Source organism: Schistocerca cancellata, chromosome 2, assembly GCF_023864275.1.
Source record: "Schistocerca cancellata isolate TAMUIC-IGC-003103 chromosome 2, iqSchCanc2.1, whole genome shotgun sequence".
Taxonomy (NCBI): Eukaryota; Metazoa; Arthropoda; class Insecta; order Orthoptera; family Acrididae; genus Schistocerca; species Schistocerca cancellata.
The window spans coordinates 1,096,821,883-1,096,966,061 of NC_064627.1; the positions used below are offsets into that span (position 1 = coordinate 1,096,821,883).

The 144,179-nt window shown below is 41.2% G+C and overlaps 1 protein-coding gene across 2 annotated transcripts; it reads right to left on the bottom strand.

The window, feature by feature from the left end:
* Positions 1-13,678: 13,678 nt before the first annotated feature.
* Positions 13,679-95,896, bottom strand: LOC126163115 (uncharacterized). 2 transcript variants are annotated; one of them, XM_049920038.1, is made up of 3 exons: positions 95,650-95,896; positions 78,413-78,577; positions 13,679-17,925 (listed from the first exon to the last, which is right to left on the bottom strand). In XM_049920038.1, the coding sequence occupies exons 1-3, from the start codon at positions 95,782-95,784 to the stop codon at positions 14,512-14,514; spliced, it is 3,714 nt and encodes a 1,237-aa protein (XP_049775995.1). In that variant the 5' UTR covers positions 95,785-95,896; the 3' UTR covers positions 13,679-14,511. The 2 variants fall into 2 exon arrangements, 1 of the variants encoding a protein (XP_049775995.1); XR_007535163.1 differs by lacking the exons at positions 13,679-17,925; positions 78,413-78,577 and adding an exon at positions 86,651-87,667 and having other exon boundaries at positions 95,650-95,788.
* Positions 95,897-144,179: the final 48,283 nt, after the last annotated feature.

The following is a 144,179-nucleotide window of genomic DNA, read 5'->3' on the forward strand; positions in this document are numbered from 1 at the left end:
AGGAAGGGGATTCGAACGGGGAAAGACCAGTTGACAAATGCAGCTGTGGCGAGAATGATTTCGAAGTTCGAAGGCACGAGTTGTTCAGACGGGTTGGCACTTAGGCGTATCCTCCAATGCAATCCGTACAAAATCCATCGGCATCATGAGCTGTTACCTGGCGATTTAGTGAAGCGGAGGGCATTTGCGGTGTAGGCATTTCAAAAGATGGCGGAAGATGACGATTGGTTGAGTAACGCGTTGTGAATCGACAAGGCTCATTTCACGCTCTGAGGGTCTGTCAATGCCCACAACTGCAGAATTTGGGCTACCAAAAATCCTAGAACTGTCGTGGAAACTACATTGCACGACGAGAAAGTCACGGTATGGGTTGGATTTACCACATTTACCGTTATTGGGCCTTTTTCTTCGAGGAAATGCGTGATTCCGGTTTTGTAACTGCTACCGTGACGGGTGAGAGGTACGCCGATATGTTACAGAATCGCATCATCCCCAACCTGGCTGATAAACGCCTGCTGGGACGTACGATGTTTATGCAGGATGGCGCTCCACGCCGTATTGCTAGACGCGTGAAAGATCTCTTGCGCGCCGTTTGGTGATGATCGTGCGCTCAGCCGCCACTTTCGTCATGCTTCGCCGCCCAGGTCCCCAACCTCAGTCCATGCGATTATTGGCTTTGGGGTTACCTGAAGTCGCAAGTGTATCGTGATCGACCGACATCTCTAGGGAGCTGAAAGACAACATCCGACGCCAATGCCTCACCATAACTCCAGACATGCTTTACAGTGCTGTTCACAACATCATTCATCGACTACAGCTACTGTTGAGGAATGATGGTGGACATATTGAGCATTTCCTGTAAAGATCATCATCTTTACTTTGTCTTACTTTGTTATGCTAATTATCGCTATACTGATCAGATTAAGCGCCATCTGTCGGACATTTTTTGAACTTTTGTATTTTTTGGGTCTAATAAAACCCCATTCCAAGCGTGTGTGTCAATTTTTACCTCTCTATCTACATTATTCTGTGATTTATTCAGTTTTCAAATTTATACTGACTTTTTGATCATCCGGTATATCTTGCACTTCTGCGATTTACGTCATTAAATCAACGGAATTTATATCAACTTCTTATGGCCCCTATCGTCTTAAAATCAATTTTACGTCAATCATTTAAAACATTCGATGCTATTTTTATTCTTTAGACATTTTTTATAGAGTGACTTTAAGAAGAAAAACAAAGAAACTGTGTACATAGTGGGCACTGAATCACTACTGGCCGCAATTTGTGTGTATTTTAAGTTTGTGCACCGATGTTTACTCTTCGTATCTTCTTGGGAAGCAACCGTGACTGGATGCGAGTGGTATATTTTAAGGTTGCACTCTGTACCATACGTTGGCTACTATAGATACGAAATATTTTGTTAATGTTTCTTAAATCGCTGTATTAACAGTGTACAGTGATATTTTTTCATATATATTTTTTCATAAGTACTATGTACAGAAATTGGCAGCCAATATGTAATAAAAAAAAGTTGCGACTATAGACTGAAAGAAATAGTTTTTTTCAAGCAATGAAGTTTTACTACTTTTGGTCTTCGAAATAAACGAAAAATCTCTTGACAAATATTTCCAGTCAATAATGTCTGACAATTTTCTAGGGTACATTACTTAGAAAGAAAGTACCGATTGCAAACAGGAGAGCAGTAAGAATAATATGTGGTGTTCGCCCACAGTCGTCCTCTTCAAGCATTATGCATTTTAACTGCCCCATCACAATACATATATTCACTAATGTAACTGGCCATAAATAATCCATCACAATTTGCCAAGAATAGTGATGTCCACAGCTACAACAGTAGAGGGAAAAATGACCATTATTATCTATTATTGAAGCTGTCGATGGCTCAGAAAGAAGCAACAAAATTTTTGGATAATTTGCCCAAAAGATGGCAAAGCAAGTTTTAAATCTAACCTAAAATGATTTCTTCTCGACAAATGTGTTTCCAAGGACTAATTTTTAGTTAAAAACTGGTAGCCGTTTTTAAAAGTGGTGGCGCGAGTACATGAGTAGAACTAAAGAGATGTGTGTTCATTAATGCTAACACAAATTACGTATATGCAAAGTTCGGCGTTGTGGCCCTGATGGGCCGAATGGGACCGACTGACTGCCCTGTCATCTTCTGCCCACCGTTTCGTTTGGTTGGGATGAGGAGGGCTGTAGGGTCAAGCACACCGCTCTCCCGGCCGTTGTCGACTTTCTTGACGTGGGAGCCACTGCTTCTCACTAAAGTAGCTCCTCAGCTGGTATCACGAGGCTGAGCGCACACCGTACCAGTCTTCCCACCAAGGAAGAATCCCCGGCAGTTCCGGGAATCGAACCCAGGCCGCCGCTTACCAGCCAAACACACAGCCCATTGAACTACGGAGGCGGACAGTCACGTGACCCACCATCCAACCAACCAGCTCCTCAAGACCTGTTCAAAAACAAGAGTACCGTTCACCTAAACATGAGATTATTAACTTAACATAAAAATTGCCTATCCTGTACTAATACACAGTGGGCGAACCTGAAAGTGTCAGTAAAAAATTGGAAACACAGGGAGAATTCACACTACTCATTTAGTCAGTAACTGATATGTGTAGTAAGCAAGAATTTTACTTCATGTGAACTTATCCTGACTGTCTCATAATGGTGGTGTATGTAACTGAGGTAGACATGAGCACTGAGGCTTCAAATCATTTTACTGATAACTACTGTTGTGCTTACAGCGTGTTACCCACCTGAAAATGACCAAAAGTTTGAAATTGCAATAAATGTAGAGTCAAGGGTGAAAATGAAGTATTTCAAAGTTTTTGATACACTGAAGGCATAAAACATTCCCTCAAACTCGGGACAACACACCGTACAATAATTAATCATTCCTGACGAATTTTGTTTGCGTGCTCTATATTACTTCATGATTCATCAATCCACGCTCCATCTTTACTTCGAACACACAAAACTCAGGCTACAATAGGTGCAGAATACAGCCTATCAGTGTATGAAATGGGTATTATACCATGTTACTGTAGAAATCTGGCTTATTTTTTGATCAGAAGTGGGGTCACATATGCATTACATGATAGCTATATCACTGTGGGCTTCGACACTAAATACAGTCCCTTCCTTTGCTTGTTAAATGGCTTACCATTCTGTGGATTATGAAGATACAGAACACAAGCACACTTCCCACGTCACCTAAGGATGTCCTGTTCAATCCACACCAGTGAAACACTTATATTAGGACTGAAACCACGTGGCAGCTGTATGCATATGGCATACCTTTTAGTGACTTATATACTTATCATCATCATCATCATCATCAAGAATAATAATAATAATAATAATAATAATAATAATAATAATAATTATTATTATTATTATTAACATCAAAATTCTCTTGATTACAGCAATGGTACATAGAGCGAAAAAAATTTTTTGACAACCGTAAACAAACACTTCAAATTACAATGAGAGTAAGGTATATTTTTTCCTTATGCCATTAGTAATCAAACAATAAAAAACATGACCCACCCCCAAGAACCATGGTCCTTGCCGTTGGTTGGGAGGCTTGCGTGTCTCAGCGTTACAGATAGCCGTACTGTAGGTGCAACCACAACGGAGGGGTATCTGTTGAGAGGCCAGGGTAAAAATCGTAGAGGGAGACCAAGAGATGAATACACTAAGCAGATTCAGAAGGATGTAGGTTGCAGTAGGTACTGGGAGATGAAGAAGCTTGCACAGGATGGAGTAGCATGGAGAGCTGCATCAACCCAGTCTCAGGACTGAAGACCACAACAACAACAAAACATGACATGTCATTTCACAGCACTGGTTGTCGACGAAGTCTAAGCATATGTTTGTTTCGATGGCTATCTTCTGCAGCAGCTGCTATAATTAATTTGTTATTGGTGTTTCTGTCTTAAGCTTCCTACTAAAAGAGTATTTTGGTATCAGATACGTTTCGCTTCTTATTTATAAAGCATCTTCTGTGGTCATTTTGGAAATACGGATACATAATATGTCTTATCATTTTCGTATTAATACTGTATTTCTGTTTGAAATTTGTATTCAAATTATTCAGTCTTTTATCTTTTATTTATATATTCCGCCAACCACTGCTTTTTCGTTCGCGTTAAGAGGAGATTAACGTCAACAGCAACTTTGTTTCACATTAAATTTTGTCAGTTTTTCGGGGTTTTTCTTTAAATCACCTTTCGCTACAGTGGTGTTTTTACTACTTCACCTCACTTTTGAAAACCTCACAAGTGCGGCAAACTGACAAAATTTAAAATGACATCAAATTGCTTTAGACTTCAACCTCCGTTAACAAGGAAGGAAATACAGTGGTTTGCACAATATATAAACATAAGATAAAAACATCGGGAGTAAATTTTACATCAATTTCATAAAGAAATACTAATTTTAAAGTAGTAACGAAAATCTTAAGACATTATATTTTAACCTCCCCACAAAATATAAAAATGAAAATGAGCCAAGAGTAACCTCCCCACAGAAAATGTAAATGAAAATGAGCCAAGAGTAACCTTCCCACAAAAAATATAATTTATAATTAAATGAATTTTTAATTATTGTGAGCTCTGAACAAAATTAGTTTTAATGTAACCTCTGAACAAAAATGGCTCCCATTTATAGTCTGTGTGCAGAAATGCATTCACATTTAACGCAACCACAAACTTCTTTTCTCATTTTATGTCAAGTTCGTAACAGAAATATTCCTAAACACCAAAATAATAAAAAAATTTTGTAACCTGATAAATTTTATGAGGACAGCAGCGCTGGCCTTCGGCCCTGTACTCTGAATTTTAAAAAATCAAAAATTCTTACCTCAATAAAAACCGCAATTATATCTGCTCTTAATTTGGAATTTTTCGACACAACTTCGTGCAATGCTGGCGTATATATTTTTTTTATTATTGGAAGGAATGATCATGCATTTGAAATATTCTTTAAATTGAAATGAATGCTTTTCTTTAAAAGAGTTCCTTTATATTATGAAATTATTATTGGGCCATTTTTTTGGAACAAATTAAATTACAATTAACATACATTATTAAATATGCGCAAGGCTGCTTCTTTACCTTCTACAACAATACTCATCGTCCAGAGTCCTGACCAGAGTCGCGAGCAGACCACACATCCGACACCACCAGACTACAGCTTACTAGCACGGACTCAAGACTACTACAAATGACTAGTACTGTCGACTCGCGCAGTCAAGCGCAGACTAGCGACAAGTAACAACTAACTACATACTACTCTCTGGTCAGAGATTCTGTCATGCCTCGCCCATCGCTGGCAATGTATACGTCTTACAATATATCCATATTTACAGAATGACCACAGAATATGCTTCATAAATAAAAGCGAAAAGCTTCTGGTGAAAAATACTCTATTTTCCGACAGCTTAAGACGGAAAACGACAACAATAATTAATCTAATGGTTGCGACCAGACAATCACATTACTACTATAAAACTTATGCCTACTTCATTAGCTTCCCATTGTGAAGCCCTCAATAAATACCCTCGTATAACAATTGTCTGTCATAATTGCAATACAACATCTCACTTCTTCTGTATGCCAACTGTTCCCATCCTTAAAACAAGAACACTCTAACTCCTCGAGTTCTGAACGAATTACTCTGCAGGCTCCACTCTACACAAAATTCAATTTCCTGTTGCATTTTATCTTAAAATAAAGCACTTCCTATTGTCATATTTTTAACTATTCTTCTAAAACATTTGAGATAGCAGCATTTTTCTTTTTCTGGCACGGAAGCAAACGTTCACGTCATCCCCGTGGTTTTCTGTTTCAGTCACTCGATTCACATAGTATTTCTTCTTGTTTATTCGTAACTTCTGTTACACCCCTTCACCAAGTTTAATTATTCCTCTACCTACATATATCTGCCTGTGAAGAGCTTAGCTCTACTTTTCTACGCTTTATACACTGTACGCTTACAAATGTGAATGAAGTTCTTTTCTCCATAATCTTTTTACTCGTTCACTCAACACTGTTTCTAAATATTAGATTATATACATATATGTGTCATAATGAACGTAATGGTAAAATATGAAGAATACATAGATATCACACACACCCCTAACCTTGAAAGGAGAAATAAATAATATTACTTTATGATACATGAGGGTTAAACAAGCAGTACTGAACAGCAATTACGTTGTATGTGATAGGACCGATATGTCACTTAACTAGTAAACCTTTCTGGGACACTTGTATAAACTACTGACTGCAAATGATAACAGAACTTCCTCGAACGTGTTTCCTTAACTCCGTATACCACTTTCACAAGTACATTTTCATAAACTTTTCAGTTTTCCATCTTATCTACGGTAAAATCACTGAAAATAAGCTAACAAATTATGAAAGAAGAAACAGCGCACTAGGTGGGATTAAGCAGGAGTGTCAGAACAACCAAGAGGACCCACGTCATTCGAATTCGTTTAAGGGCAGGTTTACTATCTTTTGGTTCAAAAAAATCGATTTTTTTAAAACTGCATTTTTGGATCCATAAAAGTGTTTAGAATCCACCCTTGAAACGAGTTTTCCGAATAAGGAACGGAAATGTTTGTTATTCGCTGTTGAACAAAAAAGTGCACCTGCCTGAAATCGGCCTTTTTCACGCACCAGTTTTTTTCGGGAATTTAGACTTTGTAGCCGCGAAAAATTATTCTATGTGCTTGCCCATGACTAAAACTGATAAAGTGAACAAGGAGCTTACAACGTACTATGGCTTAGCAATTCGATGGCATTCCAGTTCGGTGGAACAGATGAAGAAGGCAATTTGGGCAACGTATTTCCACAAGTGTTTGACGGATGACCACCCACAACACCAAAATTGTCCGGCTGGGGAAACAAGTTGGTGCAAGTGGTGCATTACAGAGGCTACCGGACATCTGGATGAATATCAACACGACCAGCCGCTCTCCAAAGAAGTTCAAAAAGTGATTCATCCTATCTACGAGGCCCTTTCGGGGGACGAGTTATTGTACCGGTACTTGGGAAGGAAACACACAAAATTCAAAAGCATTCTGGTGCGAAGACTGTGGAGATTGCGACTTTAGTGAACAGCTTCAACGAGGAGTATTCAGCAATACTGAAGACCATGAAAACGACGGATGTCAGCCTGGGACTATTCCACGCAGTTCGCCAAGCATTCGGACGACCACCGGATTCAAGCGGCCGAAAACTGCTTGTCACCGGCCGTACGATTGCTTCTGGAGCAGCGCAGGATGGTCCAGATCGAACAGAACGAACTCTATGAGGAAGAGGAAGTACTAGTTTACGGACACCCGGAATAGCAGATAGAACGTAAGTTGCATAATATTGCATTTATATGCAGTCAAAACTTCAAACGCGTTTTTCTCGAAACGACTTTTTTTTATCGCGTGGTATGGTAACTTCAAATCTACTGAACCGATTGGTGTGATTCTTTGTTTCCGACGAAGCTAACTAAATTGTCTAGGAGTTGTATCACTTTTATTTCGATCCATCAACTATAAATATTTTTACTTGGCCAACGAAGTCGAAAAATCAATGAAAAAAACACAATTTTGTTTCAAATGGCCGCCATTGTGTTTCCTCTGGTCCAAATAACTTCAGCGAGGTACAACTCCTAAAGAATCTTATGTACTTCGCTAACGTCAGCTCAATTTTGATTTCAGACGAGTCGGCTGACATACCGTGCGTGGTGGTCTACATTGAAATTTTGTTTCGTTCCGACGGCACTTGCGCCTTTGCTCTTCGACATCTCCAGTCGAAAAAATTCTAGTTTGTAGAGGAAATAAACCTCTTGACTAAATTTGACAATGAGAATTTTTTTCTCGGGATGTGTTATAGAAATGAAAGAACATGCTTTATTAGAAGAGCATAAGATGTACATGATGTGCTTATACACTCCTGGAAATGGAAAAAAGAACACATTGACACCGGTGTGTCAGACCCACCATACTTGCTCCGGACACTGCGAGAGGGCTGTACAAGCAATGATCACACGCACGGCACAGCGGACACACCAGGAACCGCGGTGTTGGCCGTCGAATGGCGCTAGCTGCGCAGCATTTGTGCACCGCCGCCGTCAGTGTCAGCCAGTTTGCCGTGGCATACGGAGCTCCATCGCAGTCTTTAACACTGGTAGCATGCCGCGACAGCGTGGACGTGAACCGTATGTGCAGTTGACGGACTTTGAGCGAGGGCGTATAGTGGGCATGCGGGAGGCCGGGTGGTCGTACCGCCGAATTGCTCAACACGTGGGGCGTGAGGTCTCCACAGTACATCGATGTTGTCGCCAGTGGTCGGCGGAAGGTGCACGTGCCCGTCGACCTGGGACCGGGCCGCAGCGACGCACGGATGCACGCCAAGACCGTAGGATCCTACGCAGTGCCGTAGGGGACCGCACCGCCACTTCCCAGCAAATTAGGGACACTGTTGCTCCTGGGGTATCGGCGAGGACCATTCGCAACCGTCTCCATGAAGCTGGGCTACGGTCCCGCACACCGTTAGGCCGTCTTCCGCTCACGCCCCAACATCGTGCAGCCCGCCTCCAGTGGTGTCGCGACAGGCGTGAATGGAGGGACGAATGGAGACGTGTCGTCTTCAGCGATGAGAGTCGCTTCTGCCTTGGTGCCAATGATGGTCGTATGCGTGTTTGGCGCCGTGCAGGAGAGCGCCACAATCAGGACTGCATACGACCGAGGCACACAGGGCCAACACCCGGCATCATGGTGTGGGGAGCGATCTCTTACACTGGCCGTACACCACTGGTGATCGTCGAGGGGACACTGAATAGTGCACGGTACATCCAAACCGTCATCGAACCCATCGTTCTACCATTCCTAGAGCGGCAAGGGAACGTGCTGTTCCAACAGGACAATGCACGTCCGCATGTATCCCGTGCCACCCAACGTGATCTAGAAGGTGTAAGTCAACTACCCTGGCCAGCAAGATCTCCGGATCTGTCCCCCATTGAGCATGTTTGGGACTGGATGAAGCGTCGTCTCACGCGGTCTGCACGTCCAGCACGAACGCAGGTCCAACTGAGGCGCCAGGTGGAAATGGCATGGCAAGCCGTTCCACAGGACTACATCCAGCATCTCTACGATCGTCTCCATGGGAGAATAGCAGCCTGCATTGCTGCGAAAGGTGGATATACACTGTACTAGTGCCGACATTGTGCATGTTCTGTTGCCTGTGTCTATGTGCCTGTGGTTCTGTCAGTGTGATCATGTGATGTATCGGACCCCAGGAATGTGTCAATAAAGTTTCCCCTTCCTGGGACAATGAATTCACGGTGTTCTTATTTCAATTTCCAGGAGTGTATATTTCATTGTTGTATTTTTTTGTTGAGTGTCATAAAATGTACTGATGAAACTGTTGATTTGTTTAAGGAGCCTTGCTGGCCACAACTTAAAAGCAGGGGCTATGACTAAAGTTCATGCAGTCTGTGCTGCTCAAATTCATCAAGCAATTAGATAAGGTAGAGAACAGTCTCACTATAATTATGTCTAAATTAAGAGAGAGGAAGTGTGTGCTTTGAAATGATTCTAAATAATATCCTATGAGTCCAGAACGTTTCGAGACTGGATTAATAACAATAAAAAAACAGAAGAGTGAAGATGGTTTTAAAACTGTCAGAAAAGTCCGTCTTTGTGATGTTTAACTTGAGCGTCAACTGGCTTGAATGTTGCTTTCGTCATCAAAGCAAGTCAAGTGAATTTCTGCACTTGTTTTGTTGTAGGTTTGTATAAATACTTGAAGCCTCGTTACTCTTTATGACTTTTCTCCAGAAAGAACTGTCCATGTTTTGCATTCCAATTACATAGTGGCAGACGTCCATTTGTAGTCGTTTTAGTTCGGGAGTCAAGGTGTGTGGGACATATTTTGCACACACTTTTCTCTCCTTCAACATTCTTCAGAATGTCTTGAACACTTGATTTTGGGATGTCGCTCCATTGCGATTTGTGACAACGTTGACACACTAACGGCCACACATCCACTACTTCACACTTACCGCCCATGACTGACTGTTCGATTGCAGATTTTATTTACAATTCTTAGTTCAAGCTGCCACTGTAGTTATACACCACGAATAAAATCTGTCTCGGAACTTCTGGAACAGATAGTGTAACTGAGGTGACCAACCAAGTGGAACATGTTTTGGAATGTACGAGGGTATGCAGAAAAGTAATGTCTCCGAACCTTTCATGTGAAAACTCATAGCTTTTTAAATAAAACGAGTGTTATCAACATTCTACATCGCTATTCTTCATTTCTACAGTTTCCAGCCTCTACCGCTACAAGTCTTCCAATTTTAGCGTGTAATATGGCGATGTGTAATGTAATTATGTCAGCGCTTAAGAAAAAGTGCTGTCATCCAGTTTCGAATTCGAAAAGATCGTCCACACATGGAGCACCCTCTCCTTCAATATGACAATGCCAGACTACACAAGAGTGCTGCATCAGCAATAATTCGATGGCTTGGGTTCACTGTCATATACATTGAGGCGCCAAAGAAACTGGTATAAACATGTGTATTCAAATACAGAGATATGTAAACAGGTAGAATATGGCGCTGCGTTTGCCAATGCCTACATAAGACAATAAGTGTCTGGCGCAGTCAGATCGGTTACTGCTGCTACAATGGCAGATTATCAAAATTTAAGTATTGTTATAGTCGGCTCACGAGCGATGGGACACCGCATCTCCGAGGTAGCGATGAAGTGGGGATTTTCCCGTACGACCATTTCACGAGTGTAGCGTGAATATCACGAATCCAGCAAATCTCCGACGTAGCTCGACCGTAAGCAGATCCTGCAAGAACGGGACCAACAACAACCGGAGAGAATCGTTCAACGTGACAGCAGTGCAACCCTTCCGCAAATTGCTGCAGATTTCAATACTGGGCTATCAACAAGTGTCAGCATCCAAACCATTCAACGAAACATCATCCATACGGGCTTTCGGAGTGGAAGGCCCACTCGTGTACCCTTGATAACAGCACTACACAAAGCTTTACGCCTCGCCTGTGCCCGTCAACACTGATATTGGACTGTTAATGACTAGAAACATATTGCCTGGTCAGATGTCTGCGTCGAGCAAATGGACGTATAAGGGTCGATGGACCCTGCATGTCAGGAAGGGACTGTTCAAGCTGGAGGCAGCTCTGTAATGGTGTGGGGCGTATGCAGTTGGAGTGATATGGGACCCCTGATACGTCTGGATGCGACTGATAGGTGACAAGCCGGCCGCGGTGGTCTAGCGGTTCTAGGCGCTCAGTCTGGAACTGCGCGACTGCTACGGTCACAGGTTCGAATCCTGCCTCGGGCATGGATGTTTGTGATGTCCTTAGGTTAGTTAGGTTTAAGTAGTTCTAAGTTCTAGGGGACTGATGACCTTAGAAGTTAAGTCCCATAGTGCTCAGAGCCATTTGAACCATTTTGATAGGTGACAAGTATGCACGCATCCTGCCTGATCACCTGCATCCATTTGTGTCCGTTATGCATTCAGACGGACTTTGGCAGTTCCAGAAAGATAATGCGACACCCCACACGTCCAGAATTGCTACACAGTGGCTCCAGGAACACTCTACTGAGTTTAAACACTTACACTGGCCACAAAACTTCCCAGACATGAACATTATTGAGCATATCTGGGATGCCTTGCAACAAGCTGTTCAGGAGAGAGCGCCACCCTCTCTTACTCTTACAGATTTATGGACAGCTCTACAGGACTGATGGTGTCAATTTCCTTCAGCTCTACTTCAGGCAGTAGAGTCCATGTCACATAATGTTGCAGCACTTCTGCATGCTCGTGGGGTCCCTACACGATATTAGGCAGGTGTATCAGTTTCTTTGGCTCCTCAGCGTATAAACCCCCACACGGTCCAGACTTGATTCCAGCCGATTTTCATCAGTTTCTGGAACCTAAAGAACTCAATAGAGGACTTTAGTTTGATAGTGATGAAGCAGTGCAAGCAGAGGTGAGGTTGTGGCTCCCTCAACAAATTCAAACATTCTGCAGTGATGGTATTAAGAAACTGGCCTCTCGGTGGGAGAAATGTGGTCATCACCAGGGAGACTGTTGACAAACATCAAGAATAAAGATGTACATTTTTAATAAGATTTATCTGATTTAAAAAGCGAAATTTGGAGGAATTTACTTTTCAGCAAACCTTCATAGAAAACTTTTGACAATTTACATGACTGTCAACTGTTAAGGCAGTCCTTTAACTTCATCTATATTTACGCTAGAGAGTGTAATGTGCTTTTGCCCATCTCATCAGCCAAACTTCTGTGAGGCATGTCAGGAAGTGATCACGCAATTGGAGCTGAGGAATTTATTCGGAGCGATTGGAATGGAGACATGTTGGTTCTTAGGTGTATCTTAAGGATCCAGGTTCAATGTACTGACAACATGCGCAACTACCAGCAACACACTTACCAGTGGGATGTAGTATACTGAAACAGTTAAAATTGCAGCACACTTAAGAATCAGAAATCCATGAAAGTCTCTCAACAAAATTTTAAGACCTAATATTATATCAGGAATCTACAAATATACTATAGCCCTTACATACTGCAGCCATGGGAACTGCAAAGACAAGTTTAATTACAACATGCACAGAGTATTTGAGCAGTCATTCTTTCCATGCACCATATACAAATGGAAAGGGAAGGAAATGTAATATGTCTTACAATAGGAAGGGCTTTGTGTCATTCAATTCACAGTGGCTTGCAGAATATGGATACGACTCGAAGTGTAAGGAGGCAAAATCATAGAAATGAGCAGATGCTATGGATTTAATTACAGTGTTATGGAAAAATAGTAAATGATGTGGATACTTTTTGACTCGTCACATCATATGAGATTTTATCTCACTGGAAAAAAAAAAGAAGACATGGTTACAAATGCGATACTGACAAGACTTTTTCGACAAGGTTGTTAAAATGGAATGTAGGTTCAAAAGTTTTTGGCTAGGCTTTTTATCTGCGTTATCAAACTTTCTTTAGTCATATGCTCAAAATACACAAAATGGCAAAAGATAACAGAAATCAACAAAAATATCTTCAGCCATGTTCCACTGCTCCTGCTATATGCATTTTCTGTGTGTCTACACACACAAATCTTTCTGTAACCTGAGATTGGAACTCCAGGGTATTTGCCCAGCTCATGCCCAATTACCCACACTGGCAACACATTCCCATACTAGATGAAAGGAGGAGCCTTACAAATAGTTCATAAAAATAATATGCACAAAATGGTTGAAGGTAGATCAAAATTTGGACAAGAAAGGCTCATGTGACCCCAGCCACCCATTTTTAAATTTTTTATATAAAGGCTTGTTTACCTACTTTTTTCTGTTCTCTGGGCTAGTGCAGTGTGAAGGAGCCACTTGTCAATATAGAACACTACATTGTCCCTTATAAATTAACAGAAGTAGGTTCAACATTAAAATACGCAATATAGGTAAGATACACTATTACGTTATAGCATATAGTTTTTTAACTCTTATAAAGAAATTAGTGTTCCATTCATCCTATAACCAACAGAGATTCACTCTGTACATATTTCTCCATGTATAAGAGCCCATATAAAAAACTTGAATCATTTATTATATGATTTCAAAAAAAGCGTTACAAAAATTATGGTATTTCTACATACAATACAGAACAAAACAGGGATGTGGACAATATTTCATGGATCATCATCCCCTCCATACATCAGCAATTGACAAGCACACACACTTTTCAGATAATTATAGTGACATTCCTGCATGTCTGTGAACTAGGAAAAAAAAAAACACATTCTTTCACAGCCATTTTCAGTCCAGTATATCAACAAATTAAAAATAAAAAGAATCCAGAGAAAGTGTAAGATGAGTGACTGCTTTCCAAAATCGATAGAAATGTTAGGACAAAGCATTAGCTGTTGACTAGTTGAAAAGCTGTGCAGTTGACAATTGAACAGGACACAAGTTTAGGTCCTTCCTCTGCTGGTGCTTGTCAGGAATCATGACACACAAAAGAGCAGAAAACGCAAGGCCAAGAAGGCAGGTGCAGGTAGCTAGTACCCCATCAAATCCAACAACATGTCCACACAAGGGTGAGACGGCGGGAGGTAGGAGAGATATTTTTCTATTACTGGATCTGCACTTACACCACCTCTATAACAGCCTTCAATAATACTGAAGCAGAAGTGGCTTATGATGGCAAAATATAAGGAACAGTGGCTGCACTTCCATTCTGTGACTAACAGTACAGACCATTACACAAACCCTATGGAAGATTGCCTCCTTGTCCCCGTAACACTGGATGGTATTGCGGCTCCTGGTAATCTTTGGTCACTGCTTCCAGTGTGCTATTTCCTCCCTGCCATGCTCTTCACTGCACTTCTGGTCACTCTGCCTCTTGTTCGGACCCTCCGGTCACTGTTGTTGCAGCAAATGAGCCAGATTTGGCATTTTGTTCTGCAATTGCCATTTGTCGTCATCGGAGATACATTCCTGATGCTGCGGATGAACTATTACTCTTTCGCTCTCCTGTTCTAGTCCGCTGTTAGTGGAAGGAACCTTTTTACCGGGGTCATCTTTAAGATGTTCTTGCTTACAATCACTATTATTTTTGACCAGTATCTGAAGTACTGATTTGTTACTCAATCCTCGTTCACCATTCGCACTCTCCAAATGCTGCCTTTCCAGGTGCTGGAAACCAATCTCTTCTTTTTTTATCTCCAGCTTCTGATCGCTATCCTCTGAATAGACCTGTTTCACCTTTTCTTCAGAAGTGAGTTTCTGTAGCAATTGCTGGCAATGACCATCCAGAAGAACTTCCTGCAGGAGACAGTTTTCATTTGATTCTCGCCCGCTGTCTGCATCCTCCAGTTTATCAGTTGCTGGAACTGCCTGATAATTTGCCGTCAGCTGCTCCATCCTGCAGTTGGATTCTTGCTGTCCTCTACCTTCCAGATGCAGACCCAACTCACGTGTCGCCTCTGTGAGTTTTATCCTCTTCTGCACGTGGGTGGTCTCGAGGTCTCCCGAAGACTGATCTTGAGCCTCTGTCGACGTCTGGCCATGCCTCTGCCTCTCAGCCAGCTCGTGGTCCGACAGCTCCTGCCGATCCCCAAAGATACGGCCGCAGCACGAGCAGAGCAGCAGCCGCTGCAGCTCGACTCTGGCCATGCGCATCAGTGTGGACTCGTCGACACTGGGTGACTCACACTGGGCGTAGGCGTGGTCATTTTGGATGCGCTGGTAAACACATTCGTTTAGTGTGTGCAGCTCTAGCAGCACCCTCGAGCAGAAATCCTTGTGGCAGAGCTTGCAGCTGAGCCCGGACGAGTCTGCCACACCGGTGACGCTGTCGTCGTCGGTAAGGGAGTCCGCAACTGTCTGGGAGTAGCCGCTGGGCCAGCCGCGCCACTCCATGCGGTCTTCTCCCGGAGAGGACTCTGTGCCAAATGGCGCCATTACTACTCCACCTCCACCACTTCCCTCTAGTCGCTCAGGTACGGCCCGTGTTGATTTCGCTTCCCCGTTCAGTTCAGCCGCTTCAGCCACAACAGAAGTGCGTGCCCTGCAGACTTTCCAGTGATTGTGGAGCTTTCTGCGGAACTTGAAGGCCTTGCGGCAGAGAGGGCACGTGAAGAAGGTGGGTGAACGGTGGGGCGGGGTGCTATACTGGTAGGCAGCAATTGCACCGCATTTCACTTCGTGGGTACGCAGGCACTCGCGGTACTTGAAGGCCTTATCGCAATACCGGCACATACAGACATCCATTTCTTTGGCATTAGCAGCTGACGGTAGACACGACGGGCTGTCCACATTCTTCCTCTTCCGCTCTGACTGTGACAGTCCTGGAAATATTACTTCCCGTTCGTCCGTCAATCCGCCACGTAACTGTGCGCTGTCACAGGCAGTCGATCCTAACTGCTGCTCTCGTCTTTCTGGCACAACAGACACAGCTGCACGACCGACTGTACGGTCTGTCGCCTGGGGACAGTGACGCTCGTGCATGACACAAGAACAACGTCTGAGGAAGACTCGAGAGCAATACGAACACTTGTACCACCTTCCTGCGATAGTCATATGAAAATTGCGCGAGCAATATTCCTCGTGCACCTTCCGGCCGTGCTTGGTCTTACACCACTTGTGGCAACGACTGCAACGATTGAGTGAGCCCTGCCTCTTGTCCCCAGACGCAGTGCTGCCAGAAGGACTGAAGCTCTCGTCCTTATCGTTGTCACCACTGCTGCCTGTATCACCAGGTGGTGCTGGTGCCTCCGCCACCTCCGGTGCTGGTGCCTCCGCCACCTCCGGTGCTGATGGCTCCACCACCTCCACAGCCGCCTCAGTAGCCTCCTGCGTGTCCGCCTCCGCAGCCACCTGCGGGCCCGCCTCGCCACGCGGCGGCGCCTTACGTCGGCAGTGAAACTCGTGGGTGAGCAGCGACCGCCACTTGAGGTGGCCCTTGCCGCAGTAGCGGCACTTGACAGCATCCCTCCCACCGGCCTGCAACGCAGCGTCCGCCTTCGGCCCATCCAGCCATCCGGAGGCCTCGGAGCACGAGAGTTCGTGGGAGAGGCGGTGCGACCGCGAGAGGTAGCGCGCGTGGCAGTAGCGGCACTGGTTGGCGGCCAGGTTGTGACGCGTCGGGAGGGAGCGGCGCCGGCAATAGTACTCGTGCCCGTTGCGGCCCGCCAACGTCTTGAACCGCTTGTCACAGTAGGAGCACTGCCTCTCGCCGGCGCCCTCACAGGGAGGGCTGGGGACCGTCTGTGGCGGCGTCGTCGTCGTTGGCCGGTAGCCGAAACGGGGGCCGCACTGGGCCTCGTGGAGGCGGCGCAACGGCACACGTGGGAAGTACTTGCGGCAGAAGCGGCACTGGTTGCAGTACTTGGGCGTCGGCGGCAGTCTGCGCAGCGCTGTGCTCTGGGACTGCGGCTCTGCGGCACCGGGCGCGACGGGCGGCAGCTCGCCACTCTGGATCTGGCGCTCGCGGCGGAAGCAGTGGTACTCGTGGATGCTGCGGCCAGCTTTAGACAGGAAGAGCGCCGAGCAGGAGCGGCAGCGTTTGCCGGAGCCGCGGCCGCTAGCCAGCTCGGGCGCCGCGTAGCCGTGCAGAGGGCCACACTCCCTCTCATGGACGCGGCAGACGCTCGTCTTCTGGAACCACTTAGTGCAGAAGCGGCACCTGTTGGAGTACTTGCCCGGCGGCGGCGGCCGCCGCAGCGGCACCGCCGCCGCCGCTTCCTTCTCCTCCTGCTGCTGCTGCTGCTGCTGCTGCTGCTGCTGCTGGTCGTCTGCGCCGCTGCGGCGCGGGCAGCTGCGCTCGTGCTCCTGGCAGGTTTGCGGGTCGGGGTGCCACTTTGCGCAGTACCTGCAGATGCTACCGCCGCCCTCCCTACTGAGGTCGGAGCAGCGACCCTCCGCCCTTTCCTCCCCCTCCTGCTGCTGCTGGGGCGAGTTCCTTTCTGTCGAGCTGCCTGACTCCGATGCAGAGTACGTCGCGTCAGACGCGACAGACGGCGACCGCGGCGGAGTCAGCTGCAGGCAGCTACCGTTCCCCGAGACCACCTCCTCCCCCCCGCCCTTTTCCTTCTGCTGCTGTTGCTGCTGCTCCGTCGCCGTGGTGCCCTCTGCCGTCCTGTCCTGTGCCACGGCCACCACCTCTATTTCCACTTCGGCATCCTCGAATTGCTCGTCGGCCACGCCCTCTACCGCCGCCTCATCGTCGTCGTCGTCTATAGGCTCTTCTTTGATGTCTATCGTCTCCACAGGACCCTGCGCGTCCTTGTGGCTATTTGAGACGGCGCAGTGCAGAGCCGTACCCGGAAGTGCCTGCCGAACAGAAAGAAGGAATTGCTTTCATTCTTCTTCAGTAAATCGGTACACATACTGGTTAAGGATGTTGATGATGAATATAACGACGACGACTATTTCAGACATCGTGGTATTCATCGCCCCCACTCACTGCCTCAGTGCCAGGTTACAGATCCACAGGTCTGGGCTTCAATCCCCATTCAGTCCTAGAATTTTTATTCGTCATTTACCATTTTTTTCTCTTCTGGTAATGTTCGTAAACATGAAAAACACCGTGTGGCTGCCAGTATTTTATTTCGCTAGAAGCTCGCCTTGATGCAGCTTGATACACGTGAAGTAGCATATGGTACAAAAGTGGAGTGAGGTACAAGCGACAGGTGGTACAGTACGTAGAAGCCCATGGGAGAGTATGCCTAATTGTACTGAACTTACTTCTGATTGGTCGGCACGTTTGGGTGCTAGGCGCCAAAACGCCCAACTTCTCTAATTAACTATATTCTATACCTTTCATTGTATTTAACCCAGTTTTTAGTACGACAATCTCTCACGGTCACTCTTTGAGTTCATCGTTTCTTTTTATTAAATTTCACCAGTTTTGAGAAACATAAGAGAAACGATATTGTAACGAAAGTGCTTCAGACACCTTCGGGTCGCTTTGGTGTGCCTGGGAGACGAAGTACTTTGGCTGTGCTAGTCACTCTGTTCCGGGTGTTCTGGAGGGTCGGACACGTGTCTCAGTACCGTGCGTTACTTAGATGTGAACATGTAATAGTCACTCTGTTGCCGATGTTCTTCAGAGCCGGACATGTGTATTATACTTTGGAAGTTGGATGGAAAAGTTACCATACAATTAAGAAAGCTATGTCGAGTGTTGTAAAAGAATGTGTAAATGTGTGAATGTTTCAATAATAATGAGAAGTGTCGCCTACCATCATTGTCAGTACCACAGATCTTGCCCTCTGTAGATACAGAGACTAATCTGGACAAGTGGCATCCCGCAAAAGGCACAGTCACAGGTTCGAATTGACAGCATTACAGCCTCCGCCGAAGAAGATCCTACGACCGACGAGCTGTCTTCTGCGCTGGGGACACAACTTTGGAAGACAACAGGTTGGTGGAAAGAACGGTCAGAGACTCTTATTCAATCTCTCCAGGTATCTCTAGCTTCCAGATCTGACTTCCAAAGGGATTCATAACCGAGAAGCGCTATCCCCCACCCGTACAGCCAGCTAGGCTGAGGAAACCATGACACACCACACTGCATCGAACCGTGATTGTTATACACCGAAGAAAAAGTGACTTGCACTCGAGCATGTGAAGCGGCAATGTTGTCGGTTCACGTTTTCTGCAGCAGTAACAGCTGGGCGTTCCTTGCTGTATACATTCGCACGTTGGCCGTTAACGTGGAGTACTCCGTTTGCTGGCAGATGAGTAACAGAATTATCACTTTTCTGCTCACTTTCACAACGCAACTGACGTAACAGAGCGATATGACAAAGGTGAACAGGATAGAAGCTGTGACCAGTGCTTAATTTCTAATTATAGTTGCCCACCCCAGGCATAAAAATCACAAGTTTCGTTTTTTGAAAACTTGTGAAACAAACTTTTAATGAGAAATCATCCTTTTACAAAATATTGTGAAATTCAAGCTTTTAAAACAATTTTTTATAATGAAAACAATGAAATCAAGAGATTTAATATAAACAAGTGGTACAGTGTTGTTTTGCTTCCTAGCACTGCTCGGTACATGTAGTTTGTAATCTTCGTGACTATCGCGTCATGTTGCAACTGCTGCCAGTCGCAACGTTCAAACAGTTTCACTGTAGTTGGTCGGTGAACGTGAATGCAGTATTAATAAAGCATGTAGCGTTGAATTACGATGAAGATGATGTGACTCGTCGAGATCGCATAAAATTTTCACTTCCCGAAACGTTAGGAAAAATAAAAGATGATGTTGCATGAGACATGGAATCAGATGTTTAGTAAATGCAGAGATATCATTTGCCTTCTATTCTGTGAGTAACTCTAAAGAACACACGTTATAAGAAACTACAGAAAATGTAATGTTACACTTCATCGAGTTTGAATGCGAATGACAATTGCTCAATTACTTTTCCTCTGTGGACATTTAGCATTAATAACTCACATAACCTGTTTTTCACTCACTACAGAATACAACCAAAGTTGTACTCTTCCTGGAGCAGTGAAGCATAGTTGAATTGTGCATGCAGTATCAGGATAAACAAGAACTAATACAGCCTTTGTCATAACTGGAAAAAAAAACTGTACGTTTACCAATAATATCAGTGATTGATAGACTTGTAGATACTTGTGCTCTCATACAAAAATGATACTACAGTGTTACTTCAGATAAGAAGTCACCAATATTATAATATTTTTTAGCAGATTTGGCCCAGGAAAAGCTTAGCTTTGCCAAGCTGTATGTTATCAGATACGAATGTTGCAGCGTACTAAATTTCTTGCGTAGTTTTGGTAAGAGAAATACTGCTACCCATTCAGTGCACATCCAGACGTCAGGTACATGTCGAAAATTGTAGAGTGAACCTAAATTTAAGAAATCCTCTGAAACACAACTTAGAAGTATAATTTGGTAGTTCCCTATAAGTCTATACCTTCGTCCCACGAACCTAAATCGAGAATATCTTATGCCGATGTTTCCTGTGGTATAGGTATACATCCTTCTATAAGTTCGAATCATTTACAAATGAGTTCAGCTGAAGACTTGTGACGAGTTGTTTACTGTTTAAAAGCATCAGTCGCTGACTCCCGACAGACCACGCCAGCTCTAAAAATGTGAAGGAGTATTGTATCCACAAGATTAGCCTCATTTCGAGTTTGAATTTCTGGACGTGGCACTAGCGTTCTCTTGTTAAATATACGAGGAGCATTCGATAACCAATGCAACACTTTTTTTCTCAGCCAGTTTCGGTTAAAAAAAGAGGAATTTGTTGTGGAGAATTGTGGACCGCTTCAGCCCCTGTAGTTCCATTAAGTTCCGATAGGTGGCGGCGTCATATGTAGCTTTCAAAATGCCGTCTGTGACGGAGGTGCTTTCAGCAGAGCTGTCTTAATATCAGCATCGCAGATATTCAAAGACGCTTGCGGAATGTCTACGAAGACCTGTCTGAGAAACATACGGCGAGTCGTTGAGCGAAGCGTCTGTCATCACCTCAACACGGTCGCGCAAACCTATCCGATCTCCCACGTGCTGGTTGGCCGCTCACAGCTGTGACTCCTGCAATGTGTTCGTAACCACAAAAATCCAAACGAACTTCTCCTTCTTCATGTCAACGCAAGGCCTCAGCCAAGTCTGAGCACCCGACAGCAGCTCACAAAACTTCATTGGACTGTTCTTCCTAATCCATCTTACAGCCTGGATGTTGCATCCTCCACTTCCAACTGTTTTTTTCCACTGAAGGATGAACTCCGCAGGAAAATGTACGTGGACGATGGGGGGCGATTATTGTTGCAGCAAGACGTTTCCTTCTATGTCGACCAATAGTGGTACTACGCGGGCATACAGGCGCCCCCCCCCCCCCCCCCAGAGAGGTGGCGAAAGGCCGTCGCACTGAAAGGAGATGATGTTGAAAAATTGGGTCGGCTAGACTAATTTATAACTTCAACTATCAGAACAAACTGTATAACATTTCCAGTGTTGAGATGGCCGTATGGCCAAGTTCTGGACGCCAATAAATAAATAAATAAATAAAACCGGCGATACGTTCAATTGGAGGTCTTCTCCTGCGGAAGACGATAAAACTGCTGGGAAAGCGATGATTAAGACACAGCGCAGTCGCACACGTTACCGCACGTGACTTTCTGTGTATCCAAACAATGCTCCACAAGTGCTGTGTTTAGCTATTGTTGAGGCTGCGACGGGAAAACTGATATCCCCAAAGCCTCACAGCAACTTGACAACACTACTCCGCAGAAACCCATAAACGCAATCCCTTAGAAACAGGAAAGCTTCTGGACTGGATGGTATATTTCTAGAGACCATTAAACAACTAGGAAAGAAAGCACGATAGTGGCTACTAAAATTTTACAATGCAATACTGGACAGCGGAAAAATTCCTCCGCAGTTTAAAACTGCAAAAACTACTATTTCCAAGCCAAGAAAATCTAAAGAAGATCCAGTGATCTACTGTCCAATGGCACTACTAAGCATTTGTTATAATGCTACTGGAAAGGTTTCTATGTAATCGAATATGTTCAACAACTGCTGCCACAACCCTCCTCCCCTACATCAAGCATGATCTCGTGCTAATCGAGGCTGCTGAGAGCAACATCCTGACCTAACGCCACTTGCAGAAGCAGGCTTCAAAGAGAGAAAAAAAAGAATCCTCAGTTGCATTTATTGACCTCACAGCATCGTAGACACCTTGTGGCTGCACAGATCAATGTATACGCTAAATCAAACCGTGTCCAGCTCAAAGATCACAGAACTAGCAGAAAACATGCTTAAAACCGTTCTTTTAAATTAGCATTGGAGACACCGCAAGTAAATCCTATACATAAAGACTGGTGTCCCACAGGGTTCCGCTTTTATTTAAATTTTACATCAGCGACATAGACACCACTGATTCTGTAAAGCTTAGCTACGTCGACGACTTAGCGATTGCAACTCAAAACAACACATTCGAAGAAGGTAAACAGACACTCACTAACGAGCCAGAGAAGCTCGATCAGCATTACAAAAAGCGGAGGCTTTGCCCGAATCCTAATAAAACAAACCCAGCTCATTCCACCAAGCCAACTGACTGGCAAACAGAGAATTGAGTGTAATCTCCGGCAACAAAAAAATTACGACATTGTCGACACTCCACATATCTGGGTGTGGCTCTCAACAGAGCCTCGACATGTAGGAGAAACCTAGAACTAACAGGACAGAAGCTAAAATCGAGAAATAGTATCTTAGGGAACCTCGTTGCTGCTAGCTGAGGATCTAATGCAAACATGTTAAGAACTACAGCACAAGCACTTGTGTAACCTGTCGCCGAAAACGTTCTCCTGTTGGGAGAAGATGATGTCATGTCAACAAAATAGACTTCCATCTACAGGGTGACGGTTACTGAACTATAGAAAATTAAATCGTCAAAACTTCTGAACGGTTTACGTTAGGGCGTTCAAACCGCACGTTTGGCCGCGGGGCGGGATGGGAAATAGTATGCGCATACGCAAGCGCCTTGTTGCTGTCGGCCATTTGCACCTGAAAATGTCGCGGTACAGAGAACCTGCATCTCTTCCCATACAAAATTCAAACCCGTCAACCATACTATTGACCACAGAATTGACAAACAGGACTTTAATGTGAATATGGTTTGGTTTAGCGACGAAGCCCACTTTCATTTGGATGGGTTCGTCAATAAGCAAAATTGGCGCATTTGGGGGACTGAGAATCGGCATTTCGCGACCGAGAAGTCTTCTGACACTCAACGGGTGACCGTGTGGTGTGCAATGTCCAGTCACGGAATAATCGGTGCGACATTCCTTGATGGCAGTCGCTACTGAATGGTATGTCAACGTTTTGGAGATGATTTCATCCCCATTATCCAAGGTGAGCCTGATTTCGACAAGATGAAGTTTATGCAAGACGGAGCTCGACCCTATCGAAGCAGGAGTGTGATGTCCTGGAGAAGCACTTTTGGGGAGTTATTCTCCGTATCTGAACACACGCGACTCCTTTTTGTGGGGCTATATTAAAAGGCAAAGTGTACAGCAATTACCCCAAAACCACTGCTGAGCTGAAAACAGCCATTCAGGAGGCCCCCGACAGCATCGATGTTCCGATACTTCAGCGGGTCATGCAGAATTTCGCTATTCATCTGCGACAGACCATCGCCAATGACGGAGGCATATCGACCATGTCACAACCTAAATCCGAATATCTACAGTGACGTTTATATGATGAATTAAGTGTGTGCACACCGTTTTACTTTTTTTTCATATGGTTTAATAATCGTCACCCTGTAAATGATGAGATGAGTATCGTGACAGGGCTCGTAAATCCACACCAACACCACGGCTGTCAATACTCGCCAATTCTGGCCCACCAAATCTCCGAAGACGACAACAAGCAGTAACACATGAATGGATGAAACTCAAAATGATCCACAATTTAAGAGATGAATGGAGAAAACAATGGACGTCCCTCCAGGGTCATTAAGACTACTAGGCAACATAGATGCAACCAACCAGCTCCCAGGTGCGAACCAACCAAGAAAAATATGGCGGCCCCTCAACCGTATCTGACCTGGCAACGCCGTGACGAAACAACGCTACAAAAGTGGGAAAATTCCAATGATGGCCAATGCGACTGCGGAACGTGGGAACACACTGTCACACATTGTCCACGACTGCCCAGTAAGAAAATTGATGGGTACCTGAAAGACTTTGTAGACGCAGCACCTGCAACAATTAACTGGTTGGAGTCTTTGGATATCCAACTACGACGAAAAATGGAGCTCTCAAGTTCCTTTTATTTACTACCGGTTCTCCAGGTTTCTTTATTAGCTACACATCTGTATATATCGATCAACAGATGTATCTGCTTCTACTGATCCGTACCATTTTATCTTATATCGACTTCACCATATGTACTTTTAAAATATAATTCAAGCCATACAATAAATAAATAAATAAATAAATAAATAATCGTACAGGAATTTCATGAACATTATTATAACGAACGGAGACTTTTCGGTGACAGAATCCCTGATGTTCTTGATGCTGATTACGTTTCGTTAATGATGAGCGATGTCGCTGTTTTACTTGCGCGGTTTCGTAAATAATAAAAACTGCTGTTATTGTGCAGCAAACACCCAAAACGTATTGCATCATAAAGCACTAAGGCGTCCGTGCGTGTGGAGTTTGCGAAGTGGGTATCATTGGACATAATAATAATAATAATAATAATAATAATAATAATAATAGAGGTGACATATCAAGCTAAAACTAAACAAAGGTCGCTACACTACGCATACATTGATTACCAAAAAGCTTTTGATAGTGTACCCCATTCATCGTTACTATAGATATTGGAAATATACAAAGTAGATCCTAAATTGATACAGTTCCTAAACATAGTAATGAAAAACTGGAAAACCACACTTAATATCCAAACAAATTCAGATAATAGCACATCACAGCCAATACAGATTAAGTGTGGAATATACCAAGGAGACTCATTAAGTCCTTTCTGGTTCTTCCTTGCTCTGAACCCACTATCCTACATGCTAAATAATACAAATTATGGATATAATATTACTGGAACATACCCACACAAAATCACACATTTGCTATACATGGATGATCTAAAACTACTGGCAGCAACCAATCAACAACTCAACCAATTACTTAAGATTACAGAAGTATTCAGCAATGATATAAATATGGCTTTTGGAACAGACAAATATAAGAAAAATAGCATAGTCAAGGGAAAACACACTAAACAAGAAGATTACATATTGAATAACCACAGTGACTCCATAGAAGCAATGGAAAAAACAGATGCCTATAAATGTCTAGGATACAGACAAAAAATAGGAATAGATAATACAAATATTACAGGAGAACTAAAAGAAAAATATAGACAAAGACTAACAAAAATACTGAAAACAGAATTGACAGCAAGAAACAAGACAAAAGCTATAAATACTTATGCTATACCCATACTGACCTACTCATTTGGAGTAGTGAAATGGAGTAACACAGACCTAGAAGCACTCAATACACTTACACGATCACAATGCCACAAATATAGAATACATCACATACATTCAGCAACAGAAAGATTCACTTTAAGCAGAAAGGAAGGAGGAAGGGGATTTATCGACATACAAAACCTACATTATGGACAGATAGACAATTTAAGAAAATTCTTTATAGAATAAGCAGAAACTAGTAAAATACACAAAGCAATCACTTATATAAATACATCAGCTACACCACTGCAATTTCATAACCACTTCTACAACCCTTTAGATCACATAACATCAACAGATACGAAGAAAGTAAATTGGAAAAAGAAAACACTAACACAGCCACACATCGATCAAGACGCATCCAACACATGGCTAAGAAAAGGCAATATATACAGTGAGATGGAAGGATTCATGATTGCAATACAGGATCAAACAAACACCAGATATTACAGCAAGCATATTATTAAAGATCCCAATGCCACAACAGATAAATGCAGACTTTGCAAACAACAAATAGAAACAGTAGATCACATCACAAGTGGATGTACAATACTAGCAAATACAGAATACCCCAGAAGACATGACAATGTAGCAAAAATAATACATCAACAACTTGCCATAAAACATAAACTAATAAAACAACACGTTCCCACATACAAGTATGCACCACAAAATGTACTGGAGAATGATGAATACAAATTATACTGGAACAGAACCATTATAACATAAAACAACACCACATAACAAACCTGACATCATACTCACCAATAAAAAGAAGAAATTAACACAACTAATCGAAATATCCATACCCAATATAACAAATATACAGAAGAAAACAGGAGAAAAAATTGAAAAATACATCCAACTGGCTGAGGAAGTCAAGGACATGTGGCATCAGGATAAAGTTGACATTATACCGATTATACTATCAACTACAGGAGTCATACCACACAATATCCACCAGTACATCAATGCAATGCAGCTACATCCAAACGTATATATACAACTACAGAAATCCGTAATTATTGATACATGTTCAATAACCCGAAAGTTCCTAAATACATTGTAACATACACCATACAGTTAAAAGGACGTCACGCTTGATCAAGGTCCGCGTCACGTTCCATTTTTAACCAGACCTAAGGTCTGAGAAAGGAAAGAATATAATAATAATAATAAACGGCAGAAATGTGGTCCCAACAAGATGGGAGCCACAGTTCACACCGCTAATTCATCCAGGGCAGTTAGTTGTTCGAGAAACGATTGCTCAACACTTGCTCTCACGTTTCGGCTATCTCCACTGTGCTGCACGCTCGGCAGACATGTCGGTTTGGGGCTTCGTCTTACTGTGTCATTTAAAATGTAAAACTTATTGCCGCAAACCTTGTTGTCACCGATCTGAATGTTGTAATACGACACGAAATTACTCTTGTGTCACAGGACACTTTGACAAACAGGTATGCTAAAAAGGGACTTTAATGTGTGTGCACGAAAAAGGGCGCCTGGTTTCCAATGTTATCTTTAAAAAACTGGAATTCTTAAATTGGGTAACTGACAGATTGTACTGGTGTAAATACTTCTGACATGTGATCAAAATAAATCTAATCACAGTAGTTTGAAATTAAGGCATTCTTTTTGCGCCACTCTCTACAAACCAGTTGCACCCCGAAAGCCTGCTTACTAAGAGTGGCGAGCACCAACCAGGGGTAAGTGAAACGGAAGTACTAAGGAAATCGGCAACTTCAAATTGAGAGGGCTGAACTAAGGGAGTAAATTACCATAGGAGTAAATTTTTCATTTACTCGCGAAGTTAATAAATTAACTCCATAACTGGTAGAGGGCACCACCAAAGAGAGTTATAGGCCCTTTGCTGTTCCTTATCTATATAAACGATTTGGGAGACAATCTGAGGAGCCGTCTCAGGTTGTTTGCAGATGACGCTGTCGTTTATCGACGAATAAAGTCATCAGAAGATCAAAACAAATTGCAAAACGATTTAGAAAAGATATCTGAATGGTTCGAAAATTGGCAGCTGACCCTAAATAACGAAAAGTGTGAGGTCATCCATATGGGTGCTAAAAGGAATTCGTTGAACTTCGGTTACACGATAAATCAGTCCAATCAAAAGGCAGTAAATTCAACTAAATACCTAAGAATTACAATTACGAACAACTTGAATTGGAAGGAACACACACAAAATGTTGTGGGGAAGGCCAAGCAAAGACTGCGTTTCATTGGAAGGACACTTACAAAATGTAACAGATCTAATACGGAGACTTGTCCGTCCTCTTTTAGAATACTGCTGCGCGCTGTGGGACTCTTCCCAGATAGGACTGACGGAGTACATCGAGAAAGTTCAAAGAAGGGCAGCACGTTTTGTACTATCGCGAAATATGCGAGAGAGTGTTACTGAAATGATTCAGGATTTGGGCTGGACACCATTAAAAGAAAGGAGTTTTCGTTGCAACAGAATCTTCTTACGAAATTCCAACCACCAACTTTCTCCTCCGAATGCGAAAATATTTTGTTGACGCCGACCTACATAGGGAGAAACAATCACCACGATGAAATAAGGGAAATCAGAGCTCGTACGGAAAGATATAGGTGTTCGTTCTTTCCGCGTGCTTTACGAGACTGGAATAATAGAGAACTGTGAAGGTGGTTCGATAAACCTTCTGCCAGGTAGTTAAACGTGATTTACAGAGTATCCATGTAGATGTAGAAGGCCACGACGTCAGTGATTTAGGAATTCGTTTCTAAGTGATAAATATCGAATTCTGTGGATTATATGTATGGAGATGGTGGAAGAGGTAGACATCGCAAGAATGAGGATTTCAATGGGGAGAAGAGATCCATTTGCGATGTATCGCGAAACTGGTTTCAAGGAGCAGTTTTAGCTTCGTAAAGAATCTTTTCGGCAGCGTAATTTGTAACCGTCCTTTGTCTCCTAGTCTGGAACTTCTTTGTGCACCGCGAATCTTTCCCAATGGTACTTTAACAATCGTAGCAGAGGATCTAATGTTCATCGTACTACTTCTAGAAGAGCTTTTAACTGTATGATAAACAGATTAATTGGCTTAAAGCCACCATATAAATCAAGGAACGAAAGGAATTTATCGAATTGGTGGATTCCCTAATGTCACAGTGGCCATCGATTGTGCACACATACTTTGGTTTTCTGGAGCACAACTATACAGAAATCTCAAGAATTTCTTTTCTATCACGACACAAGTTACCTGTGAAGCCAATATGAAGATTTTGAACGTGGTAAACCGCCGGCAGGATTCCAGGCATAATACAAGCATTTAGGACAACAGTAGAGTTGCTGCAGAATTTGATAATGGACAACATGATGGGTTGCTTGTTTAACGGAGTGGATATGCTCTCTCCAAACATCTGATGATTCTTGTGTTTCGACCGCACACAGGACCTGAAGGGAACAACGGATCCCACATTGCTACCAGTTTCAGTGTTTGGAAGAAACATTTCCAAATTCTCATAAAACAATGCGATATAAACAAAACAATAATGTGAAATGTTATTGTGGCTGATTCAGTTCTGCACAACTTTGGAATAGAAGTTATAGACGTGTTTCATCCTGATGTGGAGGTGAATGACATCGATCAGTATTCATTTCAGCCAGAAACAAATGCTGTCAGGTCTATTATACTTTTATTTTAATTATAATTGTACTTAATTTGCTATTAAAATAATACATGTAAAGAATAAAATAAACAAAATAAAGAAAGTAATAAGTGTAAAGAATAACAGGGTGAAGAACTTTCCTTCTTAAATGAATGGATAAGGCACTGGATGTTCAGTACTGGAGAGAAATGTGACCCACTTTATTTATGTATAATTTTATACTAATGTTTCTCCTTGTCTTTTTGTTTTTTTATATGTTTTTGGAAATTTCATATTCATTTACAGTAACCTGAATTTCTCGAGGACATTGCCTGAAGAATTGGAACCGGAAGCCTGCTCCTTTTCGTTCTTGAACTTATTCTTAACTTCCATTTCAAGGTTATATTCTTCTTCCATGATTTCTCTTTATAATTATATTCATCTCGTATTGAACGCATTTGTAACAAATGAAACTTGTCTGCTCTTTACAACAACTACCTGCTCTTCACTACAACCGCATGATCTGTCTTTTCTCATGGGCGCATCTTCTGATAAGCTCACACCAGAGAATGCAAGCCGAGGGTCATGTCTATGGGATAAGGTTTCGCCTTCAGCAGTTGCACTGCCATCTTCATCAAAATTATCACTGATGTTGCTTGAAACGACCACATTATCTTCAGTTGTTTCACGGTAGTTTTACTCCAGTTATTGCCTCGGAAACGTTTGGGATCACGACAACCATTTGGTTTACATTGTCCAGTTATTGCCTCGGAAGCGTTTGGGATCACGACAACCATTTGGTTTACATTGTCCAGTTATTGCCTCGGAAGCGTTTGGGATCACGACAACCATTCGGTTTACATTGTCTATCTTCGTCTGAGCTACTCCACAGAAGATTTGGAACTGTTGTCGATTACATTTAGCTTTCATTCTCTTTGCTTTCGCTTTCATGTCTTTGAAAATTACTTTAAGCTGTTCTTGAGATTTGTGTGTGCGTGCTTCAGTTTTGTATTCAACGTGTATTTTTTTCCCCAAACATAATCTTTACCTCTTTTGACGACGTACCTTTTTCATTCATTAGTAGTTACCTACTCTCATTATTTCAGCAAACCGCTCTTTTTCATTTTCTGGTATGTTTTTTCGAACCTTTCATAATACTGAAATTGTCCTTGGTTACCTCCATGTTGCTGTGAGCTCGCATCTCAAGCTGCACACGAACTGTATATGGCGCCACTCAAATTAACGCGATTCAGGCATCTATGATGGGCGGTGGTACCTGTAGATGGCGCGGTTAAAGGTTGAACAATACGTTCATCCACTGACTGCATTTCGTAATATACCGACTTCATCACTTGTAAAAATTATACTAGCACGGTAGATTATTACTGTCAGAAGGTGTGCATTAATGTATGCCGACACTCAATAGTTTCCAAGAGGAAACGCAATGCACGTGCTAGCAGTGTGCACGAATGTCTTACTTCTTTAGAAAAATGGGGTGTTACAACTAGAAAGGTAAACAGAAATTGAGCTCTACAACAGTTAATGAAAGTAATTTCCTAAAGTAGTCACGACTAACGCAGAAAGAGTTACTACTACAAGAGTAATTTATACTAGGTTCGTGCTCGCCACCCGAAGTGTCAACGTATGTTCAGTGAAGAGTCTAGAGATGTTCTTCAGCCAGCTACACGTCGCTCCGCTAGGGATCTCCAAGGCTAGGCTGGACCGGACTGGACTGGACTAGCGAGCGCACAGAAGCTTTTAAACAGTCATTATTGCTGCTGCATGCAGTTCACAGAGGTTTGCACAGTGATACTTCAACTGCGGTGCTCTGTGGCAGGGATTCAACGAAGTCCTGGTACGTGCCACCGGATATCTATACACACGTCGCGCAATTCCCTTACATTAAAATTACGGGCCGATGGTTTGTGGACGCGGAGCTGATTGCGACAGCATGTTTCATGTCTGGGGTTAGTGTTATTTTGTAGGGAAACACATCAAGTTTTTTTTTACCTTAAAGATGTATGTGGCTTCCGTGTTTTATCTTGCACAAATCTCATCGGAAGTCAATTTCTTCCCAAACTCGCTGAAGCACTGCAGGTTAACATGCTCAGTGGCGGCGTAAACTCTTGCTCGAAGTTCAGGTAGACAAACCGTCACAGGAGGTACAAATACAATATCCTTGGGGGAAAAAAAGAGTGGTGTCTGGTCTCGGGCACGTGAGGGTCACGCAACTGGCACATCACGGCCAATCCATTGACCTGGAAGCGGTCAGCCAGGTAGTGGTATAGTGCACCATCTTGCATGAAGTAAACATTTCGTTCTTGGTCATCCTCATCGATCTGTGGTATCAAAAATTATTGTAACATATCCAGGTACACTATCCCATTGAAGGTTCTCTCATGGGAAAAAGGGGCCGTACACTTTGTTCTCCCTCAGTGCACAAAAAAAGTTCATTTTGGAGCTATCACTAACATTTTGCAATGTTTGATGTGGATTTTCACTGCTCGAAATCTTACAGTTATGCGTGTTAACCTTGCTACTTAAGTGAAAAGTCGGCTCGTAAGAAAATATGATTTTGTCCACGAAATGTTCATCCTCATGTAATCGATTTAACATATCCGCAAATAAGTTCTTGAGAGCAATTTTATCAGTGTCTTATTGCTTGTACAATCGTCATCTGTACTGTTTCAAATGCAAACGGTTTCTCAAGAAACGTCAAACAGTCGTATGTGAGATAGAGTGCGTTACGTAAGTAATGCGACCATTTTTTTTTCTGACGCAACGGTACGCCACAGCGGGTTGTAACCGGCTGGGCTAAGTGGAGGGGGGTGTTAGCTTCAAAACGCTCTTTGTCTCATTCGGCTGCGAGCTGCCGGAGAGTCAGGACATGAGTTTCCGTCAACCCCGTTTTGAGTTTATGTAAAACGGCACAATGGATCATTGTGTAGAGCAACGGTACGCTATCAAATTTTGCGTTAAACTTGGGCTGTCCGCCACCGAAACGTTTCCATTACTTCAGCCTGCCTTTGGGACTGATTGCTTGTACAAATCACAAGTTTTCCGATGGCACAACTCGTTCATGGAGGGCAGAGAGGAGATCACCGACGAACCTCGCAGTGGCCGGCCATCAACCGCACGAGTCGACGAAAATGTGACGCGTGTGCGCGATTGTTTGAACTCTGACAGCCGGCTGAACCTTCAATTGATAGCACAAACTCTAGACATGTCAAAAACAACCGTTTTCCGCATTTTGACCAAAGACTTGAACATGAGAAAAGTGTATGCTAAACTAGTCCCAAAAGAGTTGACCAACGAACACATGCACATGCGAGTGCTTCGGTGCCGAGAAATGTTGGAAATGTGTGAAAATGATCTTCACTTTTTAAAATCAGTTATCACTGGTGATGAGTCATGGATTTCTGAGTACGACCCTGAGACAAAACGGCAGAGTTCAGAGTGGCACACCCCATAGTCGCCCCATCCCAAGAAAGCACGCATGAACAAGTCCAGGATCAAAACCATGCTCATTGTCTTCTTTGACGTCAGACGCATTGTCCACCACGAATTCGTACTTACTGGGACTACAGTGAACTCAGCTTTCTACTTGGAAGTGCTAAGAAGACTGAAAAGGAGGGCCTCGCACTGCCAAAGCGACAAAGACATGTGAAAAGTTCACCACGACAACGCGCCGAGTCACAGCGCCTTCATTGTCAACGACTTCCTGGCCAGGATCAAGACCCCATTGGTTCCCCAGTCTCCCTACCGTCCTGACTTGGCTCCCACTGACTATTTTTGTTTCCTCGGTTAAAAGGAGTTATGGATGGAAAATATTTGGACACGATTGAAAGCAGCCAGGCGCATGTTACATCAACTCGGAAGGACATTCCGGAAAATGTATTCCAGGATGCCTTCCAGGCATGGAAACACCGCTTCCAGAAGTGTATCGGCGCAAGAGGGTGCTATTTCGAAAATTTTTGGTTATTTGTACGAATATATTCAATAAATGATTTTTTATGAATTTGGTCGCATTACTTATGGAACGCACCTTGTATGTAGTTCGCGAGATGCACGTCGGATCGATTTCGTAGGGCTGTTGACAAAAGTTGTCTCACTCGCTCAACGACATCGTCAGATGTGCTTGGACGACCTGACGATTTTCAATGTCTTATCGAGAACCCTATTTCTACAAAACATTTATGCCACTCAGAAATTGTAGGCCTGCTAGGACGATCTTTAGCGTACTTCGTACGGAAATTACGCTCAACTATTGTCGCCGACTTAGATTCTTCAAGCCAAAACGCACAGCTAGCACGCTCGGTCCAGTGAAGGCAGTCATCTTTAACGAACTGCCGCTAGGGCTTCTTACGGTGCGATTCAGCACTAGCGAAGTACGCGAGACAAAACTTGATGTATTTCCCTACAAATTGACACTACAGTCACCTCTGCAGATACTATGAATTAATTTATACGAATTTACAAAGCTGTAAAATCCTTTTTGAAAACGCCCTGTATATCAGGGACCCAGGTGTGGATCGGCCTTGAGGCGTGCAAGATAGTCCGCGCAGCTGCGATAACGAGTGGTTAACGCGCCTGCTTATTAAGCACGAGATCCCGGTTCGCTACACATTTTCCCTCTTCGCTGCTAAATCTGCTAATGTCCCGCTGCAGCTGACCCTTAAATTTATACATGAATAAATATTCAAGTAGCTGACAGCTGTCGTGGCGCCTTCGACTACCATCACAGATCCCATGAAATTCCAAGTCAAAGGCCTTGCCGGCGTGAGTCCTTGGGGTTAGAACACTCGCACGGAGCCCGGGCGTAGAAGAAGTCCAGCAGCTACTCGTGCGAGGTGGCCGGCGCTCGCGCAGGGTGTATACGCGGACAAGGAAAAAAATTCCCGGATTTCCCGGTTAAAGATACACTTTCTCTCGGGTGAAAACACACTTTTTCCGTGTTAAGTGATAGCATATTTTCCCTTGGAACTGCAAAACTTATAAATCCTTTGAATGGTTATGGTTTTATACACGGGCGTAGAATTTCCCGGCACTTTAAAAAACGAAACTCGGGGGAAAAGACATGTTTTGGAAATATCTTTGATGTGCGTACTTTCATATTACGAAAGTATACACTGGAATTTCACCAAACACCGCATGTTACTTTCCGAATCATTGAAATCGAGATTTCGATGCGCTTTTGTAAGCCAGTCATAGCCCTTGTCACGTGATCTTGCCAGCCGATGACAGCGGATACCCAGAGCATAGGAGACGTGATGTAGTCAGCCAACAGTAACATCATTGTTAAGTAGCTCGAACACACAAACAGGGAAAGTTAAGGGTTTAAATTAATATACATAGTGTTGCTACAAGAAAAGTGAATCTTTCACATACAATATTGGTCTCTACGGTTAATAAGCTGCAAGAGAAGCTAAGCTTTCGCATATAATGTTAATCTTTTTTGCACGTGTTAGACTTTAATATATATCACACAAATGTGCCAGTAACATTTTTAATAATGACATAAATGTCTGATCTTCAGGGTTCGAAATTCTTCTAAATGGCTCGTCATCGAAGAGTTTATTTTTAAATGAGAATCAAGCGCTCTGCAATTTAAGAAATTCATGGTACATTCTCGCACACAGTTCAACTTACGTAAAAGGTAACGCTTTCTAAACCACCATTCGCAATATTTTCCCGCGACCTGTAAGAAATATGTTCGTTTCAGCAGTTGCCAGAGCGGAGATAACAGGCGACACCGCGCTGCGCAGCTACCATGACGTAGGAAGCTCGTATGCACGTACGTGTGAAACATTGAAAGATCATACATTACGTCATAAAATAAACAAATCAGAGGATACTCTAAGAGCATTGAAATTTCGTGAACCATACTAAAAGGTGCACATTTAAAGTGCACATTCGTATGTCCACATCCCCAATGAAGTAGACCTCAACCTGATATTAAGATTTTCTGTGTGGTTTTCGGGATGTAAATTTTCTCGGAGCACCAGTACTGTATTATATAATGTTTAGTTCTTTATTATGGCATAATGCCATACGCGCTAGAAGAAGAAGAAAACGTGCACTTCAAATGCAGCAAACAGTTTAAACTAGCTAGTACTGTGGAATTAAACATTTCGTTCCAAATACATTGACTGCCTCTGCGGAGAAAAGGTTAATAAAAGTCAAATTTCTTTAGCAAACAGAAAACAATAACTTTATTGTTCTGCAAGGCGATTAATATTTGACTGTCAGAAAGATGGAAATAAAATCTAAAATTAATAACATATTTTAGCCTTCCGTAATTATGTGAATGTATTTTAATTCACTTGATAGTTCCCACGAAGGGAAACTGCAAAATCACTAAATGTAAACATGGGTCACGTAGAGACTATCCACTATAGCTCAGACTGCTCTGTGCATCAGTCCCGGATCTACGAAATATGCGAACCGGGTCAACACTTAAAAAAAAAAAAAATCGAATTTTGAAATATATATTCATCTTGTAGCGCCCATCATCCTGAAAAGTCAAACATAAGACATACGTGTTCGAGGAAATGTAAGACATGTTGTTTGGTCGTAAGTGTGCCAAAGTGCAGTACCACGCCTCTTCATACAGCATTCTTCTATAGCACGTCACTGTATTTCGCTCTGTGGAATTGAAACGTGTATATTTTGTAACGGATGCCATCAAATCTACACTGGGCAGTGTAAATTGAAATGTCCTGTGGTGCCTCTCCTGCTCCCAGTTGGCCTGTTTGACAGCCTGGCCCTGTTTGCTGTTTTGTGTCAGATAAAATTAAATACAGGATACATAAAACCAATGAAGACAAGAGACAAGCAAGAGAGTACACATTTCTTCAATCCTTAGCTCCAAGCATTTTTTTCCTCTCTCTAATCTTGCTACAACTTTACATGGCGTGCTTTCCTTCCCGCGTAAGAATCAATTACCTCATCAAGGTTCGTCAAACGTTTTGCTACAAGAAAAATCGAAATGTCGTTATCTAATACTGCAAAAGCTGTTAATACAAATAATACCCAAGACTGGTGTGGTTTCTCGAACTGATTACGTATATTTTGTCACTGTCTGCTAGATAAAATAGGCCTTTCTGATACTGCAGCAATTTTGTAACACACACCAAATAAAGGAGACTATTTTGGCATAAATGGCCATTTTTATAACACGACAGAATATAATTCACGAAGTACCAATATCAAATGCCTATTAGGCCTACTAAAAGCAAAAAGCTTTATGTTAGGAAATAGTTTCACATTTCATTCAGATGCACCAGTTTCTCAAGCATGAGATCGAAAAGTAGTATTATGAAGTTATTATATAAATTTGGAATCATCTTATTCTTCCACAGTTTGTGTGATGTCCCAGTTTCTTCTCCTTCCTCGTTCGAACAAACTATCTCATCACCAATTCTGTAGCTGTAGCTATATTCCTACCATTGTCAAAATTTGCTCGCCGATTAACTTCACTAACCCAGCCAGAATCACAGGTTTAGTTATCCAGCGATTATTCTCCGGTTAGCCGTTATTACGTGTTCGTACAACACGTTTTCCACGTTACTTCCAGAATAGAACTTAAGCGGCTGCTAGCCGTGGACTGTACAACTGGTTCTTATTGGTGTTGCGATCTGGCCAAAAACTTTGTCAAAATTTCATTTTCTTGAATACACCGAGAAGATAATACGTTATCTTTCTCACCTGTTAGTCCTGTCAGTCGTTTATTTCCATTCTGGTAGTCTACAACGCTGATCATTCGCAAACCCAGTCAACCTAATAATCAGAAAGCGATCGGCATTCATCCGTTCTGCTTTACTCCGCTCAGCTCGTATAGCCCCGTCCTCTTTTGTCTGCAGGAAAGTTTATTTCTCGGTGCGACGAGGATTCCCCTGACAGACATCCGTACGCTATGCACGCATTCAAAAATCAACTTATGATTCATTCAGGAATCAACTTCAAATGTGTGCACAAATGTTCAAAAACCTACAGGGATGCGATTCAAAATCATGCGAATAATCGATAGAACAGCGTGCGCTGGATGCTAGGCGCTTTGTGAAACAAGTTTGTTTTCCTCAAGAATATGAATTTGGCGCGCCCTTTTCCCGGTAGCATCTAGCTGCTTTGCTGAGACTGCTTTTACAGCCAACAGCCACACATTCCTGTAGCCAGAAGCGGGAGAATCTACTACTCAAACGCGACTCAACTGCTAAAATCTAATGTAAACAGTTGTGACTTCACGCTCATCGGAGGCAATTTGTTATGAAGCTTTGCATAGTCTTCCTAAAGCCTTTGACACATTTTGCGGTTGATAGACTCTTGCATGAGCACTGTGTGTCGTCGTTGTATATGGCGCATTTCCTTTCCAATTTAAGTTATTTTCGTTTTTTTCTCTTCTCTCGTTTATGTTTCATTGTTGAAGTATTGTTCTGCAGTACCGGGATACAGTAACATACTTTGGTAGAGTATCGGTTCTTACCAATTAAAACTAAAAAAAATTAACTGAAAACTAAAACGATGAGAAATTCCCGGAATGGGTCTTTCCTGGATCTCCCGGGACGTATACACCCTGAGAGAGCAACCGTGTATCGCTTCAGGGTGACTCATTAACGCGTTTCGTGGCAAATGTATTTTTAAGACTTATATTAATGAGAAATCGCAGTGAAATTCAACACAATGAGAAATGGCAATGAAATTCAACAACTCTTTTAGTACTTGTATGATGCAATGAACGGGGGGTGTGGCAGCTGAGTAAGAAATAAAGTATTTCTTACGACTATTGCAGCCTTATGACGACTGCTGTTTTAGGACAAAATTTAAATTGAAAACATATTTCATTACCACTTTCTTTAAACGTTAACAATAGAAACACAGAATGCCAATGAATACTGCTTATTTTACTTTTCACTACAGGATCAACTTCTGGTATAATTGTTTTGAGTAATATTAATTCGAAGTCACGCTGTTACGTCTGCCAGTGAGCTTCTGTGTGCGGATTCCGTTCTCTTCACTACGCAAAAAAGCATCATGTACATATAAGTCTAAATATCTACATAATCGTCACTGCAGACTTTTAAGATCGTGAAAATTTACACTGAGGAAACAGGAGTAGACGCGATCAATTTTGCTATGAAACTAAAATCACCCAAATATCACATTGCAAGTGTATAAGTTCTAGCTGTAGCGGAGTTTCTGCACTGCCAGCATAACCTGAAAACCACTGAAAGTGCGCGACCCTCTGCAAGCTGAAAATCAGTTATGGTAACCTGGATCTAACTGCAGATTCATTCGTTGAGTGTTCCTCCACAAAAAACAATTTTTTTAGTGAAAATGATGGGAAAATTATTGAGATTTTCATTTCTCCTCTCCCGTATGATGAATACTTTTTTCAGTTATGTCGCTTAAAAGTTTTTTTTTCCTTCTTTATTTTTCGCATCAGCTTCTCCCTGTTCGACTTCCAACTGTGCGTAATCTTATGTATGGAGCTATTGTAATGTTGTTGTACACTGAATTTTTTTAGTTGTGTTCGAAGTTATGAAGCACATTAATACAACGCTAGGCATATCAAGATATCATTACATACAACAAACATGTGGAGTAGGCATCCCGCACTAATACATTGATGCTGATGTGTCTGACTGCGTTGAAGTTCCTAACCCGACCATTATGCTCATTTTCATCCGTTTTAAAACAGCTTCACACAATTTTTAGGGGACGCTCCACCCTAAAACTTCAAATTTTTTTCTAAAAGAAATTTGATGACTACTATCCATCTTTTGAGTGTTTAGTCGTAGATCCCAAAACTATTTGGCTGTATTTCAATTACAGGTATGTCCAAGACATGTTTGAAATACGGACTGCATAAGGAGGTGTGGCACACCGAGACATGCCAAAGATAATTTTTGATTTTTATCTCGATCAAACAGAACCAGCTCAAGACCAAACTTGGCATAAACTCAAATTGGGAAAAACAAGTTGCAAGATTTCCAGGAAAACTGAATGGAAAGAAGTGGCAGTCAGTCGTTGGAAATCAGTTCATTTGCCTGTTGACTGTGTAAATATAAATTTAAGGAATAGAATGAAGTCCTGTTCAGTGCAATCAACAATCTCCAAGGAAATAGGCATTGGCTTACGATCACACATCATCCCTACCACTGTGCCTCCTCAACATGACTGTGAGTAGACTTTTATTCAGAAAATTCAAGAAAATGGCTACCTTGATCTTGACATTGCAAGAAGTAGCCTCATATAAGCAAGAAGAGAAAACGTTATGGTGCTGGTGAATGTTAATGGATGTGTGTCATTCATTTTTGATAAAATATTAAAATTCGTTTTACCGTAAGTTTGTTGTTATACTCTCAGTGCGAATTTTTTATTTAGCATAAATATTAACCAATCTGAACGAAATTTTTGCAGGAAGTAGTCTTGATGTGTTTGCGTACTTCTATGCACTAATATTACCGAAAATGTAATTTCTTCATTTTATCATCACATTTATGTGCCGGTAATTAAAGAAAATTTAGGCTGAAATTAGCAATAAACACTGAAAACAAAATTATCAATATTTCTCATAAAAACCGTTGAAATATGTCTAGAGAATGTACCTACAAAACCTGTCACGTGAAAATTCTGCTGTGAGTATCAAAAAGTTGGTTTTCCGGAATACGATTAACATCATATTAAAAATTCAATATTCGAAAACCAATGAAGTTATGGACTTCTAAACTTTGGTATTTTTACACAGTGGACACGATTTTAAGAGCTGGTTTCTATCGGAAAGGTAGAAGAGAATTTAAATTTTTGTGTGGAATTTCCCCTGAAGCACTGCGCCGTATATACGTATGTACGGCGAACCTAGTTGTGGTCACTGCTCTACCTCTCCCGCGCTACCAGTCAGCCGTACTGAGCCACGCAACGACGCCTGACCGCCCCATTTTACCGCGAGTGCTCACAAAACAGGCGACGAGCGAATGTGACCGCTATTGTTCGCCAAGCCGTTTCCTCAACAGGCCTGCTGTAGTCTACGACGTGTTCAAAAATGGTTCTAATGGCTCTGACCACTATGGGACTTTACTTCTGAGGTCATCAGCCCCTAGAACTTAGAACTACTTAAACCTAACTAACCTAGGGACAACACGAACATCCATGCCCGAGGCAGGATTCGAACCTGCGACCGTAGCGGTCGCGCGGTTCCAGACTGTAGTGCCTAGAACCGCTCGGCCACTACGACGTCTAACTAGAAATTAGTTTTAACATATTATGTTAAAACGTTGCAAATCTGTGATCAGTCACTTTAGAATTTATTTTGCCTTTGCTAGTTTCATGTTGGTTTTCTCATCTTCCAACGGAGCGAGAAAGTATGGATTTCACTGCATGACATTTGCCTGAGTTTCAGCTGCAAAGATCTTGTATTCAGTGTCCTCCCACACAGATTTTGATTCTAAGAACGTCTCAAGACGAATACTGCGATTATTCCATTGAAAAAGCTTGGTCTTGTCAGTCTTCATTAGGGAATATTTTACAAATTTCAAGAGACATTTAGCTGACTTTTTGTCGTTTCCTGGAAACACCTCCAGAAGGTAGTCGCTTTTCGTCCCCTATTACATTTATTTACAAGATTGCAAATGATTACATTAAACTACTTTTCCATGTTTACAAGTGTTTCGATGATTCTCACGTTTTCCTCGTCGTCGTAATTTCTGTGAGTAGGACACACAAGTCAGAAATGGTTTTTAAGTTACCACCAGTTTGAAGTTTCTTTGAAGCCTTTACATCATTTCGTCAATCTTTGCTGACTTTTTCTTCTGTTCCCTCAAGGTTTAAAATTAGTCGGTCAACTGGTGGCCGTGGTACTCTGCATCTTTTCGAAGAGTTTTCCTCTAACATTCGGACGAACTTTTGATATTAATGTGTTTCTTCTTCGGTTCTATGCATCTGAGACGTTATTAGTACGATGGCGCCTTCCACTGGAATTCCACATCTGTCTTACGTTCGTTATCACCCACTGACCTACAAAACACTCATAAAAATGCTGAGGCTTTTAGCTTTCAGGCGTGCTCTCCTGAGGACATAGCCAACCGTCATCCAACATGTCCAAGGGAAGACGTTTTCTTATGTGGCGGCGTATTTTCTCGTTTTCCTTGTAGGCTGGAACGAGCCCGCAACACTGATCTTGTTTCCACAAAAAATAGCGTCAACCAGTAATCTCTGTTCTAGGAAACAAACCGTTAGCTGCTTGAACGATGGAAATTCAGAAATCCATCATCAGACATGCAGGGTTCTATTCAGGCACGTTAATTTCAAATGTGTGCGAATTCCTAAGGGACCAAACTGCATAGGTCATCAGTCCCTAGACTTACACATTACTTAAACTAACTTATGCTATGAACAAGCTATGAACAAAACACACACACACACACACACACACACACACACACACACACACACACACACACACACACACACACACGAGACTGACTCAAACCTCCGGCGGGAGGGGCCGCGCAGTCCGTGATATGACGCCTCAAACCGCAGGGCCACGTTAGCTTCCATAGCTTTAAAAAACGTTCATACGTTTCTCGCTTTTTATTTCGCAACAAAGCGTAAAAAATTGGAATCATGTTAGTTTCCTCCAAAGAACTGTTAAGGTCGGCGTGGAGTATAACCAACTATCCAAACTGCTTGTTCGAGCTCGTGAACACGCCATCCACAAAAAACGATTCGTAGTTTCATAAATGTGTTTTTCCCTTTTCGCTAGCAAACACCAGTATTCTGTCATTCGGCCCCTGTTATCATCTACATGCACAAAATTGCTATCATCATTAATCAGTAAATTCTTTTCTTGGTAGAATATTCCTCCAGAATCGATGGGATCTCGCTTAGTGTCCGTGTATTTTCGCCTAATACGATGTAATGTTTGTTTCGCACTTCTGTGTGATGGTAGCGATGTTACTAAGCCGTCGTGTCGGTTGAAGTGCTGCCCTACTTCAACGTAAATTGATGGAACAGTAGCGTCTATTTCTTTTGCCCGCTTCTTTGCACTGACAAAAAGCTTTCGTATTTCATTTGCTGCATCATCTGGACTACAAACATTGCAGCCTTCTCCTAAAACTGTGTTACTTTTTGTGGATAGTCTTTCTTTCCATTTAATCGTTTTAAAGCTTACAAACGCCAGTAAGTCACTTCTTACTTGTATGTACAGTCCACTATATACTGGCGCCCGCTGTAAATCAGTAAAGGTTTACCTCTGTTGGTCTCGGTGAACTCTATTATCTCCGCACTAAAATACGAAACACTACTTGTCAGTCTGAGGTCAACTGAAGTACTGAACTCTTGAAGGAAGACACACACACACACACACACACACACACACACACACACACACACAACGAACTGGTGCGGTGACAGGGAACTTTGTGCAAGAAATGGGCTTTGGCCTCTACCCGAAAACGTCGCTGTCACTACTTCTGGAACACCCTGGCCACTACGTACAGCATCCTGGGCTCCGTGCAAATGTCAACAATTTTCTCTCCGTACGAGTGTGTCTCCGGGCGAGTGTCACAAACTCTGCGGCCTTGGCGCTGTGCATGTTTTAAGCAGCCGTTAGCCTGGATGACGGTCACTTTCATCGACTTGCATGACAAGAAACATGATTCATCCGGCCAGGTGACTCGTTTCCAATGATTCACGGTCCAATACCGACGATCTCGTGCACACTGCAGTTTTAGCAAACCATGTCATTGGCTCAATGTAGGAACACGTACGGGTGTTTGTGTATGTGAAATCTTATGGGACTTAACTGCTAAGGTCATCAGTCCCTAAGCTTACACACTACTTAACCTAAATTATCCTAAGGACAAACACACACCCATGCCCGAGGGAGGACTCCAACCTCCGCCCGGGACCATCCGTACGGGTGTTCCGTGATGGGCCTGGACCTGCAATACTTTGTCGTCTATCTGTGGTTTTACTCCTTCAACCACTTTGCAAAGGCGCCCACGACAGAAAGCACGAGAATAGCAGATCAATTTCGCATTTTCCGAGATGCTAGTTTCAGCACCGGGGATTGCAGTCTGCCTTTTGTTAAAACCCGACTGCATCAGTGGATTTCCCCACTTGTGGCCCATCGTCGCTACAATGACCCCCCATTCGTCTCCACTCCGCTTATAAGTGCACTTTACTTATATCAACACGTGCCCCAACGAAAGCAGACTGCATCAAATAGATTATATCCGTCGTCGATGACGAGGTGCAACTGTGATTTAAATTCGCGGTTTATGCGGGAAGGATGTGCTACCAGTCGCTTTTTAAATTCAATGGATTTATTACACTATTAACTAGTTTTCGAGCCAGTGCAGGAACATTACTTTCGGGTCGATGTGCAGCTAGACGGTAGACAATGTTCCTCTAATACCTCCATCTGATGCGTAGCCTGCAATGGCTCGAAAACTAGTAGATACTACCACCAATTTCAACAAAATAAACGACTGGTTGCTCAACATACATAAACCGCCAAGATGCCAATCTCTCGGCGGGGAATGATCCTGATGTTTTCGGCCAGCAGTATATGTACCAACGACATGTATACCTTCTTTTTTCCCACTTAAATATCCTGAAATTTTCGTTTACCACTGCTGGTAATCTGTTGCTAGTATCCACTCTCCTTGTTCGACACCGCCTCCAATTTTTGCAATATCTCTCTATCGCCATGACCGCCTCTGTGGCTAACACATGCGTATACTCTGGTGCTCGACTCGAAGTTGGTCACTATTTACACGACTATCAAGGAAAACCTCGGCTGTCGTGTACTGTTTACAAACATGGTACCAAAAATGCTTAGCGACCAGTGAATCAAAGCACAGTCAATGCAGTGGCGCCGTTCCGCTACAGAAAAATATTCAAGCAGTCTCCTTACTCGAGTCGAAAGGGTCGCTACCATTTTGTGACACGGATAGGGCGTTCTTTACACTGATTGGATGGAACGTGCGTCAACAAACCAACTTACAGTGCGAGACGCCCACCAAATAGACCAAATGGACCAAATGGACGGCGCAGGAAAGTGTCGTCCGCAACAGCGCTGCTCCACTAGAGGGGCGCACCAACTGCTGCAAGGTTTGTAGTTGGTTAGATCGGTGCAGGTAGTCCGTACCCAGGTGTATCTAAGATGCTCTTTGGAAGAAAGGCTGCGCTGTTTTCACGAAACCTTGTCGCGTAAATTTAGATACGCGATATTCAACGGTGACCACGCGACAATTTCGATTCCGCCACCGTATGCCACGCTTGTGGATCTTTAGAGTACGATAAATGATTAACGAGCGTGCAGAGGCATATGGGCAGTTTTCCGTCGCTCAAAACGCGAAAGCAATAAGGCAGGTATCGGCTAACATTTGTACTAAGTATCAACCGCCAGTTCCTTTTTTTCTGCACATTCCGGTAATCAAAATTATCAGTTCTCGCTATAAAGTGGAACGATTCGGTTTTACATTTATAGTGAACTTTCTCAGTGACCGATACGGAAAAATGGTGATCAGTTAAACAACAGTCTTAACCAACTTTTCATACACTGCATACACCACACTACTGGCCATTAAAATTGCTACACCAAGAAGAAATGCAGATGATAAACGGGTATTCATTGGACAAATATATTATACTAGAACTGACATGTGATTACATTTTCACGCAATTTGGGTGCATAGATCCTGAGAAATCAGTACCCAGAACTCCACCTCTGACCGTAATAACGGCCTTGATACGCCTGGGCATTGCGTCAAACAGAGCTTGGATGGCATGTACAGGTACAGCTGCCCAAGCAGCTTCAACACGATACCACAGTTCATCAAGCGAAGTGACTGGCATATTGTGACGAGCCAGTTGCTCGGCCACCATTGACCAGACGTTTTCAATTGGTGAGAGATGTGGAGAATGTGCTGGCCAGGGCAGCAGTCTAACATTTTCTGTATCCAGAAAGGCCCGTACAGGACCTGCAACATGCGGTCGTGCATTATCCTGCTGAAATGTAGGGTTTCGTAGAAATCGAATGAAGGGTAGAGCCACGGGTCGTAACACATCTGAAATGTAACGTCCACTGTTCAGAGTGCCGTCAATGCGAACAAGAGGTGACCGAGACGTGTAACCAATGGCACCCTACACCGTCACGCGGGGTGATACGCCAGTATGGCGTGACGAATACACGCTTCCAATGTGCGTTCACCGCGATGTCGCCAAACATGGATGCGACCATCACGATGCTGTAAACAGAACCTGGATTAATCCGAAAAAATGACGTTTTGCCATTCGTGCACCCAGGTTCGTCGTTGAGTACACCAAATGGTTCAAATGGCTCTGAGCACTATGGGACTCAACATCTTAGGTCATAAGTCCCCTAGAACTTAGAACTACTTAAACCTAACTAACCTAAGGACACCACACACACCCATGCCCGAGGCAGGATTCGAACCTGCGACCGTAGCAGTCCCGCGGTTCCGGACTGCAGCGCCAGAACCGCTAGACCACCGCGGCCGGCGTTGAGTACACCATCGCAGGCGCTCCTGTCTGTGATGCAGCGTCAAGGGTAACCGCAGCCACGATCTCCATGTTGCTGCAAATGTCGTCGAACTGTTTGTGCAGATGGTTGTTGTCTTGCAGACGTCCCCATCTGTTGACTCAGGGATCGAGACGTGGCTGCACGATCCGTTACAGCCATGCGGATAAGATGCCTGTCATCTCGACTGCTAGTGATACGAGGCCGTTGGGATCCAGCGCGGCGTTTCGTATTACCCTCCTGAACCCACCGATTCCATATTCTGCTAACAGTCATTCGATCTCGACCAACGCGAGCAGCAATGTCGCGATACGATAAACCACAATCGCGATAGGCTACTATCCGAACTTTATCAAAGTCGGAAACGTGATGGTACGCATTTCTCCTCCTTACACGAGGCATCACAACAACGTTTCACCGCGCAACGCCGGTCAACTGCTGTTTGTGTATGAGAAATCGGTTGAAAACTTTCCTCATGTCAGCACGTTGTAGGTGTCGCCACCGGCGCAAACCTTGTGTGAATGCTCTGAATAGCTAATCATTTGCATATCACATCATCTTCTTCCTGTCGGTTAAATTTCGCGTCTGTAGCACCTCATCTTCGTGGTGTAGCAATTTTAATGGCCAGTTGTGTATTACACACTTAGTAATACTATGGAGTAGCAGGAGCTGTAAAGCAGGGTATAATTTCAGTTTTTGTTTGAAGTTATTTTTATTATTTATTAGATTCTTTACTTCGGGGATGGCAAATTATGGAAGAAATCAAGTGCTGAAGGAGGACGTCTGCAGTTGTATAGCAGACACTTGGGATACTGTCGGTAAAGTCGCTGAATTACCAGCCCTGCAACGGGTTTTATGTATCCGCCGCTTGCTATGCATTCGTTAGTATTGTGCCAGATATTTTACAGGTAAACTTCAGTCTAGCGGGAGATGACTAATGCTGTACCTGAAATCTACTGATCTTTTCCTTCTGCTCGTGCCCATCATCTTGCATTTATAGCGTGCTGTCATTCATTGCACTGTGCGGATACACAGACCAAGTCATTCTGACTCTCAGGACGGATAAAGAACGACGAAACTTTTATTATAGGCTGGGCGCGGTGCTCAAGCTGCCAGGCATGTCAGGAATACACGTTGGTACCACCCTGCTGTAAATGAGCAATGCCCGAAACCGGTAGAAATAAGCAGCCCTCCGGGAGTATAATTACAACGCATTGTATACAGAAAACCAGAGGCACCTAGAAGACACAATTCAGACCGGACACACCACTTAAGCGGTTATATAAATGACTAGGGCTGTAGATCCCAGTGCCACGTAGAACGACCACAGGAGTGCGTTAGTGCTGTTGTTACCAGGCCCGGTAGGGTATACAGGGTGATTCAAAAAGAATACCACAACTTTAAAAATGTGTATTTAATGAAAGAAACATAATATAACCTTCTGTTATACATCATTACAAAGAGTATTTAGAAAGGTTTTTTTTTCACTCAAAAACAAGTTCAGAGATGTTCAATATGGCCCCCTCCAGACACTCGAGCAATATCAACCCGATACTCCAACTCGTTCCACACTCTCTGTAGCATATCAGGCGTAACAGTTTGAATAGCTGCTGTTATTTCTCGTTTCAAATCATCAATGGTGGCTGGGAGAGGTGGCCCAAACACCATATCCTTAACATGCACGCTGAACAACTGTCGTCGATTCACTTCTGCCGTACTCAATAACACAAAAAGCTTTCTGTTGAGCGGTCGCCATCTTAGCATCAACTGACGCTGACGCCTAGTCAACAGCGCCTCAAGCGAACAAATGTACAACTAAATGAAACTTTATAGCTCCCTTAATTCGCCGACAGATAGTGCTTAGCTCTGCCTTTTGTCGTTGCAGAGTTTTAAATTCCTAAAGTTGTGGTATTCTTTTTGAATCACCCTGTATAATGGGTCGTGAGTAGCGTCAAATGTTGCGTCATCACTGAGACGGACACGGAGGTATCTCATACTCAAGTGACACAGCTTCATCAGCAGCTGACAGAGCTCAAAATCCACCTTACTGTAGTTCCCCATTTGGCCATCTGGTCGAATAATGCAGTATCCAGATTTCTGCGGTACTCGGATGGACGGAGGCTCGAAATCTAACTGCATGGGAACGTGAGGGCATGCATACTCGTCGTCAATGTTGCGATCGACCACGTCTGTCCACCACAAGGTAGGACCGCCGTATTGTGCACCAACATCATTGACGCACCCAATCCGAGGGCAAGTAATGCATTCCCTGCGCCATTCTGCAGCACCCGCATCGTTGGTCAGAGTCTAGCGGGACCCAGACTGGGGAATTACAGTCCCATTCGTACGCTGTCGTTAACAACATAACACAAACGACTGTTTCGAGTGGTGTTGTGACCGGGAAACATGGACTGCTGATGAATGTTTGTAGATCCATTGGACGTGGGACAGCGGCTACTCAAATATTTAACAAAGAAATTCGCATCTGCAGTGAACTCTTCGAAGGAAGCTCTTGAGAATTCACATCCGGAAACATTTGGCACAATATGCCAATACCTTGAGAGGTGCATATGGGGCCTGAAGATGGCATAATGAATTGCCGAAACTGGTAGTGAAAATAAAAGAACTTCTCACTTTGTACGGCTGTTTGGCGAATTTCTTTGCTAAATAAACTGATGAATGTCGTCGTGGAGTACTGCTGGATGAGGTCTCATTGCGTTCAGCGATGAACCACCGTGCTGAACTACGGCAGATCACCATCGTCGACCAATGTGGGAGCATTCTGGGGACAGGACCAGTTTTTCCAATCTGTAGGAGAGGCGCAGCGGTGTTAATCTTGCCAGTGACTGAGCAAACTCTCACGGCACAACAGGACGTCACGGGTATCCAGCGTGCTTATATTTTACCTCTGATGGAACACTATCCTGGTGCCACCTTTCAACTGGACAACGCTCGTCTACGTATGGCAGGTGTGTCTATGAACTGTGTACGCGACTTCGTGGTACTTTCGTGGCCGACTACACGTCCAGATCTGCCCCCGACAGAACGTAACGTGCTTGGGACCAGCTCGGACGAAAACTCCCTCCCACTGCCAGTATGCAGGATATCAAGGACCAGTTGCAACAGCTGTGCGCTAGCTTGCTTCAGGAGAGGATGCAACGGCTCTATGACGAGCTTTCCCACTGTGTCAATGCATGACCAGAGCAGATGCAGTGCCGTACTCATAAGTGGGCTGACGTTGCCCTGTTCCTAAGACAGCTTAGTTTTCAACGGCCTACAGACGATCTCCCCCCATGAACCATGGACCTTGCCGTTGGTGGGGAGGCTTGCGTGCCTCAGCGATACAGATGACCGTACCGTAGGTGCAACCACAATGGAGGGGTATCTGTTGAAAGGCCAGAGAAACATGCGGTTCCTGAAGAGGGGCAGCATCCTTTTCAGTAGTTGCAGGGGCAACAGTCTGGATGATTGACTGATCTGGCCTTGTAACATTAACCAAAACGGTCTTGCTGTGCTGGTACTGCGGACGGCTGAAAGCAAGGGGAAACTACAGCCGTAATTTTTCCCGAGGACATGCAGCTCTACTGTATGATTAAATGATGATGGCGTCCTCTTGGGTAAAATATTCCGGAGGTAAAATAGTCCCCCATTCGGATCTCCGGGCGGGGACTACTCAGGTGGACGTCGTTATCAGGAGAAAGAAAACTGGCGTTCTACGGATCGGAGCGTGGAATGTCAGATCCCTTAATCGGGCAGGAAGGTTAGAAAATTTAAAAAGGGAAATGGATAGGTTAAAGTTAGATATAGTGGGAATTAGTGAAGTTCGGTGGCAGGAGGAACAAGACTTTTGGTCAGGTGACTACAGGGTTATAAATACAAAATCAAATAGGGGTAATGCAGGAGTAGGTTTAATAATGAATAAAAAAATAGGCGTGCGGGTAAACTACTAAAAACAGCATAGTGAACGCATTATTGTGGCCAAGATAGACACAAAGCCCATGCCTACTACAGTAGTACAAGTTTATATGCCAACTACCTCTGCAGATGATGATGAAATAGATGAAATGTATGACGAGATAAAAGAAATTATTCAGGTAGTGAAGAGAGGCGAAAATTTAATAGTCATGGGTGACTGGAATTCGTCAGTAGGAAAAGGGAGAGAAGGAAACATAGTAGGTGAATATGAATTGGGGGGAAGGAATGAAAGAGGAAGCCGCCTGGTAGAATTTTGCACAGAACATAACTTAATCATAGCCAACACTTGGTTCAAGAATCATAAAAGAAGGTTGTATACCTGGAAGAATCCTGGAGATACTAAAAGGTATCAGATAGATTATATAATGGTAAGACAGAGATTTAGGAACCAGGTTTTCAATTGTAAGACATTTCCTGGGGCAGATGTGGATTCTGACCACAATCTATTGGTTATGAACTGCAGATTGAAACTAAAGAAACTGCAAAATGTGGGAATTTAAGGAGATGGGACCTGGATAAACTGAAAGATCCAGAGGTTGTACAGAGTTTCAGGGAGAGCATAAGGGAACAATTGACAGGAATGGGGGAAAGAAATACAGTAGAAGAAGAATGGGTAGCTCTGAGGGATGAAGTAGTGAAGGCAGCAGAGGATCAAGTAGGTAAAAAGACGAGGGCTAATAGAAATCCTTGGGTAACAGAAGAAATATTGAATTTAATTGATGAAAGGAGAAAATATAAAAATGCAGTAAATGAAGCAGGCAAAAAGGAATACAAACGTCTCAAAAATAATATCGACAGGAAGTGCAAAATGGCTAAGCAGGGATGGCTAGAGGACAAATGTAAGGATGTAGAGGCTTATCTCACTAGGGGTAAGATAGATACTGCCTACAGGAAAATTAAAGAGACCTTTGGAGAGAAGAGAACCACTTGTATGAATATCAAGAGCTCAGATGGCAATCCAGTTCTAAGCAAAGAAGGGAAGGCAGAAAGGTGGAAGGAGTATATAGAGGGTTTATACAAGGGCGATGTACTTGAGGACAATATTATGGAAATGGAAGAGGATGTAGATGAAGACGAAATGGGAGATACGATACTGCGTGAAGAGTTTGACAGAGCACTGAAAGACCTGAGTCGAAACAAGGCCCCCGGAGTAGACAACATTCTATTTGAACTACTGATGGCCTCGGGAGAGCCAGTCATGACAAAACTCTACCATCTGGTGAGCACGATGTATGAGACAGGCGAAATACCCTCAGACTTCAAGAAGAATATAATAATTTCAATCCCAAAGAAAGCAGGTGCTGACAAATGTGAAAATTACCAAATTATCAGTTCAATAAGTCACAGCTGCAAAATACTAACGCGAGTTCTTTACAGACGAATGGAAAAACTGATAGAAGCCGACCTCGGGGAAGATCAGTTTGGATTCCGTAGAAATGTTGGAACACGTGAGGCAATACTGACCCTACGACTTACCTTAGAAGAAAGATTGAGAAAAGGCATTTGTAGACTTAGAGAAAGCTTTTGACAATGTTAACTGGAATACTCTCTTTCAAATTCTGAAGGTGGCAGGGGTAAAATACAGGGAGCGAAAGGCTATTTACAGTTTGTACAGAAACCAGATGGCAGTTATAAGAGTCGAGGGGCATGAAAGGGAAGCAGTGGTTGGGAAAGGAGTAGGACAGGGTTGTAGCCTCTCCCCGATGTTATTCAATCTGTATATTGAGCAAGCAGTAAAGGAAACAAAAGAAAAATTCGGAGTAGGTATTAAAATTCATGGAGAAGAAGTAAAAACTTTGAGGTTCGCCGATGACATTGTAATTCTGTCAGAGACAGCAGGGGACTTGGAAGAGCAGTTGAACGGAATGGACAGTGTCTTGAAAGGAGGATATAAGATGAACATCAACAAAAGCAAAACGAGCATAATGGAATGTAGTCAAATTAAGTCGGGTGATGCTGAGGGAATTAGATTAGGAAATGAGACAAAGTAGTAAAGGAGTTTTGCTATTTAGGGAGTAAAATAACCGATGATGGTCGAAGTAGAGAGGATATAAAATGTAGACTGGCAATGGCAAGGAAAGCGTTTCTCAAGAAGAGGAATTTGTTAACATCGAGTATAGATTTAAGTGTCAGGAAGTCGTTTCTGAAAGTATTTGTATGGAGTGTAGCCATGTATGGAAGTGAAACATGGACGATAACTAGTTTGGACAAGAAGAGAATAGAAGCTTTCGAAATGTGGTGCTACAGAAGAATGCTGAAGATTAGGTGGGTAGATCACGTAACTAATGAAGTATTGAATAGGATTGGGGAGAAGAGAAGTTTGTGGCACAACTTGACCAGAAGAAGGGATCGGTTGGTAGGGCATGTTGTGAGGCATCAAGGGATCACCAATTTAGCATTGGAGGGCAGTGTGGAGGGTAAAAATCGTAGAGGGAGACCAAGAGATGAATACACTAAGCAGATTCAGAACGATGTAGGTTGCAGTAGATGCTGGGAGATGAAGGAGCTTGCACAGGATAGAGTAGCATGGAGAGCTGCATCAAACCAGTCTCAGGACTGAAGACCACAACAACAACAACAACCGACGATCTAATATGGTTAGGCAGTGGGGCTATTTTGTTCAGGTCAGATTTGCTGTCGGTCCGTGTCTAGCTGTGTCGGCTGTCTTGTTTGATCCTTGTCACGTGGCAGCGCTGCCCACGGCGTCAGACCGACTGTAGCGCTGTCATACGATCAAGCTCGTGCTTTTGGACTTCACGTGTCAAGGTCGTGCGTACGTGCATCACAATCGTCACTCTTCCTATTAAGCGACACGTCATTCTGGCTTCCTTAGATCTCCATCAGTAAATTAAATGTTTGTGCAATATTTCTGCAACAGGGATGCTAGAAATCAGGCACTGCGAATGCTTGCAGAGAAACAAAAACCAGTTGCAGGTATCTAAAAAACACAGATAAAGGAAACACACGAGGTTATATGCAGAAAAAGACGAGCTACAGATACAAGAAAGCACGGAAGTTTAGTCAAGACGGCACAGTCATTACTTTCAGCTGAAAAAAAGAAATTTAGGTGGGTTGTTGGCCTATGACTACGAGAACTGAATGATGTTCAGCGATGCACTGCAGAAAAATCAATATCTGATGCTCGCTGTACAGCCATCTGTAGCGAATTTAAGTGATACCGTCAGCATCCCGTGCCCTCGCCGACACAGTCACCGCCATCGCCATCATCAAGCAAGTACAGATTCAGTCTTTCCAGCAGTACGTGCAGTTCTCCCAGTTATTTCAAACGCACGCAGTTCTGCTGCACAACATGCAGAACAACACGAATCCGAGACCAGTGCTTACACTGTCGAGTTCCTTGTATTTAAGAATAGTGGTACTCAGGAATAAAAGGCCTTTTCACGTGAAATGATTTGTAAACAAATGATTTTAATTCTGAGAAAGTATTTTCTTTACGTCTGCGTAGTTCCTCAGAACTCTGCATATTGATTATCACGTTTCAGCAATTGTTTCTGAACATGACTGTTGAGAAACTGCAGTACTAAATTTAAGATCTGGAGCCTCTTCCAGTAGCGAAAAATCTTACTGTGGCAACCAGTCTTTCTACAGCATGACACTTCTGCTTCGAAACTAACGCTATCACCAAGCGCAACAATGCAATAAAACTGTCGTAGTCCGTTCTTAGATAATTGCCAAACTTCTGTCTATCCAGTTCTTTCAACGTCATATGACAAATGTTTTCGTTTCAGTAATCATTATTGGCCCACATTGTTCTGTTTCTTACGCGATGAGTTTTTTGTGATGCTAACAGAGCAGTGTCTACTATCGTTTGTTTCGCTATAGCAAGAGGCATGTTGCGCGTAATGTATTCTCGACAGAAGACTTTGAGGTCGTCTATAACCGCCTTTAGACACAGGCGTTTCCGCCTTCGGCGAACTTCTATGTGCTGTACCCGTTCTACAGTTTATTTTTTCACACGTTCTGGCCAAGTACCAATTCATTAACTAGGTATTGGCTTGTCCGATTCCACTGTAAAAAGTATTTATGTAAATGAGACTATGCCATAGCAGAGGTTTTTTTAGTAAATGCATTACACTACTCATATTAAAAAATAAGACACATTTTTAATTTCGCGCCGTTTTTTTTAGGTTCTAATGTTCCTGACTCAACTTTAAAATAAAGATTTCCTAAAAATGTATTTTTAACATCTAACAGGCTAACATCTTACGTTCTTAACGAACACTTTATCGTATAAGGGTTTATCATAGTCTTTGCAGTGAAATCTCGGCAACAGTCAAGCACTAAATTCACGTATTTTGTGGTACACAAGTGTGACTGCGTGTAACTTCCCTTTCACTACGCTTTACTCTACAGACTGCACTGTAGGAAACATTCGAAACAATTTTTGCACTTGGAAACGTATTGATGTCAATCTCCGCTGAAGAATACGGATGGTGTGTGTGTGTGTGTGTGTGTGTGTGTGTGTGTGTGTGTGTGTGTGTGTGTTCGCGGCATTTCAGCTGCAGTCTGAAGACTGGGAAGCAAGAGGAACAAGCTACTTAAAAAAATCTGCTGTATCTCTCTTACCTTTTTCGAAGAGCTGCACTTTCGAATGAAGAAACAACTACAAATTCTATGATGAATAGTGATATGTAACTTAGTTTGACGAACAGAAATGAACGTTTTTGCTTTCAGAAGACATATACTGAACGAAGAAAATGTGATATTGCTTTTATTGTAAAATGAAGGTAATGAGTAGACGATATTAACAAGTCTTTTTTCCTTGTGGCTAGGGCCTCAAATCTCTCGTTGGAAACTTTATGTACTTCTCACTATGCTTTCGCTCTGAAATATTTGCTTGTGTTGGAAAGTCTTGTTCCACAGTACAGACTTTTCCAGTACCAAAGTGATTAATTCCTGTGTCGACTTCAACATTTTCCCACTAAACCATGATAAAAGCAATATGGAACGCAAATAGTAAGTAGCGTACTGTAAAAAGTGGAAACTTTATGTACTTCTCACTATGCTTTCGCTCTGAAATATTTGCTTGTGTTGGAAAGTCTTGTTCCACAGTACAGACTTTTCCAGTACCAAAGTGATTAATTCCTGTGTCGACTTCAACATTTTCCCACTAAACCATGATAAAAGCAATATGGAACGCAAATAGTAAGTAGCGTACTGTAAAAAGTGAAGTCGCTGGAAGACACAGAGGGGGCAAGATCACCCATCCAACTGGAAAGCACACTGGCACCTTTCCTTTCCGAAGTGCGAGATTTTCTTGGCGTAAGACACACACACACAAAAACGTACTTGTTGGTGCTTCACATTTGTTCTGTGCGCCAGTGAAGTTTCGAACCGTTTTGGCACATGGCAGAGCCGTAGTACACCTTCAAAATGATGTCTACATACGACTCCGTTACAAGCAGCGTGCTGTTATTGAACTCTTGTGTGCAGAAACAGAAACCGTGGTGAACATCCGTAAACGTTTGCGTGCAGTGAATGGTGAAACTGCAGTTGATAGGAGTACAGTTGGGCGAAGGGTAAAGAAAGTTATAGCCTCAGGAAATGCAGAAACTGAGCTCCATCATCAGCAACGCTCGGGACGTCGTGTCATAGCCACTGCTCCAGACATGCTGAATCGTGCGGGTGCCTTTATTCGTGTCGAGTGGCGCAACGTTGTTGTTGTTGTCTTCAGTCCTGAGACTGGTTTGATGCAGCTCTCCATGCTACCCTATCCTGTGCCAGCTTATTCATCTCCCAGTACTTACTGCAACCTGCATCCTTCTGAATCTGTTTAGTGTATTCATCTCTTGGTCTCCCTCTACGATTTTTACCCTCTAAGCTTCCCTTCAATACTAAATTGGTGATGCCTTTATGCCTCAGAACATGTCCTACCAACCGATCCCTTCTTCTAGTCAAGTTGTGCCACAAACTTCTCTTCTCCCCAATCCTATTCAACACCTCATTAGTTATGTTATCTACCCATCTAATCTTCAGCACTCTTTTGTAGCAACACATTTCGAAAGCTTCTATTCTCTTCTTGTCCAAACCAGTTATCGTCCATGTTCACTTCCATACATGGCTACGCTCCATACAAATACTTTCAGAAACGACTTCCTGACATTTAAATCTATACTCGATGTTAACAAATTTCTCATTTTCAGAAACGCTTTCCTTGCCATTGCCAGCCTACATTTTATATCTTCTCTACTTCGACCATCATCAGTTATTTTGCTCCCCAAATAGCAAATCTCCTTTACTACTTTAAGTGTCTCATTTCCTAATCTAATTCCCTCAACATCTTCCGACTTAATTCGACTACATTCCATTATCCTCGTTTTGCTTTTTTTGATGTTCATCTTATATCCTGCTTTCAAGACACTATCCATTCAGTTCAACTGCTCTTCTAAGTCCTTTGCTGTCTCTGACAGAATTACAATGTCATCGGCGAATCTCTACACCTATTACATGATTACTCTGCAATTCACATTTAAGTGCTTGGCACAGGGTTCATCGAACCACAATCATACTATCTCCCTACCATTCCGCTCCCGAACAGCGAGCGGGAAAAACGAACACCTAAACCTTTCTGTTCGAGCTCTGATTTCTCTTATTTTATTTTGATGATCATTCCTACCTATATAGGTTGGGCTCAACAAAATATTTTCGCATTCGGAAGAGAAAGTTGGTGACTGAAATTTCGTAAATATATCTCGCCGCGACGAAAAACGTCTTTGCTTTAATGACTTCCATCCCAACTCGCGTATCATATCTGCCACACTCTCTCCCCTATTACGCGATAATACAAAACGAGCTGCCCTTTTTGCACCCTTTCGATGTCCTCCGCCAATCCCACCTGGTAAGGATCCCACACCGCGCAGCAATATTCTAACAGAGGACGAACGAGTGTAGCGTAAGCTGTCTCTTTAGTGGACTTGTTGCATCTTCTAAGTGACCTGCCAATGAGACGCAATCTTTGGCTCGCCTTCCCCACAATATTATCTATGTGGTCTTTCCAACTGAAGTTGTTTGTAATTTTAACACCCAGGTACTTAGCTGAATTGACAGCCTTGAGAATTGTAGTATTTATCGAGTAATCGAATTCCAACGGATTTCTTTTGGAACTCATGTGGATCACCTCACACTTATCGTTATTTCTTTTCCATGGATTTTAATACAGACTCCGAATTTTTCTTTTGTTTCCTTTACTGCTTGCTCAATATACAGATTGAATAACATCGGGGAGAGGCTACAACCCTGCCTCACTCCCTTCCCAACCACTGCTTCCCTTTCATGTCCCTCAACTCTTGTAACTGCCACCTGGTTTCTGTACGAATTCTAAATAGCCTTTTGCACCCTGTATTTTACCCCGGCCACCTTCAGAATTTGAAAGAGAGTATTCCAGTCAACATTGTCAAAAGCTTTCTCTAAGTCTACAAATGCTAAAAACGTAGGTTTGCCTTTCATTAATCTAACTTATAAGAGAAGTCGTAGGGTCAGTACTGCCTCACGTGTTCCAATATTTCTACGGAATCCAAACTGATCTTCCCCGAGGTCGGCTTCTACCAATTTTTCGTCTGTAGAGAATTCGCGTAAGTATTTTGCATCCGTGACTTATTAAACTGATAGTTCGGTAATTTTCACATCTGTCAGCACCTACTTTCTTTGGGATTGGAATTATTACATTTTCTTTAAGTCTGAGGGTATTTCGCCTGTCTCACACATCTTGCTCACCATATGGTAGAGTTTTGTCAGGTCTGGCTCTCCCAAGGCCGTCAGTAGTTCTAACGGAATGTTGTCTACTCCCGGGGCCTTGTTTCGCCCCTGTATAGAACTGGGTTTCCATCTGAGCTCTTGATATTCATACAAGTGGTTCTCTTTTCTCCAAAAGGTCTCTTTAATTTTCCTGTAGGCAGTATCTATCTTACCCCTAGTGAGATACGCCTCTACATCCTTACATTTGTCCTCTAGCCATCCCTGCTTAGCCATTTTGCACTTCCTGTCGATCTCAATTTTGGGACGTTTGTCTTCCATTTTGCCGGCTTCATTTACTGCATTTTTACATTTTCTCCTTTCCTCCATTAAATTCAGTATTTCTTCTGTTACCCAAGGATTTCTACTAGCCCTCGTCTTTTTACCTAATTGATCCTCTGCTGCCTTCACTACTTCATCCCTCAAAGCTACCCATTCTTCTTCTACTTCTTCTTTCCCCCATTCTCGTCAATTGTTACCTTATGCTCTCCCTGAAACTCTGTGCAACCTCTGGTTCAGTCAGTTTATCCAGGTCCCATCTCCTCAAATTCCCACCTTTTTGCAGTTTCTTCAGTTTTAATCTACAGTTCATAATCAATAGATTGTGGTCAGAGTCCACATCTGCCCCTGGAAATGTCTTACAATTTAAAACCTGGTTCCTAAATCTCTGTTCTACCATTATATAATCTATCTGAAACCTGTCAGTATCTCCAGGCCTTTTCCATGTATACAACCTTCATTTATGATTCTTGAACCAAGTGTTAGCTATGATTAAGTTATGCTCTGTGCAAAATTCTACCAGGCGCTTCCTGTTTCATTTCTTAGCCCCAATCCATGGTCACCTCCTACGTTTCCTTCTCTCCCTTTTCCTACTACCGAATTCCAGTCACCAATGACTATTAAATTTTCGTCTCCCTTCACTATCTGAATAATTTCTTTTATTTCATCATACATTTCTTCAATTTCTTTGTCATCTGTAGAGCTAGTTGGCATATAAACTTGTACTACTGTAGTAGGCGTGGGCTTCGTGTCTATCTTGGCCACAATAATGCGTTCACTATGCTGTTTGTAGTAGTTTACCCGCACTCCTATTTTGTTATTCATTATTAAACCGACTCCTGCATTACCCCTATTTGATTTTGTATTTATAACCCTGTATTCGCCTGACCAGAAGTCTTGTTATTCCTGCCACCGAATTTCACTAATTCCCACTATATCTAACTTTAACCTATCCATTTCCCTTTTTAAACTTTCTAACCTACCTGCCCAATTAAGGTATCTGACCTTCCACGCTCCGATCCGTAGAACACAAGTTTTCTTTCTCCTGATAACGACGTCCTCTTGAGTAGTCCCCACCCGGATATCAGAATGGGAGACTATTTTATCTCTGGAATATTTTACCCAAGAGGACTCCATCATCATTTAACCATACAGTAAAGCTGCATGCCCTCGGGAAAAATTACGGCTGTAGTTGCCCCTTGCTTTCAGCGCATCACAACTCGACAATTGGCTCTACAGTTGTCGGTCTAATTGGAAGTGCGTTTGCAACGATCGAGACTCTTGGATATTCAGAGAGGTGTTTACGATGGGTTCCATGAATGCGCACAGCGGATCCCAAGATGCAAAGGAAGTCTATTTCATCTGAACTGTTGGAGCTTAGAGATTCTGTACGAGGAACAAAGTTTGAAAATGACGAGAGTGTCAGTCTTGCAGTGAAAACATGGCCACGCCAACAGGACAAGAGCTTTCACTAGCAGGGAATACATGCTCTTCCACAACGTTGGCGTACGGCCATAGAACGTGATGGAGACTACGTAGAAAAGTAGGATACGGACAAGACATGTTGATGTATATTGTCACCAAATTCTGACTAACAACAAATATGTTCCGAGAGAAAAAAAAAAAGTGGGGCCATTACTTATTGAACGACCCTCGCAGATGACTAATGTGTGTCATGTTTTCATTGTATGATGATGAGAGAAGGACGAGGTGGTAACCCGCTGCAGGCACATAAGCTATTCCTCTCGAATTACACCAACGGAAGCCCGCCAGTCCTGGTGCCCCCATACGACGGACGCGCCACCACCAATCGTCTCGCGAGAGCGTTCGGATGTGATAAGTTGATCTTTTGCATTTCAAAATGAGCCTTTGTTTTCTTGTCAGAGCCTCAATAACGGAATCGGCCACCCATTACTGTTCAATATATTTGCAACTCCGATTATGGGCAACCATCAGCTGTAGAATGGAATTATGAAAATGAAAATTTGTGCCAGGCCGTGACTCGAACCCGCATTTCCCGCTTACCGCGAACGGTGGCCTAGCCATTTGGTTGTGTGTGCACGACTCACGACCAGTCCCAAAACTTCCATATGTCGTTAACCATGCGCTTACAACCTGTAATCGTACATCCGTTTTGTGTATTCCCATAAAGGGCGACATTTTACTTAAAAGTCGGTTGTCCGGTGTCTGCGGATATATACGATATTGCAGTCCCTGTGTTATTCAGAATTACGATGCAAAGTTTCGTACAAGAAGAAAGGCACCCTAGGTCCGCACCAGAACCGTACTGTGGTGATCGGGCGCCTTTGATAAAACTGTCAAAACTATTCTCCGCGCACTCGGAAAAACTAAGTTTACGCAATTTTTTTCTAAGCATATTTCAAAACTTCAATTTAATAATAAAAGACGCGCAGCAAAACCGACTGTACAGCGAAAACTGACACTCTTAATTACACGAGTTAAACGTTCAGTAAAGAACATTAACATGTTCGATTCTTTAGCAGTTTTCAGTTTCATTCGCACCAGAACAACAAAATAACTGATACAGGCTGAACAAGAGAGAACTGGCCCGGAAATATTTTTACAGTAAAACTGACGCAGGGCTGGCCCTTGTTTATGATCACTACAGTAAATGCTAGAAATGTCCATCGTTTCGCGCCATTCTGCCAAAAGTTTTGCATTGCACACTTTACTGGAGGTTTTGTCAAGTCGCTTCCTTGCGCAAACAGTTCCGCAAATGTTTTCTACGACTCGTGTTTCGCATAAAACTCGACAATGAATATGCGCCGTTCTATCGTGAGCACTATTCAACCGTCACTATAATGAATTAGGCTTACCCGGGACAGAGCTGGCGGAAGATGGGCGAGGGCCGCCATTTGACAGCAAACGGACTGGTGCATCACGGTTTACAGCATTTTGTGTGATGAGGCAGTTCTCCTGTTCATTAACAAGAGTAAATTCTGCGTAAGTCTTAAAAATAAATACTGGGCCAGCATCATTCTGCTTATTTAGTTTAGGAAAACATTTAAGATACGAAACAGCAACTTTTGGACTTTCCGTCTGGTGTAGTTCACGTCTCTTCATAGGATTGTTCGTTTCACTGCTTATAGATTTATGAAAAGATGAAAGTAAATTATTTAATTATTTCTGAATCAGTGTCCAGTAGTTTGATGAGTTGATAGCGAAATTGGAATCATCCCTCAAATGCAAAAACAAAGCGATGAGGCTTTCAGTGCTGCTGAATCTGTTATTTTGTTGTGGGACCATACACAGGAACTTTCCTCTCCTACATGAAACGGACCTTTAATTACCCAACGTGTATTTGGAAGTTTAAAGAATCGGTGGAGAATATTTTACAGATCTATCAATGTTGAGCAGAACTTTACTGTAGGCACTATCAAATGTTGCTTCGTCCGTCGTTCCAGAGATAGTTCTAACTTTGTAAACACTAAGTATACAGAGGCTCTAATCTGTACAATGAAATCCCACCAACCCAAGGCAGAAGTTCACATAACAAAAGTAGTAATGTTTTCACCGACTGCTTTACAGACAATCCTGGCAAAGTATCATGAAAAGACGAAAGTATCTAAATGTGGCTGGCAGCAATCTTAGTGAACACTGAATCAATTTATTGTCGAATGTCAAGGACTATTTCATATCAGTATTGAAATATGAGTGATTATGTATTTTGTGGCTGTAATACAGTAAAGCATAGATTTCACTTAAGTTTTGAAAGGAATTTATTTTAATCTGTTATTATTACCTCAAGATCTGCTCATTCGGCTGAAAGGGCTTACGCCAGGGATCAAAGCATTTTTTGCTGAACACTATTTCAAGTTTTGAACGGCCACATTCGAGTTATGATGCTACCATTAGGGCAAAAACACCGAAACAGTGATACCTCAATCATTTTTCTCCTTGACAGATGTCTCCCACATTTAACGGTCTTCCTCCACCTCTTCAGTGAACACGTTCCACGTCCAAACCAGCTGCATCCACGGTGGCTGACGCAGCAAACACGTTCGCTTACATCGATTGCTGCTTCGCGGCGAAAGGACTGCTGATGTTTTTAAAAATATCGGGAATCCTACATATTTATATTTAGTAAGTATTGATGTATTATTAGATATTCTGTAGATCAACAAGCTAGCAGCCTGTTTATTCCCCCTTAGGGCATGAATTTAAAGGAAAACAAAGCACTTCCACGCTTGGCAATAACCACTTTGCTAACAATGGTAACTACATGTGAGTGGCACAATAAAAGATGTCCGACGGATCCGTCGTGCGGTTTCGTCGTGTATCGGATTTGTCTGGAACACTTCATGTCGACTTCCCCTGTTCTGCCAACGTCAGCGACCTTGCAGTTGTAGTATCAAAATGGCATGGTGAAGCTAAGCGTTGCAGTTTCTGCTGGAAGCGCCGACTAGTCAGCGTTTCCTCTCACATGTCTTTGTCCACCGCAAACCAATCTTGTCATCATTTAGATTTTAGTTTTTCATTTTCAGCAACTGTTTCTGAAGAATGCCATATGAAGAAATGGCACAGTAGTTGCGTCAAAGCAGTTTTTTTTCTCTTTTAAATAGCGAAACTGGTGCGCTATTTCTTCACGTCGGATATTTTGTTATTCCATTCGCACCTTCCCCCCCCCCCCCCCCCTCCAGTGCAATGAGACTAATACTATGTACACCTAGACTTGTTTCACACGGTCAAAGAGGAGGACTGGACGAGATGAAATCTCAGAAAGTAGTAAGACTCCTTCGCATAGTAAAAGTAGAATTACGTTGTTCTACAATTTCAAAACAACAATTTCAAATATTTAGCGAAAATTGGAAAAAAATATAAAAATATCGACATTCGATACCGCCTTTTAGAAATCGATATATACGGGAAAATAACGCTGATACATGTCGATATTTTTTGGAAAGAATATCGGTATTTTACCAACAGCACTAGTTCGCGAACAAAGTAATTATCATGTCGCCTTCTCACCCCAAATTCGCAGCCTTGCCGCCGTTGTGTGCGCGGCTCAGTTGTTTCACACGCACTGCTGACGCGCGAGAAAATGACGCAGCGAACTCGCGGTAATCAATTACCCGTGTGCATCGAGCCTTAGTGATACCCATCTGGTAGTGGCCTTATTGTGGCATGCAGCCAAAATCTTGCTGAGCACGCTCAACAAAAGGCTATATGGAAAGCTGAATTGCGTAATAGGAAATGAACAATTTGGTTTCAGGCGAGGAGTGGGAACTACAGATGTCATTGGGCTACTGAGAGTGATGGGGGAGAGGTACATGGAAAAGAAAAGGAAGGTGTATGTTGCGTTCATTGATCTTGAGAAGGCTTTTGACTGTGTCATATGGGACAAACTGATGGAAATTCCAAGGAAACATGGAGTTGACTGGAGGGCTAGACAGCTAATTAGAAATTTATATTTGAACCAGAGAGCAAGAGTGTAAGAATAGGAGGCGTGGTGAGTGAAGAAATTGAACTAGGGAGAGGTGTAAGGGTATGTTGTTTATCACCAACGCTGTTCAATATATATGTGGAGGAAATTATTAGTGAACGTTTTGATGGAAGGAGAGGAGTTTGTATAGGGAGTCGAAGAGTGGAGTGTATAAGATTTGCAGACGACATGATTGTGATGGCAGAGAGTGCAAGAGAGTTGGAACAAATGTTAGATGATATAAACACAAAATTACAAGAATACAGAATGAAGATTAACAAGAAGAAAACGAAAAGCATGGTAATAGGAGGAAAAGGGGAGAATATGCCATATGAAAATAGGGGGAGAGGAAATAGAGCATTTGAATAACTAATTACTTGGGAAGTGTAATAATGGATGATATGTATTACTCAACAGGAATTAGGAAAACAATTGCAATGGCAAAAGAAGGACTCAAGAGGAAACAGAAATAACTTTGTGGACCACTAAACAAAGATCTGAGGAAAATACTTGCCAGATGTTACATCTGGAGCATTGCACTATGTGGTGCGGAGACCTAGACATTGAGGAAGGAAGATGAGAGAAGATTGGAGGCACTAGAGATGTGGATATGTAGAAAAATGGAAAAAGTGAAATGGGAAGACCGAGTAAGGAATGGAGAAGTATTGAGAAGAATTAGAGAAGAAAGTAACATGCTGAAAGTTATCAGAAACAGAAAACGGAACTGGATTGGACATTGTTTGAGGTGGGACTGTTTATTGAAGGAAGGAATAGAAGTAGTGGTGGAGGGAAAAGGGGGAAGAGGAAAATAAAGATATCAAATGCTGGACAATATCAAAGGAGGCAAATATTCAGAAATGAAAAGACTGGCTACGGACAGACAAAAGTGGAAGAGGCTTAACCCATGACAAGACCTGCCGTAAGGCAGAAGACCGTACATACATACATACATTTTTTTTTTACTCGAGGTAAAGGCTTTTCTCAATAGGTGAGAGGGTAAGAGAACTCACGCATCCCTCCAGGTTAATCGCAAACCTTATGTTTCTTTCGGGCTGGTCTTGCACCCTTGGCGGCAGCCTAACTCGTCACGCCCTCCGTACAGTCCTAGTCTTCATATCGTCTTGAAAGAAACAATACTGTGTAACTGTCTGTCAATCTATTGCTGCGTAATTGCAAAATCGCGCGCAGTCACGCCACTCTGGAAACGCTTGTTATATACAGATCGCATACATTAACTAAGCCCTTCTCTGATTGGTCAAAGTCCGCTGACTTCGTGCCGCTCTGGAAATGTAAAAAATGAGCGAACAAGCTGTGCTTGGCCCTTCTAGCGACTCACCATCAACTTTCGTGTCACACTAGGAGTACACCATGTTAATGATTTACATGTCCGTTTCTTTTGTAAACTATAAATAGCTGTTCTGGGACAGAATGAATAGCTGGACTTCTCTCAGCAGCCAATGTGCTAGGAGCAGATCGCAAACTACCGCTCCCTCCATCCTCCGCTCAAGGGCCAAGGCGATGAGAGCGATCTGTTTACGCACGAATTCAGTGTTGCGTGCTTTCTTTTTTGGAGGGGGGGGGGGGCGCAGGCAAGGAGGGAGTTTCACAGTTTGTAATATACCACGCCTTCCCTTGCTGCGATATAATTCTTACCGTTTAGTTTCATGGTTTTATGTCGGTTTTCTGCCGTTATTTTTCTCGTCAAGTATCCTTTATTATCGATCGACTAGCGGACCCGTAATACTTCACACTTGCTAAATACGGTAATGTATGGGAGCTGGATATCTATAATAATAAACCGCTGTCGCTAAACCAGGGATCAGTTGCAGAAAGAATCGCTAACGACTTCCACGGACAACAAAATTTTTATTTTAAATATTTCGCGTAATTAATGAATGAATTTAAAAAAATTAAAATACTGTCAATCCTTTCATAATAGATATAACCTTACGTCAAGTTCAACACTATAAGATACGTGTTAGTGTTGGAAACTGTGTGTTTGTCTAGAGACAGCGTAATTAATGGCGCGCAAATACCAGGACTGTATTCGTCCACTATTTCTGAATGAGCGCTTAGCGACTTTCGACAAACTTTGATTTCAAATCTTCCTTGAACTTTTTCTCGTTTACATTTTTGAAGTCAAATACAGGGTGTACATAAAGCCCGGATCACTTTCAATTATTTATTGCGCAAGAACTAAACACTGCACAGATGTCATGCATATTGCATTTTGAAGAGAAACTCCGAAAGTTTATTATTTTTTTTAAACAAACATTCGATATGCGAACCATGGGTGATCCGTCAGACGTCAATACGGTATTCGAATTCTTGCCATACCCGTCCCAGCATGGCATCGTCGACTGTGACAGTCGCTTCCCATATGCTCTCCCGGAACTCTGCTACATCACTTGGTAGAGGCGGTACACAGACCAGATATTTAATGTGTCCCCAAAGAAAAATGTCACACGGAGTGATATCTGGTGATTGGGGAGGCCATTTCATGAAACAGCTATCCCCTTCTGTAGCACGGCCGTTCCATCGATGCGGCAGCTCCGTGTTCCGGTACCCACGAACATAACGATGAAAATTGGGTGGAACCCCTTCCTGCTGAAAGATGAACGGAGAGTCCGGTTGTATTTGAGGCATCAGCCATTGCTGCAACAGGTCCAAGTAGAAATATCCATTGCCATTGCTCTCGGCGAAGAAGAATGGCCCGTACAGCTTTCGACGTGACAAGGCACAAAAAATATTTACCTTTGGGGAATCACGCTCAAATTCAATGCATTCGTGTGGATGCTTTGTACCCCAGATTCGACAATTATGCCTGCTCACTTTCCCATTAGTGTGAAAAGTGGCTTCGTCGCTAAAAATTAAGCGATCAACAATGCCATTCCCATCCTCATTCAGTTGTTGCAACTCGCACAAAGCTCCAAACGCTTGTCTTTTACGTCGTCATTTAGCTTCTACACTAGCTCCAATTTGAATGGTTTCATAGACAGCTTCCGTCACAGGACTTTCCACACTTATTGGAGCCATTTCGAGTTCACGGGATGCACGACGCATCGATTTTTTTCGACTCTTTATGAATGTGTCTCGTACGCGCTCCACATTCACTTCTCTCACACTGGGACGTCCGCTTCTCTTTGCCGGACACAAGCAACCCGTCGCAACGAATTTGTTGTGCCAGTGGTAAATGGCCTTCCTTGTAGGTGGCTTCTTACCGTACTTTCTTCTAAACACCCGTTGAACAGCTGTAGCACACTTGTTTTTGTCGAACTCCAGCACACAGAAAGCTCGCTCCGCACATGAACTCGCCATGTTTGCGACTACCGCTGACTATCGGCAAATTACCAAACTACGCTGTGGCGGTATACATGGAAAAGCGTTCAAGGTTTCTCTTCAAAATGACATATCTATGACACCTGTACAATGTTTGGTTCTTGTACAAAATATAACTGAAAGTGTTCCCAGACTTTATGTACAGCCTATATTTAACACGTTAACACATTTGTAATCAGATTTTTGGAGCTGTTTTACACATGGGAGACAAGATTGTTCAAATAATCAGGGATTTACTGATACATCCTAATTTGGGTATCCCTGGAAATAGTACCAGAACGCAAATTCCGGCTCCTCATTGAGACTTCGTCCACTCAAAGTATAAATTTCGAAATTCTAATAAACCATACGGAATATGAACTAAACAGACTCCTCTGTTTTCGCTTTGTTTTATGGTTTTCTAATTTTTTGTACACTATAACAAAACTTCGATATGAGTTTACTACCAGTTCGTGACAACAAACAACCGACCACGACAGAATCACTCTGCTCGTAAATCGATTCCAATGTATTTGAATGTTCCACCTTGAGCCATCTATATTGTTACTGCACAGGAAACTGAATGGGTAAGTTGGCATCACTGGTACACAGAGTATGAGAGATGCATCTCCAGCACCTGTAGTAGCTTCAGGACATTATTTCGCATAGTTTTAATCTGTGAACGGGTAGTACTGCAAAGTTCCGAACGACTCATGTAGTGTAGGAGTATTCTAACGATACGCCTTCACCACTTTTAACCACTGGATCCAATTTTCTTTTAGTGCGGGCGCTTTTAGTGTCTTGCCTACTTAATGCTTGATTGTTTCGTTTACTCTTTCCCTTTCGTTTTTGGTATGTCTGTTCTTGTCGTCTATTTTTATTACAGCTACATTTACTACGCGCTGTTACACAAGTAGTGGGTCGGACGCCTGTCCATAAGCCATAAATACAACTTTCCTAATATAAAGAAAGGATAGTTGCTACTCAACATGTAGCGGAGATGCTGGGTCGCGCGAGTGTTTTGTTGTGCCTATCTGCGGCCCAGCATATACACTATATGGTGAGCAGCAGCTATGCTTTTCACCGTATATGCCATCCTGGATTTCCCGTTCTATAATTTTTCCTAACATACAGATTGCTAAAACCGACTGCGTGGAAGAAAACGGCACATTTTCTTTCTCGTAGTCGACTTTTACGGAAAACCTGGAGTGTTGTTTAAAAAAATTATAGCCTACATCCTCCCGAATGTTTATTTGGGTACCGCAAAAAAATCTGACGAAAGTTGGTCAGGAAATTTTCGAGATTTTTACTAGTAAACATCAGTACAGATCCGACCCTCACTTGAGCAATTTTATCTCTGCTGCCGTGTGATTTTCAGCTGTCTTGAAATAAAGGAAAAATGTGAGAGGCAGATGTTAGTGTTGTTCTGGGAGTTGTGAAGTGGGGCGGAAGTAAAGAGGCGCGCTCGCATTTCTTTAATATATCGCCGGAATAAACGGTGAGTTAGCGTGGGCTACATTACTCACTAAACTTGTTGACGACTTTGTATTTATGTTGAAAAACAGACACAGTGAATATCGAACAAAGCAACTCAAAACGCCAAAGAAAGTTGAACTAACGTAATTTGTGGTCGTGATGGGTTATGTATGTACCAGTCGGTTGTAAGGATTCAACGCAGCAAGATTAACTCGTTAGGAGGCGTGGCAGAAAGATCTACCATGCTGAACGTACCGATGAACACACCGTGAATGCAGCTGCCCGCTTTGTTGCTATATCAAGGCGGACGGTCCAGCGGTGTACCACTCGAAGCCACGCATCACTGCGTAAAAACACAGGTCGCAAAAAGATCGGAGATGTGTCTCGTGCAGTGTCCGCTACAGTCCGTTTCAAACCTGACAGCAATTGCTGCTGAAAGTGAATCCCCGTCCATCCCAGTCCCGCGCAAACACTGTGAATGGAGCTGCATGCCACGGACATTTGGAGTCGGGTATCTCGCAAAAGACCATTGCTCACAGCGGCACGTAAAATTCCACGTCTACAATGGACCAAGTAGCACAGAAACAGGACAGTAGCTGACTGGTGAAATGCAGGGTGGGCGAGAACTCCCCGTATCCCCTAGTGTTAACTCATTTGATTTGTTTTAGCACAAACTTCATCGTAAATCGGTACGTTCCCCATCATGTTATAAACATTTCCATATCCTCCTTGTTGCTCTTGACTTATTTTTGGGCATATGCGGTGTTATACTGCGAAATACACCATCAACAGCAGTTCTTGTAGCATCACGTCGTCCGGATCCATGCGTCTTAATGAGTCGTCAGGTATGGTGAGATCAGGTCATATTGGTGGTCATTACAAGGAAGCTGGTGTTGCTGATAAACCACGACCTATACACCGTCCTGGAAAGTGTTCGTTTAGAAACTCGCGCATTGCAAAAGCGTGGTGAGATGGTGCTCTTTATTAACCATGTTTGTAACATTTGTAAATAGTTAGCGCCATTATCAGTCTCTTAAAAAAAGTAAAAGGAAAAAGTACGGCCCAAGCAGATGTGCTGTAATCGCTGCCAGTATCATTACGTGAGGTAGGTTCATTTCTAACTCGACTGTATTATGTGGATTCTCCTCGGCCCAAACAGCAATATTTCTAACACGTGAGCTGCGATAAATGGAACCTTTATCTAGGAACATAATCTTGGCACGGTTCACTGCATTTGGAAACTGAGTTAACCAAGCCCGGCATTCCGAAACGCGCTCGTTTCCGGTAGGTATCCGATAACTCTTTTAGGAACGTTAGTCGAAAAGGTCTGACTTTAAGCCGTCGGCACACGGACCGTGCATCCGAACGTTGAGAGTGCCGAGTTTCTGACGTGATAGCGTGGAATGGCACGTTCGGGAGTCTTTCCGAACGTGCAGAGCAATTTCTGGCATGTCAGATATTCTGAGCGTGCGTCTGAGCGTTGACGCCACCCACGTCACACACAGGCATTCTCTCTTTAGTACAGAGTTGTGAGGCGCCATATTGGAATTCATTTCAAGCCTATATGTATATATGCCGTTTCTGAGCACCAGCAAATTGAGAATCACTGGAAAACCCTTTGTTAACTGTGCGATTCGTTCCAATAAAATTATGAGAAACATCATATTCGTAGCGAAAGAATTATTGTATTATGCATATTATGAGTGTACGCTATTTGAAAGCAGCGACACACTGAAGATCCACTCAAAACGCATTGTTTTTGGTACAATTTGTTATAATGAAATTACGATTTGTAACATATCTTCGATTAAGGTTTTCAGCAAGTAGGAACGTAATATGATTTTGAAGAAGAGGAGTGTTGTTGGCTTAGCGTAATGAGTAGAATCTTCGTCTCCGACCGAGTTGTATGTCAGGGCGGTGGTTCGCGTCGTGACACCACGTTTTTATTAGGTTCTGATACTTTATTATTAGTTTAATATAAGTATATCCTATAATATTTGATGTTATGTAAATATAAATTGACCATTTTTTGAGGAGTAACTTTTTTCAATTGGCTTAATCTACTAGACAGCTTGCGCTACTTGTATAAAGATATTTTGCTCCTTTTTCTTTTACGATTCATAATTCACGTGTTGCATAGATTCTCCTACTAGATAGGAACAGTGATCAAGTAAGACTGACCTTGGGGTTTTACTAAAATGTGGGAATGATGAAATAATAATCATTATGTGTTATTCTTATGCGGAGAAGTTTTCCAAATTTGTACCGCACTGTTTGTAACGGAACATTTATAAGCCTGTGTCCTTATTGACTGGACATGGTACTTTCCTTTAAGTGGACGACGGAGGAATAAAGCTAACGTGGGAATTTTACGCGGGCCCATTGATTAGAGTGATTTACGAGCTAGAAACATCCCTCAACTGCCGCTGGAGTGCGTTGCGATCGCGTATACTACGTTGAGGCCAACGTACCGTATGCACAAGTCGCATCGTTTCTGAGCGTTCAGCTGCACGTTGAACTTGGCACGCTCAACGTTAATGTTCGACAGCACGGTCCTTGTGCCGACGGCTTTACGATCTTTTTTGGTGGGCGACTCCGTCACATGTTTGTTCTCGCGTCTTATTCCTTCCACTCCATGGCCTGTCTTTAACATTGCCAAAAGTAAAATAACGTCTTTCCCGATCCAGAAGTGTTGCCTTTCACGGCGGATCCTTATTGAATCTTTCCTATAATGTCTAATTTTCCGCTCTGAGTGTTGTTCGTGCACCGAAACACTTGTTATCAAGCACTTCTCAATCGTGCATCTACGGCCGTTCACATCTGCCGAGGGTACATATTAAAACACCAATGCGGAAACGCAAACATGAGTTCCAGCAACCGATAAGAAGTAACATAGCTATCAATCTGCACAATAACATTTGAGACCAAACAGGGGTTTACTGGGGTACGGGGACTTCTCGTCCACCCTGTATCATGAGGTCCGACGAGTAGTAATTTTGCTCTGCTTAAAATTATGCAAGGCACTAGGGGCAAGGACGGTCAAATGAGGCGTGTAAGCTGCAGCTTATGGTTCTCCCCTTTTCCACATGGGTTTCATTTGCTGGTGGTGTGGGAAGAAAGGCTGCGCATGAGTTCACTTTTCCTCTGATTTTGAAGTCATGGTCGTTTCGCGAGAGGTTTGGGGGAGGAAGTGACGTGTTGCTTGGCTGCCCTTCGAACGAACGCCTCGGAAGTTCAAAAGTACACTTCTCCGAGACGACCCTCTTGCAGTCACTGTGCTTTGATGTTCATATCCGTGGCTTCTTACAAAACTAACCCGTGACGTTAACCGCTGCTCATCTTTAGATTCTCTCTGTATCCTTTGTTAATCCTACCTAGCACGGGCATTCGACTAACAAGCAAACTGCAAGCTTTTGTCCTACAAGGGTCTCGTAACCTATCTCTTTCGTGGGTGCACTACCTTTTTTCAGTCTTTCCATGAATCGGAGTGGAGCACCTGATTTCCAACGATTTCTTTTATGCGACCTATGCATTTCGCGTCCGTAGCGAATTATACACCTACGTATTTCACGGTTGCTGCTGTTTGTGGTGCTTGACGGTCAATCGTGTACTCAAGTATCAACTTATCCTTCCGTCTGTTTATACGCAATATGATACCAAGCGATGGTCCTCCACTTGTTTCCTCGCATTTCGCTACAATTTTCTGGCGTATAATACCTGTAATGCAGCGGAATTTCCGGCATTGCGTTTAGGTAAACGCACCGAGAATTCGATAGCCGCCTCTTCCATTAACGGCACGCAAACGATGTAAGCAATACAACACGTTTTATTAAAGAGTTGAAGAAGCGGTCAATATCCAAAACACTGGACGGGTGATCTCAGCTTACAACATACCAGACGTTAAAATATCTGCAACACCGCAATTGAAACGTAAAATGGTAGGGTTTTTGGCGGATAAACCACACGCTCTCACTTTGCAACAATCGTGCGAACAAGCGTAGTCCACCCGCTCCCCCCCCCCCCCCCCCCCCCCCCCGCCCCGGCTCTCTCTCGACGAAACGAAACAAAACGCAGAATTCGTGAGCGAGTACAGCCTTCAAAGATATGTCAATATTTCTCCTCTGGAACATATTAGGTGACAGGAAAATTGAAAATTGTCCTGTATCTAAATACAAACACTGATGTAATTCTCGTGCTTCGAAGCCTTGTTAAACAGAAAATTTCATGTTCAGAATTGTTCCCTACTTCGAACTAAAATAATTGTGGAAAAATTTAGCAAAATTACAAATTCCCCTGCCAATAAACGTAAAAACGATAATGAACCTGAAAAATATCGAAATTAATGCTAGAATAGCACTTTTCCTGAAATACACCGATATAAACATAAAGCATCAAATTTTGTAATGTGTAGATTTACACATGTATAAAACAATTGCATACAGCTATTGTTATTATCGTTTAACGACTCCGCCATAGGCCGTGCGTTCTGAACAGGTGCTCGATCATGCTGAAAGATCCAATCGCCATCCCCGAATTTCTCTTCAACAATGGGAAGCATGAAGCTGCTTAAAATATCAATGTAGGCCTGTGATGTGATAGTGCCATGCAAAACAAGGGGTGTAAGCCCCATCCATGAAAAACACGACCACACCATAACACCACCGCCTCCGAATTTTACTGTTGGCACTAAAAGCGCTCACAGATGACGTACACCGGGCATTCGCCATACCCACAACCTGCCATCGGATCGCCACATCGTGTACCGTGATTCGTCACTCCACACAACATTTTTCCACTGTTCAATCGTCCAATGTTTATGCTCCTTACACCAACCGAGGCGTCGTTTGGCATTTACCGGCGTGATGTGGGGCTTATGAACAGCCGCCCGACATGAAATCGGGTTTTCTCACCTCCCGCCTAACTGTCCTAGTACTCGCAGTGGACCCTGATGCAGTTTGGAATTCCTGTGTGATGGTCTGGACAGATATCTGCCTCACACACATTACGACTCTCTTCAACTGTCTGTCAGTCAACAGACGAGGTCGGCCTGTACGCTGTTGTGCTGTACGTGTCACTTCACGTTTCCACTTCACTATCACATCGGAAACAGTGGACCTAGGGATGTTTAGGAGTGTGGAAATCTCCGGTACAGACGTATGACAACTGACACCCAACCACCTGACCACGTTCGAAGACCGTGAGTTCTGCGGAGCACCCCATTCTGCTCTCTCACGATGTTTAGTGACTAACTGAGGTTGCTGATATGGAGTACCTGCCAGTAGGTGGCAGCACAATGCATCTAATATGAAAAATGTATGTTTTTCGCGGTGTCCGGATACTTTTGATCACATAGTGTGAGTTAATACGCTTTCATGCTGAGAAAACATAATTTCATAATGAAAGTGTAAAGGAGTTCACAGACGTTTACGTTCAAATCCCAATATAGTTAAACAGAATCGTGAACGATAGTCTTAATACTGGGGACTGCGATCAATGAATTTCTTGAAAGAAGTCATGTTCCTTCGGTGTGTTACTCCTTATTTGAGACAAATATTGTTTCACTGGCAGTTGGCTCATTTTCCTCTCTTAGGCACGCCACGCAGCCTAGTGGTATAAAATATAACAAATGTATTTTCCATCATTTTTGAACGTGCATCCGCAACAAAACTATTTCTTCTTCCGAAATTTCGACTGATAACCATAAAGCCACCTTCAAGGTGAGTCGGTGAAATATCGGAAGAAGAAATAATTTTGTCCAGGATACACGCCCGAAACATAATGGAGTATTGTATCTGCCTGGAAAATTTCAAGAATTAACGCCGATACGACAAGGGTCGCCATCAACTACCGCGGTTACGGGCTGCACAGCAACCAACCGCTGTTGTGTACAACTCGAAAGAATAACAGCCGGGGACAATTGATAGCGTACAGAACCAACCCCGTGTTATGCGGTACAAAGGCCACCGCCCTCATAAGTTTCCCTCTAACGCTGCACGTCAGAGGTAAGGTGGGTGCTATATCACCGATATTTCAATACAGATACATGGAAGCAAGTCGCATGGACTGATGAACTGAGGCACAAGTCGATGGCTCTGGTATGTCCACAATCGCGGAAGGGGATGTATCCCGATGGTTACTGCAGCACTTTTCACGTAGGGCGAAGATATTCTTTTCTGACGGAACGAAATTGGCCCCGAGGTGTCTGCCACAGATCCTCGACAATGAGGGAGGCAGGAGCCTGCCGCACAATGACGTACATTTCTTTGTCCGCCTACAGCAGCCCTACACAAGAACTGTACCGTCACTGAGACACTGAACGAGCCATCGCTGTCTAACTGCGTCACAACACTTCGCGGTATGCTCTGCGATCGTGCTGTGCTTGTGCGGTCGTCCATGCCACCTCACTTCAATTTCTTCATCAGTTTTCTGCCCGCAACGTCTTGCTCTTCCACGGACATTTTCATCCTCTTATTATTTGCTTCATTTATTCCAGTCTCTGTCTTCATTTACAGTTTTCTACTCTCTGCGCTTCCTTTAGTGACACAGATTCCTTTCCTAGCCGATACTCTGAACGACATCATTTCTTAGCGTATGCATTTATTTATGAATTTATTTTCAGCATCCTTCTGTAACAACGCTTGTTATACACTTCGACTGTCTTCTTTTTTCCCACACTTCATGATTCATTTTCCTACAGTGCTGTGCTGCTAAGCTTACATTCTCAACAACTTCTCCTTGCAGTTCGAGATTCTATATTAGTCGACTTCTTTTGGCCAGGAATGTCCTGTTTGCCTATGCTAGGCTGCTTTTTTATGTCCCCCTTCCTTCATCTGTTCAAATGGCTCTGAGCACTGTGAGGGCATCAGTCCCCTAGAACTTAGAACTACTTAAACGTAACCAACCTAAGAACATCATGCACATCCATGCCCGAGGCAGGATTCGCGCGGTTACAGCCTGTAGCGCCTAGAACCGCTTGGCCACAGCGGCCGCCCTCCATCTGAGATGGGTTATTTTGCTTTCAAAGTAGCAGAATTTCTGCACTTCATCTATTATATGGTCCCCAATTCTGAGGCTAACAAGTAAGTTCATTATTAATTCATCCCTGGTACTTCTCATTACTTCAGCATTTCTTTGGTTTACTTTAAATTCATGATGTGTGCACAGTAAACTTTCCATTCTATTCAGCAAGTTCTGTAATCCTTCCCCCATTTTCACTGACGATAGCTACGCCATAAGCGAATTCTGTCACTGATATCCTTTCACCATGAATTTTAATCCCACTCCCGAACCGTTCTTTTATTTCCGTCATTGTTTCCTCGATGTACTAAACTAACACGTAGGGGGCAAAGACAGCATCCTTGTCTTAATTTCTCTTTAATCTGGGCATTTTCCTCTTGCTATTCTATTTTTGGGGCCCTCTTAGCTCAAGTATTTGTTATATATTGTCCGTCTTTCCCTATAGCTTATACTTATTTTCTGAGTATTTGAAATGTCTTTAATGATTTTATATTGCTGAACGCTTTTTCTATGTATGCAAGTCCAACAAATGCACGTGTCTTGATGTGGTTGGTTGAGACGGGGGGGGGGGGGGGGGGCGGGCTAAGGGATCAAACAGCGATGTCGTCAAACCCTCTGTCAAGAGAGGCACTAAGTAGAATTGACGGCGTAAGCCAGAAACTTGATCTATCTGTGAAGGCACCGAAAGCAATATAGATGCAACGGATCACAATTTAACGAGAGGTAAAAGTATAAGGATCAGGGCGGTATGCAGATCAGAGCCCCTCCGTTACCCTCACCACACCCCAGGATCATCTGTGGCGACAGAATCATCATCCCGCCAGCCACACGGAGGGCCAAGACAGTGACGGAATAAATAATGCCTTCCAGCCGTAATCGTGAAAATGAGAAGACTAAAACCATATCAGTCGTAACGACAATAGCAAAATAAGGTGATATAAATGATCATGTCCTGTGCCTTTATTTTTCTTAAGTCTTGCCTGTATTATTACGGAATATCTGAGCATCTATGTGAGGACTGAAGAGTTTGTGGCAAACAGAACATAACACTCCGAGTTTTCTGCCGGATCCTAAAATCAGCTTAATTCCGCATTTCAGCGAGCCAACTGTCCGCCATCTGCAGGAGAACGCTGCTTCTGCTGCTGAGTCCCCCTGAAAACTCAGGACTCAGCAGCAACGTTCTCCTGAAGATGACGGACAGTTGGATCGACATAATTTGAATCAAGCAGATTTCAGGTAATGGCAGCAAACCCGAGAAGACTTTCAAGTCTTATCACGACGGCAAAGCTTACGAGATCGCAGAAAGCAGCAAGCCGTTCTCAACGGAGAGAAATTTCCAGACATAAAACTAACTTCCGGGCACCACAAAGGAGTGTTATAGGAACATTACTTTTCACAATAAATGACCTACTGGATAACGTAGGAAGTTCCAAGAGGCTTTTCGGGGATGATGCTGTTACATACAGAGAAGTCGTAGGACTAGAAAATTGTAGCGAAATGCAGGAAGACATTTAAGGGTTTGACGCTTGGTGCAACGGTCGGCAGTTGACGCTAAACACAAACAAATCTTACGTATTTTGCATAACTAAGCAGAAAGACGATTACCGTAGGCCCTTCGATTATACTATTGTAGAACGATCACTAGAAGCATTCATTCATATCCGTAACATATTTGGCAATAAGCATCTGGTGCTATTCAAAGTGGAATGGCAACAGCTAACAAATTGCAGGTAAGGCAGACGCCACACAGATTCATTGGAAGAATCCTCGGGAAGTTTAGTCCATCCACAAGTGAGGTAGCTTACGAAAATCTCGTTCCACGAATCTAATACTGATCGTCTGGGATTTGTGTAAGATAGGATTGATACAGGAAGCAGGAAAGAGCCTAGGACGAGTAGCACGGTTCTTTACAGGCCCATTAAGCAAGTGCGAAAGCGTCACAGAGATGCTCGGCAAACTCCTAGTGGCAGACGATACAAGAGAGGCGTCTGCATCAAGTTGTGATTTACTGTTAGCATAACGTTCCTACGAGGGCCTACCAATATAGTGGTCCCTCTTAGGCACATCTCGCGAAAAACCCATGAAGGACAATTACAGACACTCGAGCTCACACGGAGGCTTACCAACAATCGTTCTTCCCGCGAACCATTCGCGACTGGAACAGGCAAAGGGGGAAATGTACACAAAGTACCCTCCGCCACATACCATAAGGTGACTTGCGGAGTACAGATGTAGAGTGTCAAGCGCAAGTTCACCACTGTCTCTCTGGATCTTTTCCTTTCCTAAAGCCAAACCTCTCGCCATGTAACGAATCTGCAAACCTCTCGCCATCTAACGAATCTGCAATGTTATCAGGAACAACAGGGACGCCATCAACGTAAACGTGCGTGCCTTGGAACCAAATGCGACCATCGTCAGTGAGTTGTGAGAGGATGTTGTGCAAGCTTGTATTCGGATGGATACCCTACGTTTTCTGTTGATGTTCTACTTTTGGTTTACTATGGGTTCTAAGAGAGATTTAAAAAATGAAGGATGTTTTCCGCTCGAATAACTGTGGTTGCACTATATTACGTTGCCGAGTGAAATTTATGAACAGATCGTATAAGCTCCAGACGTGCTGCGCTAACTAGTTGGCAACTAAACTGACCCGGTCAAGCGAACTTAAAACAACCGTCTACAAGCTCGTGTTCGCTTACTACGCAAATTACATGTTGCGGATCTTGATACTCATCAACAGATATTGATATGACATCTGACGACTACGGCGAAAAAGAAAAGATCAGAATAAATGTGCACAATTTGTAAGCTTTTGTAATCCTGCAGAAAGTGCGAAAGCATCCATCGTAAGTTCTAAGCCTATTGAAGTCAGAGCCAGGATCAGCTGCGTCTGTATATTTTGAGAATTCTGTAACTTTGTTTTTATAACGTACAGACAGACCAGCACGAACTACGCCACTTGACGCGGCATTTCAGGTGATATCTGCTGTCGACTGAAAAAGTCGTTAAAGCTATGTTTTTCACAGAAGGAGATTTAAATTTTAATTTTACTCGCCCAATCGATGGAACAACCTCAAATTAGTCCAGTGTAATACTCAGTTCCATAATATTTGATGGCGGCGGCAAAACGCAATGGAACACAGAAACATCAGTCTAATTTAAGCCTTATCTCGCGAATGGGCGCCTAAAATTATGATTTAGGTTTATTGTTAATGAAAACCAAATCGGCTGTTTTCTTTTGACATCGAGCATCGCACGGAACATCACATGAGCAGATATAGCAGACTCCACCTATAAATACATTTAAAAAATCTTCAAAGATAGTACCTGATTTATATCTGTACACCTACTTACATCTTCCGCAGCATCACGATCTCCACAACCAGCGTCCTCTACTCCATTGTAGCGCTTCTGTAAGTCGTCAGACCTCTTGCAACTCGTTTGGAAGTCATAGAATAACTCAATTTTGTATATGCAGTTGGGGCAGATAAGCGACGACAAACCATCATCCTTTGACACCTGCAACAACAGCATGCACTTACTGGCCGTATCTCAAGCTATTAAGAAAATTTTAATTTTCCGGCTAGCTCTCTCGCATTTATAAACAGCTCGAGATCTGAAACGAAACAATGGGGAAGGCTTTCGGTATCTTTTTGAACTGTTAATGATAGAACAGGTTATAACTGAGCAACCGTTACATAAAAATTTAACATCATACAAGAAATAGCACAACAGTTTGAGGAAGGAAATCTGCTGTGAATACGTACATGTCTGCAGCAAAAGAGATGAAATAATTAGCTGGTAACAGGAATAAAGTCCCTTAATATGTCCATTTTTTAAATTATAATCCTGATATTGAATGATTAAAGCTGCCATACCAGTTTTCTCTTTTGAAAGTAACCTATACTGTATCAATTTCTATACTAATGCAGAAGAAATGAATATCATTGTATTAATATAGCCTAAAAGGAAGGAAGATGCCTGTGGTTTTCCTAGATGTAGGAAAGCAACTGCTGGGTGAATAGTATTTATCCCTTCAAATATTTTATAGTGCCTTATGGAGAATCTACGTGTATTTCTCTAGAGAAGAGCTGAGAGACAGTGATTATGTTATTACGCACCATTTCTCATTCTCTACCAATCACATAATTATATCTGACACTATTAATAGTGACAGACATTCCTTCTGACAGGGAAAGATCTCTTAAGGGAGATGTTTGATACAGACATTATTGTGAAAGGCATCATGAACATGGCCATAGTTAATGGTAACTTACATTCTCAACAACACTACACATTATAATATAAACATACCTATCATACAACTAACTGGATTACAGTAACAATGTAATGAGTAGAAATGTTTGAAGTTTATGTTGTTTTGACCAATAGTGGCAAATTATTATATATTGTTGTTCTGTACTACCACAACAATAATCCTTTTTAGTCAATAGAACTTTTAACTGACCCATACATTTACCTAAAAAACACAGCCATGATGAATTTGTGAAATTGTTCCAAAAAAACCAACACTGTGAATATCCACCAAGGCTGATCAAACAGTTTACCCTAGGTCCAGATAATATACTTATAACAAGGGAGTCTCACCAGTTGACTTCCTGGTGAATACACTACAGTTATTTACATCTGGAGATTTTCTAGTTATTTTAATTTACATTGTCTTAAGTACACAAAAGCTCACTCTCAAGCATCCCCCCCACTGTTCCTGTTTCTAGTTGTAATCTTGCTTTGAAATTCACAATAATTCCTTTTTAGTAATCATTAACTTTAATGACTCAAAGCTACACTATTAAGATTTCATTACATCAGTGCTATTTTTACAAGACTGACCCCAGTAATGCACTTACAATGTATAACAAAACTGCATTTAAAATGATATGGATGTTTATTACCCAAGAAAGACAAATAAAAAAGGATATTAGTACAGAATTAGTAAAGATTTATCATTTGCAAACCTAAAACATGATCCAATATGAGAGTCGTAAATGAGGGCAGTATAGAAGCATAAATTTGATATTTTTAGAAAACACCACCTCAAATACATGAAGCATATTAACAGTGACAATAAATTACACAACAAACACAATGGATACCTGAGGAATGTTAGAACTAACAACCACTAAAAAAATATGGAACTTTTACAAACTGACACATATACTATACTTGCGTTTATTATGCATCAATGAACGTACAGCCTACCAATGAGCAAGTGAAATTTAAGTCAAGTCATTACCTGGAACTCCACATGTAAACGGTTGTCATAAGTTTTTTCTTTGTTATTTCTTGCATAAGAGCTATTGTAAATCAAAATAAAGCTTATCTGGTTTCCAGTTTGAGAAGTATTTCATAAATCTTGTCTTTCTCTATTTCAAATATATGACTTAATTAAAAGCAGCAAATGCCAAGAAATTAGCTGTACACAAAATGTATCAGAATAAATGATACAAAACAATGATAGGTAGCAAAAATCTATTTTGCTAATTTCCATGAAACATAATGTTACTATTTCTACTAACCAAGGTATATGTAACACTTTAATCTGTATGTGAGCAGAACTAGTATATCAAACAAATAATCAAACAGTGCTATATTCAGTTTTCTTATTTATGGTAGTAATATAACAAACAAGTTCATTTCTGCAGCTTGCATGACAAGGTAGTGAGAAAGTAATTTTCATACATCATGGTGTCAATAACTATTAAAACTTATTTCCATTGCCACAATATACACCCAAAATATTAACAACTTAATACATATATTAAACATTTTTGGAAGGTGACTATTAACAATCATCAAGTAATGTATAGAAAGTACTGCCGTGTTTAGGCATATTATTAGTATGTTTGCCTTTAAAATCCGGTGTGGTTTACTGGAATTCATGACAGGCTCTGCATATGAGATGTGGTAATTATTTAAGTAATGGCAGATGTGATTTTGTGGCTTAAACTGTTATAACCCTATAAGAATTCATGTATATTCTGCACTTCCATGAGAAAGAAAATGTAACATTTCCTGTATACTATTTGTATTTATCATATCTTTAGATTGATTCCATGGAGATGGTCTGTGACTGAAACTGCTCATTATCTGCATTTTAAATAAAAAAGCAGCTGATGTTCAAACACGCATTTTATACATATATTATTGTTTACCAAGAGCTTACAGATTTGTGTAGAAGACTATGTTATATATGAATGTCCGCTTAACACGATCCCTAAACTTTGACTTTCTCACAATACTTCCATTATCCAATTTAAATACACACACTGTGTACTACAGAAACAATCGAAACAAATTATTTTGGTCAGTACAAAAAAGCTGTATACCTAAATCAAAATCATACTATCCTATTTTATCTACATTCCAGTCTGTATATCACAAGTGTAAAATTCTCACTTTATTTTTGTAGAGTCATAATTGTACAACACTTATTGTAGGTGGCAGTAGATTATTATACCCAAAATAGTCTTACATTACAGGGATCTGCACTGAAAAGTCATCTGTCACATTTTTTAATGACTTACATTTTTTCTTAAATTTTCATTGAAGAGGCATAGAGTATCACATCAAACAATTTTAATCCCCGTTTATTTCTAGGATTACTTTCTACAGTGATCTTTAACATAAGATGCAAATTACTTACACGTAATTTTTGCACCAAGTGTTTATTTTACCCTGGAAATTTTATTGGGGTTCACGTATTTATTATTGACAACAAAGTTTGGCCTAGTGCAAAACTGCTGATTTTTTATTTTATGCAACTGGTGTTTGCCTATCTACAAATGAGTATGTATGTAAAGTATTATTGTTTCCCCATCCTAAGTATAATACAAATTTAGAAAGTTAGAAAAATGGCAATATTATGGAAAGTATAGATTGCTACCCACCATGTAGTGGAGAAGTTGAATTCCAGAAACAGAAAACAATAAGCCTGCTATACAAGTCTGCAACTCATCTCCACTACATGGTGAGTGGCAAACTACACTTTTCGTAATGTTGTCATTATTTCATTCTGAATTTTCCAGATTCTTTTTCCAAAAAAGTTTTACTCTTTGTGTTCCACAGTTTTGAAATAACTAATTAATAACATTTCTATATCACTAAAGGCTGCTACTGCACAAGATAAAATACTTATAGCAGAAAGAGCAACTACTGGTGGAGTCCATGTTCTCCGTTCTCCATTAACTATTTGTGTGTTGGAATTTTGTGTTATGGAATTTTATTTTGTAACAAACAGTATTCTTTAAGGCAGTAAGTTTCTCCCCACCAGGCTCAAGATAATTTGTTGGAGAGTTTTATAATAGATAGTTTTATTACTTACATTTCTGAGGTTTCTAGTTGTGCCTTCTGTTTGCTGCGAGCTTTTCAGCAGAAGACTTAACTCCAGCATTAACCGTATTTAAGGATATCAAGCGAGAGTTCAAACAATTATGCATTTTTATAACCAATAACGTTATTGAAAAGTAAATGCGGTGGAAAGGTAGTGTAATACAGTTCTGTAGAATGTTCTGTTATTAACTTTCCCTAACATTCTTAACCCTCAGTTTTGCGGAATCAATGCTTTACATGATTTTGGTGACAGAAGCTGTGTAATTACATGTATACCACTAACAAAAATTTCCAACATTTGATCCTATGTGTATGTGCCTTAGGACTTCATGGTAGTTCACATTACTTCCACACTGGCAATGTTTTGAGTATTCGAAAATAGGAAGAGGGCAAAAGACCCTGCATAAGTGGCAGTGTGTGTGGGTTCTTGACCAGAGCAAAAAAAAGAGCATTCTGTCAGAAACAGGAGCATGGCTATTTTTCTCAGCTAAGCCTTTGAGCCAATTACAAATTTTGCTTGCTTCCTCAATACAGTATGGAAAAAAAATGTAAACTATACAATCATTTGCCTCTATAGGTTAAAACAAGATGGACTTCATAAATGTAAAGACAGCCAAACTGTGTTCTTAATCAGATAATCATTCCACTTTCATTCTACTTGCCCATATGGACAGATACAAATATTACACAAGGATTTATCTTTCACTTATGATATGTACCTGACAGCCACATAAATACACCATAGTGTATATAATGTAAACTATACAATCATTTGCCTCTATAGGTTAAAACAAGATGGACTTCATAAATGTAAAGACAGCCAAACTGTGTTCTTAATCAGATAATCATTCCACTTTCATTCTACTTGCCCATATGGACAGATACAAATATTACACAAGGATTTATCTTTCACTTATGATATGTACCTGACAGCCACATAAATACACCATAGTTAAGCTAGAAATGTACACTGTTTACAATAAATTAATAAATGGACAAGAAAGCACAGTATGTCAAATGATGTCACATATTTGGAACTATCAAGAAATTTAAATGGATGCCACTAGTTTCACATTGTCTGTGTTTATTCAAATAGAGTATTATGTCATATAAACTGGTTTACATGAGAAGCAGGCACGCAGTGTAGACTTGCAAAGAATACTCTTGATATTGGATATAAAAATAAAATGAACATTACTTATTGGCATATAACTAATGTATGTTTTCAGCAATGGAAAATCCAGGATGGAATGTAACAATATCATGAAAAGGATGGTTGCTACTCACCACATAGTGGAGATAATGAGTTGTGGATAGGCACACCAAAAAGACTGCCAGAAAATTAGCTTTTGGCCATTAAGGTCTTCTTCGGAGACAGAAGAGAGACACACACACACACACACACACACACACACACACACACACACACAAGCACGCGCTCAAGATCGCGGTCTCTGCCTGCTGAGGCTGCATGTATGTGTTCCATGTTACAGAATACTTAATGCTTCTGAAGTTCAGGTTTGTTTTAAAATTTGTTATTAACCGTTATCAAATTTTAAAATTACTACTCAAATTATTTTTATTGCACCATGTACAGCAAAATATTACATTAATTGAGAAATATTATATACTTACACTCCTGTTCAGCATATAACTAGAGATAATTCGCAGAAACAACATTTATGTTTCATTTTCCTGGTGATATTGTATTTTTTCAATACCGTATTCAATTTGAGAATACTACCTTTAACTTACAGCTACTTTTTTGGCATCAGTTCTTAAATTTATCATAAAATGAGTGTCCACTGCTTTTGCTTACATTTTCCTACTTACTGCTTCTCATTTTTTTAAATTTTTACTGGAGCATATACTGTATGTCACACTACAAATTAATTTAGAAATTAACTTAGTTATTGCTAAATTTATCAGTTACTGTGTCATTTCAGTATCATAACTTTTGTTACAAATACTAGTGTTTAATATCTCTGTAAATATTGTAGACTTTTCTACAAAGACTTAGAGCAGCATGTTACACCCTCCAAACTGTGCATCCCAATCAACAGATAGTTTCAGTACTGTCTTCTCCCAGCTCACATGCACTGCTGACAAAGGTAATGCATGTCTTTTCCATCAGGTTAATGGGTATTATATTCCAAGGATATTTTACCTTCTACCCAAGTTACCTCTGAGACTCACCTTCCTAAAGCTTGATGTTACTGGTAGAAACAAAAATTTGTAATACAGCTCTACACATGTATACAAATTATGAACTATAACCATAGCTGATAAACCATTTTCAACTCTTCCTCCTAAATAATGTCTTTCTTCCTCCTAAACAGTGTCCCTCTTCCTAGATATCACAAATAACCATTTTACCTTTTTTTAGTGTTAAGTTTGTACTTACCAATGCAGGTTATTTTTCCATGAGGTCAGCTAATGTTTCCCAGTTCAAAGAATATATTCCTTGCCAATCCTATAACGTAACTAATTGCAGCTGAAGAATTCTAGCTAGTATTTGTTATCCTACATAAGCATCACAGAGCTTCATTGGAAACCCAAGTCGTCTATATCCTTCACCAGGAAGGATCAATGTATTTTCTTAGAACAATAGGTATATGACTAATTTTAGTTTTACCCTGTGTGCGAACAGGTTTCAGTTTTCATCATTGTAATTTCCATTTTCAACAAAGGAATGCATGAGCAGTGCATTCTGTTTCCTGGAAAGTGGCACTGCTGTTACTACAAATATACCAGTCCTGTGCTGTCCAAGTTGATCTACTACATATATGTAGCACCTGTGTACCTCCTGCAATTTTGTCACGATTATCAAAGAGATATACAATGTGTAAATTTTTGAGTAAACTTCTTGACAGTGGTGTACAGCAAGAGTGAAAATTCTAATACCTTCAAGAACTGGGTGAAACATCATAAAATGATAAGTGTGCAGATTTTTCCTTCAGCTCTTCTGTATACAACTATTATATTTTGGTACTGTGTTGCTACAGAGCCTGTCAAAGGTAAGTGAATGAGCAAATATCACACCATTTCATTAGTTTTCCCTTATGATAATCTGAATTTATGAGCCACTTTGGACTAAAACAGTGATACTATTATGATAAGAGACATTAAATAATCTAAGACTCAGGACCATGTGAATTAGTACAGAGCTTTCCATATGAGATAAGCACTGGGTATGAAAATACTTGTACAATCACCTTTCCTCCGTTTTCTTTGGTTTCCCCAGTAAACTTCAAGCAAATGGTAGGAAGGGGCAATAGTTTCACAATTAATGTCCACATACATACTTTTCCAACTAGCCTCATGATGTATATTGCTAAAGGAGTTACTATCCTGGAATCAACTACCAGTTGCAAGGTGCCTATCTAATACTTCCAGGGGCAACAAAAATTTGATTTTCAATATTTCATGTAATGACTGACTGAATTTAAAAAGAATTAAAATGCTGTCACAATATATTCAATAAGAGGTATAATATGATGATAGAAGTTTAACACAACAAATAAATATTACCACTAGAAAATGTGTGTTTCTCTGGAACCAGTGTAATTGAAAGCATGCAAATACCCAGACTTTATTCATCCAGTAATTGAGAAAGAGAGCACTTAGCAACTTCAAACAAACTTTAAGCTTAATTTCAAACCTTTCTTAAACTTCCTCTCACTCTCACACTTAAAGTGAAACATTTAACACATTAACTCACTTGTAATGAGATGTTTGAAGCTGTTTCGTACAAGGGAGTCTGATTCTTTACAGAATCGGTGATTTAAGGGTTTGTCTCAAATGCCCACAACAACAACTGATAACCTAAATTAAAGCTTGAATAACTCATACACTACTTTATGGGCATATTAGATCAAATTTTATCTACATGCAACTCCTACTTTGACTGAAAGTACCCTTTATCATTCTATCTGTTGTATTCTCACTGAATTTGTTTGACATCATGAAGGGGTCACATTCCCCACTATCACAGATTTATGAATGAAAGTCCAAAGGCTCAATGTCAGTAGTTCATTTCACTATTTGTCATCTTCCAATGTACATAAGCATTGATTTATTATTCACAGATTACACCGAAGAATCAACTCAGTATCATCTGCATCCAAAAATCTACTCACAATTATGCCTGAAATTGAAAACACATGGATAAGCCATTATTTGTTACTTCCTCAAGAAATGTTACATTATGTCTTTAAATAAATAATTGGAGTACAGGCAATATAATTTCACAACAGCAGCCATTTATTTACAATTATTTTGTACAATAACACTTTGCCCAGATAAGGACATGAAAGGACAGAAGCAGGAGTTGAGACAAAAATCATGAGTTCCGTGAATAAACTACTGGTAAAAAAGCAGAAAAGAGCAAGGACCACACTTTTAAAAAACCATCAATGTCACCTCACTTTGGATTAAGATAATAGTTTTCGAAGAAATAGTGATGAATCTACTGCCAAGTCTTGCCCTCAATTAACAATACAATAGGAAAGAAATCCCCAAACAAATGTATTACTAGTTTACCAATTAATTAGTGGGGAACTTGTAATAAGTAATGATTTAATAAATTTTTTATGGCAGTATAACTTATTCAGTCACATAATGACACATTTCAAAGGTAATCAACAAAATTTATTACATGAATAATTTCATTTGAGTACATGTCGACAAAATTATTACTATTAATATAGCAATTTACTTCATATCTTAGTTTTTCTTCTTTTATGGACCTGATCGTCTTCACTCGGTTGTCATCCTTGTTCAGTATTATTTTCATCCTCACACTTTTCAATTTTCTTCACACATCTTTGTATTCACTCTGCATCTAATTCTGCTGTGCACAACCAGTAGAAATCTCAATTTTACATTTCAAAGTTAACCTTTTACCACTGCTTCTAATGGTCTCTGTACTCTTTGGCTTTTACATAATTTTGGTTCTCTTGCTCACTAGAAAGTGCAAGTTTCTGATGTGTCAATCCCACCAATTTTTTTTTCTTTTTTCTTCAAGAGATGGGTCTAAAGAATATATCCTTTATTTTCCTGCCAATGTTTGATATCTTTTGCATTCCTGATATACGGTTATTGCTTTGTACATCTTCTATGAACTGTCTCTTGTTCTTTCAGGTCTGGATATATTTCTATGATTTTTTTCCACAAGTTCTAGACTCCTGGGTAACCATATTCTTCATACCACCATAGTTCATGGCAGATGGTACATCATTACAAGGTTCACATTTCCTGCTGCACACAAGACAGGCCATATTGGTTTCTGGTATTGTGTTATTTTTGCATGATCAAATGAAAAAATCTTACTTTATTTATTATAACCTAATCTATATAGCACCATTAAATATTCTGTTCAACACTGGTACATATGATCATTGATAACATGGGAAAATGAAGTTATACATCTCATGCTAAAAGAATTCACACACTTATTATAATAGTTCTTTAATATTACTCATTAGTATTTTGAACAGTTTTCTGTAACTCAGTACTTTTTTTACTTCATAATCCAACAAAGAAAATAGTGGAAACTGCTCCCACTATCTATGGGGATCATAATATTTTAATGTTTCACAGATCGAAAACAAGCCTTTAACTGCATAAGCAATAGCTACATGTGTTAAACAACAAATATACAGGCTACACGGAAAAACGAAAGGATTGTAGTGTATCACCAAGCAAGGAAAGACAGCATGCCTCATGGTTTGTAGAATGGTTCACCAGAAATATCGATACTGCATACACTGAACCCTCCAGTGATGATGCTTTAACACTGCAGTGAAGAGGTCAGTTCCATCAGGTCTTTGAAAAACAAAAACCATCTCCAGAATGTGGCACCTACAATTAAAACCTCAACAATGCACTCCAATAATTAACAGGAAATGACTGGGGTGCCACTGAAAGAGTTCTCAGATGATCCTTTAGCTGTTTCATGATCAGTCACATAGTACTGAGGTTCCACCTGTATAAATCGTGCTCACATTAAAATAACGCACAGCTCAGTCAAGTAATGCACCTCAGCACAAGGAGGGTAATCATCCCACAAACATTCACTGTTCTTAGACGATCACAGTTACTGCCAAATGTGTAGACAAGAATAAGAAACAACCCAGAATTCCAAATTCATTCAGAAATTTTCATCATCAGAACTCTAGCAAAAGTCTAGAAAACCATTGTGGCACATAGCAATCCAGCCATTGCAGTCTTCTTACAGCAGGGCTTTGATTTCAACATACAAGATGTCTGGAACAATCAATGGCAGGAGCAAATTTCCTTGAAGCATAACAAACTAATTAAAACTCCCAGGAAGAGACCAGTAAGTATTCACCTAACTGACAATACTGGTGCACACTGAACTGGATCAGAACTGACCAGGGCAGATGTGGAGCATTCCTACACCAATGTTTTATACTGACAAATAATACAACTTATGTAGAATAATGCTTAAATCAGCTCCACTGTCACATTCTAGGTATGTTACAATCAAACCACATACTGTGTACACTTTCCACAGTTCACACTGACTGCAACTGTGGAGGAGACACAAAGTTATGTAAATGTTACAGAATGATGTGTTCGATTGGGAAGCCACAAATTATTTCTCATCAAGATGTACTGCAGCTGTTTGTCTTATTGGAAAACGATGAAGAACACAGAACAAAGCCAGGCTTTTTCCTCAACAGTTAGCCACAACACAACAATCTAGCTTAGAAGTATGAAAATGCCTATTGAAAAGCTAATCTACTGGTGAACTGATAGAAGAGAGCCTACTGTGTGGGTTGTCTGAAACTGAAGGAAGAAAACTATGGCTAAAATGAAGCACACTTCTCATAGTGGTAATTTTGAAAACCAAAATGTAGAAGGCCAAATAGGGATTTAAAATGCCATCGTCCCAAACCAAGGGCACTATCTTAACCCATGTACCACCTTATTCTGTCATAGGAGTGCAGGTCTTGCCCTAATTTATTTCTTTTCTAATTTTGTGTAAAGAACAATATTTACCATTTGAAGCTTTATGCATTAAATAACAATGGAAGGTCTAGAGCAGTCATTCCACACCCAGTAAATATTTTTACCACACTGTTTCGATGGCTTGTTGATTTTGGAGGCATACTTTCACATCTATGTAATAAGTGAAGTAAAGAATATGACATCAAGTTGCACGCTGTTCTTCGAATGTATGCAAGAATACATATGCAAAGAAGTTGCTGATTAAGCAAGGCAATGACTGTGGAAAATGCACCAATGAGGGCTATGGTCTAAACTTTATGTGCAAATCATCTGAATTTTATTAAATGAGATAACAGAAGTCCATAACTGCATGAAGCTATACTACACAGGTAAAATCTGAATTACTTAGAAATATTCTAACTTTTATGCTTCTGTGCATCATTTATTTCAGTAAAATAACAAGATTAGTAGGACTTGTTTTCAGGATTGATAGTAGCTAGACTAGTATGGCACTAACCAGCTTTTATAAACAACTATTCACAAAATGCAGAAAGGAAAATAAAAACCCTCTTAAGTATAGTCCTCAATGAACTCTGACAAATTTCATAGGTGATAGTATGGACAACAACCAGAGAAAAAAAGTATAGCATATTTGAGCTCTAAAATATGTACCTTAAGAGCTATGAGCACTTGTTCAGTAGGACAGCTGTGTTTTACAGCAATAAAGAACCGTAAGTGATCTTAGCTCTTAAGGTGTACATTTCAGTCCATATTTATTGGACAGTCTTTTGTTTTGTTTTGGCATGCACACACACACACACACACACACACACACACACACACACACACACACACACACACACACACACACACACACACACCTGACTTTTCTGTATCACATTAAGGTTGAATGAAGTATAGTGTAAATAACTTCTTTTCTAGTACTATATTTGTCAATGTAACTGGCCAATTCGAGTGTTTGAAAACAATATTTTGAGGAAAATTTTCGGAGCAAAAAGGGATGACATTAGCGGAGAGTGACGAAAACTGCATAACGAAGAGGTTCACGAACTCTATTCAAGCCCTGACATAATCAGTATCATTAAATCACTTAGGCTGCAATTGGCGGGTCACGTAGCTCGAATGGATGAGGGCAGGGCAGCGTGCTAAGTACTGGTAGGGCACCTAGAAGGAAAATGTCCTGTGGGGAGACTGAGGTGTAGATGGGAGGACAACGTGAAGGCTGATTTGAGGAGCCTAGGTATTGAAGGTGAATGGAAGGAAATAGCCCAAGACAGGGACAGATGGCGAAAATATGTTGCTGTGGTAATGGACTCTCGAGTCCGGTATGAGCAGTAAGTAATGTAACTGTAGTTTTCAAATTATGGTCAATCGTTGACATGAAATTTTATAATGAGTTAATGTACTGTGAGTACATGATGCCACCTGAAATTAGTGAAGGAAACTAGGACAAGTCAATTACTCAACATTTTCATCTCCAAAATATGTTATATGTAATGTGAAAGTTATAGAGCTTGGGTGTTTAAAAAGTTCTCTAACTGTGACCTCTTCCGGTTCATACTTGTATTGGAAGAAAAACCTATGCATTTTTAATGTTCTGTCACAATTATTGATGTTCTTTCATGCACTATTTCTAGTGGTGTGTCATGGCCTGTGTAGTACAGGACTGCATATACTGAATTTTATCTAAGTTCAGTGACAAACCATTTGCACAGAATATTTTCAAGGAAGAACTTTCCCCACACAGTCTCTCCTACACACACACACACACACACACACACACACTCACACACACTCTTGATGATTGTTTCAGAACTCATTGCATTTCCTGGACCTCTTTTGTTCTCAGCCTCCTACACTTTCAGCAAGTGATGAGTAGAAACTTTTTCCCAGAAGCCATGTGAGCTTTTTGTGCTATATATGTGTTTGCTTATGACTTTTTCCTAAAATTTTTTAAACAAATTAAGATTGTAGTACACAAAGCAGTTATTCTGGCTGCAAACAAAAACAGTTTGTTGCTGCCATCAGTTGGATACTGACGTAAGTATTTTACAGAAACCACAAAACAGCATGTGATGCATTAGGAATTACCATCAGGAAACAACACTCAAAACTTTTAATCCAAGAGAACACCATCTACTTCATGGAAAAGACATGATAGGTTGTTAGGTGTAAATGGACACTAAATACACATATGGTTATCAAAGTAGTATACTTCTGGTGTGCCAAGAATTAGCAGTTTTATTGTCTTTCATATTGTCTTCCCAGGAATCCGTTTCTTGTTCTTGGCATAGCTGAAAATAAGTATTAGTTTAACAGCTACACATATCCCCATTCTTCTTTGTGATTGTCCACTAGTCATTGCTTTTTCCTCCCAGTGCACAGATTTATCAACTAATTGCAAAATGTCATACTAATCAAGCTTGTGACATATTTCAGCTTTATTAAACTATGCAAAAAAGGAACAATTCCAATATCATCACTGCATACTAATGATAACATCTGTAACAGTGACATTCACTGACATATCAAAAGTAAATGAAAAATAGCAACAGTATCAGAAAATAACCGTCCCTACTTACATCCTTTACTGCAAGAATGTTGCAAATCATTTTATATATTAGCTAGGAAGGTTAGTGAAGGTGACAGAAAGATGTGAGCTGGAGGGAAAGATAGTGTAAACAGGGAAGAATGAGGGGCACTGATAGGGGTGGTAAATTAGGCAAGAGAGCAGCAAATGTGAATGTGAGGGGAGACACCACCAGTAGAGGCAAGAGATGCGAGTTAGAGGGTGATCACAGAGAGCATTGGAAGAGACTAGTTGCGGAGGGGTGGGTGGGAGGAGGGGAAGCACAATAAACTTGGAGAAAGAGACAAGTAAGATCAAGGGTAAGCAGACTGGAACAAGCAAATACATAAGTGGGGAAACAGAAACTTCAGAAAAAAATAATCATGTAGAGTGAGAATGGACTGATATCTGTGGAGAAACTGCAAGCACAGGGTAATAGCTGAAAGTTATGAGGGCATAGGAAGCAGAAGGCCATTTTCCAGTTCAGTGAGGAAGGGGGTGGGGATGAATGAAATATTTAGATGGAAGAGAGGAGTGAATTTTGATCTTTTTCATTGGGGGAGGAGGCAGTGGAATGACATTTTCAGGTGTTGTGGGAGACATCTACTATTCAGCCAGTAAGGAGGGGGGGGAGGGGGAGATGAACATTATCTGCAGGACACATGACATCTTTAGAAGACAGGATGAGCCACTGGTTTTTGGGTAGGTGGGAGTGAAGATGACTGTACTTCTTGAGGGAGGGAAAAAAGAAACTTGAGAGGAGACTGAATCTAATGCATCACAGTTCACTGGAAAAGTGATAGACTTGTTTACCCAGGCAGTATAGGGTGGTATGGGATGAAGTTCTGGGATATAATTGAGAGAGCAAAACAATGGAACAAAGAGGAACAGAGTCAGATGAAATAAGTGTGTCGGTGTGCTGAAGCTAAGAATGGTTCATTTTTGTATTTGTAATGTTTTATGTGTATATGTAAAGGATTTCAATCAGAATCACACAAATATCTACTTGGTTCTTATCCACTACATATTTGAAAGTGATTATAACTAACATGCCATATTTGCACCCTATTACAAATTACTCTGTGATAAGAACTCCATCTTTCAACATAATATATTCAACACTAAAAACCTGAAATCATCTTACATACTCACAAAACAGAAACCGCCAGCAGATAATGTAAGTGACATGACGATAATGAAAAGTAAGTTCTTTCCACACATTTCAATGTATGTGCAGAATTCAATACAAGCCCCCATGTAGCTTTTACTGTGTACTTTATGCAATGGGCACATCAGCACTAAAAGAATTGTGCAGAACCAAGAGATATGTTATTTAATGACTATATATAAACTGTTATTAAAAGTTACCACTAGTAGCTTCACATAACACATATACTTCAACTTTTTATTCATCATTTTTCTCCTTTCCAAAATCAAATGAGCTTTAAGATGGATATATACTTATAAACATAAAATTATATACATAAAACACTATTAGACTTGCTTAATTATTACTTTTAATGTCATCACTGATAGTACAATATTACTATTAAATAAGCAGAATGTGTGTGTGTGTGTGTGTGTGTGTGTGTGTGTGTGTGTGTGTGTGAGAGAGAGAGAGAGAGAGAGAGAGAGAGAGAGAGAGAGAGAGAGAGAGATAGAAATCTTATGGGACTTAACTGCTAAGGTCATAAGTCTAAGCAGAATGTGCAAATCCTCTTATCCCATTCTAAATAACTATGTTTAACTATTTATTGTAAATATGGTGTTTATTACTTAAGTGTTTATTCCACACTAATATTCACTTTGTAATTCTGACTTGCCAAACATACTTATTTTATGACTGATATACATTATAATAAGTTTCATTTTAGTTTAAGAACACCGTTTATTTAACAAATTATCTACCTATTTAAAATGAGAGATATTAAGAAAACAGTATATTATTACTGTTATTATTATATTACTTGTGACCAAAAAGATTATTGATGACCATAACGAGAATGACAAATACATTCTGAAATAATATTCCCAAAGAGCTAAAAACCTATTGTCATTTGAAGTTTTAAACACACTACCTCTCCCAGCTATATACTCTTCTAACACAATTCTTTATTGCTATGATCTCAACAATGTAAGATGAAAATAAGTAAATATTAGTCAAGGGTGATAAAGATGTTTGCAGCCATATAAATTTAGGGAAAGCATGGAAACTGCTAAATTTGGGAACCTGATTTCAATGGAGACGAAATGTTTTCATTACTCGTCAGTTGTTTTGAACTAACAGAATCAGTTATTCTTTGTAGTGTATTTGTGCTACACCCAAATATCACACATGAAAAAATGTTAACATAGATAACTGTTAATGGCAAACCTCCAAAGATTAGAACTCCAACGCTATGAAACTATGGACCCTCTTCATAATGATGATGATGATGATGATGATGATGATGATGATAATAATAATAATAATAATAATAAAGCCTACTAAAAAACCAAATTATGGGGCTAAATCAACACTGCTGTGACTTGAGTAAATACGACACTGTATCCATAGCGGAAACTATTTAATATGCTCTGAATATAGTGTCAATTATTTGTATGCTCCATCATAAGAGAAAATTACTTGCATAGGTTGGTGCTGTTCAGTTTACGGTGAATCTACTATTGTCGGAAGTAGGTAAATATACGCAACTGCAATTACGTGCCATGACATGTTGTTTAACAAACATTACAAACTTAACAACCTAATGACGAAATCGTTAGCCCCTGAAACGCATAGTTTCAATCAATAAAGCACTATTAGTAAAGTGATCATAATCAAAGACGAATAACCGTAAACTTGATTGTGAAAATTTTTTGTTAACCTAGTAAGGTGGCAAAGAAAGAAAGTGACATCATCATGTGATTGTTGACAATTATCTATACAAATATTTACTTAAATAATCATACACACACAAAATATAATAACAACTGGCTTAAATATTTTCAATCGTGATAGGGCTACTACCATTACTGAAAAGCATATCTAAAAATTAAAAAAAAAAAAAAAAAAAAAACGTTTTTAACATCAGCGTCATCTCAACGATCATCATGCAATAACGAGAGATTAACATCTCAAAGTAATCACCACACTGAACTGTAAATTTGACTAATAAGAATTTCAGACTTTTACAGTAGCGGGGTAATATAAACTTCGCAATAATAAACTCTGCTACTGATACTAAATAGCTTGACTATTTACCGTTAGCCCCCCCCCCAATTTGATAACAATAACTACACTAATTATTTACAATTTACCAAGTTCATTCGTGTTACAAACTCTCGACAACGTCAATGAAAGTGAAGTACCACTTGAGCTGTAGAACCGGCTTGTACTGTAAACCATCACCCACAACGAAAACAAATACCAATTTACATGAGAACTGTAACGAATTAGATACAGGAACTAAACGTTTACAGCGAACATTTATGATACTGAAGTTATATCCTAGATAACATTTACCCACATGTATGACAATGTAAATAAATACTGTTCACAGAAGAAATGTCAACGTAAAAACATAACCTCACCACTGCCAAAAAAACAGAATGGATAAGTAAAAGAAAATATAAAATTGGAAGCAAAACACCCACAAATTATCTACTGTAAACTTTATTTTACAATGATACTCACAATTATGTTTACGCATGCTTGGATTTTCCGGGCGAAATTTCGTCTTTCTGCCAATTCTCCAAATATATCCCACAAACTGTTGGATTCCCATAAACAGAGTCGGCACGAGCCTTGTCTGAAACGCGGCCCCATCATTTTAAACAACACATTCAATGTTATGACTCCACTTACTGCTCTCGAAAAGCGCGCAATTTACGAACACCTCTCACCACTCACGGGCACTCGAACAGACTGAGAGAATAAGCAGTAATCACATAGAGGCAGAGAAGGAGAAATATCTTCCCATTATGTTGCATTATCTCTGCAATTTATTTTTAGGGTTTATGTAATTTGTTTATGCGAAGAATAAAAACTTACTTTAGAAACAATACTCACAAATATGAAAAGTTAGAAATGTAACTGATTTGTAAACTAAATTTACAAAATTTGTTTTGCGGATTTCAAGCAGCTAGAAGTAAAGTGGAGACACAATACCAGACACTTTTAATGCTGTGGATACAAAAAAGTCTAAAAAAATGTAAAAGGCAAATTATTGTTAATAGGCATGAAAATAATGAATGAAACGTGAAACATATGTATAAACTGACGGAAAATGGCATATTAATCAAATTAACACATTTTCACCTTTGTCATCGTGTATTACAGTAAATAACAGTGAAATGGCTTCCAGTTTCTTACTTATTTGCTTTAATGAAGAGAAGTTCCTCCACGAATAGTTAATACCGGTTTTGAGATACCAGTACTGCTCCAGAAAGTTGTATGGAAACAAATGTAACTAATTCTATTCGAACAAGGAAATTACGAGAAATAACTGTATTTATTAAACTATTTTGTCTTATGCAAGACTTATTTTATCACCTACATCCTCTTCAAATATAAATGAAGGTGCTCACTATCAACTCGAGTATTCCTAAGCATTGAGATAAGAAATCATTTATGATGGAATGAGGAAATTGATAAGTTGCTCAAGAAACTCAACTCATCAATGTTTGCACTGAGCACTATTTCTCAATTTGTTGACAGAGAAAGAATGCTGTTGTTATAGTTCGCGTATTTCCAATCTATAATACTGTTTGGAATAAGCTTCTGGACAAACGCTATAGGGACTCAAAAAGTTTCTAAACTTCAAAAATGAGCAGTGACATTAATGCATGAGGTCTCTAACAGAATATCCTGTGGGGGTCTCTTCAAGTCTCTGATAATGTTTACTATTACAGATCAGTATATAGGCTCAATGATATCTTTGTAGCGAATAACAGGTAAGTCCTTCAGACACGCAGTGACATTCACATCTGTGACAAAAGACAGACCAGAAATTTCCAGCAAGGCTCTTGAAATCTCTTGAAAGAACAAGCCACAAAGGAGTTTTTGAGTAAGGTAATAAAACTATACAATAAGCTCCCAATGACATAACAAAGTAAAGTAATAAAGTACAAATATATAGAAGAAAACTTTAAACATTCCTCATAGATCAAATTTGTTATAAAATGGATGAATTCTTAGAGTTATAAAGCATCCTGTAGCATGTGACCAGAGGAAATCACATAGATAAAACCACAATATTAAAAGAAAAAAATATGATACTATTACTTATGAAGATAAAAATTTTCTACTTTCATTTAAATTGTGATGGCAAAAATGAAAAATATTTAGTTATTTATGTTGTTAGGTTAAAAATGTGTACTTTCATTTATTCAACATTTTAAGCATCACTTAAACTTATGCCAGTTAACTGTAGCTTCAGATATTATAAGGAACCAATTGTAATTAGAATATATATATATATATATATATATATATATATATATATATTCCCATCAGATTAGGGAAGGATGAGGAAGGAAGTCAGCCATGCCTTTTCAAAGGAACCATCTTGGCATTTGCCTGGAGTAATTTACGAAAATCACAGAAAACTTAAACTAGGATGTCCCAACGCAAGTTTGAACCGTTGACTGCCTGGATGTGGGTACAGAGTGCTAGCCACTGCACCACCTCGCTCAGTAAGTGTGAGAATTCATAGAATTTTTAAAGTTTCACACAAATCTTAGCAGTTTGAAACAATTCAGTTTCTTGCTTGTTCATCCATAAATTATTCACAAAAATATGAGACATGTAAAACGAAATTATTTTTAAAAAATAAGAAAATATTGCAACTGCAATATTATCTCACTTAGGTCTAGATTAATGGGTACTGTTGCTATTTTTTATATATTGTGTACAGACCTTTTTTACACTTGTTTGCAAACAAATTACACAATTAATCTATACAAAATATTTTTACACTATTCTTTGTATCATATCACAGGTCATTCCAAACACAAGAAACAACACACAGAAGTTTGGTGTAATTGATTTTCAGAAATTTGGATTTTAATTGTTTCCTTAACCTACTTGGGCTATTTTTGTACAGTTTGATTCCCTTGTAGAGGATGTTCTTTCACGGTTTTTTGTTTGTTTGCTTTTGGTAAATATAAATATGATCTGGCTGTTGTTCCATGATTTATTTATTTACTTTTTCTTTGCATGGATCTTTCAGAATGATGGCTTTGGAATATATCAGAAATAATATGATAATAATTACAGATACAGAATAAGTTACATATCACAGATGGTGCAGCTTATATCTATTTTATATATTTATTACCTTACAGCTTGTATGCCAGAGATTTACATCACAGGTATTGACTTAGAACTCATTGAATGACTATAAACATTTTTCTACCTGAAAAAGGTTTTAATTTTGTATTAAATTCAAACCTCCTACATGTTCTCAGGTATTTTGGTGGTTTGTGAAACTAAATGAAATGATGGATTTATTGATTCCAAATGGTTATTTTGAATTTTTTCCTTTGCAGAAGCAGTTGTATTTTGTTTTTCTGTTCTGATCATATGCATCACTGCACTAGATACTTTCAGGTGGTTGACTCTTATAAAATGTAATTTAAGTGTACATAAAGAGTATACTGTTAAGTGTTTGTACTGTACAAACACTTTCAAACAAGACTCTCTATGACCCGTTCCACGGATAAGTCTAATTGCTGACTTCTTTAACAGCAATATTATTTTTAAGTGCATATCATCTGCACAACTCCATAATCCAATTCCATGATCCAGAAAGGGGTAAATGTTTTTACAGTAAACTGTTTTTAACATTGTGAGCATGTGGAGTTGATCTGCTATTCTGTTATTCTGTACAATGGATTAATCTGAGACGTACCCTTTACCCTGTGGCTCCTGCAAGATGCAATTTCCACCCCCACAGTACTACAGAAGTCAGACAGACGCTCCTACGGTTCTAAAGAGAAATGCCTGAAAAACTTTCAGCAATAAATATCTTCTGGAGTCGTCCGCTGTAAGGAAATGACACAAAAATTCACAAAAATTTTTACGTAACTAGTGGGATACTTGGGTACTGGAGTAGTGCTAGTTAATGTAAGAAAAACATGAAACTAACGAAAATTATTATTTATTTTGCAAAAATTCTGAGAAATCAAAATGGCACTTTTAGTTATGAATTGAACAAATTATATCCTGGTTCTTTTCAGAATGTGAAGTTACCTCTCAAGGATAGGATTTGCTAATGAAATTTCTATACAGAGTTTAAGATTGTTATTGACTTGGCAGAATGGCTGAGAGGCGTGCCCATCAACTTGAATAGTTATCCTTTAGAATGTTGCTACGTACTGTTGAGGCTGTCGCATGTGAAATGCAGTGAAGTGTACTGTTGTGGAGGAAATATGGGGCTCGCAATAGCTGTAGCGCACAATACCATAAGCTGCAATGACTGCTGTCTCCGCTGCTCGCTGCTGACAAATAAGATAACTCTTGTTCTATCTGGATTGACCTTAGCCAATCAAACTCTCCCTACTGCTTTGATGAAGTCAAGGATTCCTATTCGCCCCTAGTCTAACTATTGGCGTGGTACCCCGGTCAGATAACCAGTCCACTGCGATATCACTCAAAAATTCGCTCGCAGATATTTCACTATAACTCTGTCCGTTCACACCGCACAATAAGTGTGTCAGCCAACACAGTGAACAACGCTTAATCGCAAGGATTCAATATAGAGTCGCACTTCGATTCGCTCTCGACAGCGGTGCTCTCCCAGTGAAGTACTGCGGAGAGACTTTTTCCTTGCTCCAAGAGCGACAACGGAACAGCGCCTCTCCACGCCAGATGTGAAGGGGTATATCTTTCAGTCTCTTCCATTATTCCTTCAGCTCAAGGCGTCAGAAATATCGTCTGCCAATCAGCATTGCTCTTCTAAGACGGGAGAATGACGTTTCGTTTAAGGCGACCAATCTGGAAATCTGTAGTATCGGCGTTTAGCGTTTGCTGTCTCCCTGTGGAAATCTCTGAAACTGCGTGCTATGTGTAAAGAATGTGTAGGTTGGATGCTCCCACCCGGGGTCATTCCCACTTTCACTCAGGCACAAGGTATCTGCTCCGCGTTCGGCCGAGGTTGACTCGTCCTCTGAAGGGACCGACCTCCCGGTGTGTGGTCTGCCTCTCTCGAACTAAAAGCTTCTGTGACCATCGTGTCTGGAATGTATGTGTGTACGCCAGCCTCGAGTATTTCAATTCCAGTGCACACTTGTTATTTGTTTATCGTTTACATGAATTCATACAACAGTGACTTTATCTTATCGAGCTTGGGTTCGAATGAAGTGTCTTGATGTGCGGAATATGATTGTGAGGGCGGAATATGTAAGCAATGAAGGTCAGGAGACCACGACATCTTACAACGTTTGGCTAGGAAATACCTTTGTCAGCTGGCTAAGGAGATTTAAGGCAATACTGACTTTCCCACAAAAACGTTAATGTGGTTTGTCCACTGCAATTTTCGTTGACGAGGTTGTTGTTGTCTTCAGTCCTGAGACTGGTTTGATGCAGCTCTCCATGCTACTCTATCCTGTGCAAGCTTCTTCATCTCCCAGGACTGTCTGCAACATACATCCTTTTGAATCTGTTTAGTGTATTCATCTCTTGGTCTCCCTCTACGATTTTTACCCTCCACGCTGCCCTCCAATGCTAAATTTGTGATCCCTTGATGCCTCAGAACATGTCCCACCAAACGGTCCCTTCTTCTTGTCAAGTTGTGCCACAAACTCCTTTTCTCCCCATTTATATTCAATACCTCCTCATTAGTTATGTGATCTACCCATCTAATCTTCAGTATTCTTGTGTAGCACCACATTTCAAAAGCTTCTATTCTCTTCTTGTCCAAACTATTTACCGTCCATGTTTCACTTCCATACATGGCTATACTCCATACAAATACTTTCAGAAACGACTTCCTGACACTTAAATCTATACTCGATGTTAACAAATTTCTCTTCTTCAGAAACACTTTCCTTGCCATTGCCAGTCTACATTTATTTTATATCCTCCCTTCTTCGACCATCATCAGTTATTTTGCTCCCCAAATAGCAAAACTCCTTTACTACTTTAAGTGTCTCATTTCCTAATCTAATTCCCTCAGCATCACCCGACTTAATTCGACTACATTCCATTATCCTCGTTTTGCTTTTGTTGATGTTCATCTTATATCGTCCTTTCAAGACACTGTCCATTCCGTTCAACTGCTCTTCCAAGTCCTTTGCTGTCTCTGACAGAAGTACAATGTCGTCGGCGAACCTCAACGTTTGTATTTCTTCTCCATGGACTTTAATACCTACTCCGAATTTTTCTTTTGTTTCCTTTACTGCTTGTACAAATTGTACAAATTGTAAATAGCCTTTCACACCCTGTATTTTACCCCTGCCACCTTTAGAATTTGAAAGAGAGTATTCCAGTCAACACTGTCAAAAGCTTTCTATAAGTCTACAAATGCTAGAAATGTAGGTTTGCCTTTCCTTAATCTATTTTCTATGATAAGCCGTAGGATCAGTACTGCCTCACATGTTCCAACATTTCTGCGGAATCCAAACTGATCTTCATCGAGGTTGGCTTCTACCAGTTTTTCCATTCGTCTGTAAAGAATTCGTGTTAGTATTTTGCAGCTGTGACTTATTAAACTGATACTTCGGTAATTTTTACGTCTGTCAACACCTGCTTTCTTTGGAATTGGAATTATTATATTCTTCTTGAAGTCTGAGGGTATTTCGCCTGTCTCATAAATCTTGCTCACCAGATGGTAGAGTTTTGTCAGGACTGACTCTCTCAAGGCTGTCAGTAGTTCCAGTGGAATGTTGTCTACTCCCGGGGTCTTGTTTCGACTCAGGTCTTTCAGTGCTCTGTCAAACTCTTCACGCAGTATCGTATCTCCCATTTCATCTTCATCTACCTCCTCTTCCATTTCCATAATATTGTCCTCAAGTACATCGCCCTTGTATAGACCATCTATATACTCCTTCCACCTTTCTGCTTTCCCTTCTTTGCTTAGAACTGGGTTTCCATCTGAGCTCTTGATATTCATAAAAGAGGCTCTCTTTTCTCCAAAGGTCTCTTTAATTTTCCTGTAGGCACTATCTATCTTACCCCTAGTGAGATAAGCCTCTACATCCTTACATTTGTCCTGCTTAGCCATTTTGCACTTCCTGTCGATCTGTATTCCCTTTTGCCTGCTTCGTTTACTGCGTTTTTATATTTTCTCCTTTCATCAATTAAATTCAGTATTTCTTCTGTTACCCAAGGATTTCTACTAGCCCTCCTCTTTTTACCTACTTGATCCTCTGCTGCCTTCACTACTTCATCCCTCAGAGCTACCCATTCTTCTTCTACTGTATTTCTTTCCCCCATTCTTGTCAATTGTTCCCTTATGCTCTAACTGAAACTCTGTACAACCTCTGGTTCTTTCAGTTTTTTCAGGCCCCATCTCCTTAAATTCCCAGGTGGGACAAAAATTTACGGTGGCCCCTTTCTGTTGCCGAGATATTACATACATTATTTACATTGGTATGGTCGAAACTGCTTGTTTTAAGCGCCAGTAATTGTGATTTAGTGACATTCACCTTGAGGCAGTGATTGGTAAATTATTTTGTTAATTCTTTTGCTCCATTAGTAGCAGAAGATTCTAGCTCCTTGTATTCTCCACCTTAGAATAAGATCTATATGTCATCCACATAACTTATAAAATAGGAGTCAATGAGTTGTGCAGTGTCATTAATGTATGTGAGGAAGAGGAAAGGACCAAAGATTGAACTCTGAGATACACATTGTACTACTGTTTCACTGAAGGATTTAAAATTTACATTTTTTCATCTGTGTTGTATGTCAATTGAGGGTACTGCTTACAATTTAATTGATATGTCACTATAAGACATAGATGGTGACCTGGAAAAGATAGCCACTAAGACTGGCAACACGAATGTGCACTTTATGGGACTGTTTCACCATCACAATCGGACTCATCTTAATACAGCCGTCAGGCATAATAACATGAGACTTGAGGGTGCACTGATGACAGAAGGCATGGGTCACATTTCAGTGGTGTCGGTGGAGTCTATCAGCAGGACAGGTTTCACTAGACATGGCCTGCACCTCAACAGGTATGGGAAGGTTAGGTTGGCAAAGCTTATAGGTGACAGCATTGGTGGGGACGGTAGGATCACTCATGGGAAAATTCCAGTAGTAGTGGGTGTTAGAGCTGCACCTTTTTTTAGACTGAAGTTAGCTGATAGGTATTCCTGCTTAAGGGAAGTCTCTCTAACAAAGGAACCACTTTCGACAAAGCTTAGGTATCCGAGTAATGAAGGAATTAGTATATTTCATCAAAATATACAAGGTATTAGAGATAAAGTTAGTGAACTGCTTTTTTTTTTTTTTTTTGTGGAAATTCCCCTTCAGGTTAAAGTCAATATTAATTCCGACACAATTAAGAGTTTCCTATACAATCCTCGAGATTTTCATACACCCTTAAATTTACAGAATTAACTTCTCCCTTAAGCAGAAATTCATACTTATTGTAATGGGATGACCGGAGCGAGTGAGTGGTCTGGGTTGTAGGACGTGGCTAGGTAGAAGAAGGTGGCTGTTTTTAGCAATCTTCTTCTTTATTGTTGGTTCTTCCAATACATTTTCCAATAGCTCAGTCCCACTGCTCGTATCGTGGTGGAGATGTGCTGATGCACACAGCCCGGGGAACGCGATGCCGTGCTCGGTCAGCGGCTACGCAGGCGGTACGAGGTTAGCAGCATCAGGCCCGGCCTAACACGCCTCCTCCATATGCTGTGGCTCGTGATGACTCCAGGAGTCACCGGTGCAGCAGTGGGCAACGCCCTCCACCAGCCGGTCCTCAGGGACAATGTCACTGATGACAACGACGTAACAGCGACCGAACGCCCAATCAGTCGAACTGCTGATGATGCCCACCTCTGATGCCCTTAAATAGTGCAGACCGCTGCTCAATCCGCTGGTTACGCGGTGCCGTGTTTATTAGAACGTTGTCGATGAGTTGGCTAATGTAACCGCGCCACACACGGCTCGCGCCTGCATAATTCTGCTAATGCTGCGTTCTGGCTGTTGATGGCTGCCGCGTACGTACACACATGCTGACGCTCGTTGCAAAACTGTGTCACCTGCATAACGCGCCGGCCAGCCTTCGTCCGCCGTCTGCCGTGAGGCTGGCGCATCGGGCACTGAAACGCACTAAATCACAATTTCACACCATATTTCCTAAAAATAACCCCTTGTCCTTTACAATTCCTTCCTCGTACGAAAAGAATTCGTCAAAACAACTACAGTTCACTTCACAAACACCACAAAATGCGATTGGTTCACTATTTACACTGTGTTCATTCACTTCTATCCTCAGCCTAATCTTTTTTCATGAATATTACTCAATGTTCTGCTGCAGTGCCTCACAACTGTTCAGTGATTTTGTCTGGACTCTTACGTTAAAGGTTGGAAGGGGCGGGATTTGGGCTACCTACCTCTTGAGCCGATAGTACACTAATCCTACGACAAAGATAAAAATACAGGTGGCGGTGGTTGATGATCCAGTAACTAGTAAGCATTGCTTATGCTCATTACAGTACTCATGCACTCGTTGAAAAAGATGTTCCATAGTTATACGTCCATCCTGAGCTGCTAGTATCCAGTCCAAAGAGGCGAGCAAAGTCGGGTCTAATGTGCTATTCAAAAGAGTGAGATTTTCTTTCGTGACGAAATGCACCGGTTGGTCGGGTACATAGATCAATGTGTGTGTTATGTTCATGACTGTAACTCCAGTAATCACGGCTGGTAAACGGAAAGTTGGCGCTGAAATGTCACACTGTGTGCCATTAATTAACAGTCCCTGCCCCTGTAATTCTATTCTTTGCGTTCTCCCTTGCCTTACGACACACAACGAATTTACCGGCACGCTAGCTCCAACATCTGCCCAGATTATTTTCCCTGTACCCTTCGATATAGTATCCCGCGAGTTAACCCTAAGAGACCTTGTACGCAGTTTAGGTGGCCGACCTGGCGTCTGGGCGGTTCCTTGCGACAGTAATGGCTTTTCGGCCGCAGAACCTAGGCGAAATTGTATTCCGTCCAGTTCTAGTGTACGCCGTTCCGGGTTACCTTTTGCGTGATGCACAACCAGGAAATCCAATCCGAGTATAACATCATAGCTGCTGCCAACAACTGGAAGAACTTCTACCTTCACCTGGAAGTTCCTCATTTCCACTCGGAAGTTTAACACCGCTGATCCGAGTGACTTCATCTGTCCTCCACCTACCCCACTTAACGCCCAGCGTGGTGATTTTAATTCTATTTTACCGAGTACGTTTCTACTCGCCATGGATACCTGAGATCTGGTATCCAATAAAAATTTGCACGGTCTGCCCCTCACCAAGCTGGTCAAAAAAAGTCTGCCACTGATTCTGCACTAGCATTAATCCTTACCGGGGGTGTTGCACAGTGGACACACCACCCCCTGCCCCGTTTAACTGAGGGGATGAGGCCCACCTTGCGGTTTCCTATCATGTTTCTTCCAGGACCCATTGCAATTACGCTCCCGATGACCCCAACGTCTGCATTTCCTGCACTACACTTCTTTACAATCGCATCTAATGTGTCCCATTCAATCACATCTGAAAGATTTTATTTCTGCATTAAACACTGCTTTTCTGTCCCACGCCTTTGATACTGCTTCAACTTCCTCTAACAACACAGCGATTCTGACTGCATCATTGAGAGGCTTAGGGAATTCCATCCTAATCTTGCAGGAGGTTTCGGGTTTTATTCCCCGCAAAAATGCGTCTAGTGCCCTCTGCTAAGCTTCCTGCAGAATGGCTTCATTAACCCTATCGGAATCCATTAACTCATAGGTATTAACATTAATTTTTCGAATTCGATCTATAAAAGCTTCTATGGATCCCCATTCTTTTGATACATTCTGTTCAATTGTTCCCGATAATATCTAGACGTATTATTCCTCCAATACCTCTCCAGCAACCCTCTTTTGAATACTTCAAATGTCCGAGCATCCCTTAATTCTTCATGGCATGTAACGTACGCTCTGGCATCCCCAGTTACTTTCAACTTAGCACATGCAAAAATATTTCTGCACCCCAATTTCCCAATTTAGCGGCCGTGCTAAGGTTCTCAAAAAATGTCATAAAATCCTCCCGAGCTTTTCCCGTGAAAGGGGTGACCAAAGACACAGCGTTAGTGTCAAGAATTACTGCATTAACAGGAAACTGTTCCTTGCTCGCTTCTTTAGACCGAGCAAGCTCTATCTCTAATTCCGACACTCGCTCAAGTAGCTGCTGAATAGGCACCTCGGCTGACACAGACTGCTCCATCACTACCAGCTATCGAATCAAGACTACACTAAGCCCAGAAAGAAGAACAGGACTATGCTACAGGTTCAGACAAACCAACAAACGAAAAATTGGCTCTTACTTGTCATGATGCAGGAGTTTCTGATCCATTGTTGCCCTTCTCATGTGCCACATATTCTCATCTATTACCAGCCACAATTTCCTCCAAACCCAGGGGGAAGACCACAACTGTTACCAATTGTAACAGGAGTGTGTGATGCGCAGATTGCCCGACTGACACCACTTGTAATTGGATGACCAGAGCGGGTGACGTGGTCGGGATTGTAGGGCGTGGCTGGGTAGAAGAAGGTGGCTGTTTTTAGCTATATTCCTCTTTATTGTTGGTTCTTCCAATACATTTTCCTGTAGCTCAGTTCCATCACTTGTGTTGTGGTGGAGACGGGCTGATGCGCGCAGCCCGAGGAACGCGATGCCGTGCTCTGTCAGCGGCTGTGCAGGCATTAGGAGGTTAGCAGCATGAGGCCCGGCCTAACACGCCTCCTGCAGAAGCTGTGGCTTGTGGCGACGCCGGGAGTCGCCGTCGCCGGTGCAGCAGCGGGCAACGCCCTCCGCCAGCCGCTCCTCAGGGACAGCGTCACTGACGACGACGACGTAACAGTGACCGAACGCCCAATCGGTCGAACCGATGCCGACACCCACCTCTGATACCCTTAAATAGTGCAGACCGCTGATGAATCCGCTGGTTACACGGTGCTGTGTTTATTAGAATGTTGCCGATGAGCTGGCTAACGCAACCGCGCCACACGTGGTCCACGCCTGCGTAATTCTGCTAATGCTGCGTTCTGGCTGTTGATGGCTGCCGCGTACGTACACACTTACTGACGCTCGTTGCAAAAGTGTGTCACCTGCATAACGCGACAACCAGCCTTCGTCCGCCGCCTGCCGTGAGGCTGGCGCATCACACCCTGAAACACTCTAAATCACAGTTTCGCACCATATTTCCTAAAAATAACCCCTTGTCCTCTACATTATGGTTTTATTTCTATTCAGTGCAAGTTTATTGAATAATGACAGTTGTGAACCTCCTTTAGAATATCATTTTCTTTCTCAAGTAAGACTTCTGGTTGTTGGGCTGTATGGCGTGTGACTATCAGGTTGTACATCAACATCTACATCGATACTCTGCAGTCCACCTTATGGAGCATAGCGGAGGGTACTCCACACTACTACTAGCTATTTCCTCTCCTGTTTCATTCACAAATAGAATGAGGGTTAAACAACTGTCTGTATGCCTCAGTATGAGCCCTAACTTCTCTTATCTTATATTCATGGTCCTTATGTGCAATGTATGTATGAGGCAACAGAGTTGTTCTGCAGTCTGCTTCAAATGACAATTATCTAAATTTCCTCAATATTGTTCCTCGAAAAAAACGTCTCCTTCCCTCCAAGGATTCCCATCTGAGTTCCCAAAGCATCTCTGTAACACTTGTGTGTGTTTGTTGAATCTAGCAATCTGCCTCTGAACTGCTTTGATGTCTTTGTTTAATATGACTTGGTACAGTTCCAAATGACTTGAGCAGTACTCAAGAAAGGGTCGCACTAGTGTTCTATATGTGATCTGCTTTATGGATGAACTACACTTTCCTAGGGTTCTCCTAATAAACTGAAGTAGACGATTCACCCCTTTTTATCACAATCCTCTCATGTTTGTTCAATTTCATATTGCTTTGTGACATTATGCCCAGATAATTAAACAAGCAGGACACTACGAATACTGAATCTAAATATTACAGGTTTGTTTCTCCTACTCAACCACATTAACTTAAATTTTTCTACATTTAGAATTAGCTACTATTCATCACACCAACTCGAATTTTGTCTACGCCATCTTGTATCTTTCTACAGTCACTCACCTTCGACCACTTTACTATAAACCATAGCATCATCAGCAGCAACTGCAGATTTGTGCCCACCCTGTCTGCCAAACCATTTATGTATATTGATAATAATAGAGGTCCTATCCAGGAGCACTTCTGATGATATTTTTGTCTCTGATAAAGACTCGTCGTCGAATACAACATACTGGGTTATATTACTTAACAAGTCTTCAGGCCTCTCACATATCTGTGAACCTATTTCATATGCTCGTACCTTCTTTAACAACTTGCAAAGGGGCTCCATGTCAAACGCTTTCTGGAAATCCTGAAATATGGTATCAGCCTGTTGCCCTTCATCCATAGTTAGCTCTACATGATGGGAGAAAAGGGTAAGCTGAGTTTTGCACAAGTGATGCTTTCTAAAACCATGTTGATTCGTGGACATAAGTTTCTCAGTCTCAAGAAAATTTATTATATGTGAACTGAGAAGATACTCAAGGATTGTGCTGCAAACCGATGTTAAGGATATTGGTCTGTAATTTTGCAGGTCCATTCTTTTACCATTCTTTCACCAAGGACTCACTCTGTTTTTTTTTTTTCAGTTGCTTGGGACTTTGCGATGGGCGGGAGATTCGCGATAAATGCAAGATAAATAAGGGGCCAATTTCTTAGAGCACTCTTTGAAAAACCGGATTGGGATTCAAATGTGTGTAAATTCCTAAGGGACCAAAGTGCTGAAGTCATCGGTTCCTAGACTTACACACTACCTATACTAACTTATTCTAAGAACAACACACACACACTTGCCCGAGGGAGGACTCGAACTTCCGGCAGGAGGGCCCGCGCAATCCGTGACATGGCGCCTCTAACCGTGTGTCCACTCTGTGAGGCCAATTGAGATTTCAACCCGACCTTGTGTCTTACGTGTTTTCAACTACTTCAGTTGTTTCTCTACGTCAGGGATGCTTACTACTATGCTGCCCATGTGGGAACCTGTTCTATGGTCAGTCTGTGGTACGTTTGTATGATTCACCAGTGTGAACGATTTCTTGAACCTAAAATTTAAAACGTCGGCTCTCGTTTTCCTATCTTTCACTTCATCACTAGACTAGTCAACAAATGACTGGATGGAAGCCTTAGACCCACTTAGTGATTTTACATAGGACCAGAATTTTCTTGGGTTCTCTGCCAGATATTTTGCAAAGGTATGATGGTGCTAAGGTATGACGGTGGTAATAGTTGTGTGCTTCAAGCATAGATCTTTTCCCAGACAAACGAATCTCTCCTAACCTTTGCTTATCGTCATTTGCACGTTCTTTTTGAACCGAGTTTGCAGCAGCCTCTGTTTCCTCAGCATTTTCCTAATTTCGTTATTAAACCATGGTGGGTCTTTTCCATCCTTGATCTACCTCCTAGGCACACAACTCTCCAGATGATCGCTAATCTATATTGACGTTGTCGATAAGATCCGGCCTATTTGTACGTAAAAGATCAAAGATATTTCCATTGCACGTGGGCTGCCGAGGTAGCTGCTCATGACAGTTTTCAGAAAATGCGTTCAAAAATATTTCACATGACTGTCTGTCTGTACAATCCGCAATGAACCCATAGATATTCCAATCTATACTCGATAGGTTAAAGTCGCCTCCATCTAGTATTGCATGATCTGGGTATTTAAGCTCTACTGTCTGTAGACTTTCTTTGAATGATTCTAGAAATGAATGATCCTAGAAATGTAACAGCAGAATTGGGTGGCTGGTAAAAACATCCAATAATTAACATGGTTTCACCTACACCTGTTATATGTGACTAGATAACTTCACTGTTACACTCAACTTTGACCTTAATAGAGCCAATAATTTTGCCAACTGCAATGAACACTGCCTCTCCTATGGCGTCTAATCTGTCTTTCTGATATGTATTTCATGACTCTCAGGGCTTTAGATTTCAGGGTGCAGCCAGCTCTTGGTTCCAAGAATAATTTGAGTGCGAGAGCTTTGCCGGAAAGCAGGAAATTCGATTACTTTGTTACAAATATTTCGACAGTTAAATGATAAAATTTCGACAATCAAAGTGTCTTCACTCTGAACGCGGTCTGACTTGCCTTGGTGTCCCACCACTGGAGCATCTCTAGACATATCCTAATCCTGGTATCTCATTGAATGGAGTAGAATTGTCTCCAGTGATGAATCCTGCTTCGAAATGAACCCCAATGTGCAATGAAGATGTGTCTGGAGACGCTCTATATAATGGTGGAGTACCAAATGCTCTGTTTCCCTCCATATGGCCTGACAATCAAGAGTGACGACCTGAAGTGGGACCCAGTTAGTTGACACCCTTGGCATCCTTGCAGCAGAGCAGTAAGGATGCCCCATTTTGTTGCCTTTCATGGCAAGCCATCCTTGTCTTACATTTCATTACGATAATGTCTGCCTGCAGAGGTCTAGAGTTTTTACTACTTGCCTTCATGCTTGGCAAATCCTACCTTGACCAAAAAAGCCCCCAGATACCTTCCAATCGAAAATGTTTGGAGAATTATGGGCAGGGACCTCTAACCAGCTTGTAGTTTTGACGATCTAATGCTCCACTTGGACACAATTCGGCACATTATCCCTAAGGGGCCAACCAATAATTCTGCCAATCAATACAAAACTAAACAATGCCAGCATAAGAGTCAGATATGTACCAATCGACTTGCTCAGTTTGTCAAGCTCTTTCTTTCTCTTTACTAGACCACCTAATTTTCCCGAAATTGTAATAATTTGTTTGTCCTTACATGTACATCACATCTACCGGTTTTCCGCCAAATTCGGATAATTTCTTTGTGGTGCGTACTTTTTTGCCCTTGTGTGTATCTAAAAACAATATTGGTTCTCAGATAGTGCCATGAGGGACTCTTATACTAATATACTTAGGACCTGAAAAATGTTTCATTAAACATTGAAGCCTGTATTACCTCCACCCTTTGTACCCTGGTTGCCAGAAATGATCAGAACCAGTCTTTGCCACTTCTCCTAGTTTTTAGTACAATTTTGTGGTCATTAATATCAAACATATTCGAGAAATCTAAAAACTTACCTGTGACATATTCTGTGATTCGTTGTTTTTGGAAAGAAAGACATTTATGTTGAGCTGTAGAGCACAGTGATTCATTGTTTTGAGAATAATTTAATTATCTGGCGGTCATATTTCTTTTTAATGAACTCACTGGTTTGGCTAATAACAAGCTTCCTCATACGTATAAAACAAATAAAGTTTCTAAAAAGAGAAAAGAGAAATTGTGCAGGTTACATAAATATAACAATTAGTAAAATACATAAACTAATGTAATGTCATACCATAAGATATGTCATGTTTCAGCATCAAACTGCAGAAACAATGATGTCACTGATTATACACGAGGGGGGTTCTGCATATAAAGGCTAAGCCCCTGGTGTGCTAATGACTAATTACTCATTCGCTGTTCCAATCAAAAATTTTTCAGCAGAATTTGAACAGATCGTACATGAACACTTGAGCCAATAAAATGCATAAAACTGCATTACAGAGACTGCAGTTACCACCTTATGACACAGATGTGGTACACATGTAACAAGAAGATAAATTACATAAAATGACATGAAAGTACAGTCTGCTCACCACGTGCATATTCATTTCCTTGTTGAAAGTGCTCTCGCTTAGACTGCACAGGCAGACATCAGACAAACTTGAACTTTCATCCTCTTGCAGCATTTACATGTAGCTCCAGATGATGGTTATAATGATATGTGTTTATAAATGTCATCAAATATATTAAAATATGCATCCCTTTGAAGTCCCTGTGGTCATTTAACAGTTTCCTCCAGATTGTCCAAGTGTAGTATGGGAATGGGATTGTGTTTCACTGAGGAGACTGCTCTTATTCAAGTAATCCATTAGTCTCTCTTTCATAATGAATTCTATTAATTTTGAGAATGAAGACTGCAGAGAAATAGGTCTGCAGAGAAATAGGTATGTAGTTTTCTAGATAATCTGCTCTACCTTTTTGACTCTTGCCTATTTCAAATACTTTGGAATAGTACCTGAGATGAAAGACTCGTTGAATGTGTCAGTTATTGGGGCTCTTATACTCCCAACACATTCATTAAGTACAAAGGCTGGTACTTCATCTATGTCTGATGACTTTTTACTTCTTAATTATTGTACTATTTCCCTGTACTATTGTAATGTCATATGTACCAACATCATTCTATTCGCCACATGATTTTTTTTAATTGAATGACATGTAAGTTTGGAAATTCACACTACTTGTAAGGTTCTGTTTGTCATTGATCAGCCTGCCGGTTTTTATATGTAAATTATTGTGATCTGTTCTGTTTTCATATTTCTTATTTAACAGCTTTTCAGACTGCTATGATTTCAGTTTCAGCTTTTGTTATTATTTTGGCAATCGTTGCCTTTTTGCAGCCTTCATGTAAATATTTTTGTATATTTGACAATATTTCAGAAAATCGAGCTCACTGTGGGTTCTTCTTATGCAACTGAGGTATTTAATAGTATTGGAGGACTTTATAACAGCTACTTATATCCAAATTTTTAACTCGAGCTTGCTATTGATGTGGATACTTTCGAAAATGATTGCACAAATATTGATTCAAATATTGTACAGAATTTAGAGAATTTATACTTACATTGTTCACTTTATTACTTTGCCCCATCTTTTGTTTCACAATACCCTTAAAATATTTTCAATTTTTGATTTTGTAAGAGGTCTTTTGTAGTTTTGCTTTCTAGTGGGCTTTACTTTTGTAGCAAATTCTGTGTAGTTGAATATGCACAGCTACTGTTACAACGAAGTTAATCAATCTTGTTTTCATAAAATGAAAGACACAGAAATACACTTATATTAGAATTGTGGGGACACTGTGAAAGAGGAACCTCTCAGATCACTTCCTCACGAAGCATACCTTTGCAAGGTGAACTCAGTTCAATTCCATTATAGTGCTCAACATAAACTGCCACTGTTTTGCCCAGATCGACTCACTACCTGGTTCACAATTATTGACAGCATTGTCGCTGCATTTGATACATCAGGTGACAACCAGAGTCGTGATGATACTCAGTCACCTCTGTGAACACGCACTCGTTATTAGTGATATTAGTCTTCTCCTCCCCCCACCCCCCGCTGAATACAAATACAACACTGTGAAATCTGCTCTTCGCCAATGCCTCTCCTAGATGCTGGAGCAATAGTTGAAATAAGTTATTTATAAAGAACAACTGGGGGACAGGATACCTTCATGGCTCTGGTGCCAGTTACGCACAATATCATGTTTCTAACTGATTCTGGATCATGCACTCTGGAACCTCTGGGTTGTCAAACTCCTACCCCAAGTTCAACTTGCACTGATTTTGTATGAACATGAATCGCTGGATTGCAAGTTAAACTTGGCAGACAGAATCTTTATGATTTTACAACACCGACAGTGTATAAATACTGAAGAAAAGTATGTCTGCTGAAGTAGATCACAGCAGCCTCGCCACACCCACCACCTGATCACGGCTGAGCAGAGTTGAGTTGAACTGATGTCATGTCAGCTCTGTCACAGGCGATGGTGGCCTTCAAGCAACCATAACAAACATTCCCACAAGTTGCAATGACGCCCTATAGAAGGCAGATTTCAGACTACCTAACAGATCAAAACGAAAATCTCTGTTCCGACACTTACAATGTTGAGTGTTTATGGAAAAAGTTCAAGGCAATCGTAAAATGCGTTTTAGACAGGTACGTGCCGAGTAAAACTGTGAGGGACAGGAAAAACCCGCCGTGGTTCAACAACAAAGTTAGGAAACTACTGTGAAAGCAAAGAGAGCTTCACTCCAAGTTTAAACGCAGCCAAAACCTCTCAGACAAACAGAAGCTAAACGATGTCAAAGTTAGCGTAAGGAGGGCTATGCGTGAAACGTTCAGGGAATTCGAAAGTAAAATTCTATGTACCGACTTGACAGAAAATCCTAGGAACTTCTGGTCTTACATTAAATCAGTAAGTGGCTCGAAACAGCATATCCAAACACTCTGGGATGATGATGGCATTGAAACAGAGGATGACACGCGTAAAGCTGAAATACTAAACACCGTTCTCCAAAGCTGTTTCACAGAGGAAGACTGCATGGCAGTTCCTTCTCCAAATCCTTGCACAAACGAAAAAATGGCTGACATCGAAATAAGTGTCCAAGGAATAGAAAAGCAACTGGAATCACTCAACAGAGGAAAGTCCACTGGACCTGACGGGGTACCAATTCGATTCTACACAGAGTACGCGAAAGAACTTGCCCCCCTTCTAACAGCCGTGTACCGCAAGTCTCTAGAGGAACGGAAGATTCCAAATGATTGGAAAAGAGCACAGGTAGTCCCAGTCTTCAAGAAGGGTCGTCGAGCAGATGCGCAAAACTATAGACCTATATCTCTGATGTTGATCTGTTGTAGAATTTTAGAACATGTTTTTTGCTCGCGTATCATGTCGTTTTTGGAAACCCAGAATCTACTCTGTAGGAATCAACATGGATTCCTGAAACAGCGATCGTGTGAGACCCAACTCGCTTAATTTGTTCATGAGACCCAGAAAATATTAGATACAGGCTCCCAGGTTATCAATAGAGACTCGTCTAAAGACGTTAAAGTAACCTCTCGCATGCCACAGGGCAGTGTTATGGGACCATTGCTTTTCACAATATATATAAATGACCTAGTAGATAGTGTCGGAAGTTCCATGCGGCTTTTCGCGGATGATGCTGTAGTATACAGAGAAGTTGCAGCATTAGAAAATTGTAGCGAAATGCAGGAAGATCTGCAGCGGATAGGCACTTGGTGCGGGGAGTGGCAACTGACCCTTAACATAGACAAATGTAATTTATTGCGAATACATAGAAAAAAGGATCCTTTATTGTATGATTATATGATAGCAGAACAAACACTGGTAGCAGTTAACTCTGTAAAATATCTGGGAGTATGCGTGCGGAACTATTTGAAGTGGAATGATCATATAAAATTAATTGTTGGTAAGGCGGGTACCAGGTTGAGATTCATAGGGGGAGTCCTTAGAAAATGTAGTCCATCAACAACGGAGGTGGCTTACAAAACACTCATTCGACCTATACTTGAGTATTGTTCATCAGTGTGGGATCCGTACCAGATCGAGTTGACGGAGGAGATAGAGAAGATCCAAAGAAGAGCGGCGCGTTTCGTCACAGGGTTATTTGGTAACCGTGATAGCGTTACGGAGATGTTTAGCAAACTCAAGTGGCAGACTCTGCAAGAGAGGCGCTCTGCATCACGGTGTAGCTTGCTGTTCAGGTGAGAGGTGGCATGAGCCCCCTCTCATATTTCTATCTTACGATTTTCCTCTCTAATTGCATGCAATGGAAAGTTGCTATTCCTTCACAGGCGGACTTCCCACGCAGCGTCTCTCGTCACCCGGGTGGTCCAGTGACAGGCGGGCTAAGTTGACTTTGAAAGGGTAAGCCGACAGGTATGAGGGAGTCGAGTGAATGCTTTCCAGACGCCGACATTGTCAAGAGGCCTCGCCGGGCCACAAGCAAAAGTGAGGCTGGCCGTTGACACTGACACACAACCCACACGTGACAGCCAGCTAGCTCTCCGGGCGTGGCAGCCGTTTGGAGGGATTCCCTGCGGCAGACTACATTGTCGTGAGTACACGAAGAAGATCACATATGGTGTCATAACCGGCGTCTCATGTGCCTCAGGACAGAAAGGGACGCTATATACTCACCTGTTTGGGTTTTTACAACTCACTAGCATTGGCCGATCTGCATACACAAAGCAGTATCGTGCCACACTAACAAATGTATGCTCGCATTTCTAACTCCTCCTCTCTATTAGAGAGCAGTTTTAGCAATCGTCGCTCCTAGTTCGATCCTGTATGGATGACCTCACACACTTGTGGAGTCACTCCACGTGCCATCATCCCTCGTCGAACTGAAATATTGGGAAACGTAAAGTACTGTCCAGCGAGAGAAGAGACCTAGACTAGTGATGTATCCCAACAAGTAGACCTCAGAGACAATTAATCGATGTGAGGAGAGCCTATCACTGTGTCTTCCTACCGTACTGCCGTGATCATATGCGTGGGTCTGACTACAATCTCAACAGCGTACTGCAGACGCTCCAGCACTCCCTATTGCTGTTGCAACAACGTAGCAACAACACCCAACGTTTAGCCCTATGTGATGTCAGTACTGTGGCCCCATCCCAAAAGCCCCCCTCCAATGCTCAAGACATGGAAACACGTGCATCAATGCATATGACTCAACATACCAACCCCCTCAGAGAAACTAATGAATTTGTGAAGTGCTTCGAACATTTCTAACAATGTGATTTAGTGCCTCATTCTCAGCACAGTCGTGAACAGTGTGCAATGTGCATGCACAACTTAATGTCCCATGAACCTTGTTTTTTTTCTTAAATTTCTTTCTCTAGTGTTGTTTTTGTAATGTATGTGATACCTTGTATGTGTTTGTTTTACACTGTAATTCTTATTACAAATTACTGTATTGTTCTCCACACCATGTTTTTTTGTATCTTGTATTTATTGTTGTGTGTATGCAATCAGTGTGCCTGAAGTCCCCATAAACTGAAGCAGATACCACCACTGTCATTGTGAATGGACCATCAGTTCAGGGAACATTTTGTAAAGGTTATTCTTGCTGCAGGGAGACAGAATGAATCGGAGGTTGTAATTAGATTCTGAAAGCTCACAAAGAGATTGTTAACTTAAATAGTATCATGTGTGAGTGAGTTCAGATTAGTTTAATGATTAAAATTGTTGTAACATATTGGGCATTTAATTGCGGAGCACTCCAACTCTGATTGTAAAGAATAAATTGCTCCATATTTGGCTCACATGTCCGGGCCATATTTAGAGAGTGAATGTCTGTGTGAATCGGTGTTTGGAAGGGGCTCCCTGGGTATGGATGTGTGATGTGAGTGTTCCATATTAAGAATGTGAAGTTGGCTACATCATAAATAATCCTCCCTCTATGAGCTGCATTTTTCAGTTGCAGTGATTTTCTTTATAGAGTGCGGCATGTGCAGCCAGTTTGCGAGATTGTTCTTGGGCGATTGACTCACTACCTTGCTCCTAAGTGAGCCAACCGCTCACCAATTACAATCTAAAATGGCGTAGGGGCTATGAGAGGTGGCATGAGCCCCCTCTCATATTTCTATCTTACGATTCTCCTCTCTAATTGCATGCGGTGGAAAGTTGCTATTCCTTCACACGCAGACTTCCCACGCAGTGTCTCTCGTCACCCGGGTGGTCCAGTGACAGGCGGGCACTGTTGACTTTGAAAGGGTAAGCCGACAGGTGTGAGGGAGTCGAGTGAATGCTTTCCAGACGCCGACATTGTCAAGAGGCACGCCCGCAGGGCCTGAAGTAGCGGCTGGGCTAGAGGTTCCGTTACTTCGCAGAAACTTAGCGAAATACTTTCTGGCGGGCTACCAGCGAGGCGTGGGAATGACTTGTGTACCCAGGCAGCTGTGGCGGAAAAATTCCCGCGCTTTCTGCAAAATAGTAACTGTGATTGGCTTGCTCAGGGCATAGCTCCGTGACGTAGCAAGATCGGCGCAGAAATTGGCGCCAAGAATCTCCATTGGTGGAATGGTAGTGTTCCGGAAATGGAGTGGAATTTTCCGCCGGTTTTCGAATTGCTGATTGGAACGTTTAACCACGGCCACTGTCGTGGGGGCAGGAATGTTCTGTGTTCGGTTTTGTACGGGTGCTCTTGTGGGCAGTCGGCTCTCGCCTTTCGGTCGAGGACGTCGAAGCAACCAGCCATCGGCTCCGGTACGCCAGATCGTTTTCTGGCAGTTAAGAAAACAGTTTGGTAAGGTATGTCCGCAGCACCGGCAGACAGGGATTTTCCTAGGTGATAATCAGAGCTCAGCAGAGCGCGCCTGTTCGTCTTTTTCTAACTTTGTTCTGTCTTGGGTAGCAGGAATTAATGTTGGGTTGGCTATGTGTTTTCTCTAAGATTTGTGTTGCAAGGAATTGGCTGCATATACCACTTCGTCATAATCCTCACAATCTAGTTTAGGGACAACTTCACATTCACAGCGTTTGTTTGAGTCTCCAATTTGAGCCAATTTGATGTATTATAAATGTTTCATGTGTTTTTGTTTATTATTTTGTGTTTATTCTTAATAAATCATATTGTTATTTTGGACAGAACTTTCATTCTGTTAATCGGTAGAGCAACCCCATCATTCCTCACTATGTTAATGAAACCTTCGTTTATTTAACTTATTTATCAAATTAAATTATTGCAGGTGCCAAACTCTCTTCTACTCCACTGGCAGGGTTGATTAGAGTCAGTTCGCGTATTTTTTTTATCCTTGTGCAACAGCAAAAGTTGGAGTTAGAATAGGGGGGGCTTAGAGCATCATGTAAATATGTAGATTCTAGAAGAATTGAGTGTTAAATACACTGCTAGCCCCGGCACCTCGCACAGGTTTCGAGAGGGTGCGCTTCTGGATAAGGTATCGAATATATTGCTTCCCCCTACTTATACCTCCCGAGGAGATCACGAATGTAAAATTAGAGAGATTCGAGGGCGCACGGAGGCTTTCAGACAGTTGTTCTTCCCGTGAACCATATGCGACTGGAACAGAAAAGGGAGGTAATGACAGTGGCATGTAAAATGCCCTCCGCCACACACCGTTGGGTGGCTTGCGGAGTATAAATGTAGATGTAGATGTACACGCTGACATGTCCATATGGGTACAATTTTGCTGGTTTCACATGCATTGGGGTGACACAGCAGTGAAGTGCTGCCCACCATGTGACTCTCAGAAAGTGACGTGCAGCTCGAAATAAGTGCACCAGATCATGAAGGCCATTCAAATTGCCTTACATGATTTTGCATCAATGAAACATCTTCTACACTGCAGTCACCATATGGCTGCAGAATCTACATCTTGACCCTATCAATCAACAATACAGAGTGTCTGCAAATTTTTACCCTGATAACAAAACAAATGCTTACAGTAAATGAAACATGCATTATACCACATGTGCCTCTAATCATTAAAGTTTGAACCTTATATAAACATTTAATATAGGTATACACTTCAGCATTTACGTCACTTGAACATGCAGCCCTTGTAACATGCAAATTATGAAGCCGGTATTCAGTCTCTTGCCACAAATTCTGCTACATGTTAGATGTGATTGTGCCAATGGCATCTCTGCAGCTTTGTTGCAATGTCACAATATCAGAAACTGCTGTTTTGTACACAATATCTTTCACATACCAGCAAAGAAAGAAACTGAAATGGATAACGTCAGGTGATCTAGGGGCCATCTCTGCCAATCTACCAGTTGGGGAAGGTTTCGTTAAGAAAACTGCAGACTTCTAGAGCTCAATGAAGGGAAGAGAGATCTTACCGAAAGAACATAGTGTCGTGCATGTCCTGTAGCTGTGGAATGGCGTAATTCACCAACATATGTAGTTAAACAAACGCAATTACACTGCTTTCAAGGAAAACAAATGGGCCAGTCATTCGATCATACATTAATCCATACCACACATTAACCTTTGGACAGCCCCAAATGTGTTCTCGTATAACATGAGGATTTTCTGATCACCAGATCTAGGCATTGTGGTAATTACCTAAGCCACAAACATGAAATGTAATCTCATCAGAAAAATATACATGCTTCAAGAAATCATTGTCCCCATCGAAATGGCATTTCCACTTTGAATTGTTCACGTTTTGGGCGATCACTTTATGCACTGTACTCTTTGGCACTTGAAGCTCCTGTGAATCTTGTCTAATCAATTTCTGTGGTTACCTCCTGAATGAGGTTCGAGCTGCCTGCACAGGCTCTTCCAAAACAGATGATTTGCTATTGCTTGTCGATTTCTGAGCCAACACCATTGCTAAAAAAGTTTCCATTCAAGTTCTGATTACCTTGACACCAGATGCTTTCTTTCCATAATGGGACACAAACTTTCGTTGCACAGTAATCAGTGATTTGGTTTCTACTAGCTAAACACATCGAGCTTTCTCCTGGAGGGAAGCAATTTTTGCTATATAGATCACACAGCGACGCTTGTGGCGAAAGTGTTGAACGAGGCACAACTCTACAGAAACTTCATAGGTTCATTAGTTGACTTGCAACAAAACATAATTAATATTTAATCTTGAAATCAGGGTAAACATTTATGGACACCCTGTATTTCCTCATCGACAGGGGTCGACAGGCCCCCTTGTCTACCTGCAGTATTAAGTGCTGTTCCTGTGTAACTGCTCTGCGTGGCAAATGACTCTTCTATCATTATCTAGAGGGCCAAGTCCCACACATTGTATCTTGGTCTCAGTGAACTGTTTACACGCAACTCCTTAACGCAGATGTCAGTGACCTAGTGCTCAGAGCCGACTTCCTTTGTCATTTTCCACTGTTACCAGACCTGGCCCAGGTATTCCGATCCATTAGAGCAGCAGCTGTTCCATTAACAGCGTCATCGATTGCACTCCCCCCCCCCCCCCCCCCCCCCACTGCCACAGCATGCCACTGCTACATCTCTATTGCATGACACTTAGCGTCACAGCTCAACTGACAAACAACGATACCTGTAAGAATGCATCACATTCCTCGATGAACTACAACAATTTCAAGTGCATTATTTCGAAATTACATGTGTGGGATGAAAACGACGACGTGCTTTTTGCAGTTCACCAAGTGTTGGAAGAACTCAACACCACATGATGCTACCTGGATGGTGCTCAGAAATGACATTCTCTTGCACCCATTCCAGATGACTCCGCCACATCATGTATGCCATGTATGCTCAATCTTAGCATGACACTGGCTTCCTTCCCAACATAATCTGACCCCATACAGCCTCCACACATGAGCAAGGACAGTAGTGCACTTCCTGCTTTTGTGTACCCCACTGAAATTTCGAGTATTTCTATGCACTCTGTGCAACTGTGCTATTTGCAACAGAACATTCCACAAGGTTAACACTACCCTAAGCCCTCCTGTCAACCACATGCCATGCAGATTACTACTGGACAAGCCTTGCACCACCAAAGCAGCATTTGATGAACTTTTGCAGGCTGGGGTCATAAGAAATTCTGACAGTTCATCGGCTTCTCCCATTAAGTTGATGCCCAAGAAAGATGGGACAGTGTGACTGTGGGGAGACTATAGGGCTCTCGATGCCCATATAATCTTTAACAGTTATCCTATACTGAATACAAAGAACTTCACCTAGTACTTCGCTGGCACTTCGGTTTTCAGCGTCTTAGACTATAACAAGGTATACCTCCAGATGCCGATGAGTGCAGAGGACATTCATAAAACTGTGATTATCATGCCTTTCGGTTTAAACGAATTCCTATATATGCTATATGGTCTCAAGGATTCAGCTCAATCCTGGCAGCATTTTATTGACAGTGTTCTGATGAAACTCTCTTTACGTTATGCCTACCTGGATGAAGTTCTCATCTTCTCCCCGACCCAGGGGCTACACGAACTCTTAAACAAGTTTTCGATGCACTCGCTGCCAATCAGTGATTAATGATGATAAATTCCATCTTCAGCAGCCAGAAGCAGTCTTTCTCAGGTATGCCATCAACACAGCTAGTATTCACTCTACACCACAGTGAACTGACCTCGTCCATCAACTGCCACAAGTACAGGACTTTCATGAGCTACATCATTCTCTTGGGAGGATTAGGATTATTACAGACATACATGCCATAGAGTGGACCCTCGCATGCAGCATGTCTTCGAGCAAATAAAAGACTAGCTTTTGCAGGCCACAATGTTGCCATAACGACTTCTGTACACTCAACTCAAGATTACTACTGACGCAAATGACTTTGTTATTGAAGTGATTCTGCAACAGGAGGCGGCAGCAATAGAGCGGCCACATCATTTTTTTCGCACAGAGTGACTGCTTCACAATACAAGTGGTCAAACTACAACCAACAATTACTAGCAGTGTACGAAAAAGTTCTTCAGTCCAAAGATGTTATGGAAGGCAGACCGCTCATAACTTACACCAATCAGGATACGTGCCATTGACAATTCTGCCACCTCGATTGTATAGCACAGTTCATTACCATTGTTAAACATTACATGGAATGGAAAACATTGGACTACCTGTCGTGCATCAGCACCCTTTCTTTAAAGATCGACTGTGGCAAATTCACAGACGCACTGCTGCAACTTTTGGCTGAAACTCTGCACAGTTCCAGACACAGATAAACGCCTATTGTGTGACGTTTCACAAAACTGCACTTGTCCCCAGCAAGACAATGTGACTTATCACAGAAATCTTTGTGTGACCTAATGCAGAAAAGAATTACGGAGAGTGGATGCCATGTATATGTAGCCTGTCACCACAGAGCCGAATACATGAGAAATGGTCCAGTTGCTATGTGCCAAGGATAACCTGGCCCCATAACAACAGGTCACAAGCAGATGGTGGAGGAACAGTCCAGCTGTGCTCGGTGTGGAGAACTGCCAGAATGCTGTTAGCCACGCCACAACAACTGATTCAGGAGTGGCACTACTACCACCAGATCTGCTTCCCAGCGCTCCACACTGGATGTATGGAGAGGGGAGAGGGGCTATGTGAAGTCTTCACACACAAATGGTATTGATAGTGCATAAGTACCTCAGAGTGACTAGTTTATTTGTGTTGCATTTTATCTATGCAGTGTAACTTAAGAGTAAGTGGAGACTCTGTATGCTTCTCTGTACATTTGCTTGGCAAATTATACAATGAAATTCTGTAATTTCGACTTTCTACATCCGAGTGTTGTTTGGATACCTATTCATCGAGATTTCCTGCATAACCATACCTGTTCGTAATGAAACTAGCAGGTGCAGTTGATCACATTAATGTACTTCATGTCAACAGTTATTTGCAAAGAAAATATGTCAGATGTGTGTTGGACCTCAACATGAGAGGCAGGCTTAAACTGTGCAAAAGTCTTGTTTCCTCAGCTAGATGCAACTTGAACACGATAGCACCAGTAAAGGTAGCTTACTCCTCAGGGAGAGATGGTTTTGGCTATCTCCTACGCAGCTCAGATTTGATACCGAGTGTTTAGAGCATACAGAGAAATGAAAACATTGTAGAAGTTACTTCTCCTCATGTCAGTGCAGAAATGTGTTATCTGCAAATGTAAACATGTTAACCTCCCATGTAACTGTATACTGACATCTCGAGTCCATGGAGAGATGTTAAATACAAGGAATCAGTATGTGTCTGACACAGAAAAGCTATAGAACAGATTCTATCAACAAGCAATAAAGTACAAGTGTGGCACAGTGATGAAATTAAAAAAATCTGTTGTGCATGTGTCTAGAAGAAGAAATGCGCCAGAAAGGAGCAACGATAATTTATGGGTCACAACAGGGAAATGTCTTCACCACCTGTCTTTGAATCAAACAAGAAGAAGAAGTTAAACGTAGATTAAAGCAAACATTACAATGCCTCATGTAACTTGAAAACAAGTACAGTAGACTCGCAACCACAACATGATGTAAAAAGTAAGTTTCAAATGGCAAATATAGGTGAACATTTCTCAGTGCTTCATCAAAATGTGCTGTCACTGACAAATGAACTGAGAGAATTTACATTCTTTCGAAGATGAAACGCAACTTGTTTCTACACTGTCACTAATAGAATACTGGTCTGAGGAGAAGAAACCAAACATGTTGAGTGTCCAAAATTTTGTGTTATGTAGTCATTTCTGCACAATAATGCAAACGTTAGCAGGATTCTGTATATATCTAAAAACTGGCATAAAATTTACCAACCAAAGAAAGAGTTCTAGTGATATCTGGAGCTAAATTAGTAACTGAAGAAGTACCTATTTTATAGCATTAGCAAACAACGTGTCTATCATGCCAACAAAAAAAATGCAAAAACTTAATTTTGGGATTTTGATATTAAGATCCTAAGAGAATCAAAACAGTAAATCGATGTTTTAAACCCCTTTTATAGACTCTATTTTTAAAGCTGCAGTAGAGGCACCAAAAGGAATAATAGTAACATCACTGCCAAAATTCACAAATAACTTCTCCAGAACTAAAGAATAATCTTAAATTTCAAACAAACCTGTATTGGGTGTTTTGCTAGGAGCTACAATGAACAAAATATAAATTCGTTTCTCTACTTTCTGTCTAGAGAAACCTGGGAAGAAAATTATAGCATCAGGGACACAAATGAGAAGTTTTATACATTCTTGAAGATGCTAAGTGTTCTATACAAAGTGAAAGAGATATGTGACATTTTGAAAAATGAAATAGGAAAACGTGTGAAGAATACCACGATATTAAAGTATGGGAAGCCTCATCCAAAATATCAGGCCCAAATAAAGTTGCAAATAAATTTAATTCTTATTTTATAGTAAATCTTTTAAAATGCATTCAGCAAACACTACAAAAGAGGAAGATGGAAATACTTTAACTAAGAGCTTGTTTTCATCTCCAGCAGATGAGAAAGAAATATAAAACGTATCAAATGCAACTCGAGGACTAAAATCAAAATTTTTATCTGGTAGTAATAACATCCCTGATTTAATTTTAAAGAAATATGCAAAATTAATAGCAAAGCGAGTTGCAGATGTTTGTAATTCCTCACTGGCTGCTAAAGTATCTCCTGAAAAATTAAAAATAGCAAAACTGAGGGTGATGTTTAAAAAGGGACAAAGGACAGAGGTAAACAATTTCAGACCAATCTCTATGTTGTCTGGCCTATCCAAAATATTGTGAAAAATATTTTATATGGGACTGGTTCATTTGATAGATGTAAACAGTGTTTCTCAAACTCACAGCACAGTTTCTGGAAATGCAGTCCACAGAACCTGCTATATATAGATTTTGTAAATGAACTGCTGACTTAAACAGTGTATAAACAGTATATATCTGATATATCTTTAGATGTCACAAAGGCTTTTTAAGATACAAACCACAAATACTCCTACACACGAACAGGCCTTGGGAGATCCAATAGTACTGTCTTGCCAACCTCAGCCATCTGGCATCACCAGATGCAAACACAAATAGATATGAGGTCAGCACTATGCTCGCCCAGCCATCGTCAGTTTTCATGAGACGAGTCGGAGCCGCTACTAAGTGGTCAAGTAGCTCTTCATCTGACGCAATAGTAGGTTAACAGTTAATGTCAGCCCAGATCTATATCTACGTCATACTCTGTAAGCCACCTAATGGTGTCTGGCGGGAAGTATAATTTGTACCACTAACTGATTCCTACAACTCTGTTCCACTCGCAAATAGTGCGTGGGAAGAATGATTGTCGGTAGGCATCTGTACTGGTTCTAATTTCTTGAATTTTTTCGTCGTGGTCATTACACGAGACGTATGTGGAGGGAAGTAATAAGTTGTCAGACTCTCCCTGGAAGGTGCTCTTTCGAAAATTAGATACTAAATGTCTCAGTGATGCACAACGCCTCTCTTGTAATGTCTGCCAATGGAGTTTGTTGAGCATCTCCGTAACACTCTCTCGCTGGCTAAACGATCCCGCTCCTCGTTGGATCTTCTCTATCTCTTCTATCAGTCCTACCTGGCAGGGATCCCAGATAGATGAACAATACTCAAGAATCGGTCGAAAAAGTGCCTTGGCGGCCACTTACTTCGTGGGTGAATTACATTGCCTTAAGATTCTTCCTACGAATCTGAGTCTGGCATCTGCTTTTCCTCTTATTTGTTTTGTGTGATCATTCCACTTAAAGACGCTCTGGATAGCTACTCCAAAATATTTTATGGTAGAATCTGTTTACAGCGGTTTGTCATCAATAGTGTAGCTGTACAGTAGTGGATTCCATTTAGTGTATGCACAATATGTTAAATTTATTTACGTTCAGGGTCAACGGTCAGAGCCTGCATTATTCATCAATTCTCTGGAGATCATTCTACAAATCGTTACTACCTACTAATGTTGCTACTTTGTTATAGACAACCGCATCACGAGCGAACAGCCTTAAAGAGTATTCGTCGCTTTCTACTAGATCATTTATATATTTATAAATGATAGAACGCAGAAATCAGTCGTCCTTTTTATTTTTATTTTTTTTTTTGCAGTTTTATTATGCAAATCCAGATTTCGGCTAGTGCCTAGCCAATATCAATGCTCTATTTTTTAGTCTCTATACATGTTAGTTCCCTGTTGTTCTGGCGTCAGTCACAGTTCTTTGAATACTACTCCCAAACAACAGGGAACTAACATGCATCGAGATTAAAAAATAGTGCATTGATTATGGCTAGGCACTACCTGAAATCTCGATTTGCGTAATAAAACCTGCAAAAAAAAAAAAATGATGACTGATCCCTGCGCTCTATCATTTATAAACCACATAACAGCCGCTGAGTGCACCCACTTTCCTAATGGAAGGTAACCTGATGAAGATCATTTATATCTGTATATATTGTAAAAAGTAACGGTCCTATCACACTTCCTTAGGGTAATCCGAAAATTTACGTCTGTCGATTTTGCTCCGTTAAGAGCGACATGTTGAGCTCTATCTGCAAGAAAGTCTTAAATCCAGTCGCAAATCTGCTCCAATACTCGATAAGCTCGTATTTATTTCACTAAACGGCAGTGCGGGACGGTGTCTAATGCCTTCCTGGAGCCAAGGATCACAGCATCAACGTGAGCGCTGTGGATTTCAGGGAGCAACAGAGCGAGTTGAGTTTCGCAGGATCTCTCTATCAGGAATCTATGTTGATTTTTAGAGAGGAAGTTTTCATTCTTCAAAAACTTCATAATTCTTGAGCATAAAACATGTTCCATAATTCTACAACAGATTGAAGTCAACGATATAGGTCTATAATTGCGTGCATCTGTCCTCTGGTCCTTCTTAAAACCGGAAATAACCTGAGCTTTCATCCAGTCGCTGGGTACCCTTCGTTGCTTAAGCGATCTACGATAAATTACTGCTAGAAGAGGAGCAAGATCTACGTCTACACCTACACAGACATTCTGCAAGCACCCGTACGGTGCGTGTCGGATGGTAACCCTGTACCACTATTAGTCATTTCCTTTCCTGGTCCAATCGCAAACAGAGCGGGGGATAAACGACTGTCTATATGCCTCCATATGAGCCCTAATTTCTTGTACATTATCTTTGTGGTCCTTACGGGCAATGTATGTCGGCGGCAGTAGAATCGTTTAGCAGTCAGCTTCAAATGCCGGCTTGCTACATTTTCTCAGTAATGATTCTCGTAAAGAACGTCGCCTTCTGTCCAGAGCCTCCCATTTGAGCTCCAGAAGCATCTCCATAACATTTACGTATTGTTCAAAAATACCAGTAACAAATCTAGCAGCCTGCCTCTGAATTGCTTCGATGTCTCCCTTCAATCCGACCTGGTACAAATCCAAAACACTCGAGCAGTACTGAAGAATAGGTAGTACCAGAGTCTTATATGTGGTCTCCTTTACAGGTGACCATTCACCTTCCCTACCACAGTTCTCAAATGCTCGTTCCAATTCCATATCGATATGGAACGTGTAACGGAACATATTAAAGGCTTTACTGTACCGAAGTATGCGATACCCTCCAAATTCAACCAGTTTAACGAGTATTTATGATTATAGAAAAGTTATTGTGTATGTTAATAATGATTGCATAACATGTCTGCATAAACAGTCAACCCATTAATTTATACTGAGTAACTGACCCACACAAAAGTTTATATCACTTGATCACTGATACAGCAAATGTCATCATGTAAAAACACTAAGTTCATCTTAAATAATTAATATGAAGTACGAAAAATAGTGGCCAACTTAGGTATTTTGGATCTCCTTAAATAAAAATCACCCAGTGAAACCTATTTGTTCACTAGGAGCGTTTTCACTCAGTATTCACGAAATCAATCCTATTTTAGACGAAAACCAATGTAATTCTTAATAATTCATGTTATTTAGTTATTTATGCAAATTAGAGAAGTCAATTGACAAACTTCTAAAAAACGGCCTTTTTGTAACAAAGAATTATTCTGTCAAGTCAACAAATCTGTCTGTCATTTTAATAACATGTTAAATTATGTCACTCGATGCAAATTAATAACTTTTCTGCACAAATTATGATAACAGATGTACATGTGACTTGTAAACTATATCTCTTTTTAGTAGTTCTTTGACAATGTTATAAATACCAGCAGCAAGAACGGTCGGAAGGCAGTCGGAATGTCACTTTGGTAAAGTGTGTTTGTGTGTTATTGTTTGTGGTGGATAAACAATGCGAAGAACATGTAACGGAAATACTACTTTGTGTTGTGTCATGGTCTTTGGTGGACAGTGGAATTAAGATGGCCACCAGAGTAATAAATATTTGAAGTTTACATATTTGTTGGTTTCGCTCGTTCTTTATCATCAAAAGCACATAAAAAAGACGGGACCTCATGTTTTTAACCCTAGACAACCAGATGTAGAGCCAGCATCAGCATCGAGAGACAGCAGCGATCCAGCAAGTAGCAGCGATTACTACAACACAGTGCATTTTAATGGCGCCAACCTAACATCAAGTGCTAACAAGCTCCGTAAATGTGAGTGAAATAGTGCGATTATAGCAATTAGCAATATCTATGACCAGGCGACCATTACAAAAGTGGGGGCTTGTCCGGGATCTTTAAGTGCATCGATGATAATAGTGCAGCGATAAATTTCGTAAGTGCTTAGCATTCCAAAAAAGTTTATTTGTGCAGTGTGGCAACAGTGAAAATATGTCAAAAATAAATAAATTGTGTTTGTGCGACTACCAAAAACCATCATCACACCGCTCGGAAGATTAACGTCTGGATTATGTCAATGGAATTCATCAATCAAGACTTCAGCTTCGATAAAACCGAATAGAAGTGAAGAAAGCCAACAGGAACACCGATCACGACATCATAGCATAGCTACACATAGCAAGGTATTTTGTTGTTGTTGTCATTTAAAATAATTAGTAGTTAACATGTCTTTACCTGAGAGTGATGAGATCATAGGAAATGTAAAAATTGAACCAGGGGATGGTGAACAATTAAACTTAACAGAGTGGCTAGCAGGGTTTGCAACTCAAATAAGCTCGCAACTTAAACAATCAATTGAACAAGTAAGTTTGGATTTTAAACAATCAAGTGAACAAGTAAGTTTGAAACTCACAGATAGACTGGATAAGTTAAGTTTGGATTTTGATCTATTAAGTACTCATCTCAATGAGAAGTGTGAGGAAATTAAAACTACCCTCAGTAAGGACACTAGAGAACAGTTCATACACTTCAGAAAAGAATTTCAAGTTAAAGTTGAAAGTTTAAATGAAAACATAGAAACTAACACAGCCAGCATTGCTGTCATCTACAACAGAGTAGATACTGAAGTTGAAAGATTAGATCAGAGAATAGACAAAACATCAGAAAACCTAAAACAAGAATACAACCTGTATACCACTAATGTAGATACAAAAGTAGAAAATATACACACTAAATATACACAATTGGAGGACGCATTGATGTCCAAACAAACGATTTACAATCAAAATACAATGTATGGGCACATCCAAGTGAAATGCTTTCCTGGTGAAAATCTGCACCCTATTGACTTTATTCACCAATGTAAGGATATGTTTGCTGTAGGAATGTCAGATAACATAAAAATTAAGTTAGTAAAACGGTTTCTAGAAGGGGAGGCCCTATCCTGGGTATATGAGTATAATGATTCTTGGAATACTTTTGAAGAGTTTGAAGCTAAGTTTATTTGCAAATTTTGGTCACAATCCATACAAGCCAGATTAAAGTCAGAATTTCTAAATGGACCAGTGTATAGAGGGAAAGTAGGGGGAATGCAAAAATTTTGCAGATATCAATTGAAAAAACTTGCTCACTTGAATAACTCTTTTGATATTATGACACAAATTGATGTTTTAAAAAGAAGGTTTCCAGAGAGACTGCAGTGGGAATTGGTCCATGGACCAGACGATTCAATGGAAGAGTTCCTGAAATTTGTAGATAGATTAGATAGGGCCTTGGAAAGAGAAAATAACCAAAGTTTTGGCTCTGGCAACAACCAGTATGGGGGGTGGAACAGGAATGTAAATAGAGATTATTATGGGAGGAGAGACTTTGAAAATTCTGGAAATAATGCTCCAAATAGGGGAGATAGGAGATATGAAAATGATTTCAGAAACAATACACAGGAGGGAGGATGGAGGAGAGATAACAGGAATGATAGAAATAGGTATTGGGGAAGAGAACAAGATAGAAGGGGGTTTGCTGAAACTAGTGAACAAAATGACAACTACAAACGGACAGACCGAGGGAACCAGCCAGGAAACGGTGGACAATCCCACTAGATGTCCGTAGTTTTGGGGCTAGACAATATTATGACAGGACAACACATAACTGAAACTGGAGAAGGAGAAGATACAATGTAAAAAGTAAGTACCATGAATATACTGATGTTGTTAGAATGAATAAATTAGAATTTAATAAAAGGTTTTGGGATACTATGAGTAAAAGTGATACAGTTAATAAAAACAGTGTTCAAGCACAGGTAGTTAGTGAAAGTGCAGAAGTTGAAGGTATTGCAGAGTTCCATAGTTGGGCTGAAAAAGATACTGGTGTTAATAACAAGTCAGACACACCACAAATAGAATCTATTTTGGGGGGTTTATTTGATAAGAAGGGGGATGACGAAGTGGTTAATGGAGCCAAAGACTCAATTGCTGAGATTCAGATACATGGGGGGGGGGAAACTGAAGATGGGGTTGTTGTGGAGGAGGAGGAAGAAGTAATAGAGGAACATTTAAATAATGATCCTAAATCAAGTGATGTTGTTGATGAGAGTGTGGAGGAAGAAATAAAAGTATTTGTAGAATTGAAAAGTGATTATGTGGGAAAGGTAAGTGATGTGACAAACATGGGTAATAATGAGGTTAATTTAAGTGAAATGCAGACTAGGGAATCTGTATCTGAGGACAAGCTATTGCCTATTGGGAACTATGAAACACTAATCTATGAGAATGGTAATAATAATAATATTAAAGAAAATATAAAGGGATGGAATGTAAATGTGTGTTTTCAAGAGAAAGGGGAAAAGTTTTTAGAAGTTTTGTGGAACAACTATGGAAACTGTATAAACAAAGATGCCTTTTGGAAAGAATTAGCAAAGGTAAGTGCAACCTTGTATCCTACATGGTGGACAAGAATCCGTAGTGTACTTTATAAAAAAGGGGGTGAAAACAGTAGTTTGTTAAGTGACAACACAGTGTTAAAAGGAACAGATGAAAACAAAGGTTTATGTTTAAATGTCAATGCTTTGCAAACAGAGAGGGATGTGTCTAAGTGTAGGAAAGAGACATTAGACTTAGGAACTAAAGAAATTGAAAATGATCTATGGTTTGAAAATACTGAAATAGACAAAGATGTTGAGCTAGGTTGTCCATATGTTAAAGTAAACATTGACATTTGTCCATTTGAAATAAAAGAAAGCCCACATCCTAATGCATATAAACTTATCTTTCCCAGATCAAGAGGGTTATTTGGATTAAGAAACATCACTGAATTGAAACCATATAAACATGATTAAGCACATTTCCCTGTTTGAATACAGTTACTTACCCATTTTCCGTAAAGCATGTTATCAGCAAAGAATTTTACTGTGTGTGTCAAATAGCAACTACCACTCACCCTACAGACCCTGGAAAAGTTCCAGATCTCTGAGAGAATGTTTTTATATTTTTATTGTCACTATTGAATATTAAATTTTGAAACATCTTTACTTGCAACGGGCAAGAAGGTGACACATTTATTACTTTCCTTTTGTATTGTTGAATATGGGACATACTTTCACCAAATAAAAGACAATGAAAAAATTGTTGTGCAAGACCCATCGTTTTGTTACTATTGTGTTCTTAGGCATAAGATTTGTGTACAATTTTCTACAGCTAATCAGATGTTCACCAAGTTTGATGTTTGTGTTATGTTGTGACCAATTTAAGTGTCCAATTTTAGTATTAATATGTTCTTGTACTGTCTTGACTATGTGTCTCAATGGGAGACAAGTTTTTTAAATAATTCCGTTTTTTTCAAATGTATATTATATTCATATATGTGACTTCTCTAGTGTTTGTGTTTATATATCATGTCCATACTTATAATTATGTTCTTTGTTTTCATTTCCTTTATGTGGCTCAAAAAGAACAGACAGTTGCAATATTTTCCTATGGACATATGACCTGTCCATCTATGTAATATATTTATGTTCCTTCTATTATCTTGATTAATCTGTGACTCAATGAGGACTGACTTTGAAATAATTTACATATATTTTTTATATATCTTAAAATCGCATGTGATATATTTGTGTCTGTTTTTGATCATTTTCCATGTGGCTCACTGGGAGCAAAGATTAACATTTTTTTTTACTTTCATATATTACTAAATATTTTTATTATGCTGTCATACTGAATGACATAACACAAAGTGCATTTGAAACAACACAACTAAAATATTTGCAGGAAGAAGTCATTTTGAAACGTTTTAACGGTCCTTGTATACATACACATTATGCACAGTAAAACAAAAAAAATTATTAAAGTAGTACTTTTCCAAATTTTAACAATTTGACACATTTGTCCTAGTCGGCTAATATCATTAACGTTCTGTAAATGATATTACCCGAGGGGGGTATTGTAATGGAACATATTAAAGGCTTTACTGTACCGAAGTATGCGATACCCTCCAAATTCAACCAGTTTAACGAGTATTTATCATTATAGAAAAGTTATTGTGTATGTTAACAATGATTGCATAACATGTCTGCATAAACAGTCAACCCATTAAATTATACTGAATAACTGGCCCACACAAAAGTTTATATCACTTGATCACTGATACAGCAAATGTCATCATGTAAAAACACTAAGTTCATCTTAAATAATTAATATGAAGTACGAAAAATAGTGGCCAACTTAGTTATTCTGGATCTCCTTAAATAAAAATCACCCAGTGAAACCTATTTGTTCACTAGGAGCGTTTTCACTCAGTATTCAGGAAATCAATCCTATTTTAGACGAAAACCAATGTAATTCTTAATAATTCATGTTATTTACTTATTTATGCAAATTAGAGAAGTCAATTGACAAACTTCTAAAAAATGGCCTTTTTGTAACAAAGAATTATTCTGTCAAGTCAACAAATCTGTCTGTCATTTTAATAACATGTTAAATTATGTCACTCGATGCAAATTAATAAATTTTCTGCACAAATTATGATAACAGATGTACATGTGACTTGTAAACTATATCTCTTTTTAGTAGTTCTTTGACAATGTTATAAATACCAGCAGCAAGAACAGTCGGAAGGCAGTCAGAATGTCACTTTGGTAAAGTGTGTTTGTGTGTTATTGTTTGAGGTGGATAAACAATGCAAAGAACATGTAACGGGAATACTACTTTGTGTTGTGTCATGGTCTTTGGTGGACAGTGGAATTAAGATGGCCACCAGAGTAATAAATATTTGAAGTTTACATATTTGTTGGTTTCGCTCGTTCTTTATCATCAAAAGCACATAAAAAACATGGGACCTCATGTTTTTAACCCTAGACAACCAGATGTAGAGCCAGCATCAGCATCGAGAGACAGCAGCAATCCAGCAAGTAGCAGCGATTACTACAACACAGTGCATTTTAATGGCGCCAACCTAACATCAAGTGCTAACAAGCTCCGTAAATGGGAGTGAAATAGTGCGATTATAGTAATTAGCAATATCTACGACCAGGCGACCATTACAAATGGCACCACATATTTAAGCGACTTGACCGTGTCAAGCAGGACTCTAGTAATACTGTATCTGAAGATTACAGGTTTCTTCTTCCTGTTGTTGTTGTTGCTGTAGCTTCAGTCCAGAGACTGACTTGATGCAGCTCTCCATGTTCCTCTATCCTGTGCAAGCCTCCTTATCTCTGAATAACTACTGCAACCCACATCCTTCTGAATCTGCTTAGCGTGTTCATTTCTTGGTTTCCCTCTACGATTATTACCCTCCACACTTCCCTCCAACACTAAATTGGTGATCCGTTGATGCCTCAGAGCGCGTCCTACCAACTGATCCCTTCTCCTAGTCAAGTTGTGCCACAAATTCCTCTTCTCCCCAATTCTATTCAGTACCTCTCCTTTAGTTATGTGATCTACCCATCTAATCTTCAGCATTCTTCTGTAGCACCATATTTCGAAAGCTTCTATTCTCTTCTTGTTAAACTATGTATTGTCCATGTTTCACTTCCATACATGGCTACACTCCATACAAATACTTTCAGAAGAGACTTCCTGACACTTAAATTTATACTTGATGTTATCAAATTTATCTTCTTCAGAAACGCTTTCCTTGCTGTAGCCAGTATACATTTTATATCCTTCCTACTTCGACACTCAGTTATTTTGCTTCCAGAATAGCAAAACTCAATTACTTCTTTAAGTGCCTCATTTACCTAAAGTAATTCCCTCAACATCATCTGATTTAATTCGACTACGTTCCATGGTCTTCGTTTTGCTTTTGTTGATGTTCATCTTATGAGCTCATTTCAAGACGCTGTCCATTCCGTTCAGGTGCCTTTTCACGTCCTTTGCTGTCTCTGACAGAACTACAATGTCGACGGCAAACCTCAAGGTTTTAATTTCTTCACCCTGGATTTCAATTCCTCCTTCACATTTTTCTTTTCTTTCCTTTACTGCTTGCTCAATATACAGATTGAATAGCATCGGAGATAGGCTACAACCCTGTCTCACTCCCTTCTCAACCACTGCTTCCCTCCCGTGCCCCTCGACTCTTATAACTGCCATTCGGTTTCTGTACGAATTGTAAATAGCTTTTCGCTCCCTGTACTTGCCCTTACAATCTTCAGAATGAAAGAGAGTATTCCAGTCAATATTGTCAAAAGCTTTCTCTAAGTCTACAAACGCTATAAACGTAGATAAGTCGTAGGGCCAGTATTGCCTCACATGTTCCAATATTTCTACGGAATCCAAACTGATCTTCTCCGAGGTCTACTTCTACCAGTTTTTCCATTCATCTGTAAAGATTTCGTGTTAGTATTTTGCAACCTTGATTTATTAAACTGATAGTTCGGTAACTTTTCCACATGCCCGCACCTGCTTTCTTTGGGATTGGAATTAGTATATTCTTCGAATTCTGAGGTTATTTCGCCTGCCTCGTACATCTTGCTCACCAGATGGAAGAGTTTTGTCATGGCTGCCTCTCCCAAGGCTATGAGGCTAATGGAATGTTGTCTATTCTTGGTGACTTGCTTCGACTTAGGTCTTTCAGTGCTCTGTCAAACTCTTCACGCAGTATCATATCTCCCCTTTAATCTTCATCTACGTTCCCTTCCATTTCCATAATATCGTCCTCAAGTATGTCGCCCTTGTATAGACCTTCTACATACTCCTTCCACCTTTCTGCTTTCCCTTCTTTGCTTAGGACTGGTTTTCCTTCTGAGCTCTTGATATTCATACAGGTGGTTCTCTTTTCTTCAAAGGTCTCTTTAATTTTGCTGTAGGCAGTCTCTATCTTACCCCTAGTGATACATGCTTCTGCATCCTTACATTTGTCCTCTAGCCATCCCTGCTTAGACATTTAGCACTTCCTGTCGATCTCATTTTTGAGACGTTTGTATTCCTTTTTGCCTGCTTCATTTACTGCATTTTTATATTTTCTCCTTTCATCATTTAAATTGAATATATCTTGTGTTACCGATGGATTTCTACTATCCTTCGTCCTTTTACCTACTTGATCCTCTGCTGACTTCACTATTTCATCTCTCAAAGCCACCCATTCTATTTCTACTGTATCTCTTTCTCCTGTTCTTGTCAGTCGTTCCTTAATGCTCTCTCTGAAACTCTCAACAACCTCTGGTTCTTTCAGTTTATCCAGGTCCCATGTCCTTGAATTCCTACCTTTTTGCAGTTTCTTCAGTTTTAATCTGCAGTTCATAACCAATAAATTGTGGTCAGAGTCCACATCTGCCCCTGGAAATGTCTTACAACTTGAAACCTGGTTTTTAAATCTCTGTCTCACCATTATATAATCATTCCGAAACCTTCCAGTGTCCCCAGGCCTCTTCCACATAAGAGACTTCTTTCATGATTCCTAAACCAAGTGTTAGCTATGATTAAGTTATGCTCTGTGCAAAATTCTACCAGGTGGCTTCCTCTTTCATTCCTTACCCCCAGTCCATATTCACCTACTACTTTTCCTTCTCTTCCATTTTCTACTATCAAATTCCAGTTCCCTATGACTCTTAAATTTTCGTCTCCTTTAACTATCTGATTAATTTCTTTTATCGCATCATACATTTTTTCAATCTCTTCATCATCTGTGGAGCTAGTTGGCATGTAAACTTGTACTATTGTGTTAGGTGTGGTCTGCGTGTCTATCTTGGATACAATAATGCCTTGACTTTCCTGTTCATAATAGCTTATCCACGTTCCTTTTTTTATTTATTCATTATTAAACCTACTCCTGCATTACCCTTATTTGATTTTGTATTTATAATCCTGTAATCACCTGATCAAAGGTCTTGTTCTTCCTGCTACCGAACTTTACTAATTCCCACTATATCTAACTTTAACCTATCCATTTACCTTTTTAAACTTTCTAACCTACCTGCCCGATTAAGTGATCTGACTTTCCACGCTCCGATCCGTAGAACACCAGTTTTCTTTCTCCTGATAACGACGTCCTCTTGAGTAGTCCCCACCCGGATATCAGAATGGGAGACTATTTTATCTCTGGAATATTTTACCCAAGAGGACTCCATCATCATTTAACCATACAGTAAAGCTTCAGGTCCTCAGTAAAAATTACGGCTGTAGTTTCTCCTTGCTTTCAGCCATTTGCAGTACCGGCACAGCAAGACTGTTTTGGTTGATGTTACAAGACCAGATCAGTCAGTCATCCAGGTTGTTGCCCCTGCAACTACTGAAAAGGCTGCTGCCCCTCTTCAGAAACAACATGTTTGTCTGGCCTCTCAACAGATATCCCTCCATTGTGGTTGCACCTACAGTACGGCTATCTGTATTGCTGAGGTACACAAGCCTTCCCACTAATGGTAAGGTCCATCATTCCTACTCATCCATATTAACTTAAATTTTTTTCCACATTTAGGGCTAGTTGCTGTTCATCACACCATAAGAAATTTTGTCTAAGTCGTCTCGTATCTTCCTACAGTTACTCAACTTCGACTCCTTACTGTACACCACAACATCATCAGCAAACAACGGCACATTGCTGCCCAACCCATCTGCCAAATCATTTATGTTTATAGGAAACAACAGCAGTCCTAACACACTTCTCTGGGCTCTCCTGATGATACACTTGTCTCTGATGAATATCCGCCGTCGAGGACAACGTACTGGGTTCTATTACTTAAGAAGCCTTTCAGCCACTGTGAACTTATTCCATATGCTTGTACCCTCGTTAACAGCCTGCAGTGCGGGACCGTGTCAAATGCTTTCCAGAAATCTAGAGATATGGACTTTGCTTGTTGCCCTTCATCCATAGTTTGCAGTACATCATGTGTGAAAAGGACAAGCTGAGTTTCGCACGGCTGATGCTTTCTAGAACCATGCTGATTCGTGGACATAAGCTTCTCAGTCTCAATAACATTTATTATATTTGAGATGAGAATATGTTCAAGGATTCTGCAGCAAACGGAAGTTAGGGATATTGGTATGTAATTTTGGAGATCCGTTCTTTCAGCTTTCTTATATTCTGGAGTCACACGCTTTTTTCCAGTCACTTGGACTTCGTGCTGGGCGAGAGATTCACGATAATTGCAGGCTAGATAAGGGGCCAATGCCGTAGAGTATTCTTTGTAAAACTGAATTGGGGTTCCATCGAGACCTGGTGATTTATTTTCTTCAAAATATTTCAGTTTTTCTCTACGCCAGGGATGCTTATTATTATGTCGTCTAGAGAGTCTGTCCGATGGTCAAATGACGGTATGTTTGTAAGATTCTCCCATGTGAACGATTTCTTGAATGTGAAATTTAGAACTTCGCCTTTCGTTTTGCTATCTTCAAGTGCCACACCAGACTGGTTAACAAGAGACTGAATGGAAGCCGTAGACCCACGCAACGATTTTACATAGGACCAATATTTTCTCGGGTTCCCTGCCAGATGTTTTGCTAAGGTACGACGGCGGTAGTTGTTGCATGCTTCGCGCATTCACAGACGCACAAAACTATACTCAGCTTTACTTGTCATCATTTGGGCATCGTCTTTTGAGCCGAGAGTGCAGCAGCCCCTGCTTTCTCAACATCCTCCGAATCTCGTTATTAAACCAAAGTAGGTCTTTTCAATCCTTTATCCACTTACTAGGCACATAATTCTCCAGATCACGGTTTACAATCTGCTTAAACTTTGCCCACAATTCCTCTACATCCCCCTTACTGGAACGAAGTGATGTCAGTTCAAAGTCTAAGAGAGATGCTAACACCTGCTTATCTGCTCTGTTTAGCAGAAACACTCTCCTAGCCTTCTTTGCTGATTTATTAACTTTCGTAACCATTGCTACAATGACACCGTGATCGCTACTCCCTGTTTCTGTACTGACTTTATCGATAAGGTCTGGGCTATTTGTAGCTATAAGGTCTAAGATATTTCCATCGCATGTGGGCTGCCGGGCTAGCTGCTCAAGAGAGTTTTCAGAAAACGTGTACAAAAGTATTTCGCATGACTGTCTGTCTGTACCTGCCACAATGAATCCATAGACATCCCAATCTATACTCGGTAGGTTAAAGTCGCCTCCAATTAACATTGCATGATCTGGGTATTTATGAGCTGCTGACTGTAAACTTTCTTTGAATGACGATGGAATTGTCACAGCAGGATCGGGTGGCCAGTAAAAACATACAATAACTTGGTTTCACGTACACCTGTTATATGCGACCAGGTAACTTCATTGTCAAACTCAACTTCGACCTCAACAGACACAATATTTTTGTCAACTCCAATGAACACTCCCCCTCCTATGGCCTCTAATCTGTCCTTCCGACATACATTCCGTAAGTCGCTAAATATTTCAGAGCTTCCCACCTTGGGTTTCAGCTAGCTTTCGATCCCAAGAATAAATTGAGCACGAGAACTTTCCAGGAGAGCAGTAAATTCGGGAACTTTATCACGAATACTTCGACAGTTTACTGATAAAATTTTGACAGTCGAAGTGTCTTTATTCGGAATGCTGTCTGACTTCCCTTTCCGCGCATCGACTTTCGAGTGCCCCTCCGCTCAGCTCCAAACCAAGGGATCCTGGTCAACGCTGGGAACAATGCTACATATTGACGACTCTGCTAGCACTCCATACGTGAAGCCAGCAGTCTCCACCACCTGTGCCAGCTGCCTGTATGAAATGAGGATGGCTTCAGAATCTGTGCAACAGGCGTCAGTGGTGCCGACATAATCCACTACTTGCAGACGACTGCGTCCTGCATGCTCGATAGCTGGAGGCAAAAACGCATCCACATCGTGGATGAGGCTCCCTAGCAGACATACTGAGTGCACACTGGCTTTCTTTCCAGCCCTGCACGCTATCTGCATAAGGGGCTCCACAATGTACCTAACATTGGAGTTCCCATCGTGTGCCTGCTCGGATCCTGCTGAAGGACCAGTCACCTGTACACTCACAGAGCGAATGGGTGAGGCCAGTCTCCACATTGGCCCTCCGTCTCGAGCGACGCGAACGCGTTACCACTCGCCACTCACCCTGCTGTGAAGGTGGATACACCACGTCAAGGGCGCTATGAGGTACCCCGGAAGCAGAGCCTGTAGGCAAAACTAACGACACCTGAGGTGTCCCACGTGATGCACTAGATTCTCCAACACCATTTCACCCCAAAGTAGCAGCTTGGAGGTGACTGATCATAGCCAAAAGTACATTCAGCTGTTCACGAACTATGGCCAGCTCCTCATGCATCTGCACCCAGCACACACACATCCTAACAATCCCATCAAGACTAACTGAAGAAGTGAATTATACAAGCAGACAGAATCCTAGATATACAACTTGCTACCCTCAAGATATGTCATGAATAGACGCTGAGGCGTTAATGTGATATATAGCTAGCTGTTCATCAACTACTGCATTACAGAGTGAATGAATTTACAGTTAAAGAACGCTAGATTAAACCTTTTAAACAGAAAAACGCGCACTTAATCTAGTAAATATAGTACCGGTATGAGGAAAACAAAGAAAAAGATAAGCACTTAATTTACCACTCTGTAGATGTATATCAGCCGAGAGCTAGAGCTTGGAAAAAGTTCTTTGACATAATCTTCGTAGAATCTTATAGGTATCTCATTTGGTCTTGATTGCTTTCCACTACTAAGCGATTGTAGTTGTTTTTCTATTCCGCTTTCGGTTATCTCAGTATCTGCCATTTCGACGTTCATACTATGATTGAAAGAAGGAACCTGTTAGAGCTTCTGCGGTGAAACACTTTCGGAATATCGATTTCAGTATTTCGACCTTCTCTCTTTTACCTTCCATTTCGGTGTCAGTATGGTCACTGAGTGAATGAACAGATGATTTTGACCCACTTACTGTTATTACATACGACCAAAACCTCCTACAGGTTTTACTCAGATCGGTTGACAAAGTTTTACTTTCAAAGTCATCACACGCTTCTTTCATTGCTCTCCTCACGGTCATTTTCGCTTCGTTCTGCTTTTGTTTGTAAACTAGGTTTTTACTTGAATCTGAGATAAAGTTTTCTAACACAGCTATTAAACCATGATGGGTCTGTCTCATCCCTTAAGACCTTACACAGAACATACTTCTCTAGGGCATGCTGCATGATGCCTTTGAATTTTTTCCATTTATCCTCCACGTCTTCTTCCTCATTATCTCATTTGATGCTGACAGCTCAGATACTCTGAAATTCGTATCCTGTCGCTCTTGCTAAGCAAATATATCTTCCTGCCTTTCTTAACATTCTTTGTAAGGCATATTGTCATAGATGCTATCACAGCCTCATGATCACTGATACCTTCCCCTACGTTAACTGATTCTATAAGTTCATATCTGTTTGTTGCCAGGATGTCTAAGACGTTACCTTCACGAATTGATTCTCTAACTGTCTGCTTCAGGACAATGTCACATGAATTCCAGTTTTGATAACATGACACGCCCAATCTATACCCAGCAAGCTGAAGTCACCCCCAATTGCAACGGCATGATCAGCAAAATTCCTAACGATATTCTGCGAGCTCTCTCTGATGCGCTCTACCACTACAGCTGTTGACCTAGGCGGTCCATAAAATGACCCGATTTCCGTTTTTGAGCGATCTTTGATACTTAACTTCACCCATATTACTTCACAGTTTGAATCTGTGAAAATCTCGCTAGATTTTATCAAATTCTTTAGTGCAATAAACACGCCGCCACCATTGGCGACTAACCTATCCTTACGATAATTATTGTATTCTGAACTTATGGTTTTGTTGTCATTAACGTCCGGTTTCAACCAACTTTCTGTTCCTAATACTATCTGTGCATTATAGCCTTCAGTAAGCAATACTAATTCTGGGACCTTTCCTTGGATGGTCCTGCAGTTTACTAAAATAATATTAACCTTTTTTTATCTCTGATTTGCGACGACGAACGTTCTCTGATGATATTGTGGCTAATTTACCAGACAAATAATTTTTATTCCCAAGGGACAGTTTCTCTAACCTAAAAAAGCATCATGTACACGCCACACATTCGTCTACACTAACAGCTGCTTCCAGCGTGTAGTACACATCGAATCTATTAAGGGGAAATTCTGTACCCAATAGCGGAGGTCGAGAAATTCTCATCCGATACCGTCACAGAGTCATCTGAGCCTCTGGTTTAGACCTTCCACTCTGCTCCAAAGCAGAGGATCACGATCAACCTTGGGTACAATGCTACAAATAGACCTGCACTCCACGTGCCATGCTAGTTACCTTCACCATATCAGCCATCCGCCCAAAGGAGCCGAAGATGCTCTCGTAACCCAAGAGGCGTGCACCATTCGTGCTGACATGTGCCACTACATGCAGCCCGTTGCACCCAGTGCGCTCGACAGCCGCCAGCAGGGCGTCCTCCACATCACGGACGAGACCGCACGGCAAACATACCGAGTGTACACTGGCATTCTTTCCCACCTTGCCTCTTGTTTCGCTAAAGGGCTCCGTCACCCGTCTAGTGTTGGAGCTCCCAATGACAAGCACACCCACCCTCTGCAGTTGTCCGAATTGTTCAGGAAAATGGGTCACTGGCCCAACAGGAGCAGCTCCTCGTGCTGGCTCAGAATTATCATCAGCACTGGATAGCATCCCATACCTTCTGTTAGGTACCGTACCGAGCCAGCCGCGCGACCAGCTACCTCTTTCGCCTTTCGCCCAGTGACACGGGAACCCACCACTGTCTGCCACCCACTCTCGAGTGGGGACAGACTGGTCAGACTTGCGTATCAGAAGATGCAGCGACACTCGAGTCACCAGGGGATTCCAACGGCACTAAACTTGTTGCAGATCTTTCACCAGTGTCCCAGTGTCGCCGCAACTTTGAGCATTAAACAGAAGAACATCGACGGTAGCTAACGCAGCTTCCAGCTGTTTATGGACTGCAGCCAGTTCCCCTTGTGTCCACTCAGAACAAGCACAGTCCCTAGCCTGCGTAAAATGGATGTAAGATCTCAAATGGCGCTAATGAGTTTGGAATGTACGTGAAATATAAAGAGGAGAATAAAGAAACACTAAAAACTACTTTGCAGATTTCTTACTATGCCCTGAGAAAGGAAGCCCTTAAACAGAAATAAAATTCTACAGAGGGGTCCAAAAAAATGTATCCACTGTTTAAAAGTCCATAACTTGCAAAATAATTGACGGAGTTGTCTCATTTTTGGTGAAAGTGTAGCTTAAAGTCCAACTTAAAGATATCACTGTAGGCGTGCCGCCGAACTGTAGCACGAACTACTGACTGCAACGTTTTCAGTTGGATATTTGCACATGAATGTACGATGGATTCTCGAAGTTCATCCAATGTGCGTGGCTTTTGTCGATAAACTACGTCCTTTAGTGTTCCCCACAGGTAAAAGTCCAGAGGAGTTAGGTCTGGGGAACGTGGTAGATACTCCACTGCAACTACACAACCTATCCATCTTCCTGGTATATTTTCGTCGAGATACGTCCTAACACGATTTTGGTAGTGGGCTGGGGCACCATCTTGTTGAAAGTAAACTCTTCCGTCTCCATACAAGTCTCGGATGGCAGGTAAAATGGATGTCTGAAGCTTCTGAAGGTACACCTTACCGGTGACGGTGCCGTCAAAGAAGAATTGCCCAATCAAGCCATGGTAAGACAACTCACACCACACATTTTCTCCTGGCAAATTCACGGCTTTGTCTACATGGACGTTCGGATTTCGGCGGCCCAATAGACGCAATTGTGGCGATTTACTGTACTATTGAGTTTGAACTGTGACTCATCAGACCACACAATCATCTCTGCAAACTCTTCATCGTTGCGCACCATGTAAGTAAACCACTCGCAGTACTCCATTCTACGATCTGGGTCGTCCTCGTTCATTGCGTGTAGCAATCGTGGGATGTAGCACTTCCACGAGCGACTCACTCCAGTTTCACAGGCACACTGTCTCACAGACTTCTGTGGTGAACGAGTGAATTGTTGTAACACACGACGGAAGTTAGCTGTACTTGTTACTGTTACAGGTCGTCCAGATCGTTGTTTGTGTACATCTTTAACACAGCCTTCGGCTTCAAATTTGTCTCGAATGCCACGAATCGATAAACGTGTCGGTGGCTCTGTTTGATACTCATTTCGCCATTGCCGTTGAACATCATTAATGTTTTTGTACTTAAAATAACACTTCAAAA

Excerpts from the sequence above, each read along its gene's own strand:
- LOC126163115 (XM_049920038.1), bottom strand. The coding sequence starts at position 95,784 with ATGATGGGGCCGCGTTTCAGACAAGGCTCGTGCCGACTCTGTTTATGG. Across the intron at positions 78,578-95,649 it reads AAGCATGCGTAAACATAATT|GTGTCAAAGGATGATGGTTT; the intron begins GTGAGTATCATT and ends CTGTTGTTGCAG. Across the intron at positions 17,926-78,412 it reads ATCGTGATGCTGCGGAAGAT|GCACTTCCGGGTACGGCTCT; the intron begins GTAAGTAGGTGT and ends TCTGTTCGGCAG.